The 129,805-nt window shown below is 39.5% G+C and overlaps 2 protein-coding genes across 13 annotated transcripts; both read left to right on the plus strand.

The window, feature by feature from the left end:
• Positions 1-3,367: 3,367 nt before the first annotated feature.
• On the plus strand, positions 3,368-19,234 carry MYOZ1 (myozenin 1). Of its 3 annotated transcripts, XM_082286025.1 has the most exons (6): positions 3,368-3,546; positions 5,661-5,762; positions 6,671-6,852; positions 15,353-15,587; positions 17,670-17,829; positions 18,665-19,234. In XM_082286025.1, the coding sequence occupies exons 2-6, from the start codon at positions 5,687-5,689 to the stop codon at positions 18,894-18,896; spliced, it is 885 nt and encodes a 294-aa protein (XP_082142151.1). In that variant the 5' UTR covers positions 3,368-3,546; positions 5,661-5,686; the 3' UTR covers positions 18,897-19,234. The 3 variants fall into 3 exon arrangements, with proteins under 3 accessions (XP_082142151.1, XP_082142152.1, XP_082142153.1); XM_082286026.1 differs by lacking the exon at positions 5,661-5,762 and having other exon boundaries at positions 3,369-3,546; XM_082286027.1 differs by lacking the exons at positions 3,368-3,546; positions 5,661-5,762 and adding an exon at positions 5,470-5,610.
• A 6,564-nt stretch (positions 19,235-25,798) lies between these two features.
• Positions 25,799-120,222, plus strand: USP54 (ubiquitin specific peptidase 54). 10 transcript variants are annotated; one of them, XM_082285792.1, is made up of 24 exons: positions 25,820-25,917; positions 70,534-70,603; positions 72,544-73,390; positions 76,023-76,115; positions 85,788-85,922; positions 87,047-87,160; positions 87,323-87,405; positions 89,292-89,397; positions 91,302-91,448; positions 92,786-92,935; positions 94,746-94,914; positions 96,176-96,346; positions 100,372-100,503; positions 100,794-101,174; positions 102,196-102,430; positions 103,206-103,345; positions 104,357-104,530; positions 107,503-107,622; positions 108,758-108,950; positions 111,215-112,668; positions 115,015-115,133; positions 116,240-116,380; positions 117,855-118,041; positions 118,761-120,222. In XM_082285792.1, exons 3-24 carry the CDS (start codon positions 73,244-73,246, stop codon positions 119,417-119,419), a joined length of 5,250 nt encoding a protein of 1,749 aa, XP_082141918.1. In that variant the 5' UTR covers positions 25,820-25,917; positions 70,534-70,603; positions 72,544-73,243; the 3' UTR covers positions 119,420-120,222. The 10 variants fall into 10 exon arrangements, 9 of the variants coding, with proteins under 9 accessions (XP_082141916.1, XP_082141921.1, XP_082141917.1 ...); XM_082285790.1 differs by lacking the exon at positions 70,534-70,603 and having other exon boundaries at positions 25,799-25,917; XM_082285794.1 differs by lacking the exons at positions 25,820-25,917; positions 70,534-70,603 and adding an exon at positions 48,288-48,371.
• The last annotated feature ends 9,583 nt before the right edge of the window (positions 120,223-129,805 follow it).

Raw genomic sequence — 129,805 nt, forward strand, 5'->3', positions numbered from 1 at the left:
CAAACCTCACCACACTCCAGGTAAACCCTTCCACCCTAACCAAAACTAAACCAGCTCATCAAGCACAGCTTGTAGTAATTTAGAACCCTTAGCATTGACTAGCATGAGTGGGTAAGATAAGAGTAAGATAACTGACATCTTCTTCTCTATGCTGAGTTCATTGCATTATTTATGGCAGGGCTAGCAGGTTGGTACAATATTGCCAGTGCAAAAAGCCATTGAAGTGCTGAACCTGGCACCATGGCAGGACACAAGTGAAGTCTCTGCTAGACCCAAAACTGACATTTCTAAACTCATGAACTAGATGTTCCTGTGTCTCAGGAGAAACTGTGTATAGAAAGGAGAAAGGAACAGGATTTAGCTCTCAGTGGTAACTGAAAATAAAGACATATAATTTTATTTGAAGGTAGAATAGGAGGTAATAATCTCAGTTTAAGGTGTGTCTTGGTGCTTAAGTGTCAGACACGAGAGTACTTTATACAAATCACCCTAGAAATCCTGGTGCCATACTAAGAGGTTCAAGGCTCAGGCTCTGTTCAGTTCCTTCCAGATACACTCTGAGGTCCCATGTCTCACCTGGTATATGTATACTTCTCACATGAGACCTTGACTAGGCATACAAATGCTTTGTTACCATCAGATCATGGTTCCCATCACTCCTTAAAGCTGGACTTCAGGGTCCTTGGCCTTGCCCCTACCCCTGCTTGCCTCTTGCCCTTTGCGCTGGGGATTCACAGCAGACTCTTGTCTCCTGGAGATGGCTCACCCTGAACTGCTGTGAGTGCCTTGCTCCTGGTCCTAATTGCAGGGCATGCCTGGTCATAGCCTGATTGAGATCCTCACACACCATGCTAGACATGCCTTCTCTTCATCTTGCTATTGCTTTTCCCTAGTCTCTCTTGAGTTCTATAAGAGGCATCGCATCTGTTTCCTGCTCACTTCCAATGACCAGCACTTCCAGTTACCATGGGGCACTCCACTCCCTTCCAGCCTGCTCAGCTTCTCTCCCTCTGCAGCTGCCTGGGGTGGGAGGAAGCAGAAAAGCACCAGGTCATGTGACAGGGAAGAGCAACCACGTACTTCCCTGCTACATCATGTTTTGGAGCTACACCATGCCTCAAAATTCATCAGGTTTCCACATGATATCCAGCTGGCACAAACTGTTCCCCTAAGGTGTAATTTGTGCTTAGGAAGGCTGATGACTGGAAAAATAAAACAACAGCTACAAAGTGGTCTGAAAACACCTGTTGGAAGCAGGCAGAGAGGAGGTAGAGTTTAGCATCAGTCTAGTTACTGCAGAAAGGTGCCATATAATAGTAGCTGCATTTCTCAACTTCTCAGCCGATGATATAAATCACATTAATTTCTCAGATGATTATCAAAATTGAGCTAGAAATTTCTTAAATTTAGACATAACTCTACCTCATGCCTTTGGGAAAGGAGAGGCAAAGAGCTCTGATTTTAAGCAATAAAGCAGCACATTGTGTTTCTTCTCACTATGCCCCTCCATATGCCACCACCTTGTGGCAGGCAGTGTCTCCCTTGATGAATAGTGTTTAGAACACAGGGAATTTGACTAGGAGAGCGCATCTCAAGGAGCACAACTGGATGCCACAGCAGACACTGGGCACTCTGGCCAAATGTCAAGCACGGTGCTAAACCAATCCAGGAGAATTAACATGGTGAGAAAAATACTCCTCCTTGTACAATCTGCAGTGAGCAGGACTTGGCAACACCAAGAGACCCACTCCTCTGTGGCCACCTGCACTTGTGCAGAGTGGGTGTGATGTGTGTTCAGATGGTCAGCTGTGATAGTAACATTTGACACCCTCCATCTTTGTGCAGATGTAAATGCCTTCACCAGGCGTGAAGCTCTGTGTTGGTACCCAGAGCAGGCAGTGGGTGTTTACAGTTTAATTGTGCTTATTTTACACTGGCACTGCTCCAGGGAGTTGCTCCTGAATCACCAGCATGGGAGTGTGAGGGCAGGATCCAGGCTGGGCATCACTCTGATGTATCATCCCAGCTCAGAGAAGGATGAAGTGCTCTTTTGGGTAGTGGAAAGCTTATGTCATGCTGTTCCAGCAGATATGAATGAGAGAGAATCAGAGCTGTGAAACAGGCACAGTGCAAGGTATACATAGTGGTTATATGGATGCAAGAGCAAGATGGGGAACTTTAGGCCAGGAGAATGCCATATGTGCCCTAACTCCAAGCAGGATATAAAGACTGTTTATTGCCCATAGGAATGTTACAGCAGTCTTCTACAGGACCTTCCTAACAGTACTGGGGATAAACACTTAGCGCTTTCAACCCAGTTATCACACTGGAAAGTTTTATATGCCTTTGGAGCAGGAAAAAACAACAGCAAAGTCTAGGGGAAAAGGAAAGTGGCTGTCTCCTGATGTTTCTTTATATCAACTTTGCTTGCAATTCTCTGTGCAGATGATTTTCTACTATAATCACAACCATGTTTTGGTTTTTTTCCCCCTCACTAGACTAGAGTCTAGGATTATTCAATGGGCTACTTGATTTTGATCCAATAGGGATCCAGTCTTCCAATGTAAAATAGAAAGAAAATGTTTTCTGGAGGATTTTTGCATTATTCGGAAGCTGAAAGGTATGTGCATCTTTGAGTACGCCAGTAAAATGAGATGTTTCCTTCATCCTAAAACCAGAACCCAACTGGGTAAGCAGGAAAAAGAGGAAGAATTGCCTCATAATGAACAGGAGTTAAGGGGATTCATTTGCATGTACAAAGCTGCACCAAATGCAGGCTATCAACCCTATTTCTGTCATTAATCAGGAAATCAATTTCCTTGCTCTTTGATTCAGTTGGGTTTCCCATACATATAAAATAGCTACTTCTTAGAATTCTGTAAATAGCCTTCTAGACTTTGTGGGTTTTCCTACTACTCCTTGTTTCATGCATACCGTTATTTCACTTCTGTATTTTCTGACGCATTTTAGGAAATATGTATGACAGCCTAGAGGACACTGGGATGAATGATTAAGAAGGGGCAGAAGGAGAGTGTAAAACAGAGCAAGACCCATGATAGCTTTTGAGGCATTACTGACAAACAGGATATTGAGAAGGTTTTATGAATTCCATCAAAAAGCAAGAGGAGGAGGAAGAGGAACTGCATGTTTATTTGAACAAAGAGGAGGAAGAAGTGAGCTGCCTATGGAGTGCCTGGTCTTCCTGGACATTGGGACAGTGACTGCAAGACACCTGAGGTGCAACCTTTTCTTTTCCCCTCTCCTCAGGAATGGCAGCAGTGCTATCTGAGACTCTGCCCCCTGGGCCTTTGGCTATTAATAACCACAGGATGCCTGTGCGAGCAGCCTTCAGGAGTCAAATTCAGAGCACTTTGCATCAGCACTTTGTGCTGGGCAGAGCTTGCCTGCACCCAGGCACGCTGGGAGAGTGGGGCTGCTGGACAAGCCTCCCCAGCAGCACCCAGAGACGGGCTGGGAGGAAGCAGCCACTGCTGAGCTCTGGGGCACGCGCATGAGCTGGTCTGAGCCTGGCACTGCAAGCCTGAGGTGAGTTGACTGGGCAGCAAAATAGTGTAGAGCAGGTGCTGGAGAAGTAAAGACTGGTTTGGCTTGCAGCACCAATGACTGTTGCAAAGACCAATGCACAAAAAGACAGAGGAACTGAACCAGGAGACAGAGCTGAGGGAGAAAAGCCCTTGCTTTACGTATGAGATAATGAGGAGGAGGGGGTCTGAGGCTCCAGCAGCTTCTGGGAGGGCAGAGAGAGCAGTAGTACCATGTAACTCTGAACCCTGTCCATACTGAGAGACTGCTGTCCCTTTCCTTATGCAAGACCAGTTGCATGCAGCAGGTTTTTCAATCTTCAATCCTGCTGAATTAGTAAAGGACAGTGGAATGGGATGGACTCGTCCTCACAGCTCCTTGGGAATTAGTGTGAGGAGCACAGCTCCCCACCATGGCTGTCCCTTTCTGCCTTGCCCCAGGGAATCCATGTTTGTGGCATACAGATGATTTCTCTGTTTTGCCAGTTTTAGGGCCCATCAGATGGGCCATAACCTCTCACCTCTGCTGCCTCCTGGCAGCATTGCCCCTTTCCTGTCAAGCAGGGCCTGCGTCTTTTATACGGCCAAGCAGATGTCTGGCTGCTTGAAGAGAATGTGCAGCGCGTGCGTCATGGCTGCACCTGCTCACACTTGCTTTGGGAATACCCCAGGATGGGCTCGTTTATGATGTGAACTACACAGGCAGCATCTCAGTAAAAGGACAAGCCTGCAAATCTGAAAGAAAAACTAATCCAAGGGAGTATCTGCCAATGTGATTGGCACTGTTTTTCTGTGGCTGGGCTTCTTTTAACAGTTATCACCACTCCATCACATAAAAATCATGTTGCAAAAGAAGTAATGGTGAAATGAAACTTTAGAATACACAGGAGATAAAATGTCTTGATCAGAAGGGTAGTATACAAACTCCTAGTTCCAGCTGTTTGCTTGCTAGTTTTAAAATATAACTCATAGTTCAATGTTTTTCAGTTCTGAAATCTTAAGCAAGTAAAGTACAAAAAATCACAAAGACAGAGGTGGTTAGTTATTGCTGCTGCTGAAGCCAGTGGGTCTTTGCCCATTTTTCTTTGTATTACATTGCACTGTATTAGGTGGGGATCTGTCCCCTATATGCTGTTGTTTGGGCATGGACAGTGTTGAAGTGAAGGCAAGACATTTGTTCTACTTACATTATGTGTAACAACCTCTAAGAAGGACTCCCAGGAGCTGCCTGAAATGGAATTGCTGAGATTACTCCTGATTTTCCCTGGCTTTACAGTTCAGATCTCTCATCCTATCTAGGGGCAAAGATGGGGAACACTGTACCAGAAGAAATCTCCCTCTTCTCTTTCCCCTTTCACAATGGTATGGGATAAGATCAATACATAAGATAGAGATGCAAATGACTTCAAACAAATTGGGTGAACAATTTTAACAGGTTTTCCTGTGCCTTCTTCCTCCAGCCCTTCTGTAACAAAACAGTAGCAGTCATAAAAGAAAGAACTACTTAGAATTTTGTTTTGTTTCTTTTTTTTCCCCCTTCCAAACTTGCTGTCTAGTAGCTTTCTGAATACCTATTCTAATTCTAATGGGACTATCTAAATACCCAAACCAAAACTGCACATGATTCAAAGTGCTCCAAATAACTCACAGAGAGACCTGAAATCTTTATCCAAAAAATATGTATTACCATCTAATGATAACTGCATGTTGTTATAACATTGCATCATAGAGCAAATTTTCAAAGTGACACTCTGTTACCGCAGCACAAGGCGATAACAGAGTATCCCTATGGCATGTGTGGATTCTGGGAGACCGCTGCGTTGCAATTAAAATGCCTCTTTTGGATGACAATGCTATATGGCACTTTGGCAATGCCTCTGCTGTGATCGACTAGCATATTTTGTGTCAGAATGCTGAATCTCCACAGAACCCCACAACAGCCTACTGATGATACTCTGGATGGGATGATACCTTTCACCAGCTCCATCACGGGGAAGGGATAGAAAATAACCTATGTGTGAAATGAAGGCTGTGTATCTTTTACCTGTAGATGGCAACTAAAAGAGAGGTGAGAAATACATTTCCAGTGTTTCATTCTCCATTTCCTTGTGTATTTAGAGCAAAGCAGAGAACTCTTTGTGGGAATGCCCCTTGCAGGGACTCCTGCTCCTGTTAAAAGGAAAAAGTCCACTAAACTCATTGGGAAGCTGACACACGAAGGTAAGATATGCAAAACTGCACACGTAAGAATTGTTTGGATTTCAACCTGAATTTCAGCCTTTGACATTTCACACCTTGTCTGACTGAACTCCCAAAGCAAGACATGCAGTGAACATACAAGGAGGCAGAACCACAAATTTCACTGAAGCCCAGCCTTCAATCACGTCACATTTTCTACCTTACAGCTGAAAAGCATTGCACACACTCAGCCAAAAGTCGACCTAGATTGCACTCTGTAAACTCGCATTCTCCTGCAGCACTAATTTGGATGCACACCAGGGTAAATGGACAGAAAACATGATCTTTTACAGGTATCAATATTGCAGTGTCTAGATATATTCTATGATGTTCTCTCTCTTATAACCTTTGTCTCATACTTGTTTTCTCTCTCTATGAGAGAGTTGCTTTGATTCCAGCACTCATTAGCTGAAAAAGACAAAGTCTCTTAGAGAAGTTAATAGAGCAGGAAGAATGGAACATTTTTCTTTCTACAGAATATGTGTGTACTGGGTAGGGTAACCTTTTAGTAACTGTGATATCCTTATCTTGTCTTTACTTTTGACAGCATGAGGAAGGTTTTAGATGTTTGGAAAAGTAGTCATTTGAGGCAGTACTCAGAAATCCTGCTGCACTGACTGAGATGCTTCAGATGTTGGAGACATCCATCTAGCTCCACCCCTATGCAACTTCTCTCTGCAGATTTGCCTTGATTGCAATCCAGAGTAAATCCCAAACATCTATATCCAAAGTGTCATCAATGTAAAAACTTTGTGCATAGATAATTTCCTAAAATCTTAATTTAGAAGAGAATTTGGGTGGTGTGAAGTCACTACCGATGCTAGGAAACAATAGACAAGAGACATGGACCAGAGTACTTCCTAAAGTGTCCCACTGTATATGTTTCATAGCTATGCCACAAGAGGTGTCCAAGCTGAACCTGGGGAAGAAGATCAGCACCCCCAGAGATGTGATGCTAGAAGAGCTTTCTCTCCTCACTAACAAAGGATCCAAGATGTTCAAATTACGTCAGCTGAGAGTGGAGAAGTTCATTTATGAGAATAACCCTGATGCCTTCACTGACAATTCTGTGGTAAGTTGAAGATTAAAATTCTTCTCCATACACCCAGGGAAAACAGGAATGGAGTGTGCCCAAGCTCTCCTCTGTTTTACTTGGGGGGGGGGGGAGGCAGGGAGGGCCTACTAGCAAAGAAGTAAAGGAAGAAGACAAAATTACATAAATACACAAGTTTTACTTCCTTTTGGCAGCAGCATTAGTTTCCTCCACAAATATTTGGTATCACACATACAGAAGCATGGCAAAATTCAGTACTGAGTGATGAAGGAAAGGCTGCATGTTTGGCAGGTGTTCAGACCTCAGGGCAGGGCTAATTGGTTTTGAACCCATTCCATTTCTTCTTTGCATGATGGCAATGATCCATAGAGGTCTGACTTCAGCTCCAATAGATGCATTTCTATTTTTAGTCTAGGATACTTTTATGCTTTCTGCTGGACAGGGTCCTCTGCTCACATCTGCAAGTTCCACAAGTAAAACCTCTAACCTGACTCTGAAATATTGTCAGTTAATTTGCTAGAAGCCCAGTTTGTTTTCTTCTAAAATAATTTCCTTTCAGGGATGGTGTATAAATTCAGAAATTCTTTTTCTTTTCCCTTTCCCCTAAGTTAGTATTGTTATTTAAACTTCTTTCTACAGCTAGTTGCAGGGGTAAAGTCTTTTGAAGACACCTAAACTTTTACAAATGAAACTCTCTGTTCACATGATTATCAGAGTTCAGTAAAACAAATAGAAAACGTTTAAGGTTCACATGCATTTTGATGTACCACCTCATCTTCTGATGTTCTTTATAATTGGTTTGGCGACATTTTATCCCTTTATGGCATCTATTCTCCAGTCCAAGGAAACTTAAGGAAAACAATAAAAGTTAAGCTGAAGAAAATGTTCTGCCAAACAAAAACACACTAATTTTTAGTACTCTGATGTTTTCAAAAGCAGCAATAAGAAAATATCTGTGGTTCACTTCTAAAAATGACAACTTGGAAATCAAAATGTGGAAAGACGCCTAATTAAAAAAAAAATTAAAATTACAACAGTAAGATTACAGATGAGGGATGGCAGACCAGAGATATAGCAAGCATATCTGGTAATGTTAAGCTTTGGGCAGTTTCTTCATCTCTTTGTGCTTTAGGTAGTCCATTTCTTCAGTGAATTATCTCCTCGAAAGAATGTGAGACTGAATGGTATGTTGAACTTTGGACTTTTCAAATGAATATCCTAGAGAATTGCATGCTGTTTTTATAAATACTCAGCAATCTCAGAGCTCCTAAAACATATGAGGGCCAAGTTCATATGTCAGAATGTGCTGCAGTGAGGAGGAGTGAGAAAATAATAAAGTGGTGAAATAAAAAGGCTAAAGCCCAAAGCCTCAAAAATTTCAGGGTGTCAGTAAAGAATGTCCAATCAGAACAATAAAAAAAAAAAAGTTGTGACAAACTGACTCAAAACTGGACATGCACAGTCACTCCATGACTAATATTACAAATGCTGATGACAATTGCTTCTCTTTTGTTAGCTGCTTTTCCTACTGTGTTTATTCATCTGCGCCTGACTTTCACTCCATACCCTTTCTGTAGTGAATCTCTCTCTATTTTGTAAGAACACCTCTGCTCCCAAGATCTTTTAGCATGACTGTTAAGACCCTGTGCCATGGAGAAATGTAGTTGGGGGTTAGAAAAGACTCTAAAAAGCCTGGGATTTTCTTTATGGTTTTGCTGTAGGAGAACCATGGTATGGTCTCCAAACAGCAGCTGGCACTCTGCTTAAAATCCTCCATGATTCACTTACAGGTCTTCTCTCCACATCCATGGTACAGATAACAAAACTCCATTTGGTCAGTGCAGGAAGACTTCACTCTGCCCTACAGCCTTTGCTTGGGGTCAGTTTAGAAAGATCACAAACATAATTGTTACTGTTTTCTGGCTACTCCATGTGCTCTCTGCAAGGACTCTGCCAGGCTGCATCCACTGCCTCTGCAGGTGACTATTCCCATCGCAGGAAGCACGAGTGAGCAGCTTTGCTGCAGTCAGAGCAGGAAGAAAAACTGAGCAATCACAGCAAATGAGTCATTGTCTCAGAGAGCTGGGTGCTCTTGAGCAGGTAAAGGCAACAGATCTGTAGCCTGTTATCTTTCAAACCATCAGGACAGTGCCTGACCTTAGCACCAAATAACTTTCATCAAAAAGCCCTTTTGGTTGCAGTATCTGATTAGCTTTCTTTTCTTTTCCTTTCTTGCTCCTCTATCTGCTCAAAGGCAGATGCAGAAAAGAAAGCTTAAACAAAAGAGAAGTGTGTGAGGAAGATGATGGCAGAGTAAAGAAGTCCTACTGCTACACCCAGTTACTTCTCCTTCCCAATTAACTTCCATGTCCTTTGCTCCTCATCCCAAAGAACTTTTTGTCTCTTTAAGGCTGTGGGACAGTGAAGGAATTTGAAGCTGGTGGTGTGTTTTCTGCTTTTATGTCATAGATTTCTTAACTATCTTGTCTTAAAATATTCTCAGGACACACTTAAGAAAGCAGGGCAAGGCAGGTCTGGGATGGAGTATAGATTGTTTCCTTCCCACAAAAGAAGCTTACCAGCAAGATAATGTAATATAAAAACACACAAAGAGAAAGGTTATTAAAAATAAATCCAAACCATATAAGGGGTCCCAGAATAGCCTGTGCTGTAGCCATAAACCTTCCACACAAGGGAGAAGATCTCAGCAGTCATGTGTCATTGACCCACCCTTCTGCTTCTCTCCTCCTCCTTCTCCTCCAGCCAAAAATCCACACTGGACAATCAGATCACTCTCCTTACTTGAAGCAGAGAAAACATATATACTGTGTGTACACGAATGTCAGACAGCTCCATGCAGAAGTGAAAACCTGTCACTCTCTCTGTCACTGCTGCAGCTCTACCCGTCCAGTTAAAGGCAAAAGGTAGCTAAACCCCCAGTAAAAGGACCGACCATTCCCAACATGAGTAGAATGAAATGCACTTCCTACTGTGGAGCTGTTTTCAATACTGTGACTCTCTTCAGTTGCAAATATACAGTACAAGGGGAAGGTTTTAGGGAGGGGTGAGTTTGACACCAATATCCTGCCAAACAGGGAGAATTTGGGCAACATCCTCCTTGTTTGGTGCTGTGCTGGAAAAGCTGGGCTCTTCTGAACCCTGTCTAGTAAATCAGATGTAGGATTTCTTCTCCTCACCCCAGGCTGTACCACCCACAGGAACTGTGATTCTCTCCATGTCTCAGAGGATATTTTCAACTTCACTGTGGAGCTGCAAGATATAATTTATTACTGACTAAAGACCATGATGAAATCCTATCTTGCTATGTGCTCTATTACTGTATCATCTGGCCAACTAGAGAATGAGGGAAATCACTATGTTTATTTTTTAACAGTGAAACTGAATCGTGGGGTAGATTAATGAGTCACCCAAAATCACAGACAGGGTCTTAGTCTTGTCTTTGGGTCTCCTAAATCCTTCTTCACTGTTCAGCAATTAACAGATCAGAGTTCACAGATCTTTCCTTCATAATGCTAAATTTGTTTGGCTTCAAACACATTAAGACCACGTGAAACAATATTTCTTAGCCCTCCAGCCTCACTCATTATTGCCCTAACTCCTTTTGAGATCCCACCTCTGCTTTTGAACCTCAGTGTAAGACCTTCTTGCTGTCATCAAGTGGAAACTTTCTAACACCTCGTTGCAAAGCATTAAGGGGAAACTGCAAACGAAGCCATAGTTATGTTTCTTGGATGTTGCCATCACGCTGTCTTTCTTCCAGTAAGAATCCTTAAATATAGTCCTTCTGCTAGTCAAAACCTGTGGCTTGATTTGGGTTACATGTAGGACACCTTCCTTTCCCTCCCCCTCCTTTCTATGTTTTATCCCCAGATCTTAATTTAAAACAATTAGGAAGGGGAAATAACCAATATCTAAATAGACAATTATGAGCAGTAGTACCTCAAAAACCACACAGACCCACAACCAAAGTCCTCACCTTGGTGCTTTCTTAGATTCATCCACAAGTTAAAACGAATGCAGCTTCCAATCATGGCAAAGCTTGGATGAAAACAAGCTGAACATGTGTTGGTAATTTCTGCTAGACTTCAGGTCAAGAGGTCTCTTCTCTTAAGCTGTCACCAACTGTGAAACTAAGCAGTCAAAAGGGGTTAAAGAATTGGATTACTGCTCTTCTGGATAATGGCAGGAGTTACTCAGTACTCTTTTTGGTGCTGAACAAGAACTCAAAGGAGCAGGCAGAAGTAGCAGGAAGAAAGTGGAAGTAATTATGTTACAAACTAGAAGTGATGCTTCACAGCAGACAGCAGTACACAACCAACCTGCCTCAAAGGTCTTACATGATAAATAGCCAGGCATGATACAGTGCCTAAAGGAAAACAGTTGATCGAGAAACAAAGATGTTATCATGCAGCTACTTGGTTTATTACACGAGCATGCACTGATGGCTCTGTATGTCCCTTAATGTACTTAGATGAATGCCAGTCAAGATCAGTGGAGGTAGGGTTAAAGGGAAAATGTTAGGAGAATAATTTTGTCTTGGAGCTCTGTTCTGCATGGCATGTTAAACCTTTTGAACAAACATTACAGGATAATTGCAGGCTAAGATACAAGTCTCAGGTTACGACCTAAGTGGAGTGAGCCAGGTGAGATTGTAACTCCTCTAACAAAATGAGCCTTGCTGTGCTGGAGCTGGATTGGTGCAGAAGACCTAGGGGTCCCACTATACCCAAAGCTGCTTAAGAGTGAACGTGGAGTCCGATGCATTCTCATTCAAGAAGTGACTGGTGTGGAAAAAGCAGAGTAACAGAAAAACAGCCTTTTATTTTCCACAGCAATTTGTTGGAGCACTGTGAGAAAACTCTGGACCAAACTTCTGAAATGAAATTTCTTTCAGCCATGAAGAAAATGTGGCAAAGATGATATAAAATATACAAATAAGATCTAATTTTGGGTAGCATTAGATTAAAATTCCTGTTATTTAGATGGGTAAATTCAGGCACAGAGGCAAAAAATATTTTGCCTAAGATTAAACAGTTAGTCAGAAATGGACCTGGAAATAGAAAGCAGGAGCTCAACCTGCTGTGCCTCTTGGGGTAGCAAGTTTAAAAAAAAATAGTGTAAGATGCTTCAACAGCTTCTTATTTTCATCCTTTTTTAAGAAGTGAATCATAAGTTTAAGGCTATGCAATTCCAAATGAAGGACCAAGGCCCACGCTTTGATAAAAACAGCAAGCAGTCTATGACACTCTCCAAGTGTCTGAATTTTAAATCTCCCATCCTACCATTAAGGAGCATTTGAGTGGCTGCCACGGAGACAACACAGTCCAGTAACTTCAGAAGTGTTAGTAACTACATAGGCATCAAACATTTGGGGAGCTCTTTATCAGTGAGGTGGAAATAGAAACACATTTGGTGGCCTCAATCATTTCCTTTAGGGCACAGCAAGGAGCTGAAGAGGAGCACACAGTGTCTCTCCTGGGGACTGCCTGCAGTGACGTCAGGGTCTTGAGATACATAGAGATCTCAGCTCCATTAGCTGGATCAACTTTCATTATCTGGGTTTTATTAGGCACATGCTCTAGAGAATTCAGAATTTGTCCATCTGAGCACTCAGCCTGCAGCAGCAGGCACTTGCTAGCACTAAGGACTTCAAAGACATGAGCCCAATTTGTTTAGCCAACCCAGGGGACACACCACATGAACTTGCAACAAGTGTTCTCTTATTAGAGTGGATTTAGGGATGCCCAGGGACTGATAATACCCACTACTTCCAGCAATGCACAGACAGGAGGAGCCATGTGATCTGTCCCCAGACCCAACAGGAGAAGGTTGTCAGCCATCTCAATTGAGTCATCAAACTGACATTCCTGGACTTCTCTCCTGGAACTCCCACCAACAGGGTCAATCAGTACTGAGAGGCTGGTTTTATGATGTGAATAAGCATATATGTAAAAGCTTCACATGCTGTTAGCAGTGGCCCAAGACATGCATTCTCTTCAAGTGTGAGCTCCAAAACTCAGCTCTAACACTGACCAGAGGTGTGCTCTAAGTACTGGAGACAAAGCTGTACCTACACCATTTTAACTATGTTGAGACTCCTGCTTGAGGATGTTATTCCTGAGCTCTGCTGTCTTTGAAAATCTTTCAAAAATATTAATTTCCCTTTTTCTCGTGCTAATTTGAGCTAAGAAAAACAATTGTGGTGGCCAAAACTAAAGAAAATTATATTTTTGTTTTACCAGGTGAGTAGACTGGGGTTTTGCATGGAAAATGTGTCTTTCCTAGCTGGATGCAGTTGCCTACTTTTAGCAGATCAGATGTTTTCTCAGCAGGCCCATGAAGAAACATGAACCAGCCTAAGGCAAATCAAACTAATTTAATTTGCAGCTAAATAAGATTTAGGAGTGGCTTTCCTGATACAGACTGTCTGTTTCAGAGAAACTTCATTCCTACTCAGTGATAATACTGCAATTCAAAATAACACCAGATGACAATGATGCCCCTCCCTGGTCACATCAAATACTGTGAGCAGAATCAAACCAGCCCAATTTACTGTAGCTCATATTATGCTGATGCTATGTGACTTTTTTTTCTGTTGCAGGAGAGGCATGTAAGTAACCACAGGAAAAGAGAAATAAGCATTTAATTCTCAGAAAGGGCACACAGCATGGGTGAAACTTGAAGGAAAAGAGATACAAATTCTGTTCTGAAAGTAGTGAGCAAATCAGTAGAAGCGTTACCCTTGCACATATATTAACATCTTGAAAATAACCTCATTCTGACCCCTAACCCTCAAAATACCCTTTTTTTCAGTTTGCCTTTTTACAGCTACATAGCTGCCACGCGTAATTGAGGAGATTGCCCTGCCAGCTCCTGTGTACAGCTTAATGCCCACAATCCTCTCCCCTCTCAGTGCTTCCTGACATTCAGAGGAACATTATCTCCTCTGTTCCTAAAAAGGGAATTCCCTGCAGCTAGGAGAAGGACGGACAGTCCCTAAAGGCCCTGGGGGCACCAGCTCTGCCACTTCAGCCTGCAGCTGGCTGCCTGCCTGGGTTGCAGCCTGGTGACCTGCTGTGAAACCCTGGACACTGTTGTGGGAGACACAGGGAGCAGAGGGTTAGCTAATTCTGCCTTGAGCCTTGTGGGGTTTTCACTTCTCGACTATTTTTAGTTGACTGAACAGCTGGCCTTGGAAGCCTGTTTACAGCCTGGAAAGCTTCTTTCTGCTGAACTGTGCTAGGTGTAAGAGCCCTGCGAAAGCCTTAACCCTTTGAGAGCCAGCTCTGAGGCTGCCTGAGATTAAATTATACAGGTAGAATTGCAGCATGAGGAACCACAGATTCATTCAATGTCATTCACTTGTATTTTTTGCATCTTTGTGCATCTAATAGCCAATCTCCTAGTCCAACAGGAAAGACCATATGGATATATAACCCAGGTTACTTGTATTATGTAGCTGTGTGGCTGTACTACACAAGAGATACCTTTTTATGTCTGATAGGAGTCAAGTTTTGATGTCACTTGTGACCAATACATGAAACATTTTTCTGAACATACTATATCAGTTTCTATTCCACACGAGCATTTATTAAAGTTTCTGTGTGCCAAGACAGGATATTGTGCCACGATGTACACCACAAGGTCTATAAATCCTGCATGAATTGTTTGCTCTTTTACTATATACTGCAGGGATTGTGCCTTCTAGCCTGGACAAGGGAGAGTGGATGGTCTGCAAAATAAGACCCATTTAATTTTACTGATGCATACAACTTTCTTTCTTTCTTACCTTGTTGCTGGTTAGATTGGGTTTGCTAATTCACATACTGCTACAAACAAAATTCTTCCTTTTTGTTATTTCCCCTTTGTAGTCTCCAGGAAGTACTTTCTGTTTTCCCAGGCTGCTATCTCTTCAGTCTTTCTCAACATATAAATACTCCTCCCCATACAGACCTTCATATATACAGAAAACAGGCAAAAAGGCAGACATCTCCCCAGTTTTTATGTTGTCACAGACAACCTGCTGTTCTGGTGGCCTGTAACACTTAATTCCCACACTGTAATCGAGCCGGGGTTATCTTAACTTTGACATGAAAACATTTCCTTTTTCTTGCCCAGCTTGCTTTCCCACAGGTTAGCCAATGCTATTTCTGTTTGGACTTTTGCCTGCTCCAGCAAAAGCTAAATTTCCTTTCCCCTCCTCCTCTATTTCACATTCATCATTGTTGGGGGCAATAACACCCTGTTCATATAAAATTACTATGAGCCATGTGTGCTGCCATTGCCACTTCTGCTGTTCCTCAATGTTCTGCTGTATGCTCCCATACTGAATAGAGAGAATAACTCACATGAAGTTATGCCACTGGCTTTGTAATGGAGACACAGAACTGGTCAGATCACAGAGACTCAGGAGTTCACGTTCTGGGACCCAGCCCTGCAAACATGAATAGACCATGTCCTGTAACAGGGATTCATACACTCTTTTCTCCTGCCCTAGGATCACTTTCAGAAGTTCATCCCACCAGGAGGGCATTATGGGGAAGATGCTCATGCCTATGCCCACGGGCGGATGGTAGGAGGAATGCCAGCTGGGCAGCATGGCTCCAGCACGCAGCAACATCCTGGTGTCCCTCCTAGGCCTGGAAGCAGAGGAGGAGCTAGAGACAGTGAAGGGGAGCATGCAGGGAAATCATCTGGAAGTGGTGGAGAAGGAGGTGATGGTACTGACAAAGGCAAGTATCTCTCAGCAAGAACAAATAGCTAAAGCTATCACACCATGTGCCAAGCTCACTCTTAAGGACAAGCAAATTAATCTAACACCTGGATTCTTCCAAACAAAGTTCCAATGTAAAGTCTAGAAGAGTTGAACTGCTTTTAGCTTGATGGTTTTGTTTGTGTGCTTCTATGTTGCTCAGCCACAGGCAGGAGGCAGAAATACCCTCCTTGACTGGAGCAAAGAAATTACAGGAAACTTACCTGCTGAGCTCCTAAGGCTGACACAGCAGTAGGGCAGTATAGCTATGCCATGCCAGTGTGGCACTCCTTCCTTTCAAGGGTTTCATACTGACCACTACAGGAGAGAGCAGTATTAACTCTTTAGATCAGTAGTCCAACCTGAGTATCAGACTTTAGTATCTGAGCCCTGATTTCAAATCAAAGCTTCTGCCTAAACAAAGAGCTCTTTTTTGATAATCTTCAGAAAGGAACAGCAATATTTCTAAAAGTTATCTGGTAACCACCACTGGGCCACTGAGGCAATATCTTTATGAGTAAAAGTAGTTTTAATTCAATTTAGTCTTTGCCTCCTTTTATCCTCTGTTTAATTTGGCTGGAAGTCTCTAGAAACAAATACCTTGTATAAGAATCAGCAGATGAAATCATAACTTTAACAGTCCCTATGGGTTTTTACAACAAAAATAAAATTTTCTTGGGAACCAGGAATAACTGCCCTGAGTGACCAAATGAATGACTTGTAAAATCCAAGGTTTTTCACTTACATTCTGGAATAATGTGCATTTTATATCAAAATCAGCTTTTACATTTCCTGTGAAAAAGCAATCTGTATAGACTCTTACAGTCTTCTTATAGGAGATTTTTCTTCATTGTTATCCTGTGTGCAGGGAGAAGGAGGATTAGTATCATCCTATAGCTTTCACTGCAGAGACAGATCCCAGCTGCTTTTATGTTTCAACGCTAGCAATCAATTTGCTTGTAAACTGCTTAGTTTAAATACTTCACAAAGAAAGAGTTGTTTCCATTTTTTTAATGAAGATGAGATTCCTGTAAGTGTCTGCAATTTTCTGAAAGCAGGAAACCCCAGGACTTGACATGGTTTGAAACAAGCAAGACAAGGAAAGGTGTGATAAAGAAGAAAGATTCAGATAACAGCGTTCATTCTTTGCCACTTACTTCATAAGGATTTGTTTTCTACACAAAATGTAGCATCAGGAAAGCACCAGAATGTCTGACTCAATTAACCTATTATTCTCATTGCCCTAATCAAGCTAAGCAGAAGTCATTGCTCAGGAGTTTGAAGGTTTATGAAGGATGAAAATATTAAAAGTGTGCTACATATCAATACAAAACTCAATGCTCTTACTAGCAAGGTGGTATTATACACAGCTGGGGAAAGGGAAGGGAAAAGCAGAATGCAATCCCTTGTCTAAACTCATTTGCTTAATGGAGTAGCTAGAAGCTAATCTAACATTTCTAGCAATCAAGTGTCTGACTTTACAACAAAGTGCAGCTCTATAGTCATACATATATATAATAGGATTTTAACTTCCAGTGAGATACCACATAATATTTGCAAACTGCTTTTAGCCATCCTCTAACATCCTGGTTCAGGAGGGGAAAAAGATGAATGTCTGTTCATGTAATCACAAAGAAAATGCCATGTCATGTCTGCTACTATCTGACAGAAAAAAAAGTAAATTAAGAAATTAGATAGCATCTTACTTCATATAAAGCTTCCCCCATGTTAGTGGAAGAGATGATGAAGTAAAGACTGGTTCTTTCTATATGAGCAACCAAAAAGAAAAAGAATGAAAAATTAGCTTTCAAATCTATGCTTTAATGCAAATTCCTGGATCGGTGGCTCTTCGACTAAGGTATGTCTGCTTTTGTGGCTAAGGACAGAAGTGGTGTATGATCGTCTTTTTTAAACAGAAACCTAACCATAAAAGCTTGGATTGATGTAGGAGTTACAGAATCTGGAAACAAAGCTGGTGCCTCAACTTCAGTAGCAGAATACAGAAGCACAACGCAGTTAGAGTGTCATCTAACTAGACTGCTTTGCCTTCCTCTGTTTACAGATGGAAAGTCAGGAGGCAAAAAAGTTACTATATTTAAAACTTATATTTCCCCTTGGGAACGAGCGATGGGTATCAGCCCTGAGGACAAAAGTCAGTTCAACACGGACTTACTGTCATACAGTCCCAAAGCTGATTTCCCCCATTACAAGTCTTTTAACCGGTAAGTCTTCTTAGATATTTAGTGCAGTTTATTTAGCAAGAGAAAACACAGTAATGCTGACCATAGCCCTCCTGTCTTGTGCATTGTAAATAAGTTCTAGTTGCATGTCATTTTGCTCAGCACAGTTGTCTGTGGATGAAATGTTTGGAAGACTACAAAGAAAAAATACATTAAGAGCTAGAGATTTTAATTCAGATTATGTACAGAAAACCTATGCAGTTGGATAAGAGGACTTTAATCCTATTTTCCTTTCTTTCTCTCCCCATCTGACCTGGAGATTTAGCTTGCCACTGTTTTTACTTCAATCCATTGAAGTACAAGAGGTCAGGAAAAATACTTACGATCAGCAGCCATATACCTCACAGCACTTCATATATGAATCAGGATGTTGCTCCTGTTTCTGATACATACTGAAAGTTTTACAAATATTTCTAGGGCAGCAACAATTTTTTGTTAAGCTCTCTGTACAATTTTGCCACCCATCTCCATAGCCTCGGAACATCAGTACTGAGGACAAACCCATATCCCACTCACTTCTGCAATAATGCAGCCTCTGCCTGCTACATGTACAGAGTACTAACAGGTGTGAAAGGTGTATGCTTTGATGGAGATTGATGCAACAAAGGTGAAGGAAGTGCACAGCAGTGTACATGTGTGTTCACATCATTTTAGTACATGAGCAATGGATACATCTATGTTCTCGTGAAGGATATGCTGGCCAGTCAACTGCAACAGTAGCAAAATTTAGAATCTTGGTAACTTTGACTATTTATTTTATAAATCCTGTTGTTTACCCATGCTCTGTTTGCTAACTCCATGTATTCCCCTATGACAGGACTGCCATGCCTTATGGGGGTTATGAAAAAGCAGCCAAACGGATGACCTTCAAAGTGCCTCAGTTTGATATCTGCCCTTTGCTCCCTGAATCTCTCATGATATATAATCAAAATTTCAGCAAAAGACCCTCCTTCAACAGAACTCCAATACCTTGGATGCCTTCAGGAGACTTCTCAGAGTACCAGACTGCGGTCAATGTGCCAATGAGTGGTGAAACAGAAGAGCTGTAAATCCCCACTGCCAAGACCTTCCCTTTTTTCTCAGCCCTTTCTATTTGCAAGTTAATAGTAAGGAGCGGAAAAGTTCAACTCTAGTTCTGTCAGCCCTTCCTTTCTTTTGCCTATAGCCAAGACAAGTTCCTAGCAGGTTCCAAACTTCTCTTCACTGTATTGTTAAACTATATCAGACACAGTTTGAGAAAAAGGAGCTTTTTATTCACCAGCACATAAGAGGCCAAGACTAAGGAAGTGTTTTTCTGTTTAGCAATGCTACATGCTGCCTGTCTGATTGATAATAAACCTGTTTTGTCATACAGTAACAAAAAATAAAACACCAAGATGAAAAACAACTTTTGTGTTTTCTCCTTTAAAATGTTGCTGAAAGAATTTGAGGATTAGCAATAACAAAAGTTTCAATCTCAGAACTAGACTATTAGCCTGGGAAGGAAAATCAGGGACTGATGAGGATGGTCATAAGATTTATATACATCCAGGTGGCTTGGAAAAATACTGTCAAAGTGATGGGGAAGAATGATGTTCTTGAGGTGAAATTAGAACAGCATCAGAGATTAAATAGCAAGCCAGCCTGTCAGCAAAACAAACAGCTTAAAGTATTTCACTGTCACCTAAGATTCCCCAGTTCTCCAGAGAATAAATTAGGTGACATCTTAAGCAGTTTTTTGGTTCTTTCTTCCCCCTCCCCTCCCCCCCCCCCCAGAGACCATAAAGTCAATAGGTTGGGAAGCAACAGAGGCACACCCAAGTGAGATGGCTTGACTGTAGTTACAGAGCAAGAAAGCAAATGCTTTAATAACAACAGAGCTAATTTGACACCTACCACAGTGCATTACTTATTCAAATACACACCATCAAAGTCTATTCCATTTCTTGCAGCAGTTTCAGCGGTGCCACACAAACAGGAAGAAAGGCAGGAGCTGTGGAAAACCACTAAAGAACTCCTGCATGGAAACTGGTTTGGAATTCTGTTCTGGCGCCTCAACATTTCCTCCTGTAAGCAGGGCTGAACAACTTTTTTACGGGGACAGCTTCCACTGAAGTACTTCTAATTTAATATGAGTTTTCCTCCTTGTCTAGAAATTCCTGCAGCCATGTACTTGATTTTTATTCTGTTGGATTAGTTATGTGGTTGGCTTTATTATACACCTCTATAAGCCTACTGACAGGGCTACTGAGAGATCTCTTTAAAATTATGCTAATAATAACAAGCTGCAAAAATAATTAATGAGTAGTTTCCTAACCTTTCTGCTGCAATGGCTAAAGAACATTTATTATATATCCCATTAAATTTTTAAGAAGTATCCATAAGTCAGTTCTGTGACTAAACTCAAAAATATTAGGTGCTACTTTGATCTGAAGAACGTTTCAACAAAAATGAAAAAGCTCTGTTTGAGGTCTGTTTGGAGATAAGGTTGCTGTTTCCCAATACTTTAAATCAATTTTGCTTTTTAATTGCATTGTAATTAAGGAGGATGGAACAAGAATCCAGTCCACAATGATAAGGCTTGAAATTCAGAAAGTTGGAGGAAATTTCAGAGAAAACTAGGTGACATTAAGCAAAATATTCTCCCACTAAACAAGCCACTTGTTGCCTCCCCTTTTCTGACACAGATTTTAGACTACTGCAATATAGAATAACTTTTTTTTTTTATAGAAGTGAAATACATTATGCTTTCATGATAAATATGTCAGGAATAGCAGAAACAAGATAGTTTGGTCAGATGTCACGGTCTATTTTCAGTAGAAGGTATTCCAGATCATGGGCCAGTTAAGGAATGTCAAGATGCAGAGAAGACTGGCTGCTCTGAGGAGGGGTTGGCCCCAGACAAGCACAGCACAAGTCTCAGGTCAGCCCAGGAGACAAGAGTGCAGGCCAGCACCTCTACAACATTGCACACAAGGACACCAGAACTGGGTCTGAGTTTAAAAGGGATTTCTGAGCAATAAGTGGGGTGAAAGTCCCAGATGAGGTTAGTCAGGTCAAGGACGGGCTGCACAGTGTGTGCACACAGGACAATGACCACAAAATGTTTGGGAATTCCAGTAGAATCACAACAACCACTTGAGTTGTGCTGTACCATAGAAAACAAGGCTGAATAGAATAGGTCCTTAAACACGCAGAGACGGGTAAGGAATACATGCAGAAATAGCACAGTGCTCTCTGGTGGCGTAGTCTCAAAGCTCCCAGGTACAGGTAAGGCAGCATGATCCTGCAGGTAGCTAAAGGTCTGGGCATATACCCAAAGCTCTCTCTGGTTCACGATACACTGTTGGACAAGGAGTTTTGTCAACACGCTCCATTAACCCAAACCCTAAACGGAGATACAAGTTGCAATGCCCTTGGAATTAGTATTGTATCACTGCAAATTATTAATAATATTGCTGTAATTCATACTTGTAAGCTAAGAGGTTTCCTCCCTTTTGGTACATTTGCTTAATGAGGCACATAGTTCTTCTTTTGCCAGTACACTTTCAATCTCAAATCCTGTCAAGCGGGATTTATGTGCTTTTGTTTCTAGTACAAAATGAGAAATACAAAGCTACATGTTGTAGAACAATTCAGACAACTGTTGTCTTGCTGTTTACTCAGCCAGAATTACATGCTAGTTTAGTCATTACTCAAAGTAACATTACCAAGTGAGAGAAAAATCAGTAATCCAAATTCTGTCTCAAGAATAATTACTTTCAGTAAGGCTTGTAGCTACTGTAATTAGGGCAGAAGTTTGTCCATAATGATCAAATATTTAGAAGGAAGTAAGAAACAGCTCCTGTTCTTTGTTTTCCTTGGGCTGTGATGTAGACTCAGGGGAATTGCCTATGTCAGAGAATTGTTTATATTGAGAATTAGAGGATTTTATTAGATTTAATTACAGTGGATTTTCTCCCACACAGTAGAAGCTACAGAATGGAAAGTCAGTCATCTGCTTTTAAGCAGGATCATCATAGTTACAGATAAAAAAGGACAAATTATTGAGCTCATCCTCTTGAAAAGGCTACAGTTCCCTTATGTAGGATATACTGGATATATTAAGCTTATACTCCATGGAACAGCAGCTAAAAATCCATTTAATAGAGAGGGGCTGACCCTTCAGAAATGGATTGCATAGAATGTTGTAACATTCAGATCTTTCATTCAACACAAAATGTTCTCATATTTTTAGTTATTTACACTGTCATTTCTAGGAATATTATTTTACCGTTTTCGAGCTTTGAAATATTTCTCTCATGAAGACAACTTCTATGGTAAAGAATCCAAGCCATGCTAAAAATGCATTAAAAAATAGTGCCCACATTTTAATGTAAAAGAAAGGCATTTAACAAAATCTCAGCAATACTATCCAGAAATATGGAGTCAGATGTTTTAAAACTTTGCCGAAGTTATTGCTGATGGCATAAATACTTGGCAGGTAGAGCACAGTTAGCATGTTTCTCTGCGTTGTGCAGTAAATCTTCCATTTGACTGCATTGTACTCCCTAATCAAAGGGAACAGTTTATCTTATTATTGACAGATCATTTAGAGGAGATGGCTTTGTCATCAGACTTAGTCTCTCTGAAATAAAATCTCTCTAAAATAAAACAGTTTCAGGCTGTTAAAAGAATATGAGCTTTGCCTTTTGGACTTTTTTTTTATTTTAAATTATACTGTGAATATATAAAATGTATTCACTTTTCTTATACAAGATGGCAGGCTCCAGATAGCCTAGAGTCTAAATATGGTATTTCTGTTATGGAGCAGAGGTCTGCACATGGTCATCCCTCCATGGGAGGCACAGTTTTTGGCACAAGGCTTGAACATTCACTGCACTGAGGTTTTTTTCCTAACTAGCTTGTCTGCAAGTACGTGTTCTGTTCTGCAGAAGACTGCTAAAGGTGTGATCATCCGGAAAACATCGTACTTCCAAAGGACTGCCCCTTGGCACAACAATCTGCTGTTAACACTGCTCTGGCAACTTACAGGGGCCACTGCTGCCCATTAGCAGCACATATACAAGTCTCTCTTGATTGAATATTAGAAGTTTGCAAGCCATCCTGCTGGCTCACAGCACATTAAGACATTGATCTGCAATCTCATCTATGGCCAAATTGCAGGTTACAAACTAGTTTAGACAAGTTGCCTATTTTGTCTTGCAGATGTGCCTGACCAGGGCCACAGATAACCATGAAGAACTTGCAGGCAGACACAGAATCACGACTGCACACATTTTGTGGAACTCTCTAAGTTCTGTGAATTGATGAGTATGTGGAATTTGAAACACTATTAATTATATTAATTATAATCATATATCTATTAGTAAAAGTCTCTTCAGTTAATGTAATAAATTAGCAGTGCCTTTATGTTGTACTTCTTGCTCTCTATGTATTTAACACATAGAAAGTGTCATCTCTTTGATGATCATCTGCTTGCAGGACAACTTACAGGAAGCTTTAAGGAGTGCAAGTACTTGCTCAGATGTATTTTGTGTTCAGTAACACATGCAGTAAAGGGAAGAGAACTACATAAACAACCCTGAAGCAGTACTTTTAAAATGCAACCTAAACTTCAGTCAGCTTAATAAACAAATTCTCAAATATAAACTCTTACTTTGATTTGCAATTATGCTTTTTAGAAACATTATTTACATCAAAACTTTTAATGCATGTTGTCCAACTATCTTTAAGAAAACATGCAGGCTTCTTTTTTGTGTGTTTATCTTGATCTTTTGATTAACAATAAAAGAAACACAAAATGTTTTGTGCAAAGAGTTTTGATTTTAGAAGTCTGTTTTTCATTTAAACAAAACTTCATCTGAAATACTTCCAGAGAGAACTGATACAAATAAATTTGCAGACAAGGGACCACTACCCTTTAGAACAATTTGAAGAGAAGAAGCTAGGTATAGCTCAAGCCAGAATGATAACAAACATTTGCCTTTCAAAAATCCACAGTGAACAAATAAATGCATAAGATGAGAGTAGTTTATGGTTGTAAGTTCTTCAGGTGCCAAATCAAAATAGTTATTCTTCCTGGTTCTTGTAAGAAGGCTTATTGGGAACAAACGTTTTCTGGAAATTGAGACAGAGACAGCACAATTATACTACAGAAGGCTGACAAAGGTCTCAACTCTTCCCAGGCTTAAACATGAGCCAAGGGCAGCATCATTGTTTTACTCCAGGTTCCTGCATTTGCAGTTAGGGAGAAGAAAAGCATACAAGGAGGACACAAAGAGCAATGAAAAAGCTGGCCACTAAGCCATGCTGCACTCGTACTCAAAAACATCCCTCTACACAAAAGGGGAAATAAGGTCTCTCTGGACTTCTCATTCTTACTGGGAGAAGTTCCTGCTTTAAGCAACGATCTCATTATACATCGTTCGCTGCAGGGAAAACAAAGTGGTCCCTGGAAGGAGGGACAAACAAAGGAGAAACTTTCTGCTGGCCAGCCTAAGGACACCCTATGGGCCTTGTGGCACCGGACCTCCCCTGCTCACAGATGCTACACAAATTCAATTACACTGAGGAGGGCTTCAGGCAAACCTCACAGTTTGCCTGAAGCCTGGCTCAGAAATGCAATTACTTCCATATTCCATTACGAAAACAGCCATACTTTCATGGGCCTGAAGCTAGCACATATTCAGGGCTTCATTACATCTACTCTCTCTAAATGTTTCTCTTAATTATGTTTGGTCCCTAAGAGAAGCTTGAGGCCTTCCTCATTTGCTCTCTTTTCCACTATGGTTGGTTTAATTCCCAAAGCAAAAGACTGAAATGGGATGGGAAGACACAACAAGTAAACAAATATTCTTCCAAATGCACAAACTTTTTTTTTATTTTTGGTGGTGTTAGAAATGCCATATTAACAGCAGCGGCATGAAGACTAGTGCAGACACATATTCACAGACTGTATGCTTTGTTTGCTCTAGGCAGAATGAACAACAGTCCCAGTCCCCCAAGCACACTTTTTGCATCTGGCATACCACTAACAAGATATGTGAATTATCGGAAGCTGGAAGTTCTGGCATACATCTTTTAGATACAAAACACTATGCATCAACTCACTTCTCTTGTGTAAAAATGGGCTCTACAATTAAATAAAAAGAACTTCCTGTACACTTACAGAGGTAGTGGCACTTCTTTAAGGATTGTTACAAAAGCTGTACTTCTCAGATGCTGGGAACACTGGAAATAAAAGAGCAGAAAAGAGAATGTGTTAACCCTCATGTCTTCATGTTTCAGTCTGAGTAATTAATATTGGTGTTTGCCCAGGTATCACTGAGATACCAACTGGTCATGGAAATGGTGGTCCCCGCAGTCATCCTCAGATTCTCTCCATATGCATGATCCCGAATTCCCGAATTCATAGTGAAGAACCCATTTATTTCAGTGGGATTGAAATGTGTTTCTTGGGTATCACCAACAATACTATTATGCCAGAGTTAATACTACCAGCAGACTGCACTGGTGACAGGAAAATCACATACTGCAATGTACAGCTGATGCTGTTCAGGGAATGCAAGTTTCATAGTAACTTTACATGTTGTCTACTATTTAGAAAATCACATTCTAAATTTCTAAAAGATCTTATTCAAATTTTCCCCTCATCCTGAGATGCTCTAATTGACACCTGAAGTATGCATGGTGTTGAACACACCACATCTTGGCTCTAACCTGTCAGCTAACTCAGCTCACATGAACTACAAGCAAACTTTTGCTAGACATGAACACTTCTGCCTCTTTTCTCTGGCTCCAGCGGTGTTTCGCAGCTACCACGACCCACGCTTCGCAGTTGTTAGCAGCACCCCCGCGCCCTCAGCACACCCCTCTGCTTTCCGGCACGCAGGGCCGGGCCCGCGCAGCAGCGCGGCCGCCCCGCCCTGCGCCGCCTCAGCCCTCTCGCCAGAGGAGGCGCCCGCCGCCGGCGCGGCCCGCGGCTCTCGCGGGAAGATGGCGGCGCTCGCGAGAGGCGGGTGGCGGGGCTGCCCGTAGCTATGGCAGCGGGGGATGAGCGCGCCCGGCGGGACCCGCGCGCGGGGACAGGTAGGGATTGAAACTGCTCCTGGGGTGCCGGGGATTCCTCTCGTCCCGTCCCCTCAGGAGAAACCGCGGCCAGACCCAGCTGTTCACTGGCTGCTTGACCGTGTGCCCGGAGCCTCGCCGGTGGCGACCCCCGCTCTGTGCAGCGGCGCAGCCCCCGCCCCCCTCGGCCGGGCCGCAGCGAGGTCGGTGCGGGACTCGGCCGGGCCCGGATCCCGGCCCGGCCGCCGGCGGGACTGTGAGTGAAGGGCTTCTCTGCTCTTCACGCCCTCAGAAGAGAAAAGGAGTAGCAGGAACGAGAAAAAGAGAATACTAGAGGCTAAACAGGTATTTTATTAGCGGGGGTCTTTGAAATAATAAGGGATGTTGCATTATTTGGTTAATGATTCAGGCGTGATCACCTGCCGTCAGAAGTTAAACTTGCGTAGGAGCTGCTGTTGGTTAGAAGAACCTCCTCAGTATTTAATTTACTATGTTGGTCTAAGGTAGGCAAAACCATGTGCTTTTTTTTTTTTTTCTCTTTTAAAAGAAAGCAGAAACTCTTTGCTTTTCCAGGGTCGGATTTCTCTTGAAACCTTTCTTTCAGTAGAGGGATTATGGGTGGACATTCATGAGGATTACAGACATAAATAGAAACCATAACAATATACACCCTCTGCTTTCAAAAGTTGCAGGCACAATGGCTTTCTGGTCTTTCAGCTACGTTAACTTGTTGTGGGTATTGTAATGGCTGATCGTGTGTGTGAAAAAAAATTCAAAAAGCTTTTCAGATTTCAGAACAAATTCTGAGTGTTTTAATCATGGAAAAAATATGCATGTGAAAAGCAAGGGATAATAGTTGTATATTTCTCACGAAGTTCGAAAGAAAGACGAAAGACGTATGTCCTGAAAAAAATCTCTCTAAGCTTGTGCCACTTTTCAGACTTGAAAAAAAATCTACAACTGAAAGGTTTTGTGCTGCAATATACTTGACATTGAATAGCAGTTTTGGAAAACAATAACAACATAGATAGTCTTGTGTTTGCTTCAAGAGGGAAGGAAAGTACTGCTGTGCTGAGAACTCAACTGGTGAGGTAACACATGACTTGAATATGATAGCTTTTAAAAATAATTAGAAAAAGGTATTATGGGCTGAAAAATATTCGTCAGCATGTTGAAATCTGTTCTCATGTAGGAAGTGATAGAAATAATAACAGTTTGACTAGATAGGATACTCTGTAAGTTCTCTTCCATCACCTAATCAAGCATGCTGCGTATCATTCAGACCAAATTAAATAGGAGCTTTATTTTTTTGCTCGTTTGTTTCCTCCTCATCTGGTGATGTCACCTGTGAAGTCGTTTGCCACAATGTTCTTGGGGTGCAGTGAGGAGTAAGGGTGTGCTTGATTTGTCCAGTGCAGACAAACTTACTGTTATTCCAGTGAATTTAGAAATTTTGGAGGGTTTTTTTTTTTATGCTAGTGATAGCTGTAAAAACATTTCAGTTAATTTCTTTCAGGCATTGCAGGTAAGAAATATGTCAGTTCTTCTCTCTTTTCTGGGTTAAGAGTCTATTTTGAGACTATAGTCACAAGTTTGTTAAAAAGGATAATGGGAATTTAAATCCTTCTTTATCTAGTCTTGGAGATGTTATTAGGGATTAAGCCTTCTTAGGTGAGTTTTCATGGACAGTACATAGAAGAGAAAGTGTGTTTATTTCCCAATTTGTGGAGCTTACCTTGAGAGTCTCTTTGAGTTTGAGGGCTCTATAAACATACCTACATAAAGAACAGTTGTGGCTGTCCAGAATCACTTTTGCTCCAACTACACAAATTGCAACAGATGATATAAAAAGAAAACTGACGTAAGAGGATGAAAGAATAATAAAAAGTCACAGCTATTGTTTGGTTTTGGTTATTTTAAATCTGCTTACCTAACTTCAGAACCAGCAAAAGTGTCTTATAATTAACATGCCTGTTGATACCTGTAGAACTTAGTAGTCTTTTCATTTTTTCTCATGCAGCCTTCTGAATACCTTATACATCCTTCATTTTCCTGACATATGTTCCGCACACATTTATTCAAACAGTTTATTTTAATTTGTTCTCTGAAATACTTCTTGTTTGCTTTTTAATTTCTTTATTTTCTGTCAATAGTGGCTGCAGTCACAATTCCAGAGCTATTTTATATTCTGTCACTGAAGGTCATTCCCTAGAAAAAGATATGCAGTGCTTGATGGCAGAAAGGAACAGCACAAAATTTTATTACTAACTGTCAAAGAATTTTGATCAACATTCTTGGATTTCTCTGTTGGTCCTGTTAGCTGCAAGTCAAGTGATAGGCAATCCCTATCCGTAGGATTTTGCCTTTGTCCCTTCATCTGTCGGGCAGCCCCATTCCCTAGGCTTACGCTCTGTGTGTGAGACTGCTGGGAGGAACCATCTCCTGGTGTAGTCTGGACACTTTCTAAGACAAGTGACACAATGTAGGAGGTCTCTTACTGTGTCTCTTGACATGCAAGTTTAATGTGCAGTTTATTTCTTCTCTTTTTCTGTTATGTTACTTGATGCGTGGGATTTCTTGTTCTGTGGCTGGGGAAGGTTGGATTTGGGTGCATTTCACCAGCCACTGTCTATGGAACACAGGTCTAATATTTGGCCAAACTAGGATACAACTTGGCTACACTACCCTGGTTTTATAGCAATAGACCATATACCAGCTCAATTACTCAGCTTGCAGAACTTATGTACAATCATTCAGCTGGGAAGTTAACCTGTTGAGCCTTTCATAAAGTTACAGTAAGTGTTTTATATCTGGAGTTATTGGAAAAGGAAGGAAAAGCTTCAGTTTATCAACACCTTAGTAAAAAACAAGGAACCTACAAGGAAGGCAAGAGGCTCTTACTTTTTTGATACTTTCCAAGATTTGTGAGTTGTATGTATTCTATTGTAATCTTAACTATTAGGAGTAACATTTCATGTTCATAGAGTATAAAACTTACAGTAGATTTCGTTGTCTAGTGCCCTAAGTTTGTGAGGTAAAGGTGATCTTAAAGGTACTGCGTTAAAAGTTGGTGTGTCTATTCACTCCTGTAGCAATTATTGCTTAGTGAAATGGAGAACTCTGGTACCTGCTGAGTGTTTAATGTGATTGCTCCCATACTAGTAAGAGGCAAAGGAAAGGGCTAGACGTGGTTTTGAGGCTTAAAACCACTTTTGTTCATATTATGAAAGCACGTGGAAAATGATGTACTGTTATGGTATAATCCATACTTTTTCTATCTAACATAATTTTGAAGAAATACTGTAAAAATATGACTTCTCTAGTATTATTCACAATAACTTGTAAATGGATCCATTTCTGAATTAAACCTGTCTGCAAGTAATACAGTTCTTAAATGTTGCTGCTACAAGTATTGTTTAAACATTTTGATTAAAAATACATCATAACAACATGGAAAGTAAATTTGATATTCCTTTTATAGTGTACTGTGGCTATTTTCTTCAAAACCTTCAACCTTAAGAAATGCACCTTTGAACAAGGTATCTGAAGAGATCTTTAAGCAGCACTGTGAAATTTCAGCTTTAAGACCTGCGTATTGGTGTCTCTTCTTTCTTGTCTTTTTTTAATAAAACCTCTGAAAGCTTTGTACTTGTACAGAGGAAATTGTAATTGGTATCTGAGAATCAGAAGTAACCTTTATCCACAGAATGATGTGTTGTGCTACTAGTGGTGTAATTTTCACTGTTCCTCTGGCGCTCTTCAGAGTCTCAGGTCTGGAGATGGTACCTGAGGAGGAAGAGCTTACTTCTGTTTGTTCATATTTTTGTTACGTTGCTGGGGTTGTTTTCAGAAATGCAAATTGTCATGTTGAATTTTGAGTTTGATGAGAACAGAACTGATCCTGACAAATCAATTTGCAAAGGCCAGGGCTGTCAGATGATAATAGCTTCCCTTTGTTACCGACCAGTTTAGATCTAAACCAATGACCTAGAGGTGAAAAGCTCAGTATTATATTACGAATCCTCTGATCTATCCATATGTCCTCTTGTTTAAAGTCCCTGTAGTCCTCTTAAACAGAACATGCAGTAAATATTGAGCATCATTTGCACTTGTAAATATTAGAACAGTGTCCATTCCAGTTGTCTGCTGTGCGTGTGAGGACACTGCAGTTAAATATAGTAACAATTTCTTACACTCTCTGGCTTTTCATGAGAAACCTTCATACAAATCCAACCATATGGCAAAACCCAGCATTATCCTAAAACCATTAACAAAGAACCTTTTGCTGCCATTAACAGGAAAATGAATCTACAGCTCTAAGTAGCATACTGGGAGTTACTAATAACATCAGGCTACTGCTAAGAAAATGAACTTAAATAAAATATCATTAGGAGCTGAGTCATCCCACCAACACTTCTCCATGTTGTATCCATGTTGGTTTTTATCTATGAAAGCCTTTTCAGAGTATATTGTCTTTATTACTCATCTACTTTTTTCTTCATTGAGTATCTTTAATGCTGTAAAAAAACATAATGGAAGACCATTTGCATGGATTTCATAAAATAGATTAAAAAATATTTGAAATGTGCAGACAGGCACTCACAAACTATTTTCTCATTGATTCTGAGGTAAGATTTTCCTAGGCAACCTACTGAACAGGAGGAGGTCAACAAATGTAAATACTTGGGCAAGTGATTCTTAGTTTCTAAGGCTATTAAGACAAGTTACTGTCTACAAGTCATAGTTTCTGTGAGCTACAGAAATAATAAAATTAATATTTGTATGTATTTGGATTGTCTTTTTATCTCCTCATCCCTTCTCCTCCAATCCTTAATCTCATTCTACTTCGTATCAACAACCACTGCTGTGTCTGTACTGATTGACCTGCTGTCAAATCAAATATAAAGAGGTGAATTTTCCTACTTTCCCCTCACTATGAGAGCAAATTAGATCTTTTTCCTCTACCTGACCATTAATTTTTATGTAGTTTATAGGAACATAATTATTTTTGAGATCTCTGGGGGTTTTTATTTCAAAATGCTGAAAATTAGCCAACTGATTCAAAAGGTGTTGGGAGGAAACCTGTTTTAGTCAGATGTTTCTGTGGGCAACAAAAATAAATTACTGCCTAGTTACTAATGAAGCAAGGCATATGATTATGCTGTCTGATGTATCCTTGGTCCCATTTGTTTTCTCCCCCATTTTCAGCTAGAGAATCCCTCTTGGAGCAGTATTTTCCTTTTTGCATTTCTAGTAGACAGGATGTGAGCTGTATCTCTTTTGTAATTTTTTTCCCCCCACTCCTTTGGTGGCACTGCACTCATCTTCCAAGGCTTTTGTCATTGAAAGAAAAATGGCTGAATCCTTGGGAGTTTTTGAGAATTGGAGAAATTAAAGTTTTAAAGCTCAGAGATAGAATTTATGAGTGTTTCCTTCTTTTGAGTATCTCTCCAAACCTGCAACTATGCCATTTTATGTTATTTTGGTTTTGTTTTTTTGTTTTTTTAGATGCAGATAAGGCATCACTGAATTGTGGTTGTCTGTTAAAGTGTGACAGAATATGAACCCTGGTGATCTTTTAATTATTTTGTAATAGACTCTGGCTAGTTACATTCTGCTATAATTGATTCGATGAGTTCATTTGATCAAGCATGCAGTCCTTGAATTTGAAGGCTAGAAGTCTGGTTTTTGGAATTACTTTTCCCTTTTGTCGTTTACAACTCTGAAAATTCAGGCAGTTAAGCTTCAGCTGCTTTCCCATCCTATTTAAATTGGAACAGTGAATGTGGGTAGATATCTGTTTTTAGAATGTAGTCAAGCTTGCTAGATGGTATAAACCATTTAGTGCCATAAACTGACACAAAAGAGGGGATTTGAATATGTGCATTACAAATAAGCAGTAAGTAACTAGTAGTTCAAAGGTAGAAGCAGGTAGGATGAACTGTAATAATTAATGATCACACATTACTGTCTTGACTAGAATGCTTTTTTCGTGGGACAGTTTTGTTCACCAAAATTTCTGCAGAGGTACACACTGCATTGTTGTGTATGTGGTGGAAACAGTTCTCATATGAGAAGCCTGCAGAGAATCAAGGGGAAATTAGCTTTTTTTTCTTTTTTTTTTTCCCCCTATCTGCTTGTTTGTTTCTATTACTTGGTGAAAGTAAATCAGTATTTGTAGTAGATAATGTTTGGTGGATGTAATTCTTATGGTTTCATTTTTAAAAAATGGTATGTGGCTTATTACATTTTGAATTTTGAAAGTAATGAATGGACTAAAAATATGTAAGAGTGATTCAGATGTGGGAGAATGTTTGAAGAGGAGGAATCTTCTGTAAGTATTTCCACAAAACATGGAAATAAATGTACTCTGGGAAATCAGTAAAGTGTGTCACAAAGCAAAGGATAGCAAAAGACTTTATAGTCCTCTGGTTTGTATTGCCAGTACAATGAACTTATAAATGGATCAATAAACAACAGCTAATGGATCTCGGCATGTTGGTACATGAACTGTTACTGTGACATGGAAACGGGTTAACGTCCTCAGTAGAGCTGTATGTTATTCAAGAAAATAGGTCATGGTAGGGGAAAGAGAGGAAAAATTAAAGAGAAAAAAAAAGTTGATTTTTTTACTCTTCCTGTTCATTAGAAGTTTTTCATTATGCTGCATCTGAGGTGTGCTAATAAATAGACAGCAAAACTTCATAAACATTGTGATAGTAAACTGCAGCATTCACTCTGATGTCTGTTATGGACACTGTTATCACAGCAATCTATGCAGTACTTGTAACAGATGATATCTGGGGAGTTTATGTAAATACTTTTGAAGTGCGTTTAAAAAAGGCATTGCCAGCAAAAACTTTAGGATCCTTTGATTATGGATGCTTGATAGATTTTAAATAGAGATTTATTTATTTTTCTCAAAGTGAATCAGGAAAAAATGCTGTGATATGAGTTTGGCAATGTTGCAGTTTTCATTTAAGTGCTGTTTTTATGGTATTCCTAATTTGCTTAAATTCTTGAAGACAGACAACTTCCACAGATTTTTCAGGGAAGCTTTTTAAGACTTCACTTTAGATACTTCTTTTAAAATGCATTGCTTCAGGAGAGGATGGAGATGGTCAGAATCTATCTTTCCTGTTAGCAAAAACTAGCTGGGTTTAAGACTGTGGTTTTGTTACGGAAATAACCATCTTTTAAGAAATACCTTCTGTTGTGCAAATATGTTTTCTTTAAGGGCTCTTCATTTTTGAGAGAGATAGAAAGGTAGTTTAATTAATTTAGTAATGTATTTCTTCAATCAGTGTACATACTGTTGTTAATAATTACAGCAGTCATATTCAGCTGTATAATCATCACATAAATTAAAATATTTACCACTTACCCGTTATGTTTTTCTCTGTTCACTTTCTGCATGTGATGGAGTCTCCTCTGGCTGTTTGTCTGATATTGCAGCTGCAGCCTGGAAAGGTACCTGGGCAATTCCACTGTATCTGATTCTTGCCTGGTAGGAACCAGCAGTGATCACAGCCAGAAGATGGTAGAGTCTTGTTATCTCCACTAGAACAGAGACCTTTTCAGGCTCAGGGATAAAGTGGGACATTTTCAAATTGAAGTTGCTTTTTCTGACTGCATAGCTCCAGAAACAGTTCTAGACAAAAGCAGCAATACCGGGAAAATCTTATTTTTCAGGATTATTCTGCAAAGGAATACTTGAGATTTTGGTAGGTTTTGGGAGAGAAAACATAGAAAACATATGACTATTGCAGTGTCATGGTCAACTGAATTGCTTAATTCTGCTCTGAAATATAGTACTTCAAGTATTGATTACAAATTTGTTTTGTTTTTTTTCCTCTGATAAGGAGTGCATGTACTGTTTGTACAGGAGTTAGAATTGATATGCCATTTGTCAATAAATTTTAGCCTTTGATATATTTTATCTCTTCTATGCATAATAAATGAAAATTACTTGAAGTTGTTTGAACAAGAATCCAAAGCCTAAAATTAGATTTCTAATTAATCCTAAGCTTTTAAAAAATACTAGGATTTTTTAATTTTGGATTTTCATAGCAGAAAACATCAAATACTAATTTGTTTTGGTATTGTTTTACTTCAAGTTTAGCTGTCTCTGGTAGGTCTGAAAATGGTTGTGTTAGTTGTAGCACTTCCCTCATGTTTCTACTGTCCCGCTTTATGTTAATGGTATCAGTAAAAAATGGGCAACAATATTCCAGGTTGTTCCTTGGCTTTCCTCCTTCCTATCCCAACTTGTCAGGAGTTAATTTGAGTAATGACATATATGGTAAATGCTAGAGCCCATTTTTTTTATCCTGAGTTGTGAATAAATTATGATAGTCATCTTTGGCTGTAATTGGGAATGGCTTTGAGTATTAATAGCATTTAAATTTTGATTACTACTTCAATAAAACAACGGAAATATTGTTCTTGAGGTGAATTCTGAAAATTCTCAGTGGCAGTTGCTTGTTTCCTGCATACTAAATTTTCAGTCCTTCTGTGTAATGCCAGCCTATTGGGCTGATACGGGATTGCCAGTATGTCCCTGCTTTAAATAGGACATAAAAATGTCTTCACTTGTCCAGTCAAACTGATGGTCCCATTTGGTTTGTGAAAATCACTCATAAATATGAAGCAGGAACTTTCCTCAGGAAGCATGTGAATTACTTTATGAGTTTATGGACAAAAATTAAGAAAGGTCTGGCTGGGGGGAAGGAAGATATTTTTTCCCACTCCATTGACAGCCATGCATTTGAATGAGAAAATATCCAGTCTCCATCCTTAGAGGATTTTAAGTCCCAACTGGATAAAGCCCAAAGCAACCTGACCTGACCTCTTAGTCATGCTTTCAGTGTGGGGTTAGGCAAGAGACCTCCTCTGGGATCCTTTCTAGCCTCAGTTATTCTGTGGTTCTGATTCACTTGTTGATCACATTCATTTTCAGCATTCTTTCTTCCTAGCTGTGTGAGCTGTTCATTTGGAGTGCTCAATAAATTCCTTTGGTAAGAATGGCATCACATGAAACTGGAGAATTAGAGGCACCAGCTCAGGAGGAAAGGGAATGCAGGCAAATTGTTGTCCAACTGTCTTGAAAAGCAGCTGAGGCTGTGGACAGATTAACTCCTGCTTTGAAGAATATTTCTGTGCAGACTTAGTCTAGATTAAGCCATTTTCCTAAGAGGACTTAAGCAAACTATTAAATTCTTTATTCTAAATTTTGATAAATTATGCAGGACCTTGACTAAACAAACATTAATTTTTGTACAAGAAATAGACGATTCTCATGCATTATATAATATTCAGAAGAAGTTCTAATTGTGAGTATGACAGCATAACTTGGATAGGATGCAGGCAAGAAGAATTGGAGCAAGGAAGCCACCACATTTTTTTCTTCTAATGAAACAGACAAAATTTCAGACCTGCCAAAAGAGTTTAGCAGGGTTTCTAAGCAGGAAGTTACCAAGGTATTGTATAATGTGCCTGTTGCTGAGATAGTTGTTTCAACTAAACTTGTTTGGTTGTTTTTTTTTTTTTTTAAATTTTGTTACTGATATAAACAAAGAAGGATGCCAGAAATAAATTTTGTTAAATTGCAGTCAGCTGTTAAGCAGACTGAACTGCATAAATGTTTTTCAAGAATAGCATTGTGAGTTACTTCTGATTCTTTGATAAGACAGAAAAGATGAATTTAGATTTTAAAAAGAATCTCTTTGGGAGATTTTTTTGAGACTAAAAAATCCTTTTGTCTTCAGAGTCAGAGTTGTCATGAGATAGGAAAAATTACAGAAACATTCATAATTTATGCCTATAAGTATAACTAATAGCATTTTATGAAGAAGTTAATCTCTGTTTAAGGTTACAGTAGGGAAGAAGTCATCTTATTTCTCTATCTAGTAGTAATATTTTTTGGATAAAACTGGTCCTAGACTTAAATCAGGTCAGTTTTGTTTTAAATACCCACTTTTGATTCTAGTGTTATCCTTTGGTGTGGGATGAAGATTAAATAGTTGATTTTCATGTGCATATTTTTAAAGAGAGCTCCAGGCTGAGGGCCTGCCTGCCCCAGCAAAGCTGCTGGCACTGCACAGGGATGTTCTACATTGCCAGTCTGCTTTGCCAAATTACTTCGATACAAGGAGGTGATGGCAGTGCTTTCTAGTGGGAATGACAGAGTGAGATCCAGCTGCTTGTTTTGCACTGCACACAGGTGGTAGAAACTGAAAAACAGTTAAAAAATATCTTGCCCCTTACTTACCCCGATAATGATCTGATACCTGTCATCCCACATGATGACTATAGGCAATAAGTAGAATTTTAGCACATAAATTAGTGTTTGAATTTTTCTTCCTCTACCCACTCCCATTATTTAGATGTGTAGTCGCACAGTTTTAAATCTGCCAACATTCTTTGTTCTTAAAAAAAAAAAAAATACAAACAGCTACTGAATGTAGAGGTAAATGGTGTCAAATGAAACAACGGATCTTCAATTCTCCCCTTTTTTGTAAGTATCAGCCTGTTTGGTTTGTGTGGATTTTAAAATAAGTTTATTTTTTCTTTGTCAGGGTGGGGAGAAGTTGCCTTGGCTGCTTACCAAAGGAATTTTCCATTGACTGATAATATTACCACATACACGAGAAGCAGTGATCATGATTTTGAATCCTTTAAGAACTAGTGAAGGCCAACTCTGGGCTGCTCTAAAGAGGTTGTGGAAAAGTTTTTGATCTTGATAAACCCTCAGTCTCTTTTAATGAAGGCCAGCATTTTTATGTTATTATCCATGGGTGTCCTAACTCAGGACAGCATGAAGATTCTTAGTTACTAGTTCTGTCCTTAATAGTGCGGTCCTTAACTCCTCATCTCATAAGCAGTTTACCTCCTCAGAAGAAATAGAAAAAGTAGCACAATGTATTCCTTAAACAAAAAGTGTGTTTGCAACAGTAGCTGGTATGTAGGTCTTTCTTTGTGGCTTTCCAATCAGCTTTCACAACAGACTTAATTATTGATCTGCTAAAAACATAATAATAGTAATGGAACACTACATAGATCAGTCTAGACAAAGCCAATCACTTGAATACTGGCTTTTGAAACATGGACATTTTTAACTTTTTATATAATATATGTAACTTCTAGTCAGAACTTCCCAAAAAAAGCTGATGGTCAAACAGGTGTTCATATCAATTTTTTTCTCATTTGGGCTTTAAAAAATAAATGACACACCTGCAAAGTCTAATTACTTAGTAGTTCCTTCAAGTGTTCAGCACTGTTTGCAGGGTATAATTATTCAGTTGACTTTAGAGAGGGAAAATAACGTTCTTCTGCCACAAAGACATTCACTTAAATGTCTTGGTTTCTGAATTTGGGGGCAGAGGGTGTAGCATGTGTATGTGTTTGCCTGTCATCTGCATGTTCTTTGGGAAATGCAATGCCAAATCCAGTGCCTTCCTCTAAGCTGACTTGGACTTAATGTCACAACTTATCCTGTTGGCAGATTGAGATCTTCGAAATCATGCTTTTGAAAATTGAAAGTCGAAGTAGGAAAATTACTAGTGCTGCCAAAAATCCATTTGACATTTTTATGAAGAAACCTTTGCTGAAGGAAATACTTTGTGTATTTTCAGGGCAGAATTGCTTTGGAGAGTCTTTAAAAGGGTCATTAGGGACATTTTTCCTCTGTTGCACTAGGATTTTTTAAATGCATACTGGTGCTGCCAAAATTATTTGGAATTTAGACTAAGATATTGTAGAGCAGGATTTGTTTCCTTTTTAATGATGTCAATTCTGCTTCCACAACTAGAGTAGCCTCCTTCTTGCAGACAGAAGTTTCTACCAGGAGGGAATTTCTGTGATTTCAGTGGCTGTTGCTGCCTTAGACAGCAACCCATGACTGGAATTGCAGACGTGTTTACAGCTGGAATCAGTCCTGCTTTCTTAGGTTGTTTAAATTTCAGCCTTGTGAGCATTTTATTCCATCGAATGGCATAACAGGAAGATATGTTTACTGGTACCTTCAGATTTTTGGATGCAGCCAGGATGCCAACACTGAAAACTTTGTGTTATCAGTGACACAGGTTTTATGTCACTTGATTGCATGTTTAGTTATGTTTTAATTAGAAATATAACTCTGCCTAGTAGATAATCAAGTAGAATTGCAGGCAAAGTATTAGAATGCCTATTTTAAATGGTGTAAATTTGCCAGGAGTACTAATAAAAAGCAACAATATCTATTATGTAAGTATTTGGGAAATAAACTGATGTGCATTGCATCTTTACACTTTATGCAATTTCTGCCTCTTTTGTTAAAGTCCAATGACATCACTTGCTTACTCAGCTCTTCTGGATCCTTTGCAGTAAGGAGAATTAAAATACAGAGGAAAACTCAGAACTTGAGTCAGGTATTTTGATTTCAGACATGTGTGAACCTTAATACCGAGTTCGCTCATTGCATTTTTTGCAACCATTTTTTTAAGTTGCAAAGCTGTTCATCTATCTAATGGGAAGTAAATATGAAGGAGAGCAGGTTAGTGGGCTGGTAAATACTTGAGAAAGGAATATGCACAATTTATTTTACTTCAATAACGTCTTTAGTTTATCCCTTCAAATAGTAACTGTTGGTGGGCTGATACCATGGAAAAGATGACGGCACTTAAAATTTTAGAGTAATGAGAACCGGGCCACTACTGCATTATTGCCCACTCAGTATTTATTACATCAGCATCCATTCCAGCCTTCCCTGTTGAATTGTATGTAGCTGTTACCCGGACATGGTAATGCATGTGTTGTAGTCAGGGTCAGCTGCTTTGTAGGGCACCACTCCCTTGCTGCTTGTGAGGGCTGTCCAGAAACAAGGCCTCATCTGACAAGCAAGGGGTTGAAGATTTATGTCTTGTCTTTGCTACACAAGCAGGCAGAATTCCTTTGACTGTTAGCAAATTCAAATTAATCCTGGTGAACTCAGTTCTGGATATGTTTTTTACCTTTTCTTTTTTACTGGAATTCTGTTTCTAGTCTTTCAGTCCAGATATTTCAACAAAATTAACTTTGGCATGATATTGTAAGTAGCCAGAATGGATGGGCACAGAGGCTAGGCTTGTCAGAAGATGTTAGTGTAGAACTCGGAATAAAATTTGGGTGTTCTGGCTGTTCCGGTACTGTCACATCCCCACTTCAGTGAGAAGAGGAACCAGATCTTGAACTGTCTGTCTTCTTCCTACAGAAATAGTTCTGAAATCTGTTAAGTTCTACTGGGGTGGAAATTCTTGGAGGATATGTGAAGTAGCATAGTGAAACATTACAATGAATTCTTTTGAGTTAGCAAATGATTTTGCTAATGTAACTTGTATGCATATCTATACACAAGAGATAAAAGTTAGATTTAATTCCAAAGATCACCTTCACAGAACAGGCTTTGTGTGGACAGTAATCAGCAGTAATTATTTCTTGTTAAGGGTCCTGACCATATAGACAAGATGCAACTGAGCTTGCACCCAAAACTAAGCATAAACAAGCATTGTGAATACAGACTGTACTAACTGTTCAAATTATGTTTGAGAATTATTAAACTAAATACATGTTTATATTGAATTCCAGTGTGGTTGCGAATAGAGCAGACATGTTGTATTCTTATGCTATCACGTAGCAGGCAGTGAACTAAATAGGAGAGAGTTCTTCTTTCCAGTTTAAAGGTATTATTAGGAGCCTGCATCAATGTGATTTTTTTCTATCAGTAGCTATCACATATATGAGAGCAGTACAAAGTCTTATCATGCAAATTTTCCTAAACACATTAAGTTCTTGAGCTCTAAGTTGAAATGATTGTTATGGGAACTAGTAATCAATCTACTTAATATAAAAGAAGAATCAAACCGTTACTATTTAATATCTGTTCCAAAAAATACTGAATGCCAGCCCACTTAAAATCGGCCAGTAAAATGCTATCTAATTAGTGATTCAGTTGTGATTAGTGATTAATATAAGTGTTCAAGATTAATATAATTTGTAACATTTTTACTACCTTCCAAACATTAATCCTTTAGTGTGCCTATAGCAAAAAGCAAATAAGCAAACAAACAAAATCTCCCCCCGAAATCCCACCAGTTGAAGCCTGAATATTTGTCCTTGTAAATTACTTTATCTCATCAGGAAAAATGTGCTAAGGTGTAAATTAGTGATTGACCAGTTTCAATGTAAATTTTCTTTTGTTATATTGTCTGAGATTTCCCTGAGTATATATAGTTAATTCACTAGTGGTTTATACTAACTTGTTTTGCTTCTCAGGGTAATTGGACTAGAAATGCATGTCAGTTAATGCAGTTCAGCTGGTGGTCAGTATCTTGTTAAGTGATGATAAATCAGTGTTTTAGCCTTTTCTTTCTGAGAGGGATAAAGTAGGCATGTTGGCAATGGTACTTTTTCTTCTTTTTTTTTTCTTCAAAAACATTAGTATTTTCACTTTTAATTAGATAAAGTCAGATACTCCCCAAAAGCTAGGTATTCATTTACTACATTAATCTATTAATCTAAATACAAATAGTATTTTTATTCTTTTTCTTCTAGTGTTAAACTTTTTAGATTTTGCTCTGCTTTTTAATAAAGTATTATCATAAAATTATACAATATGTCAGATGAATTTTGGATAATCTAGAGGAACTAATTAATTTGGAAGATATTTTGCATCCTAACTATTTTTATTTGTTACAGTTGTATTACTGTATCTTGCTTCTTTTGGTCTCTGATATTTTTGGGAAGATTAAATTTCAATAAAGGGAAGGGCTAGAAGGCTACACTGTACACGAAAGATAATGAACAGTTTTTCAGTTTTATGTAATCATTGTATAATTCTTGTGAAAAGGAAATAAACTATTTGGGTGCATGATGAATAACCTACAATACACTTAAGAAAACTTAGGTATTAGTTATCTTTAACTCATGTCTTTTAAACTTTTTTCTTCCTGTTCTTTGTTGCTATTTTAGAATAATGTAATCAAACATTTACATCTTAAACTGCCACATACACATGTACTACAAGAAGAGTATTATTATGCTTTTTAATTTTGGGCAAGGACAGCAAGTGACTAACATTTTAAAAGTAATTGTACAGCAATGTAGGAATGTACAGAAGGGTTGCTGGGTTTGTGTGCTACGCTATCAGAGGAAATACGCTGTGAGAGCCAGAGTATCTGCAGGACCATTTGTGTCCGGCTTAATCCTGGTTTTTATCTGCAGTGCTTTGTTTAGTGTACGTGCATGAATTCTGTGAACAAAGTTATGTGTGTGTGTCCCATCCAGTCCAGCTCCATCTGCTCGGCTGGGTGTAGAGACAGATTTCATAATTGACACAGAAGCGACGCTAATATGCTGCAAACGATTTGGTAATTGGTCTCCCCTCGCTGGTGTGATCGTGAAGCCTGGATTGCAGAGCTCTGTTTCTGTTCCTGTCTTAGTGCAGCTCTCCTGTGTTGGCATTGCACTAGAGATGGCCACCCCAGTGGGAAGTACATCTTCCTTCTGGCGGGGCCTTGTCCTGACCTTTCCACAGGGCTGCACAGCCCGGGGTAGCCCTGGAGCGCCGCTGCCTGCTGAACTGCGCTGACCGCAGGGTCCTTCTAGCATCCGTCTATCCACTGCTCTGTAATGGGGGGGTTTTGACAGGCAGCACAGTTTTGTAAGATGGACTAGAAGTAAGAACTATGAAAATATCCTCCAAATATCAGCAGGAGTATAAATGAGCAGCAGTTTGCACAAGGAGGAAATAAAAAGCATACTTCTTAGTATGCAAAATCTACTTGGGTAGGTTATTTATTAGGTTGGCTCCTGATGACATGCATTCTTTGAGTGGTTAAGGAAAAAAACGTGATGGAAGCTATCTCAGTACAACTAGCTACCTTTTGAGATGCTGGAAAACGTGAAAATATAAAGAGGGTGGGGTAAAGAGAGGAAAGGTCTATAATTTCCTGTCTCCTATCTTCCACATTTTGAACAAATTCTTGTAGAAAGTGTAAGCCTCAGGGAGACAACAGGAACATGTGGCACAAGCACAATGAATTTAGGAAGAGTAAATAATCATGCCAGTTTAATTTTCTTCTGTAACATGACAGTAAGGCCAGTGAATTGACAAGAAAAGTGTGACTGTTGGCATTTTTCATGTTAGTGAGTTCTTTGGCAGTGTTTCTTGCTGTAATATTGCAAACAAGGGAAGAAATGTGACCTGAAAGAAACTTGTAGAGTAGGAGCAAGACTTGGTGGATGACTGTGCCTAGTAGGTGGTTACTAATGATTGTCTGTCAAAATGAAATTGTTGTATTGAATGTGGATCCGCCACGGTCTGTTGGGTCTGTGCTCATTCTGCTTCACTTCAATCTTCTTGTTAATGACCTTGATGATAGAGAGTGTGCTTACAAAATTGATTCACTAAAAATGCCCCTAGAACTTGGAGGGAATATATATACGTAGGACACAAGTTTATGAGCACAAAATTATTTTGAGAAAATTAAGAAAATCTTAGGAGATAAATAGCGACAGATTGAAGTTCTGCGCTTAACATAAATCATGAATACACAATTAGACTGTAGGGAGCAAGTAATTAGATGATAATTCTCCAGAATTCCTGATGTAAAAGGGCAAATGTTATATCAGGAGGGATAAAAAGATACAGAACAATCTTTTTTTTTTTTTCTTTATCCACGAGGAAGTCCTCTGTCGAAGTGTTGCATCTCACTAGGGCAAATGCCCTAAGAAAATAGAGCTCACCTGAACAGATGCTGGGAGAAGAGTAATCAAATAATTTGAGGTCTAGAAAATGAGGCCTAATTGGAAGGACTGAACTAATTTGAACTGAGGAGAGGAGCGAGTGTGCAAGTGCCAAAAAGAGAGCTAGAAGGCATAATTTTGTGTGTATGTAGTAGGCAGTTTCAGGAAGGTAGGAAGTTGTTTGGTATAAAGCCCATCCATGAGAGAAAGGGAAAGATGAGTGATCTTAAAATGTTGCAAATAACTTCGATTAGGTCGCAGGTCATGAACAAAGGACCGGTTTCTGAGATAACTGACTGTTCTTTCTCCTAAAGAATTTTATTTAATTGTTTTTTGAACAACATCATTAAGATTGATGAACAGTACATACAGACTTTTCGGAATGTTACTGAGTGAAAAATGAACACTGTACATGGAGACAATTTACCCTGAGACAATATCCACTTGACAAAATTGTTATGCAAACAGTCTCCATTATTGCCAGTCCTTTGAGTTCTAACATCCTCTAACTCAGTAGCCTTCATCTTGTTTTTTGCTGGTATCTCACTACACAAGTAAGAGTTGTACCAACACAAGATTTGCAGCTCTTTTTTCCTTTTCAGAGGCCCTTAACAAGCCTGTCAGTAGTTAACTTTTATTTCTTTCTCTTTTTCATAATGATTTCGGTTGTTTCTCAGCGTTCTGGGTACTGGACATATTATTAGCATATGAAAACAAGGAGTGTACTGTTGGTAATTGTTTTGTTTATAAAATCTTTCCCAGTTTCCATTGTCTATTTCTCCACTGAGAAATGAGTGAAAGGTTCAGTTACCTGAGGGTGTAACATATGTTGTTAGTATACTTCGAGTCTCTATTTTAGTCAGTTAGTATTTTTGTTAGTATACTTCGAGTCTCTTGTCATACCTTAAAATACCTGTCTTTAATCACTGCAGTTGGAAATTACCTTACTTAGCAATTTTAGTTTCTGTTTGCTCAGAGATTTTATGAGTCAAAGCCAACAGCCTGTGTACAGTGTAGCAAGCCAAACCTGAATTTTGCGCCTGAGAATGGGGTTTGTCACAGCTCCAAGTGCTTTTTAATGAGGGCTTTTTGTTTAAGTAAATGTGATGGAAATTCCATCATTTCAGTATTCCTTCTTTCTAATAACTTATTAAGAGCTGCTTCCAATTTACATTTTTGCCTAATATTTCCCTTCCTTTCTCCCATGGGCAGTCTTTAAACACAGGGCAGATGTCTGATATGGAAGCATTAGGGGTCCAGCATCCTGCAGGGAGACACTCTGGAGCTGTTAAGAGGTGGAGGTTTTTGCATATTACAGAAGGGATCAGGGTGACTTGAAAAGATTTGTTTTGGTTATGAGGGGATCATTTGAACTCCTCTCTCTCTCCTCTGCTACTACTATTGCTTCTTCATCCCATAACGAATTTGGGCTAAATGCTGTAGATTCTATTATTTTTCCTACATCGTGTACCTTGCTTTCCTAGATGGATGTTTGTGTTCATATTATCTGCAAGAAAAGTTACTGTTGACATTGATTATTTAAATGTTGATCATTAGCTTTCAAATTTCCAGACAAATCTGTGTGGAAAACTCACAGGTTGCTTTATCAAGCTCTGGTCATATTTAAATGGTACTATTTTTAACCACCAGAGCCAGAAACTCTTGCTTTAAAAGTAGAAAATGTAGAGTTAGCTACATTTGAATCTAGTAGGTGATACAGATACTAGGAATAAATAGGAGGACCCTTACTGTAGTGGAATGCAAAGTAAGACAGTTATTGTCCGAGAGTACTCAGTGATAAAATAATCTCTGAAATATATGCCCCAATACTAAGTGTCAGAGAGAATGCCAATAGCATCTGCCACTGGAACTGGAGGGTAAGACTGCTATGTAGGAGGAATGTGTAATAAAGATATGCCATAGTATAGAAGTTGCAAGATGTTGCAGCCTCATCAACCAGCTCTAATTACTGGGTGTAGGAGGCCAAACCAGCATTTGGTGTGATTCAAATGATGTACTTAAGAAGGCCTGGGGTTTGGGAGTGCTGTGATGCTGAGAGCTGAGCTCACGCCAGCGCCTGAGGTTGGGACACTAGAGCTGCTTTTCCCTTGCATGGTTGGAATGAAACTAACAGCAGCAGACAGCTGCTCATCAATGGATAATTTAATGTTGTGTCTTACCTATTGTTTTTGAAAGCCATGGGTAGATCAGAAAACTCATGGCTTTATGTTTTCTTAGACCTGGAATGTACATGCCTTAAATAATTTAGGTTTCTGGAACTGGAATTCCTTGTTTAGCTGCACTTGCAAATCTACTGAGGAAGCACAAACCTGTCTTTCTTACTGTTTATGCTGCATCATGTTGTACTTTCTATGCTTGACTTAATGAAGATAATTAACTTTGGACCAACAAAAATTACTTTTGCTTTGCTTTATTTGGTAAAGGAAGGATGCTGCTCATTGTGGAATGCTGGATTAGGCTATTGGATGTCATAGTACCTAGTATTTGTCTTTCTCTTTGTAGAATTACATTAAAAAGCATAATAGAAGCTTTATTTATAAGCATAAAGTGTGGTGTTATGAAGACACTGTTAGAAGAATTACAATCCAAACTTGAAATTTAGTGAGATGGATGCAGCCACTTTCACTGTAATGTTGCAATAGAAGTAAATGAGTTAATATTACAGTAGAAACTTAGTAGCTAAGTGCTCCTAAGCGACATCAATTTATTTAGAGGGGTAAAAGTACACTGAATTTATATAGGCTACGGAAACATGGATAAAAATCCAGTGTTCCATACATAAAGTTCAGAAGTGATTTTGTCGTGATTTCACTGTCCAAGACAGAACTGAGCTGTAATTTCACTTAACTAAGTCTTGCTTATTCAACACTGTTAGTGGGATAGCTGTGTTGGATGGTAATATGTGTAAATATGTTGGTTTAATTTAATAGTTCTAGAGGAAGGCAACAGGAAGGCAACACAATAGTCTGGATAAGCAACAGCACTGCAAACATGCTACAGACAATAGTCAATCTGTCAGCTGTGAAGAGCTGACTTCCAGGCTCCAATTGAAGTTGCACAGACGTCTCTCTAGGGGTGGGAGCTCAATGATCAAAAGGGCACCAACAGGATAGATAACAATCAAAAGAGGGATTAATTTTTTTTCATATGACATTTTAAACTGATTAAAATTACTTCTATTTAGGGAAAAGTGTATTTGAGTGTATTTAAATTCCACATTTTTTGTTATCAATAATTAAGATAGTCTGTTCTGAATATACTTTAAAATAAAATCCCACCACGTGTTTGCCATTAAAATTTTAGCAAATGAGGTGCTGAATTGAAACTAGCACTAATGAAATGGCAACCTAGCTTTTGACAGTAAGTGGGGTTTTTAAATTATAGTGTAGATACGACTGTTTTGATTGTTCCACACACTTTCTCAGCTTAAAATGAAAGATAAAAAAGCAAAAAATTTTCATGTTTAAATAATAGCCTAGGAAGCTGAGGGGATGAGATGCCTTAGCTGTAGAAGCGTTAAGCATTTATTTTTTCTTTAAAGTACCTAAATAAAATAAGATTGTGTAACTTCTCTCCACATGCAATCTGAGATTAGTATGAAAGTGAAATTCTATTTTAGAAAATATGCCGTATCACATTCATCATTTTCTGAAAAATAGTCTGCATTACTTAGTATGGTAATCTTAGGCAACTAAGTTCACTAAAGCAGAAACACAGATTTTATAAGTACTCAGGAAAATGAGGGGGGAAAAAGGGGGTCTAAACATGAAGAAAATGTTTTTGGTCATCTGGGTGCCTACAAATGTCACGGGGGGGGAAGCAATAATCTCTATAAGGAAAATGAGAGTTGAATGAAATTGAAGTATCTGATTACATGTATATTTATGGTATCTCCCTTATTAACAAAGCTAGAAGCAAAAGCTTATGTATGAGGTTATAATATGTCATGTTAAAGTACAATTCAGCCTGTTCCCATATGCACAGCAGAATTCTGTTTTTCCTCTTTTCTGAATGCTGCACTTCCAATGGCCAGCACTGTTTTTGATGAGTGCTGGTATAATTGATGGTGGAACCCATGCATAGGAAACAAAGAAAAAGGGAACTTCTGCAGAATCAAATAATTATTTGGAAATAGCTGTAGAAGGTTAAATAAAAGCTTTATGATACCAGTTGAACAATGAGTGACACCGTGCTCTATTATTACTTCATCTTTGATATCTAAAAATAAGAACTATCTGTGCAAGCATGCGTGAGAATTAGGATAGTAAGTATCATTTGTCCATTTTACAGATGAGGAATTGGAGCAGACAGATGAATTCATTTGCATGAAGTTGCCCTGAAAGTTGGAGGACTTGACGATTAATCCTGGTAGTCTGTCTAGACTGATGACTGGTAACAGTAGTAAGAAAATTTAAAAAGTGCCTGCACCTTGAGAATTCCCAGCAACCTCCTCGAGGTTTAGGTGAGGGTGATGTGTTTTCATGTCTGGCTATGTAAGAATAGTATTTTTCTGTATGGATTAGATATAAATAGGATATAAATAGATAGATGTGGCTCGATAGAAATAGGAAGGATGACAGTATAGAAACTGCCATGTTTCTGTTCAAATTTGCTTTTTGAATAGGAACTTTTAGTATTTCTATCTTCCATTTCATTATGCTCTCTTCCCCGTTTCATGTTATTTGCCTGTCTTGAGTTGAAGTGATGCAGATACTGATTTAAAGGTCTCTTGTCCTGCAGCACATTTCCTTAGTAGAGAGGATCACTGAGCAGGGTAAGAGGACAATTGATTTTGATTGGGGAAGAGGATAGTGGTAAGTTTGATTTGTCCCAATTGCATTTTGAGTGTGTTTTGTTTGTTGATGATACACGCTACGCGGTTACCAGTTTTTTGCCATGTTACACTGGTTGGTTTCCTCTGGCAGAAATACAACAGTTCTTGTTCTGTATCTGGTTCTGAACATGATGCTGAGAATGGTCAAGCTGTCCTTTACCAATGGGCAGACTGGCATTGCAGTTTTGGAGTAAAAGAGGAAAGTTGTGGCCTTCAAGTGCTTAAAAACGACAGCTGTTTGGATTCGTGGATGAGAGGTGTGTCAGAGAGGCACATCCTACTATGGCCACGCCACGGCCGCCTCTTAAAAAGAGCTGTGGAAAGAAGGGGAAAGGATTTGAAGTGTGTTGCTAAAATCCACCAGGTGAGTGGTTTGCTTGCCCAAATTATTTACATAATCGGCACCCTGGGATAGCTCTTTCCGGGGAGGAGGGCTGCAGGCGTCCGAGGGCAGGGCGCGGCTGAAGGGTCTCTTGGCAGTGCCAAGAGGTGGCGGAGAGGCGCTGAGAGGCGTCGGGCGGCACAGCGTGCCCTGCGGGCGAAGGTGGGTGTTACCCGAGCGCGGCCGTCGCCGCTGCCGCTCTGCCCCGCGGGGGCTGCGGCCGCAGCGGCCCCTTTAAGGCGCGACCTGCCGGGATCAGGTGCGCGGCCGGAGCGGTGACGTCATGGGGGCGGGGCCGCGGCTCCGGCTCGCGCTGCCCGCGCTGCCCGCGCCGCGGGACGGGGCGGCGGCGGCTGCGCACGTGCGCGGGGCGGCGGAGAGCGCGCGGGGCCGCGCGGGCCGGGGGCGGCTGGAGCCGGGAGCGCCGGGAGCCCGGACACGGCGGGAAGGCGTCTCAATGCGGGGCCGCTGCAGCAGGTGTCGGCTTGTTTGGTGTGGGGCAGCCTGCCGTATAAGCACATGAAGGGTTTTCTCCTTCAGCAGGCTAGACGGGAAAACTGGGCTGCGTGCGGGGTGTTTAATTATTTGTAAACTTAATTGTTAGCTTTTTTTTTTTGTACAGCCATCCATCATGTTGTATGTTTCATTTGTATTTACTTGTTTAAACTGTTGCTTAGATAGTAAGTGAGCACCAGATACTGCCTTAGTTGATTGCGTTTTCCATGGTGATGAATGGTGCTGTGTACCTACTGACCTTGATAGAAAGTGCTCCGCGAAATTTAACTCTTCGTACTTGAGTAAATAAGGCAATTCCAAACGCTTAGGTTTGGAGTAGAGAGGGGATATCAGATGTCTTAGAGTTGCTCTTCCTCCCTTGCCAATGGAAGATTATATGCCACCTGTATGGAAAAGAGACTACACATTTTGCCAGTTAGGTGGGAATGTGTAAGCCCATGTGGAATTTACACTGCCTAAAGATTTGTATGCACAGGAATTGTGTTTGATGGTTCTGATGAAGAAAGGCAAAGGGTTGCTTGTGGCTTTGGTTGGGGCTTTTGGTTTTGTATTTTTTGTTGGTTGGTTGGGATTTTTTTTCTTTTTAGGGTGAGAGGAGACATTGAAACCTTTCTTTGAGCAGTCATTTAATCTTCATGATAAATAGACTTCTGTATTTGCGGTTCCAATTTCTGGCTAATATGTTCACTTTTCACCGGGTAAGTCAAAATTGGCAGAAATAATGAAAAAAATTCCCTGCTCAGGGGAATCATCATGTGAAGATAAGGTTGGTGGGAGGGCCTCTAATTTTCTGGGTAGCAGAAGAATGTGACCAAGTAAAACATGGCTTTAGCAGCTTTGATTCTTCAGACTAGAGAAAAGTCACTTTGGCACTCTTATGCTAAAAATGTAGGCTAAGACTTCCCTTTGAAGCCCTGATTTGGAAATGCCCATCTCTACCACATCTAACGTTTTGCTTTAGATTCCAAAGTAGATTTAGTCTGCTCTAATCTGCAGAGCAGGGTTCTGGAGTAAGTCTTTGTTTAAATAAAAAAAAAAATACTCGTATGTATGTATATGTTAATAGATGTCCTATTTTGGGTTTGAATGCATACGTCTGAATCCATTATTCTGCAGGTTTCTTTTTTTCTATTGCCTTGATAGCATTTCAGTCTAATCAGTATGCAGTAGATGATGTTTTTGCTCTCTAAATTTAGCTGCTGATGTTCATATACTGCTTGGTATTCTATATTGCTCTTTTTAGTGGGCATCCTGCATAGATAGATCAGCCCCAATGGCCTTTGTCCTGGAAAATGCATCATCCCAGTTGACATATTAGCAGTGGGCTTTTTAATGGGATGAAGCATGTTAATCTAGCATGCTTTAAGACCAATGGAGTCTTCAGGTGTACTAATGTGTACTTGTTCTTTGTGTGTGCCTCATGCCTCAGGGAGAGAAACAGAGTGCATGTCACATTATGCTAGTGTTTAGTTACTACTCTTTTTCCATTTTTTTACTCCCATATTTATGCAGAGAGCATGGGTGTTCTGTCAGAAGCAGGTTTGTAGTCCAATGGGATGTTCCAGCGTTAGGACACCAGGCTAAGGTGAGCAGATAGGTAATCCAGGGCATAGTAGGATTAGTCCACAGGGTGAAATCTGGTAAATTACTTTTCTACCTGAAAATCCCTTTAACTTTTAAGTATATTTTTTCATTACAGCACCTATTACTGTGACAGATGTGACTTTCCATAAATTTTTGGCAAGTGGCTTACTGTTTTCCTCTGGGAGTCCTCAGCTATTTCTTACCCTCCTTGTTCATATTTTAGCATCTTAAGCCAGTTTAATTGCCATGGCTGTGAAATAAAAAATACCCATCATAACACGTGATTGTGTATACTGTTGAAAAAGTCACTGAATTGTAAGCATCTCCAACAGCTTTTGTAGGTGTGTGAAGTTTTGAGAAATAATGGCTGTTCTAATGAAATTATTAGGAAATTTTTCAAGGTGAAAAGAAAGCTGACTTAAGAATTGCTGTTACTCCTTCTTTCTAATGGCAGATTTTCATAGAGGACTTAGTTTTATGAATTGCAAATAAAAATTTGTTTTAAAATAACTGATTCCCCCATAGTGATTGGGATGATTCCCAGAATCATGTGTGGCACTGACTTTTGTTTTCAGCTCTTTGGTATTGTGGCATGGATTTAAATGCTCTTGGGAGTTCTATGCTATATGTGCATCCTGGCTGCATGTCAGTCTGCCAAGGTGCAGTCATAGGACAAAAATAAGACAGAACAGAAAATAATTAATGCAGGATGTGAAGCTGTGTAAGGGAAAATTTCAGGAGTCTCATTACTTTTTCTATGGCTTTGTGATCTTGTTTTTTCTGTTAAATTAAGTGATACAAAAGTAAAGTAATGCAGCCAAGCTTACTTTCATTTCGGTTTCACAATGATGCAAGTTAGTTTCCAAAGTGAATCTTACACCTTCAACCTGTCCTCTCCTTTTTTATATCAGATAAGAGGCTGAAAAGCATTGGTTTTATTTGATGCAGGCAGGTGAAACAAACTTGCATAATTTTCTTTCTCAAGGCTTCTTGCAAGCCTTTTGTCAAGGACCACAGAATTGCTAAGATTCAAGGTTTACAGGTTGTGTGCTGTAATTTAGGGTCACAAAATTATGTAAGTTCTTGATGACTGTAGGAAGAGTGGATACAGATTTATCACTCCAGTTATGCTGGTTCTGTGCCATATGTGTGCTTTAGGTAGGAAAAGTTGTTTTTTGATTCCTAACTTAGTTGAACTATAAATTAATTTCCAAATATCCTGAGAGCATATTTAAACCACAGGAAATTCCTTTTTCTACAGGAAAGTGATTTTGTACCGTACCTCTTAAGGCGTGAAACTCTGTGTGTGTGTGTGTGTGTCTTTCCCATCTGCAGAGATGATGGGAGACTTGTCTTTGGCTTTGGACCCAGCATGGCATCACAGTCATTCAAAGAATGTGCTCATGCTTTGACCAAGAAATTTAGTTTAGTGCTTTGTTTGATTAACAGGCATCTATAACCTGGTGTCTTGTAGTCAAGAAGACCTTTTGCCATCTCTTTTTGATAGGATATTTATAAAACATTCTTTTGGCTTTGGTCCACTTACTGAGGTGGAAGTTACAAAAAGCAGGATGGATTAAATGCAGTGCACTGTGTTTGGCAGTCACTGGGAGTAAGTATGCAATAGAATTGCTTTTCTTGTTTTTGTGGTGGCTTTAGGAGGGAGTAGAAACAAGAAGTGCAGTTATTTGTGGTGTTACATCTGTGGTATTGTCATTCTTGCTTGTCTTTGGTAACTTTTAAACCCTGGCTTTTGTAGTCTCCCAGACTTCCCAGTGCTACAGGTAAAACTAGTTTGAATCACTCTTTAGAGTTCCTAGATGTAGAAAGTCAAATTGCTAGCAGGATATGTTCATAGTAATGTGCTTATTAACACTTTGTTTTTTCTCACAGTATTTTTTTTTTGGTTTTTTGTATCATCTGCCAAAAGAAAGACTGGTTTCAATGAGGAGCATGCTGCCTCATAGCACATGTACATAAGAACTAAGACAGCTTTTATCAAGTAAGTGGAAAATATTGAGTGTACATACCAACTTCTTACTCTTAAAGTTATGAATGAGCCAGATTTGTTTGTCAAATATAAGGTTTGGAATGGAATTATGACAATAGTACTCTTGATAGTGAGGACTGGACTTTACCTATGAAGGAATGCTTTCCACTTGGTCGCTCCTCAGCTTGTTTTTAAAAAGCTTGTTTTAGATTTTGTTCAAACAGATGTAATCTAAACTAATTTAACCAGTACTAGCACCCTAAGTCACTCCACACAAAAAATGCTTGTGGGGGCTATGGAGGGAATACCGAGGAACAGATCTGACTTGAAACTGCCCTGGCCTGTCTTTCCACCTGGTGGCTGTTTACCCTGACCAGGTTGTTGTGTTGCCATGTTGAAGGGTTGCACAAGGATGAGAATGAGCATTGGGAGGCTGAAGGAAAGTGGAGGCGTAAAAACTCTGACCTCATGTTAGTCAATGTCTGAGTAGTCTTGAAATGTGTTTCTGATTCTCTTTTGGTAGCTACCAAAACAGCACTATGCTTGGTTTGGTTATTCTTTTATATGAGAAAAGGCAAAAAAAGATTTTTGCTCATCTTGTAATTTACAAGCTACTTGAATAGCTCTGGATTGCCTGCTTTAATAAAAAAGTAACTTGGATGGTAAGAGAAAACAGAACGGATTTTTATTAGTTTTTTTTATATGGGTCCATTTGATTCTAAGGCTATGTTGACGAAGGAAAATCAAGATTTCACTGTGCCTCCCTACTCCCCAGACTTTATTTAAACAGTTGTCTTGCCATGTGGAAAAGGTCAGCTGAGTACAGCTTATGTATTTGCCCAGCATGTTTGAACACGTTGCCCTAAAGTTTGTTAGACTGTTACTAGATTTTTTTTTTAATTGTCATTTTTTCTATCCTCTTGAAAATTGCACTGCTGGTGTGGGAGCTTCTCTTTCTTAGCCCATTCTTCTTCACCCTCCTCAGACCCTAAAAAAGAAGTTATTGATGGTCACTGCTTTCTATCCACAGAATTAACTTTTTGACCTCAAAGGTTTTCAATGAAGAGGGCAAACACCTGTTTTCAGACTTCTTAAAAGTCCAGGGGATGCATTCTCCAAGTTAAAAACTAGTATTCTGGAAGAATGTACTTAAGAGAAAGAAGCTAGAAAAGATTAACCAGGAGGTTTAATTTGCATCAGTTGTTTTGAACTCATCTTTGTTGGAGTGCAGTTTATCTGTGGCTGCTTAAGGACAGGACAGGGCAGTTGGCTGGGTCTTGACTGGGTGCTCCTGCTCTCTCCTTGTTCAGCTCTTGGCTGAAGTGGCTCCTGCAAGTGGCTCACAGCTCAGTGCAGTGCTTGGAAGCAGTGGGAGCATGAGGCTAGGGAAAGTAAACAGACTGACACAGTCTGCTGTTTTCCTCACTTAAATGAAACTGCACTTTCGGTCTGTGTTCCCGATTGCTGCACAGCCGTCTGACTGCAGATGGAGGGGCAGCTTTGTTATCTGCGTGAGAGGATCTAACTTCAGGCCACTGTCAAGAAGTGACCAGGCCTGCTTTTCTGCATTTGAGTGAGAAAGTTAATGAAAAAATGAAATTTCCATTGGTAGAGTTGTTTTTTGCCAACTTGCCACCCTATTATGCGTCATTTTGCAAACTTACCTGTGTTAGCATAAGGGGAGCGGAAGGGGCACATGATGGTGAACAGATCCACCCTGGTAGCAGCTGTCAGATTGGCACAGCTGTATCATAAAACATGTTGTAAGTTACCTGTGCTAGAAATGAGTGCATCTACTAGTACATCTACATGGTGTCTTGACTTTGTTGGCAAAGCTCATAAAGAAGCTGCTGTAACTACTGTTTCTCTGCTCCTGTACCCCACTGTAGCTTGCTGGTCTGTGTTATGCCAGTTACAAGTGCATATTGCAGGACTGCTCTGTATTTGAATAACTGAAATTATAAATTCATACTTTTATTTTCTGGTTATTTTTAACCCAGATTATTTTTATGAGGCAGTTTTTAATGTGGTCCTACACTGGCTGCCACCTGCAGAACAGAGCATCAGATGAGAACAGTAAGAACCGATCTGTGAAAGGTGAGCAGGAACTTTCTGCAACCAGCTTTTTTGTTGGCAGTCCAGAAGCTCCATCTTTACCATGTAGCATTTATTCCTGACGAACTTCTCCATGTAGACAAACTTACAGTATTTAAACTGTGCTAAGTGTGCTGACATTTACAGCTCTGTGAGTGGGAGTGCTGTGGTGGAAAATTATACGAAGGTGAAAGGAAGGGCTAGCATAGCCTTTGCTAGGTAGGAAGCTAAAAGATCTGCAACAGCAGAAGGAAGCCAAAATCATATGACTCTGCAGACATTGGGAAAAGAACTGTTTTCAATCTTAAGAGAATGGTTGTTTCAGCTCTGTCATCTATACTTTGTTTCTTCATTTTTTTTTAACTTATGCTTTTGTCATTTTCCTTGACAATATCTTTTTATCTTGACAGCCATGAAGGTATGCTGTAGGCATGCATGCTTCTAATAGATGGGGTTATTTGCAAATACATTTGCTTCAAATTGCTGATGTTTGAACCAAAGCAGAAAAGCAAGGAAGGCAGAGAGAGAGAGAGATTTCGGGCTTGTCTCTGTTGCTTTCGTTTGCCTGGTTTTCCTGCCTCATTTCTGTCTGAGGTAGCTATGTGGATGGCTGTATAATTGCTAGCATTGCTGTCCCAGTTGCCCTAGGGGCTGCAGTACTTGACCAGAACAGTTTGAGGGTTGCTGTGCTGTCCTAATTTAGATGAGATGTTAGAAGAGTTGAAATGCTTCCTCCCCCCCCCCCCCCCCCCCCTTCCTGTTCTGTGCAGAAATGTGGTAATTGCTCTGAATTCTTTCTTAGTTTAGTGGCAGTGAGTCAGATTCTTAGCTGGTATGTTTGGCAAAGCTCTCTTTTGTGAGTGCAGCAGTGCTGTTGTTCTTCAGCTGGGGACCTGTCCCCCTGCTTCTGTTCAAGGCATGGAGCCCTGCTTGCTGTTTGAACTGTCTGACCCTCATCAGCGCAGAGTGAGCTCTAATTTTCTGTCTAATGCAGAGGGATTTGCTTTAGTAGTAAAACACTTACTTGTCCTCTGCTGCGGTATGATTCTAAAAAGTTTTAATTTTAGGTGTGATGGAAGCAGAACTGATCTTGCTTTCAAGAGAGCATTTAGAAATTTCATGCTTTCTTCATGCACTGAAGTGTTGAAGAACTGGTTATTGTTTAGGCAGGTAACTGATAGTCTCCACTATCCATGTGCTGAGGGACTGTGCAAAATGATGTCAAAGCAGGTGTTTGAAAATGTCCACAATTTGATCAATATTTCTAGTAGTTACTCAAGTGTGTGGTCACCTGAAGCATTTTATCAAAAAGCTGACAGAGAGTTCTAAAATTATGGAAACTGAGGCTGAAGCAAATAGGAATTTGTAAAAATCAGTACTACAGAAGTCTTGATGTTACTGATTTAGATACTCCTGCCCTTTTGTGAGCATTGGTCAGCATCACCTCAGCAAGGAAGTCAGTGGAGTCATGGGAGATGTTTGTGGATTTTGTGTCTGATGAGGAAAGGCAAATGCTTTGTCCTTTGGAAGGAGGAGGACTAAAGGAGTACAGAGACTGGTGTTTTCTCTGCAAGGGTACATACCAACCTTGAGTCATTGAGCTGTGGAAATAATGCCACTTGAACAAATGGATTTGCTAACTCTTGGTAAAATTTTACAGGTATTTGAGAGTAAACATGCAGATCCAAGTAGTAGTGTGAGACGCCTGGAAGGCTTGGTCACTTTTTCTGTATGCTAAAGATGAGGATTGACATATTGCTTTTGCCTGGAAAACGTCTGTGTTGGTGTTGCAAATTGTGTTTTTAAGTGATTTGGTTCCTTGATACAAGCTGTTTGAGGAAGGAGTGCTACGGAGTTAACGTGCTGTTTTAACCACACACAGCTGTGGAGGAGGTTTTGAGCCCAGCATGATTACTGAACATTGGACTGTTTTTTGTTCACAATTATGGCACTGTCAGTGCACTTTAGAAAATTACTTTATTTGAAATTTGCACACACTAAATCTTTTTAAAAAAGCTGTGTAGAAGCATCACGAGGTAAAACTGCTTAGAGTATTGTGCCTTTGCTGTATTTTTTCCTTTCTTGTTCTTCTATTTTTGTCTCTCCAAAAGTCTATCATTATGGAAAGACATAGTTAAAACTTGGCTTAGCCCCTTCTATCCTGCAAGACTAAATTGTTCTTAAGGCAAACCAGTTTAATTGTATTCCAAATGCTTCCTTTTTGCATTGTTTGTTTCTATTAGGTAAATGGTCCCGGTGGGGATAGTATCTTCAACTATGTATGCTCCAAAGCATTATTATATTTCAATCTGATTCTGTTAGAGTTACATTGTGCTGGGGCAGCAAGACAATGGTGTGCATTGGTTTGGGGTTTTTTATTTTGTAACATAACCAAAATTTTCTTTAAAGCTATTTTGGTCTTGGATATACAGTAAGTCTCCCTGTCTCTGCTCTAAACATGACCATGTTAGAAGAACAAATTGATGCTGAATGCAGATGGCACCCGTGTCCTGGAGCTGTACTGTAAGAGTGTCTGGGAATAATCATGTAGTAATGCTACTGCTGAGCTTATGGGAGGTTTTGGGGATAGGAAGCTATTTTTCTGAACAAACTTCTTTTTTCCGTGATTTGTATCGCTGGCTTTGAACCACAGGGGATGGTTCCAGGAATTGTCCTGCAATAATTGTTCTTTGAAAAACTGCTTTTAAGTTTGCATTGCAACTGCAGGGCTGTAAGCTGAGGGACCAAAACTGAAGCCATCTTTTGAGTCCTTTCCATTTTTTTCTGTTAAATGGTGACATGTTGCTCCTGGTTGTCAATTTGTCCTACAAGAAAACAATCCTTGATGTTTAACTGCAGTCTGCAGGAACCTCTCCAGTTCACTTGTCACACTGAGGGGAGCCCTGCCTTGCACAGGCAGGCTGCTGCTGTAAAATGAAGTCCTTGCAGCCCTGTCTCCCACTTCTCTGCCCCCAGGCTGGTCTTTTATAAAAGGGTTTGGAAAACTTTTCCTCCTTCTTGCCTGGCCCTGTGTCCGAGGGGAGTTGTCGGTAAGCAGGGCCGGGCTTCTGGCCTTATCTTTGTTGTCAGAGCTGCCTGCCTGGTAGGTGGCAGTGGGGGCAATGCTTTTCAAATGAGACCTTCCTGTGCTTAGGGAGGCCCTTGTTTTTTTTTGTTTTAACAGCTTCCTATTGTTTGAAACAGCAGGTTATCCCCTCCCATGCTATTCTAGCTCTTTCCTCCTCCCTTAAATAATTTTTCTGTGCAAGTATTACTCAGAGCAGTTAATCTCACAGTGAGTCCTCAGTTTTCCCAACTTGCTCTGATCTCCAGCGTCTGTTGTGATACCAGTGTGAAGTTCACACAATAAATAGAAAGTAGTTTCTGAAGGTAGGTCTTTCTGATTTTTAATTCAGCATCACCACCACTGTGATGTGACTTTTTTGATTGAATTCAAATTGTCATAGGAGTTCTCTCCAACATATGATACTGAAAGATAGAAAATAATGCTTTTCAATGTCTTCTGGCTTTTGTTTGTAAGATACAAAGAAAGAGTATTGCTTCAGTTCATTATTCATATGTTTATCATCATTTTCAGTGTTCCAGTCCTGCTGACTAATGGTGTTTCATATGTTTACATTTTATTTATGATGTTCTACCTCTGTGAAAGGCACTCTCTAAGCCATAAGCTGCCTCTGGTCCACCGTACCATAACTTTTTGTATCTGATAGTATCCATGATAAATTTGAAGATAAAGCCAGTCAGAATCTCTTCTCATCATATCAGTTGTTACAGCTGAAAGGGATGTTGGCAGTTCATTTCCCATCCTACTTTACAGTGTAAAAATTACCTAGTCAGAAGCACTCCAGACTGCTTTTTTGATAAGTTAGTTGTGTTTTTCCTTCCCTCTACTTGTTGAATTCTGTGTAAGAAAGTTGATAATTAAGTGAGGTACTAAACCTATGGAGAACTTTTCTGTTATTTTAATGTGCTGATATATAAAAGTCAACTTGCTTTAGTTGGTTTCCTGGTCCCCTGCTTTCTATCAATGTCTTGTTTCCAAAATTAGTAATAATTTTGTGATTGTTTGGAGTCTGTCACTACTGTTTCATACTTCTCACTCGTTCAGCTTAGCAAAAAGTACATACTTGTTTAAATTTCTAGATTTGAAAGAAAAAGAAACCAAAACCCTTATATTATTTTGATGTATTTGGTGACACTAAGCAGAAGTTTTAATTCCATAAAATGGTAAGTCCAGTTCTAGACTTGGTCATCAGAGAGGGTGAAGGAGGGGAAAATAATCTATATATCAGTTCCAGTACTTGTCGTTCAGTATAATAAGCATTCTGCCAGTTCTAAGGCATTCCAGATTTTTTGAAGGAATAACTTCTTAGGCAGCATAAAACAGACCAGAATCACAAAGACATTGATTATAGTCTTCAGAGGCAGGATTCATCTGATCCATACTTGGAAGATGAAGTCCCACTCTCCTTGCCCTAACTATAACTTCTTGATAAGCTGATTCAGGTCACTAACCTGGTAGGAAATAAAGCAAGCCCACTCTTCCCCTGTTGTCATCCCTCCAAAAGTGCTAATTTTGTGAGCCGAATTTGCTTCTGTGAGCTTAAGTGTGAACTGCCTGCCCCAGAGCACTGGTGTGGAGGAAGAAGTGCCTTCTTCACACTACTCTGGTGGCCCTAAGATCTTGGCTTCATTTGGTTATTTCATAAGGTTCCTCTCAGAGGTAGGTTGTCTGTCTGAGATGATACATCCTCTTTCTAGAACACTGTATTTCGTGGGAGTTAGAGAAGCCGTAGGTTTTTTTATTACTATTATTGTAACTGACAGTTCGGAAACCTCTTGGGTGTTTTTGAGGGAGAAGTGTTGCAATGGACATGCAGGAGTTTGTTTTTCTGAAGTTGTTAGTTTATAATGTAGTTACGTCTGTAGGTTATGACAGTGGTCTCAGAGTTTTAGGTGTCTTAAAAACCCAAACAGGATGATTCTAGGTTAAAGAGTTCTCTGTTTGAGGCCTGGGAAACATGACAAACAGCCTGAGGAGTGAAGGAAGCAGACTGTGGTGGCTGTCAGGATGAACAATGGTTTTGGCACACCTGCTGCATTGCTGCTGTGCTTCTCCATGCTTGGCAGGAAAGGAGTGATTTGGAGGATAACCAGATAGTTTTGTAGATATTTTTGGTATGTTTCCATCTTCTCTGAGGGAGAGAAAACAGAAGCACTTGCTTTATAATGTAACTAATGGCTGGTTGAAGAATGGCACCATCAACTTTTGGGGCAGGATTTAATAATGCACGTAGAAATGTGAAAGTCAATATTATGCTAGACTCGGGGGCCCTTAGAAGGGAGTGCAGGGAGACCGATGTACCATGGGAAGGGGGAATAGTTGGATATAGTTGAAGTGATGTGTTAGAGAAATTTTTGCTCATACTGCCCCTCTGAATAGCTATAAACATAATCAAAAAGCAAAATTAAGAGAGCTGAAACAAATGCACTTGGCAGATGTTTTTTCAGTATGACAGTTTTTTAACTCTACCATGTTCCAACTGATGTTATTCAGTTGATGCTTCTCCTGGAAGTTGACACAGATGTAAGATGTGAGACCAGATTACAAAGAATCCTATATCACAGCCATGTCATTTCATCCATTTTCCAGTTGTATCTATTCAGGCTCTGATGTAATCATGTTAATAGTCTTTTTAATTGATGTGTAATGCCATACATATTTATACAAACTTTTTCTGAAACATCTCATGTACTTGATTTCACAAGAGGGTACTGCTGTCCTAAATTGTTGACTACCTGGGTCACCAGAGTATACTGGAATTGGAGAACTTAGATGTACTGGGAAAAAATTAGAATGCTAAAAAGCTGGAAAAATTTCTTTTTAGTCTAGCAAAGAAAATGCATCTAATACTGTACTTTTTGTCTCAAGCTTGGAGTTTAACTTCAAATGGAGTGACTTCAGTTCTGACTGACGAGAAATGTAAGATTTTTTCAGATCATCCACTTACTTGCATGTGTGCATGCACACATGTGCATGATTTATTTTATTTTCTTAATCACAGAGGAAGGATGCATAGACAATCTGGATAAAATATTCTTATTTTTTCCTGTTTCCCTTACAGGTGTGTGTATAAGGAAGTGTGACTTGCTGTAATGCTGGTTAAGCAATGGATAATAATTATAGTAACAGTGTGTCTGAACGCTTTCGTCTAGTATTGAAGGAAAATTTTGTAAATGGTTTCTCAAAAAAGCATTTATCGTGGTGTAATGACATGACTGAAAATACCATTGTGATGTGGGTAACCCTTCTTGATAAGGATAGCTGTTACAGATGTTGCTTTCTCAGATGTCAGGTGATTGTTCTTGAAGCCTGGTTATTCTGAGGGGAGAGGACTTTTAAACATGACAGTGTTTGATTTTGTCCTTTTATTGCCTTGCTGATGTTCTGGATCTGAAATTTTTTCTGCACCAAGTTGCTAACACAACAGTTGCATCTCTTCAGCAGCTTCTTGTGTTGCCAGCATATTGTCTAGGGAATTCTGGGGGAAACAAGCTCTATTGTACAGCGTTACAATGCTTGTAGACGCCAGCCTGGAGCAATATCAGCTGGTCTTGCACTAACAGGATTTGGCAAGAGAAGGTGTGGGCAACATGTGACTGCTGTGCAACTGGAAGGTGAAAATTCTGTCCTGTGACCAGCTCTAGGGGATCCTGGTGTGGGGAGTGGTGACTGTGTAATCTGTACTGGAGCCTGTAGGAAAAAGCAAGCCTTAGAGATCATTTTGGATTGCCATGGCAGGATATGGAGACCTCCACAGTTTTTGAGGTGCCTAACCCCTCTGCTGTGGTGAGTTCCCAAAAGACTGAAAGGATTTGAACATCAAAAAAGCCAAATTTTATTTCAATAATAACAGAAATGTTACTTTTGTAAAAAGAGAAAATTAAAAAAAAATCTTGGGAAGACAAAATGGAAATAGGCTTGTGTGCAAGTTTCCTGTTACCAACTATGTCTTGCCTTCCCAGCCTGTCAGTCACTGAGTGGTCCCAAATATCTTACCGGAAATTTTGTGCTATTGAAGAGCAGCCAAACCACACAATCCCTGGAGCTTTCACCTTTGAACACCCTTAGTATCTCCCCAAGAAGGCAGGATGGGACTGTACCCCTGCCCCCAGGGGTGCTACATGGCACAGCCACACTCTTAAGGAATTACACCCATAATTAGAAGCCAGAAACCAAATGCTTACATAAATGTTATCATCCTGAGACCCAGTTGCTTTCCTGTTCCCTACTGTGTGTGATGGAGTGGAAGAACCCCTAAAGCCGCTGTTGTCTCTTGCCTGAGACCTTTCTCAAAGCTTCTCTGTGCTCCAGTGCTGTTCCCTAAGGCACTTTGCTTAAGGGGTGACACACATCATTGTAGGCTGGGCATTCTTCTCTACGGGGAAAGAAAAAAGATGAACACAGAATATAAGATACAAGTTCAGGAAGCTGTGCTTTCTAAATTTCATGTGTTCTGTGCTGGACTAAGCCAGAAGCTGTGTAATCCTTTGTGCTTAACCGTACAGCACTCCTGGGAGTCACTGTTTAAAGGGTATGTGGGTTGTATTCAGTTTCACAAGTGATTTCAGCCAGTGCGAGATCAGATTTGGGGGAGTAAAAGAAGTAACTGCTTGCTTTTCTGTAGAGCTCAGACCTACAGCAGCATTGAAAAAGTTGAATTACTGCTGAAAGGAATTAAACTGAGCTTCTGAAGTAAACTTTTTTTTAAATTTTTTTTTTCTTTGTTACAGTACAGGCTGAAATCCTGTTGTCTGATGTTGAGCTAGACTGCAGTTTTCTCTAGCTACTCTTTCAGTGTTGAACTTAGTGGCTTTAACATTTGTTAATTGTCAAAATTTGTTGGCTGGGTACTTTGCAGTCCTGTTAGGACAGGCCTTCTTTTTGCGTATGAAGGCATGTGTACGTATCCTTAAATTTGCTCCTTGTCATTCTGTTTTAAAATAACAACAGCAACCAGTTTCATTAAGGATGTTTTCCTTTCCACATGTACTAGTTGGTTAAATGTATTATAACTTTCCTGGGGACCTTCAGAATTCTGTTTTAATTTTATCTTTAACAGGTTTCTTCAGTTGCTAAGAGAAGAACTCTTGTGACCGACCTCTTCATGATCTTCTGCCAGTGAACAACCCACAAATAATGTGGGAAGGCCCCTTTCAGGGTATATACCTCCTCTTGAGTGCTTCCTGGGGCTTGGTTTTTTTTCTGGCCAGGGGATGTTTTGGTTTTTTGGGGGAGGAAAGAGGGTTTGTGGTTTTTGTTCAGTTGAGTTTGTGCTTTTTTGGTGGGGTTTTTTTGTAGGGAGCTTCTGGTGCCACTCAGTTGGGTCGTTTTATTGCCAGGCAGAGAAAAAAAATAATCAAAGCTGTTGACATCATTCTTCTTTTTCTTACCCCAACACCCAACTGGTCTGTTCAGCTTGTATTATACCGCATTTGCACAGCTTCTGCTTCTGTGACCCATTAGGACAGAGCCTGCTTGTGCTTAACAAGAGTCTCTTTCATGCTTTGTGGATCTCTCCAGGCCACAGCGGGATACAAAATAATCCCTTTTGCATTTGGTAGCTTCACAGTACTTTTCTGGTGAAGATGAAATAACCTTTCTGAATGAAAACAATAACATCATCTCCATAAGCCTGGTTTTGATGCAAGGAAATTGTGTCATTGTTTCTGCATCTTATAAAATGAACAGCAGTTTGTTTGGGTTTTTTTTTCCTTAGCAGATTACTTACAGATTTTAATCTTTTAAAATCATAGGAAGAGTGTTATAAGTTTTTTAAATCAATATGGAATTTGTTTCTTATGGTAGCATTCTATTAAGACTTAGAGAACCAGTTTTTTTGAGTTGTAAAATAAAAATTTGAATTCAGACTTTGAATTCAATGAGGCCAAAGTTTTGTGAAAGTTCATATGCAATCTCATGGCTTCACCTTATTATTAGTTCTAACATAAAAGATCTGTATTTCAGAAAACTTACTTATACAACAATCTGCTTTGTACACATGAAGCTTTCATTTTCGTATGCTGTGCATATTCTCTAATGTTTTAATTTCTGAAATGTTTGACAAGTATAATGTGTATGACAAAGAAAATATCCTTTGCCTGTTTGAACCATCTTCTCCAATTTTCACATTGTGAAATTGGTTAAACTTGGATTTAAGGCTTTTTTTACAATCTTTCAGAAGATGTTTTATACCGGAAGAATTCAAGCAATTTATCTATTTGTAAGGGGCTTCTCAGTGAAAGTAAAATTTCAGGTAATGGAGGCAACTGCACATCCTGTTATACAAGGGTTCCTTTCCTGTGTTTGTAGGAACCGTTTCATGATTTTGCCTGTGTTTGATGTTTAGTTGTGAGTTCAGGATTGTTGTGCATTAAGTTGTTATTACCCTCTCTTTTTAAAACACACAGAGACCTGCAAAATGGCTCTTTACTTCATAAGGTCGTATGGTGGAATGAGTCTGCAGCTGGGGACAGGCACAGTATGTCCATGGCTGTCGGCTCAGCCAGCAATGGGCCAGTTGGCCAGGTCTAGTCTTGGGGTGCAGGAGCCCCAGGGAAGCCATGGCAGCATATTACAAACGCTTTGTTTGCTAGTTTGGGTTGTAAAGGCTTGAGGTATGGTCATGTCTGTGTGCTTCATGTTTAGAAAAGGACAGGACCCAACTCATGAGCTTGCAGAGTCAATCTTTTCCTCTGATTTCCCTAAATGCATCCATCAGATGTTTCTTCTGCTGATCTCCTACTTGTATAGTTCTACTACCCCTGCTTGTCTGTTCCAGGTTGTTGGTGAGGTGTATGGTGTCATGGCATGTTTCCCCCAACCTGTTTGTTTTACTCTTCCATATGCTATTAACTGCTGTTGGATCTGGGATATTCTGATTAAGTAAGCTTTTTCTTGTGGTGTGTGCAAGTGTTTTTCCTACTCAAGTTCTGAAGTCTTCAATGGGTTTCACGGCAAATGCTTCTCTGTACAGAGCCAGATGAAGCACAAATGAGTTTCCCTGTTCTTATTAGTTATACTTATTCCTCTAAAACTACGTACTAATGATCTTAAACTCAGCTTATGCATGTGTGTGCGCACTCGTGATTCTGCTGAAATGTTATTTATAGCTATACAGCACAGATGATTGTTTAAAAAAAGAGGAATAATCTGCATGTTGTGGATGCTGGGAGCATTTGCTTTATATTTTTATGTGAAATATGAATCTATATCATGTTCTGCAGTGCAGCAGCGCTCCTTCTGCTTGTCAGTTTTAGCAAAACGGGAAAAAAAATGATGTAAGCATTTAATACTGGGACCCAGCAAAGGCACCATAAACTGCTCCTCACTCTGCATTTACTCTCTGTTTATGTGAGTTCCTCTGTACTGCTTTAATTTTGCACCTTGGTATGTTATTAGTCTGTCGAGAACGTGAGAGTTATAATCTGCCTTGATACGTGGTAATGATGGTATAGATAAAACACAAAGTACAATTAACTAATACTTTAATCTAGAACTATTATTTTAATACCAAATACTGTCCTGAGCAAAGAGAAAAGAGGGAGGGAATAGGTGCTTTTATGTTACTAACAAATATATTATTTGGCCCCAGCTGTTGATCACAAGGGAGGTTGGGAATTGTCTGCCCACCCTCTTTGGAAGTTTTCACTAGCCAGTGTTATCAAAAAGTCTGTTATGTGTGTGTGTTGAGGAAACTGATTTCTGCCCTGGGTGTCATCTTTCCCCTTGAGCACTACCTGGACAGAACAGTGCATTGCAGTATTTGACTTTGAGATTCTTAACACATCAACAGAAAGACCTATTTTTCCACCCAAATGCTGTCCATCTGTTTGGTCAAAGTCTGTTGCTACTCTGTGTGTTTCTGCCTTTGCTTAATCTTCATTGTGTTTCCTTTGATATCGAAAGTACTAATGGTGCAGGACTTCTGCTCATTTGCCCATTTTCCTGCAAAGTTTATTTCTTGTGTACCTATGGTTGTTATTCTGTATGGATGTGTGTATTTCCACACTCAAACATATCTGAAATTGTTGGTTTTATAGAGAGTTTAATGAAACAGAGGGGTTTGTGTTGCTGTAATGTGAACAGCGTATGATTTGGGAGTTGATTGCTACCGACTTCTGTTTTAAGCAAGGAAAGGGGTGTGAAGATTGACAGGAGAACTCACAGTTATAACAAGGTAGCAGTTACTGAAGAGGAAAAATTTTTGTGTTCAGCAGTGAAAATCTGCAAGGTCAGGAAAAGAATGGCAGCAGGATTTTAGGATTTAGAAAGTTATCGGTCATTAAGCCATATGTTGTTGAATACTGCTGACTACTTCTGAAAGCTTCTAGGGCTCTTAAGTCATTGTTGGGCTGGAATTCACAAGCCAGAGTACAAATCTCTTGGGTTTTTTGGATCAGTGGTGTTATTGGAAGAGAGATGAGATTGTTTGTTAATAAGGTGCCATATGAAAATGGGCCTTGAATTCTTTTGGCAGTAGCTGATGGCTGTAAAATACAGAATTTTGCAATCAAAATGTTTGTATCTGGAGACTGAATCAAATACTGAATTCATCTTGAAGCCCCATATCTTGGTTTTGGAGACAAAACTTCAGGAGGAAACACTCTGGGATGAGTGTCTCCTCCGAAGGGAAAAGGGCCTCCCCTTTTCCTCCACCAATAAGACAAGTGGGTCACAGCAAGTGAAAGTGGAAAAAACAATTTATTAACGCCAAACAAAGCAGGGTAGAACAGGGGTAAAAAAAAAGCTCAAAATACAACAAATTCCCAGAGAGGGAACAGACACTTGGGCTCAGACCAGCCGGGGCCACCCTGTGGGCCCGGCCAGGGCCACCCGCAGGCTCCTTGGACCACCGAGGAGGGAAGGGAAAAAGAACAACAAAAACCAACAGAACCTTTTTCCAGCTAGCCAGAACAGAACAGAAACCAAAAAAACAGCACTCCCGGTGCACTCCTGCCCGAGCCCTGCTGGGACCCCCCCCCCGAGCCATTGGGCTGAACCGTTCAACTGCCCCCTCAGGTCCGTGGCTCTGGCCCCTGGGTCCATCTTAAAGGCACAGCATCCTTGGGCATTGAGCGGATGGTCAAGGAATAAAGCAGCTTCATAGCATCATCCCAGAACACTCCACTTCGGAAAGTCAAGGTAAAAATTCAGAAAGGGAATAACTGGTAGCAGGAGGCTGGCTGAGCTTTCGCTGGAGTCAAACCAGAACCGTCTATTTCACCATATGGTTGACAGCTGCCTATTTGTCATGTTTTTCTGTGTTACACAGGATTGATTAGTGATGTTTAACTGCTTTTGAGCAATTGGGTAACATTCAAAGCTGCTGTGTTTTTCCTATTTATCCAAACTCCACAAGTTCCATGTAGAGTGGGATGGAAAGCTGGTTTCACCCTACCCTTCTTCCTTGAGAAATGTCCAGCACCAACCTAGGGTAAGGTAGGGTGTTTTCTTAAATATAGGCTTGGGAGAATAAACTTAGATTTCATGTAGACAGGAACAGAAAACTTGAGGATAAGCACTTCGGAAAATGTGAGTTGAAATGCAGGCTTTTATTATCATGTACAGCAGTCTTAGAGTTGAAGAACTGTGAAGAGTAAATCTGAAGGGATTGCAGATGGTTTTGAAAGGGTTTGAATAGGTCTGGGCAGACTTTCTTAATTTTATATCTATTCCTTGCCTTTTCAACTGTCAAGAGAAAAGTTGCTGAGAAAACAGGGCTGTGTAATATAAAGGTGGCTGCCACTTCCAAAGGATTTTGGAAGTAGGACCAGTGGGTTTGTCTGCCTCCATTCCTTGTAACCTTCACAGCAAATGCATTTGCTGAGTACTGTGATGCATGAGATCAGTGGTTATTAATACAACAGTTTTTTTCTATCAGTAGAACCTTTATCTGGGGAGCAAAATGTGTTTTGGCAATAAGCCTCACAGAAAGTAAATAATGTGGCATTTGCATCTCTAGGTCTGACCTCCACTCTTTCATTGTTTGTCTTTGAACAGAAGCCCTTTATTACTTGATTGTCCTACACTGTGCTTTTATCAATTGCAGTCTTTGAGAAGACATGCTTTACTCTAGAAACTTCTAGATCATCTTTCAGATTAAGTTATTGTTGATCAGAAAAGGCTGTGATGCTGGCTTCAGATATTGAGAGTTGTGCATTTAGACTTTTTGTTTATTTTTTAATTATAATTTGCCTTTGAATAATTTGTCATGTTGTACTGGAGCTCTTTACCAGATGGCTTTTAATAGCTTTTCTCATTTTTTGAGAGGCAGCTGGATATTTTGAGTCGTCTTAACTGTTTTATGAAAGTCTGGACACAGCTACCTTACTGTTTCAATAGCTGTATAGGATAAGTGACATACTTTTCCATTATTCTGAACAAAAGTCTGTGTCGTTGTAAGTTAGCACAGAACACAGGTGTTTATCAGCTGATGTCCTTATTTCAGAAAGGACTGATAGGACTTTGTAACCCTGGAGGAGAATCTTCTGCATTTCAAAGCCAATGGCTTTCTACTGGGTTTTGGTTTTGTGGTTTGTTTCTTTTTTAACTGTGAAAGATGCTCTTTAAATAGATTTGGCTGACTGTCAGGCTTAAAATCAAATGATTCAGATTAGGTAAGTGTTTGCAAGATTTCATTACACTGTTTTAAGAGGCAGTCCACCAGAGTTTTATAAAACCTACAAGCATTTTGGATAAGGAAGTTGGAGAAGGTTGCTATAAAGAGTATTTTCATGCAGTATTAAGCTATACTTGACCCCAGCAGCTTGCAGAGTCTTTGGAGTGTTTCTGCAGAATGTGGTCTCTCCACACCTCTTGTTGGTCTGAGCAGTTAACAGGAATGTAGAGTGGGTTGGTTTCCATGTTTCATGGTTTATTGGTTGTTGGTTTGAAAAGTTGGTATAAAAACATATTATTTTTTCATTGAATTGTTCAGTTTTTTTCCTTCCAATCACTGTGGAAGCATTAAGTTACCTATAGAAATGCCAACATTACCACTTTGGGGAAATGCGTTCCTAAAAGGTGATTGACTCATCAGTATTTTGGCTACAGTTTCTTCTATTGGTTGGTAGGCTGTATAAATACAGCGGTAGCGACCAAAAAGAATGTTTGTTATGCTAGTTTGCTTGCTGCTCTGTCTAGTCCTTTCAGTTTTGGTTTGGATTAGCTTGAGGTGATCTCTCAGAAATGGCCTTCATTGTGTCTTCTGGAGAAACCTGTAGTGTTTGATCAGGCTTGCTGTACCTGTACTCTCTGAAGAGGAACATCCATGGATTGGGGGAAATGTGTTTTTAGTCTTCACTCCAAGATCATTTTGATGATCTTTATCAGCAGCTTTTAGCCAAGCATTCGGATAATTTGCTTCTGGGAAGTGGAAGGATTTCTCTGGTGTCTGAAAGAGTATTTATCATAACCTTGGCAAACTATTTTCCAAAAGGTCTCTGGTACTCAAAGCTTTGTTCTAACTTTACAACACTTCAGGGACTGAGGGTTGTGCAATAGCACATGGAAAACAAGCAAGACCAGTATGAGTCTGTTGTGGGCACCAGTGGCACCGTGAGGTGCTGTCAGTTCCTGGTTCCACCCAGTAGGTACAGGTAGCACAGAGCTGGGTAATCAAGTTGTTCCTTTAAGAGGAAAACTGACAAATGGGTGCAAGCTTGACAGCAAAAGTATCACAGACTCCTCCCTGCCCCTTTTTCCCAGCAGAGAAATCAAGGCTGAGAAAATGCATGCATAAAGCAGAAATTTTTTCCCCTCTATTGTCCCATTTGTACTGTGAAAAAATTCTCAGCAATAGAGATGAATGTAAGTCTACCTTTTTGTAGTTGTACTTTATTGTCTAGGTGACTGAATAAATCTGTCTCGTATTTCTGGCTAGCTAAGAATCTCAAAAAGAAGAGACATCCTCAAGAGGTGGAAATCATCCTTCCTTTTGCTTCTGTCAGGTCACTGCACTCTTCACTCTTTTCTTCATCCAGCCTCATGGTTATTTGGTATTGGGAAGTTTTTCTACCCCTTTATTTTATTTCATTATCTTCAAGATTGAATTTAAACTGACTTGCAAAGCTGACTATCTTTTGGGATGTCTAAACTAAATGAAGACTGTAATACTGATATCTTGCAATTAAATATAATTTAATCCCTGCAGAAATTAGCAAATACTTTCATAATTGCAGGTTCATGGATAAAGTATGTTCTCAAGCCTCTAGTTCTGAAAATTTTCCCTCTAGCTGAGAACAGCCATGGGATTATTCTTGGGCCTCTTCACTGAAGGAGTCTCAGGAGCCATCTGGGTGAAAACTTTAAATAAAATCCATTGTTTTCGACAAGTTTGTCTGGTTTTTTTTACCAAAAGATTTTTGAGTAAGTGATTTCAGAGCGGTTTCTCACCTCTTTAGGTTTCAGAAGTGTTGCAGCATGTGAAGGCATGATTTGCCCTCAACACCATTAATCTTCTCTCTACCATCAGAATAGGTGGTAGGATCTTGGGAGCACTGAGTCTCTTCTCTAAAATCAGACACATTTACACATTGAAGCATTTAATTTGTTCTGTGTTTTGAAAGTTTTTTTCAGAAATGTAAGTAATGGACACTAACTTCTAGACTTCTGCTTTTATTTAATAGTGTGATAAATACTTAATTGGTGGTTTCAGCCATACCTACTGCTATATTGAAGCATCTTTGTTCCTAAAAAGGGTTGTTCTAATTCAGTCACGTGCTTAGATTGGGGGTTCAAGCAATAGCCTAAAATGTTTGGCTACATGAGACTGCAGTGTGAGAGGTGTGTTACATTCCACACACCCCCCCACCCTCATCCCCCCAAAATGAACAGTGATAGTGGGACATTGCCAGAGAACAAAGGATGCAACTTGAAATGTTATATTTCTATGTGATTGATTTAGCAAAGGAGTATAGGGATAAACAGGCTCTCGAGAAATCTTTGGTGGTACATCTTGAAGCGTGTTGTGCTCTGCTGTCAAAGGACAGACTCTGGTTTCTTCAGGCCAGAAGTATGTGTTGAACCGTGGTCAGCTTTGCTCTGGGGTTGTGCTGCTGGAGTGATGCCCCATGCCTCTCTCATCTGCTGAGCCTGTCTCTGCGGCTGGGAGCCCTCCCGCCTTCCTGAAGGAAGCTGCTCCAAAGCAGCAGGAAGATCTAGAATGTCGGGATTGCTTTTTTTATTATATATTATTTATCTATTTTTATTATTTTATTTACTCCTTATTAAAACACTTGTATAATGTTTGAGTTGTTATATTTTGTTGGTAAGCTTTTTAGAGGTTGGCACAGTGCAAAGCTGTGATCTGGAGATCTGGTTTTGTCCTAACTGGGTGGTTACCAGCTTAAGTGTTTTTTGCTTGTTCTTAGTTTTGCGAAGGCCGTGTAGTCAGACGAGCAAACTGAACGTGCTCCTGTGAGCAGTCATGGCGAACACATGGTAAGTCAGTTCTGCTAAGCCTGTGCAGAAGCAGTGCAGATACCGAGCTTGCATGGTTACTGTGAGGGTTTGGGCCAGCTTGAAAGTCTTGCTGCAATGACAGGTGAACTGCAAAGCCTCTAGTCTTGAATTTTGTTCCAAGAAAATAAAAATAAACTAAAGAAAATGTGTTCACTTTGTCGTATCTGAGGCAGCTTTGCTCAAAAAGCTCTCAAGAGTTAGTTTTACAGCCCATTTTGAGAGCAGAATCTTGTTTTGAAGTCCACTGAATAGGTGCAGCTCTCAGCTGTGCATCCTGGGCATGTTTTGGATTGTATTTTTCTTTTTTTGTAGGTGCTGTGGAAAGAAGACTGAGTGTTTGGCTCAGCAGTTTTTGTGAGGCAGCACAGAGCCTGCCTGTCTTGGCTCATTACATGCAGCACTCTGCTCCGTCTGCAACACAGGCTTAGCCACTGCACCTATTGCAAGTGGTGTTGCTTTACAGAGGTCCCTAAACAGATCCCTGAATAGCTCACACAGTATGGTTGGCTCATGGTTCATTAAGGGGTTGAGCAAAGAAAGGGGGCTGAGGCTGAAATTGCTTTGGAATGATTCCTGTATAAGTTCAGCACTCAGGAATGTTGTGCGACAGGCACGGTAATGGTCTGTGTCTGCAGGCTTGCAAGCACATCTGAAATTTTGCATGGCACACTGGCAACCAAGATGACTACTCATCTGTGTGTAGATATTTGCCTGCCTTACAGCAATGCTGAGACTTCATTAGCATTTGTAGAATGAGTTTAACAGAAGTACAAATGAAGTATTACTAGAGGGGAATGTGTTAGGCTGCTGTAATGCATTTGCAGGTATTTTGGAAGTTCTTTGTGTTTTGACAGGAGATGAAGAATTTATAATTGTGTGGAAGGTGAAGAACATGACTTCACAGATACCCAGGGTATCTTTGTAAGGTGGTATACTCTCAGTGAATTTTTTTGCTGATGGACAAACCCTATGTATGTCTATTCTGTAGTGACTTCATGATGCAATTAATACTTAAGTACACTTGGATTAGAGTAATCTTGCTCATACCAGCCATAATAGGTAATTGCAGTTGTTATTAGGTGTATCAAAAGTGGTATAATTCTAGATGTCATTAGGAATGTCCCTGGAAAATACTGTGCAAGTTTCTATAAATATGGATGGACTACACTAGAGAGAACTTAAAAAAAAAAAGTTTTGCCATGAATCTTGTAGTTCCTTTTTCTAGCAATTTCTTAAATAATTTTTTTTTCAATTTCTTGTGAGATGAGGGAAAACGTGAACTTGTTGGAAGAGCACTTTCTGTTGAATAATTGTTCTGTCTTCAGAAGCTTCTATGCCTTTTATAAGACATCATATATCCCAAGTACCTAGATAAAGTAGCATTTTAGAGGTACACATCGTTTCTGATGAAGGAAATTTGGAGACTGGTTTTTTCTGGAGAGTGCTGTGGGTTGCTGAGTCAGGGATGGGCCTTGTGCTTTCAATGTTCAGTGCAAAATCCCAGTTCTAGGGTGGAGAATGTGTTAACATCTATTCATAGAATGAGAAATCCTCGTGTAGTCATTTGAATGAATAAGATACGTCAAAAAAAATAACACTACAAGATTGTAAAGGATATATATGTTTGACTACTGCCATGGGGTTCACTTGAATGTTGTGGTTTATTTTTTTAATCTAGTTTCCTTCTTAACCCTTCCAGCATACTCCAAGCCTCCTTGCTCCTACATGCTTTTCTCAGAATCCTCTGTTCTTTTCCGTATTATTTTATTTTTTGGGTGGAGGAACATTTGCATTTTTTGCTTTGTCTCTGAAGATTCAGTGTATTGTGGGAGGTGAGGCAACACTGGTCTTGGCAGAACACCACACAACCAAGAGAGTAATTAAATGACGCAAGCATTTGATTATTTTTCTCTCTCAAGCTTTCTGGCACGGCTGGGCATTCCGATTGCAAAAGGAGGATCAGGAGAAGAAATTTCTAAAGACCACATGCAGAATTAGAACAACTGTATTGGAGACTTTCTGCTTCTTTAGAGCTCTTCGCTCTCACGTTCTGGAGTTACTTCTTTTTCCACTGTGAGGATAATGTCTCTTTCGTCACTCAAGATAGATGTAACTGAAAGGGAGCTGCCAAGGTTGTGTTTTGGTTTCTTTGCTCCCTTACTAATTGGATTTTTCCCATCTTCTGCAGTAGGATTATAGAAGGATTACAGAAGCTGTGTTTTTGGGGGTGTGGGAGGAAGTTGTTGTTTTTCTTGTCTTGAGTCTGGGACCTCCTTGATTTGCCATTTGTTCTCTGAAGTTACTGCCTGTTTGGAAGAGGGAGAAGCAGCATAACATGAACTTGCACAACCATGGATTCCTTCCCTTTGCAAATGTTCTATGTGGCTGCTTGTAAAGGAGGTTTTTGCATGCGTTAGCAGCAAATGAAGAATAGCATCCCAGGCTGGATTTAAAAGAAGCCAACTCCTTGAGTCCTGGCAAAAGGATAAATACTGTTTCAACAATAGTTTAAGGAGGATTGGATGTTGTTCCAGTTTTGAATTTTTTGAAAGGAAGGATCTGATCAAATCAAATATTCTGCCAGCCTAAACCTGCATTTTCTACAGCTGAAACTGGAAGATGTCTTGGAAAAGAAATTACTTTTCTGTCGGTCGGGGGAATGTACAGAGCATGTTTACTCCACGAAATACCACCTCAATAGCACCCAGTAAAGGTCTCAGCAATGAACCAGGACAGAACAGTTGCTTCCTGAATAGTGCGCTACAGGTAAGATCACAGAATAAACAGTGTTTCTCGTTTTGCCCTCTGTCTGTTGTAGTATTGTCCTAGGCACTGTGCAACAAATATAGTGAAACTTGAGTACATAATTACTGGTGGCCTAGATAGAGTAAAGCTACATTTGGAAAAACAGATAGTGTTATTGAGCAGCTTTTTAATTTTTAGGTTTTCCTGGTGAATTCAACAGTCAAATTTACCTAGTCATCATTTACTGTACTTGAATGTCTTGTTTGTGTAGGCTTGTAGAATGTCAACCAAAGGTAAAAATATACATAGAAAATTTATTTTAAAATAATAGAATATTGCATAGCTTGCAGAATGGATACTCCTTAAAAGTAAATTTAATTTTTTTGTTGAACCACTCAAGGTCAAGGTTTGATAATACCTATACAAGATTCATTTTATGTAGTGCACTTTTCTTTCTGGTGGCTGATTTGTAGCTTAGTTTAAATGACTGAGTGTTTACCTTTTGATTTAGAAGAAAAACCTTTTCTGGTGCCAAATTCAGTGGGGTGGTATGGCTGTTATACAGGTCTTGTCACCATTTAGATATTTTGAATGTCTGATGGTTGAGATTCAATCATTTTGGCAGCAGGGCTTAAAACCCCTTCATATCAGTATCCATCCCTTCATAATGACTTCTCTGTGCAGCACAGACTGTGTCACTATGGGTTTGGTTTTCTGTTTTGGGTTTTTTTTTGTTTTTTGGGTTTTTTTTTCCATGGGCACAATCAGGTTCTCAACGAACTTCAGGCTTCCATATAGCCCCAGTGCAAATAATACAATGACCCTCAATAGGCTTAATATATTAGGAAATACAGAACAAAGAGATATTTCCGGTGATGTTCTGTATCAATCACCATCAATTGCCAGCTGTAAGGTGTAATGACTGGCTGCCTCCTAATACTGAGTTAGTGAACCTAGGTCAGGACTAAGTAGATCCTAACATCAGCTGCATGCTATACAAGAAGATGAAAGCATATGACCTGGTCTTTAGTCTGCTACAGAAACCCTTTTCTTCTAAATCTCAAGAGAGACAGGATACTGAAAGTACTTACGATCAAAGCTGAATTAAAAAAAAAAAAAAAGACAAGATGGTAATAATTTCATAAAATACATACTTCTGGGGTTTATCCTAATTTTTTAACACTTAGTCTGAACTGCTCTTGAATGTTTTTTGCTCCTTGCTCTTACAAATTTCTATAAACATTCAAGCTAAACTCCAAAGGCAGTTACATAAAAAAATTGGACTCATTCCTAAATGTAATTTTTTTGTCCTTTGGTAAAGTCTGCAGTAGTTCTTCAGGAATGTTTGTGTGTAATCAGATGTTTTCAAGGCTTATGTTGCCTCCCAGGCCCTAAATACAGGGATAGTCGAGTATAAACATAGCCATGGTAATTATGAAGTTTTGGGAAACTTAAAGATTTTTACATATTACTATGATTTAAATACAAATTTTCCTGTTGGAAACACTTCTTGAAACCAGCAGAAACTTTGCCAGGGTGCTAAATTTTTTCTTGCTCTAGGCAAATTCATCAGAAATAAGAAGTTCGGTTCCTCTGTTTGTGCTAATGAGGCATTTAGCCAGTCACATGTCAGCCTGGACCTTGCTGCTCTGTCCAGAACCTGGTAGGACGTGATTTAGGTCAGGGTTTCTTTCAGTTCAAGCCTTTCTGCCTTCTGAAAGGCTGGTGACACTGAGGTTTGCAGGAAAGTTCAGTTACTGTTAGTTGAAGCTGCAATTGCCCGTGCTGACCACGTTTCATAAAGGGCTCACTGTGAAACACCTCAGAGATGGGTATTGTTGCTGTTTTACAGATACAAATTTGAATAGTTTCTCAAGAGTGCACAGGTTTAGTGGTAAAACTGAAGAATAAAAAACATAGTGCTGTTAGAGCAAATGCCACCTGTCGTTGCTAGCAGAACATATAAAAGCCTGCTTGCTTTTCTGTGCTGTGACCCTGCCTAGTCACATACCTGGTATTACCACCATACCTGTCCTGAGAGAAAGGTATAGCTGCCCTAACAGGCTATGGTTAGTAATCATGGCCTATGAGTGCACTTAGTGACGATAATATTGGGCATAACGGATTTTAGTGTTTCACCACTTTCACTTGCATGAACTTGTTAATGTGTATGCTGTTGGTGCTCAGTTTTTTCAGCATCTGGGCTTTCTGCTCAGAACAAGAAAGGTGTGTAGGATTGGAAGAAGGGAAGAGTTTCATTCCCTGCAGTCCATGGGGTGTCCTTGGCAGCTCTGCTCAGCTGCATGGTGCTGTTGCCCAGCAGCCAGCCCTGGTGCTAGCACAGGAGAGCAGTCAAGGCATGTGCTGTTTAAGCTAGCACTGCTACGTGGGTAAAGAAGCAAGTTTTCTAGTTTAAAAGCACGTGGCAAGAAATTCAGAGGAAGGTCCTACTGTAAAGTAACATGTGAAGGTTACAGCTAAAGAGGAAAGTTGAAAACTTCAACTTGCAGTTAGATAAAAGGCACCCCTTTTAAACGCAATGTTCACTGATGACTCCTTGGATTATTCAGCATGTGCAGTTTTAATCAGAAGCTTATGAAGTATTTTATTTTATATATTCATAAAATTGGCTCTGCCCCTTTTTGTGTTTTAGGTTCTTTGGCACCTGGACATTTTTCGCCGCAGTTTCCGGCAGATCACAACGCACAAATGTATGGGTGATTCTTGCATCTTCTGTGCTCTTAAGGTAAAAGTTAGAAATACATTGAAAACCATTTTTTAAAAGTTTGAACGGAAATATATATGATATTTAGTTAATATATATAATCAAACTTGCACCTGAAAATTTGTGAGAGCAGGATAAATGTGATAGCTAGTGGTCCAAGACCCAATTTCTAAAATGTGTTCAAGCCAAAACATTGTGAAAATACCATTGGTAAAGTTTCAGTTACAAGGACTCTTCTTAATGGTGTGCAGGTCATTGTGAGTCTCCATTACTTCAAGCAGTAAAATAAAAATTTGCTTAATTTTCCCCAATTTATCATTTGGTGTACGAATATAATACCATGTACAGTTAGTGTGCTCATCAACATTTACCTTTCCCTTCAGAGCTGCTTTAAACGTCAGGATGGCAAAGGCCATTTAGCTAAGCCTTTCTGTTTAAAAGTGTTGATTATGTAAGACTAAAAGGCTATTTTCTACTGTAAATATTGATGTCTGTATTAAATGGCTCCGCTCTTTGTACTCTCTGTTTTAAAAAATATCAATTCTGTTTGTAGCTGCAGATGCAATAACTGACCATTACAGAGGCTGCCTGGACAGTAAGATCTAGATGCTAGCTCTGATTCTGAGTACTGCTATGTACTTGAGTAAATTGTGCAATCCTGTGTCTCTGTTTGTCTCTATCAATCAATTTGTTGCAGTTGTAGGGGTTTTTTGTGGCCTCCTTTCTAAATTTTGCTAGCTCAAACCCCTAGGTTCTTGTGGGAGAAATAGACATGATGCAAAGATGATGAAAATACCATCTTTAATCTTCTTGAGCAGTGATTTCCCTTTCTGAAATTGAGACTGAGACATTTTCTTTGATCACAAGTGTGTTGTAAAATCCAACTAAATATATAAATTAATTGTGGGAGAATTTGTGTCATGAATTCTATGTGCAGTAATGAAAAGGACAGACAGCATGTCTTATGAAGATGGCAGAGTGTGCAGGTTTAAATTAAGATCATCTGACATTCCCAGACAATATTTATGATATAACAGCTGTCTTGGTGCTGTTAAGTAATATCACAGGGGCTCTGGTAGAGACAGGCTTGAAATGAATTATCTAGTGAGTTTTTGGACTGTTATTAAGGGGTTTTTCCTCGCAAATAAACAGCAAAGAGGAGACTATTAAGGAATGAAGTAAGAGAATTTATCTTTTTCTGAAGGGAAATTTGTCTCAAGCTGTATCTGTTGAAATTATGAGAGAGGATGATATTTACAGCATTATCATCAGAAGAGGAGGTAACAGAGGAGCAAGGTAGAGCATCCAAAGTGAGATACAGCTCTTCAGACAAAGAAAAGATGGAGTATTGCATGTCCCCTTCCTTAAAGGGGAATGGCAAGACTTAGTCATGATCTGATTTGAGTTCATTAAGTTCAGTGGGATGATGTAAAGATATTTTTTGGATCATGCCCTCGAGTAATGTCAAGTGATTGTTGGCATTCTTTGTTAGCCAAGATGAGGTCAGAAAGAAAAGGATTTAGGCATTTACCATGAATGTAAGCTTTCACCATTCTGGGGTGTAACCTTACAGCATGATGTATCAAAGAAATGCCAGGAGATCAGACAGGTTCTGCCATGAGTGAAAGTAGACTCTCAACTCTGCACTGGAGTCCAGGTTTTAATATGAAGATAATAGTTAAAAGTCTTTCTGTATAGAGTACTGAAAAAGAGGGAGAGGGATGTGAAAGGATATTACGGGAAAAAGGAGAGGACGAACCTTTGCGGAACTGGTCTTGAAAGATGAGCTCCGGACAAAGATGCATGTGGATTAGCAGTACCCGTATGAGAGGGAAAGCACTACAGTAAAACTGGAAGATGACAGGATCTCTGGAATATATGTATTAAAAGCATACGTTGGGTCAAACAATGTGTAGTTTTGTTGGTAAAATCCTTGCTTTTGATGTTTTGAAGTGCGTAGTGTGCTATTATAAACTTTTAAATGACAGGTGAAGTTGGCAGAATTTACAAATTCTGTGCCTGCAGCCATATGCTTATTTTTTTAATTAAGCAGCCTTTGAAAAAGTTGCTGCTCTCTCTTTTCACTCTCAAATATCTGCAGGGATTTTTTGTGTATGTGTGTGTTTTTGGTTTTGTTTGTTTTTTTCTGCCTGAAGTTCTTAGCAATAATGTTCCTTGCTGGGAGGTGTTACAACCCTTAATTTCCAATAAAACAATACTATTGCACCAAATCCTGTACTACTTTTGCACATTTTGGGAAACTTGTGTCTGGTTGTGTGCAGAATTCCTAGAGCTCACAGAAGCTTTAAAGAACTCATAAGCAATTAAAGAATTACCTAGACAAGTATTTATGAATGTGGGCAGCAACCAATACTTGAAAAAGTAAATAAATTCCAACTGGATCCAAATCAAAAAGTTAGCATTTTCTCTATCTAGTCTGTTCTTCATGGGAGATTGCTGTGTGTTCTACCCAAGCCTGTTCCAGAACCTCTTTCTCTGGGTCATAATGTGCCGAGCTTTCACCTTTATTATCTTATGTAAAATGTTGATGTGTGTACATAAGTACTTGAAAGTTCCCCCCCATTTTCATGTTGTTATCAAGTCAAATATTATTATAAAGGTGAATTTTAAAGGCTGTCACTTGACTCCAAGTGAAACTGGAGGTGCAAACCTCCCCTCGACCCCCCAGAAAACCTCTGGAGACCAGAAACATTAGCTGTCTTGCTTGAATGCAGCCGAAAAGGTCGGGGTATTCACAAGGGACAGCCCCAAACCATGGAGATGGTCACATTCATCCTCAAACTCCTTAAGCAGGCAGTAGAAGGGGGAGAAATCTGTTTAAAGTATTTACTTGTTCTCTGCTGCCCTCTGGATCAGTGTTTTCAAATTGCTCTATTTTTTTTTCCTGTGAAAGTCTGTCTGTCTGGTACATGGTATGTGCAAACTTGTTTAAGACAAGTGGGATTATGTGCTTAATGTGCACCTAATACTGCAAGCATCACCAAGAGCATGTTTTGTGTCCCAGTGCAGCAGGGTCATCCCCTCCCGTCTGTGCTCATCTGCCCCAGCTCTCCATTCTGCTCTGGAAGCCTTTAACTGTTGTCCTGCCAGAGTAATGCTGGCTTAGCCTCCAGATCTTTGACATCCTCTTTCTCTTGAATCTTGCCTTAGGCTTTGCTAAGATGAGGGAGAAGAAGTGGCTGGATCCAGTGGGAACACCAGAATTTGGAGCTCTATACCATGCGAAAATCTCCTGTTAGGGGCTGGGGAGAGGTAATTAGCCTTGCATGCTCTCAGGTGGATCTGCCCAACATACTTGTCCAGACCAAGCAAGGTGGAGGCAGGACATGTTTACTCTTCTTCAGAGCATGCTGGCATGTTCGGATTCCAGCCCGGCCTGGGAAGGGGACAACACTTGTGGGGAGGAGCCTATGCCATGTTCCCCCACTTCACTTCAGGGTCCCTTCATAGCGTACCTGACACCTTCTGTGTTGTACAGAGAGGAGGGTTCGTGCTCTTCTCTGGCTCTAAAATGTTACTCTGAAGGTGACATCCTCTTCTCTTTGACTCTAGAGGAAGATAGTCTTCTCTAAGCTAAATTTAGCCTTTGAATAACACTGAAGAAGTTGTATTTTTTCCACGCTTTTTCGGCTTCCTGCAACTGTATCTAGGGATTCTGATATCATGCACAGTATTTACTGTAAATGCTCAGCTAGCTCTCTGAATTTTACTTGTAAGTTCAAATATGGGATCACAGAACAGTGATGTCATACCTGATCAAATCACATTTTATTTTTGTACCACTTTGAAGACTTCCATTTCACAAATTCTTGATTTTAAAACTTTATGTGCTATGTCTTTATGTGGCTAGAAAATGAACCTTAAAATCATTTCAGATATACTTTCCTTGGTTATTTGGAAGGAGCCTTGCATCAACAGCTGTAAAACAGGAGAGCTGCAGACTCTGTGCTGGAATCCCAAACACTGTTCCTTAAGATGTGGCATTATTTAAATATTTTTTTCAATACACAAGCTGTCCTTACCACTGTGTGGTTTGCCTGCTGAAACACTGGAACAGCTTTTTGTTTTATTATTTATGCTGAAGTCTACTATGAGTTGGTTTATTTTCCTTTTTTTTTTCAGCATGACTTCGCTTTGGTGTTTATCACAGCTGGAAGAGGGTAGGAAGGGGGAAATCCGTCCACTGTACTGAGCATGCCACAGAGAGTTTGTTCTCCTTCCAGGGATTGTACTGGGAGCTCCACAGTGCCAGGATATAGGACAGAGTGTTTTTTGTAGGTCACAAAGAAGAATGTTCTATTGATTGATAAATTCCAATAGGGCTGGTCTTTTCTGTTGTTTTGTCATGTGCAACAAAAGCAGGAAGAATGTGAATTTCTATGTAGAAATGATGTTGTTGTCTAAGATGAAAATAGAGAACAGTAAGGTTTTACAGCGCTTTAAAAAGTAGAACGACTATAGTTGGTTCTGATAAGCCACTTGCTTGAAATGGAGTGATTTATTTTGAAATGTTCGTCATGTGATTGAGAGAGTAATCCTCTTGTTTCATGCTTTTTTCAAATCACAGTAGTATTTCAGGGTAAAACAATAGTCAAAATACATAAAATAATTACTTTTATTGTTTGAACGTCTTTTTTCAGTTGGCACTTGCAGTTAACTGTCTGCCAAATAAACTAGCAGCAAGTACAGTTTCCTCAGTTAATAAACTGGTAATTGAAGCTTCCAAATAACAGTTGGCTGTTTTGATCTTGATCAAGCAGTTAGTGAATTATTACCTAGTAGATGTGCATATTCTATGATTTGGATTTCTTTTCCTGCCACCCTCCTAAACAATACTTGTAGAAAGTATTATTTTTACTTGATTTTGGTAGTAGCCAGGGGTGCCTGACTTGACAGTCTGTATTGGGGACCTGATTTTAATATTCAGGGTACAGTGTGAGTACAAATGGAAGAGACATAAAAAGAAAGGAATAAATGGAAATCTAAGTTGATTGTTATCAGACTTGGAGGTTTGAAAAGAGATCAAAAAACACAAAACCAAATAGAGCTAGAATTTATTGCAACCTTGAAGGCGAATATACCATGAGGAAATCTGGGGAGGAAATGTGAGCTAGTGGAAATACTGTGGGTGGAGGCTGATGTGTTTGGATAGGGGAAAAGTGATCTTTAGCAGCCATTTGAAACAGGTTGTTGTACTGAGTATGAGGATTCACTGGGAGAGTGTGATGTTCTGAATGAGAGATTAGGTATTAAAAGCAAGAAAAAAAGCTTCACCGAATTGAACAGGGTAAGAAGGGCATGCTATTGAAATGGAGAGAAAGCTTAAAAAAATTATACAAACAAAAACCCCATCACCAAAACCCAGAAACAATTGATTAGTGTAGGGAATACTAAGGCATTTGAGGTGAACATGTTTTGTTCTTTGAAATACCATACCACTAGAGCTGCAGTGATATCCCTATACAGAAGAAACTTCTGTGTAATTCTGAAAGGGAATAGTTAGTTGTCAGAAAGCTGCCAAGGACACAACTCAAAATTACAGTGCACGAACGCTGATCTGATTCAGTAGCTGTTGCTTATTGTCTTCAGCCATTAATTTATTCTTATGTCAGCCTCCTTTTGCATGCTTGATTAAAAAGGCACATGTGCATGTGTATCAGGTTTGGTTTCATCAGTATAGTTAGTTACACACTACAGATGTCAGTTTACCCCAAATAAATGGAATACTTTCCTAGGGAGGAAGTTGATTCCAAATACTATTAAAGATAATTGGGAGCAGATCTCCCAAGAATGTATGTAAATCCCATGAATTACCTAAAAATATACTTGCTATTTTTATTCTCTAAACCAGGTGAAAAATAACTTGGTTTATGATCATGCATGTGAATTTTAGTGTTCTGAAATATCTTCAAGGTTTCTTGAGGAGTTGCATGATAAATGTTCCTTGTCTCAAGCCTTAGGTTGTTTTCCTTTATATTGATCAAGGATCAAATACAGCTAGAAAATTCATGCTTCCCAAAGTGGAGGACATTATTTTGGAAGCCCACTGACTCAACAGGGCTTTGTTCTGATGGGTGTCAGAGGCCTGTCTGTGTAGTAATAGAAAAGATATGAAGTCTTCAGGTAAAAAACTAGGAAAAAGCCTTCTGAAAAGTAAAAAGCCAAGCAAGGCCCTACAATTGATTGATTGGGATGGTTGACTCATCTGAGAGCAAGCTGGTGAAAGGTAGCAATGTCACTGGAGTTGATCTTGACTTAGTATTTGGGGAAGGACTATATGCAACTGGGTGGACTTTGCAAATTTATTGGTCTTGAAGAACACTTGCACTTCCTAATTTTATTCTCTGCTACCCTTTCCAGACTTTTGAAGAGCTGTAGGGAAGAGGATGTGAAGGGAGATGGGCTTCTTTTCCATACAGACCTCATAGGAATGAAGTATAAGCAGAACACAGACTCTCTATCTGAAAAATGCCTTGCTCATACTGTTCTCTGTCTTAGCTTGTAGACTGACCAACATGCCAAGAGCATGTCCTCAGTGTAGAAACCAAAGTACTGCTATTAATATGGTATTAGTAATTCTTAGATTTTATGTTAAGCTAATTGGTTTTTTGTTCAACATCCTTGATTTTAGTTACTGCAAACTGGTAAAATGGAAGAAACTTCCTTTTTTCATGAGGCTTTTAGCAGCATCCATTCATTTTGTTGCCACTGTTAGGGACATGCTCATTTGTGTTGGAATGTAGCCATTGAAAGAGATCATCACTGCAGTCAGTACACTGATGGGATTTCCACCATCTTCAGTTTCAGAAGAAGTATGTGGAGGAGAATGAAGTTTGAATGTTTCATTTATAAAGTTCTCATGTTCCATAAACACTTGGAAGAAAGGTGCCATGAGAACTCCTGGGGCAGAATCAGGAGGGCTTTCCAGGTCTGCACCCAGCTGGCTGTCATACCTGTGTTCGGAACAAATGTTTGCGCAATTAACAGTATCACTCACAGGCAAGACCTTAAATTAAGGAGGGAGATCTGACTTAGGTAATTTAAAGTGATGAAAATGCAGGAAATGCCACACCTGTTCATCGGAGGTTGAGAGACAAGAAAGACCTGTTCTGAAGGGGAGAACCCCAACAACCCCATCTCCCCCAAAAAACTCCAACCCAGCCCCACTGACTAAAACCTAAGGAAAACCAAACTCAAAGTGCTTTTGACTCCATTTGAGGTGCTTTTGGGACTCCCTACAAGCACTGGGTTCCAACATGCTCTAAAGAGCACTGTGCAATGACATAATAAGATTTGATCTTTATTAGATTAAAATGCACAGTTACTCACTGGTTTTAAGATATTTTTTCCCTTGTAATCTAAATAAGACTGTACCATTGTGTGCTATGTCATTACAAATTTGAGGAAGCATTCTTCCGTGTAATATTGGGATCTGCTACATCCTGATTTTTGCATTCTTCGCAGAATTGCCATTGCTTAATAATTTTTTGTTCCATGGTAAGTATACTGTTTCTTTAAAGAGTGCAATTTAAAAGAAGAGTTTCAGTTTTCTTGGTTGCTTCTCCTTTTACCTAGTTTAAAGCCTGCATTGTTTCTCACCCCCGGTGGTGCAGAGCCATTTCAGGGCTCTCATTGAAGCAAACCAGGTCCTGCCCATCAGCTCACAGCAGTGAGGTTGTGGACCAGTCGCTAGACAAGTGTCTCAGTTTCCAAATCTGTGAAGTGAGATTGAGCAAACAGAATAAACACATTTCTAAAGCACAGTTGTGAATATTTTCAAGTGCTCTTAAACTATTTCATGTCAAGTGTGAAGCAGGATGGAGTTATATTTCACTGCCTTTGGTTTTTTTTTGAGGGTCACTGAAATCAGAAAATTCACTAATGAAACTTGCTCAGTTGCCAGAGTGACAGAAATGGCAATCAAGTTTAAGTGCAGAGACTTTGTCATTCTTTCAGTTTTATGTATGTATATATAAATGATAGCTGAGGAGGGGTATTGTCTGTAATTCACGAAGTATGATACTGTCTCACGGCTTTCTCTTCATTATGCTTTTCTCCTGATTCTGTGATACTCTAATAAAAGCAATAGTAGGAGAGCTGTGGGCTTCAGCAAAATGGGCTCTCACCCATGAATGAGCACCTTGAGGACCAACAAAATAAAAGAGATTGGCACATTACATCTATCTTAGATTATGTCAGCACTATAAATTGTACCATTCCTATGGGCAGAAATGGCAGGGGCGTGGAGGTTGGTTTGCTGCCTGTGCAGTGACAGCTGTGCTCTGCACTTTTTCCAGCTTCCTCAAAACAGACAAGGTTGTACCATTTGGCAAACTTCCCAGTTTACCTTCTCAATTCCTGAAAAGAAACAAGTAAAAATAGTTACAGGAGAAAAAGATTTAGATTATTTCCAATTAATATAGATCCTAAGTATGTTGGGGAGAAGGTTTCTGTAATTAAAGGAAGAAGTGCTACATGAATTGTGAAATACTGCAGATTAGTATAGATTTGAAAGAAAATCAAACAGGTGAACCAATTTGGTTTTCTCCTTGTTTTACTAAGTTTAGGAGGCAGTAAAGAGGACTGGTGCACAATTAAAGGTGATCCCTTTTTCCTCTCCTGTAGTATGAATTGAGCTTTTCCACAGTCTTTAGAGAAATTGTGAGGAAAGTTTTATAGGAAAGGACAAGCAGAATTTTTAGATTGACACTGATGAAGATGGTTGCTTGTCATATTACATGATGTAGAAAGAACACAGTGGTGATGGAGAGTTGTCTTGTATTAAAATAAGAACTAGAAGTTTTTTACTTAAACTGAGGATTTTGCATGCAGAATTATGTTCCTGTTTTTGTAGGAAGGGCACAGTGAAAGTTAACTGTTCAGATGATGTTTCGGATATTTCACATACGTGCATGCAAGCACACAAAATAAACATGGGGGTTTAATCAGCTGGGAATATGCGCAGAACTTTCATGCATATAACCCACACTTCAGACAATAATGTGTCTTTTTAGAACTACTCATCCTTGCAAATGGTTACCCAGGTGATGTGTGAGTTACAGTTATGAAAATGCAGGTTTATGGCAGCAAGTGAACAGCTGGCTATACATAGGAACTGATATTCTATTCACATCATGCTTTTTCCCTCCTGCATGCTCACACAAAAATCATCTAATTCTTACCTTCTTGGACTTACGAAAGGTAAATTTCTTTAAAGTGTGCTATCAAGTTGCGGCTGTTAAAGGGCTACAGATGTTTGGAAAGAGTTGCTTAAAAGAGGAAACAAAGTGGCATGTGTAAGGTGGAAGCGAGAAAGTTAAATGGAGAGTGAGAAATGGGAATAAAAAGTGAGAAGTTTTGGTGTTCATTGTATTTGCTTCAGGAATCAGATTTGGAGAAATAAAGATCCATGGGGGATTGACAGTGAGGGAAATTTCCTCCTAAACTCCTAGCCCTCGCTTGTATATGTGAAAGGAAAGGAAGAAATACACAAAGGTGCACAGGATTTCAAAGGAAGGACTTTTAGGATTTTCTCTTGTAGTCTGTGTACCATACAAGTATCTGTGTGTTGCAGGATCCAAACAAGTTAAATGTTTGCTGTTTGTTTTCAGATAAATTGAGTTATATTTTGAAAAATGCAGTACCTTAACTATCTTTTTGGTTTTTTACTAGGGTATATTCAACCAGTTTCAGTGCAGTAGTGAGAAGGTACTGCCTTCTGATGCCCTGCGCACTGCTCTTGCAAAGACATTTCAGGATGAGCAACGTTTCCAGCTGGGCATCATGGATGATGCTGCTGAATGTTTTGTGAGTATAACTGAAAGATGGTTTGGCAGGCACAGAGGTGGCCCACCACTATGCAATCTTCCCTGGGTTTTTTTTTTTCCCCTTAATTTTTTGTTCTCCATTTCTCCTTTCCCCAAATTGCAACACATTTTGCATGTCTAGCCTGGAAAAGTGCACAGAGAGATCCCCAAACAAATGATTTGGAAATGGTAATATCATTGTTAACCGTATTTACATTTACTTTAGCATATGTACTGCTTGGATTCTCAAGTGTGCTTTAGATGTGAATTATGAAAAAATTGCACTAAAAGAATGATCCAGGATTCTAGTTTTAAGGGTCACCTCAAGAGGGTGAAAAGACATTTTGTTTGCCGGTTTTTTGAAGTTGTGTTTTCACAGGAAAATTTTTCAAGGGAAATTGTGCAATGTTATAGTTGTTTTGCCAAATAATTAATCTTGACCTGTTTATTGCAGGCCTATAGACCACCCAGGCAGCTAATAGTGTTGGTGAAAAGTGTTCTGCTGGAAGAGTTGTTAAGAGACTTGTGGCACCCGCAGATTAGTGTTGACAACAATGGGAGGAGAGAAGGTCTTGGGACAAAAACTCCTGGGAACTTTAAAACAGATGTAGATGTATGAATTAATGTCTAGGAAATGTTCAGTCCTTTTGTTTCATACAGGATGTAGTCTGCCTCTTTATTATTAGTTCTCCCTCTTTTTGATAGAATGTAGATGATGTGTCATATTTCAAAGCTCTTGTGGAATGGAGGAGTTGATTTATTTTGTGTTGATGAGAAGTTAATGTCAATCCAGTGATTTTAAAACTGCATAGGTACTCTGTTATATTTGGTCACATCCGTGGATGCTTGAGAATTGGACAGAAAAATCAGTAGCAGAATCTTCGGCAGTGCTAGTAAATAAAATAAATGGTTACCATGCAGCATTTCAAATCAGAAGTGGAGGCCATTTTCTTTTGTATACCAGAAATACCAACTTCTTTGTTTTTGAAGCAACTTCCAAAAATTTGCAGGAGCCTTCTGTCTGTAACATTATGGCATCTGACATACTTTTGTGATTTATATCTTAACTTTTGTCTGCAGTTGAAATTATCTAATGCATTCTTCTTCCTTTTTTCCTTTGGCTAGGAAAACCTGCTAATGCGAATTCACTTCCACATTGCAGATGAGACGAAGGAAGATATTTGCACTGCACCACATTGTGTTTCCCATCAGAAGTTTGCAATGACTTTATTTGAGCAGGTGAGGTAATGATATGCGCTTAATACCAATCGCCAGTTCTCAAGTTTTGTGTTTTCATTTCTAAAACATGCATTGCCACAGGAAGGAAATGTACAGCCAGAAGTGTTGCAGTGGAAATACCTGTTTAGTCTTGTCAATGCATTATATTTTCTTTCTCTTTAGTGTGTTTGTACCAGCTGTGGTGCCACCTCTGACCCGTTACCTTTCATCCAGATGGTACATTATATTTCCACAACCTCACTCTGGTGAGTTGAGTTTTTTCACAGGGAACTTTCCCCACCTCCCACACACTTTTTTTTTCCCTTTTTTTCTTCCCCCTCCCCCCCCCATGCTGGTGTTGCCGTTTGATCTTTATGATCTTGATTGTTTAAATGTCTAGAACATGGTTTGTTCAAAGTTGGCGGAGCTTTGATAGCTATGATAAAGAACATGAGGATTTAGTAAAGGAGAAGATAGCAGTTTAGGCATGGAGCAGTGTGTCTGCTTGTTTATGATTCTGAATCTTAACAACTGTAGTGGCAAGGACTCTTGTACATTTTGAAAGACTTCAATGTGTGAGCAGGTGATTTAAGAAGACAGATAAGAAAAATAAAAAAATTACATTGAAAAAGACCTTTGGACATTTATTCCATCCTCCTGTTTAAAGCAGGGCTGACTTCAGAGCTAAATCAGGCTCCTTGGTGTTGTGTATAGCTGAGTTTTGAAGGAGCTTAAAGGACAAAAATGTCATGACTTCTCTGGGCTTCCTGTTCCAGCTCTGAACTGTAAGGGTTTTTCCTCCTCCATGGTGACCAGGGCAGTTCCACGATGACATGGGGAAGATGCAGAAAGGGAAATTCTCACTGGAGGTCAGACGTGGTCTGCCCTCGGTAAATCCATGCTGGCTGCTCTGACTCACCTGGTCCTTCACATGCCTGGAGCTGATTCCAAGGGGATTGATCTGATCTGTTGTGGCCCCAGGTGGTGGAGTGAGACTGATCAGCCTGTAGTTCCTCAAGTCCTCTTTCCTTGGAGGAATATATAGCTCTTGTTTAATCTAGTTATGGGGGAACTGTCCTGGTCACTGGGACCTTTCATTAAAGGTGGTGCACAGGGCATGAGCACAGGTCTAAAGCAGATTATTTGAACTAATGCTGGAGAAGTCTTCTTTGAGTAGATGTCTGCTCAGTTAAAAGCTTTTTGAATCTGATTGAGGCAGGAATCTGTTACTTGTCTTGAAAATTTTATTGAGATTTAGAACTTCTCTTTGTTTAACGTCTGGCATGCAAGATATGTAGTTACAGAGCCTGAAAAAATTGTCATGAGAACTGCTAATTTCTCTTCACATGCAGTTCTTAAAAAGGTACCACTTTACCCATGTAGCAAGAGTACCGTAAAGCATCCCCCTTTGTGGCTGCTGCCTGCTGTTCCATCAAGCTGTAGTTTTTCATTAGGTTCCAGCAGACACTGTATATCAGAATATTATTTATTAGAAAAAGGGTAAAATAGTCACGTAAATGGTATTCAGTATTTTATATGAAATATCACAATAGATCTTAAGTCATGCATTATTTTAAAAGTACCAATACATAGTAATATATTTATTTACCTCTGAAGCCATTTTAAACTTGAACATGCTTTGAGTACTAATATTCTTGTGTTCATATTGTCATCTTTCTTTCAACTTGGACAGTGAAATAAATTGGGTACTGGGCTATTTTTTGTTTGTAATTTTATTAAGTATGTTAATACTTAATAAAATAGTAAATACTTAATAAATACAGTAAAGTGTTACTTTGCTATAATTGTGCTTATCGAAGGGGACACATTTTGAAGCAAGTATTTCATTTTGAAACCAAGTATTTATCAAAATGCTGAAATTTTCTTCGAAGGTATAAAATTTAAGTCAAGCCATTTATTTCTGTTTTGAGTTTGACTTGTTTTCTTTATGCATTATTTTTGTGGAAGATGTAGTAATTCACAATTAATTATGTGGTTTTTTCTGTACTACAATATTAAATATAAAAAGTGTTATGTATTTTAAGTTTCTTAATGCTAACAAAATTTAGGTGAAATGTATACTAGCTTAGTGTGGGTTTGTGTTTTTATTTTATTATTAAACTTTTTTTTCCATACTTTGTCTATACTGAAGCAATCAAGCTATTTGTATGCTGGAGAGGCGAGAGAAACCAACTCCGGATATGTTTGGAGAGCTCCTGCAGAACGCCAGCACTATGGGGGACCTGCGAAACTGTCCAGTGAGTAGCCTTAGTTTTCTTTGGGTGTGAATTCAGTATCTCACAGTTATTCAATGAAGGAAGGGAAAAATTAGTGGTGATGAGTGCCTCTTTGACTAGACACAAGTATTAAGAACAGGAATAGATGCTTATTTTTTATGTATATCATAAGTGCTAGATTTCCAAAGTAAGAGTTTAATATCTTGTTCTGCCTTTTAATAAATATGCAAAAATAGTTATCATCAAACTGTACATGTTGATTAATAGATAGGGCAGGAAACAGCTACATAGTTGCTGCTTCATATAAAGCTACTGTTAGGTGCATTACCAGTTGTCAGTGAAGCAATACAGTCTCTAAGAGGACTTGTGTACCTGGTCCCTGGGGGCAGTGTAAGTATTTCCATTTTATACCTGGCCTCTCTCCCAATTTATAGCTCTGAAACCTTGATTAAAAGTCTCCATTGAAATACATACTTTTTTAAATATTGGCAAATAGTGGCTCACTTATCTAAGTAAAAAAAAATAAGATATTTTATTGTCATTTAAAAGGTGCATGTAAGTCCATCTATTTAATAACCAAAGAATGTGAAAATTAATAGAAATATGTTCTTGGTCAGGGCAAACTGCTATTTGACTGTGAAATAATAAGTTGGATAAATTGCATACCAGCATTTGCTGCCCCTTTCTTTTTATAGTCAATAGAATTTCTATAGAGGTTTGGCTAAGTGTGGCCTCAAAGTTACTCAAGGGAAGCTTTTTATCAGGATGCCCTGTTCCTGCTGTCATGTTGACAATGCTGAAACAAAGAACACAATTTGAGAGTAAGGTTGGTTGGGAGGTAATAAACAGAATTGCTTATACTTTAAATGACCCTTTCAAAATATATGTGAATAAAGTAATCTAAATATCAGAACCTCATATCCACATTTAAACATCGGAGTCCCCTACAGTTTCTTTCTGCTTTTTTAATTTTTCATTTTTGGCTCTCCCTGATGGTTGGGACTGAAATTCTGGTTAAATTTTCTAGATTGCTGTGGGGAGGACTTCCCTGGTTTTAGTGTCAGAAATTATTATATCCAATTGTGAAATTGGACTCTGTAGACAAGAGAAACAATTCTCGGTATGAAAACGTTTTTTTTTTCCTGGAATCTTGCGGGGGTACCTTTGTGATGTGCCTCAGAGAAAAAGTGAATGTTGCAAATGGACTTTGTCATAGTTTTTGTCGTGTCCCCCCTACCCTGTTGTGTCACTGACACCCCCCTCCCCTGCAAAATGCACTGGTACTTACTTAAAAAGTAAAAAATGGGAGGAAAAATCAAAACAGGAATAAGAATTGTAGAATTCCTGAGTTATTAAAGCAACTCTTATTCTCCTGATCTTCCAGCTGCTCGTCTCATATTTATATGAATATTGACCTAACTATCCTATCTAAGATGAGATGTTTGAGGTACTCTGTAGAAACACTGGAATTTAACAACAAAGCAGGACTTTTTCTGCTTTTTCAGCAAAGCAGAAAGTTTTTCTGACACTGTCATATAAAGCATTGGTTTCTGTAAATACAGTTTTTAATCTGTGATTCTAATCAAAAGTGACCTTTCCCTCCAATTCCCAAGACTGTTATTGGGATCTTTCATGTATGCTTGCTTATCTATTTTCAAATAAGCTTATTTTTGTGCTCTATGTTTTAATCATTATCAATAGCATGAGGAAGAATCAGCCATGTTCACTTAATGCTGGATAGTCTTGATAGCACATCTCATCTATGACACAAGAAGCTCCTACCTTGGCACTGAGCATATCTGCTGTGTTTCACCACCTCCTCTTTGGAAGCTGTACTTCTGAGACTTACACTTGTTAGTGCCTTGCCCTAATATTATAATAAGAGAAGGATTATATTCAATGTCTTGTTTTATTTTTGTGCTCAGAGTAACTGTGGGGAAAAGATCCGTATTCGTCGTGTGCTGATGAACTCGCCACAAATCATCACCATTGGCTTGGTTTGGGACTCAGACCACTCTGATCTGGCTGAGGATGTGATTCACAGTCTGGGAACTTGCCTTAAACTGGGAGATGTGAGTTTTCTGTACTTTGGCACTACCTACAAAGACAGTCTTTTTCATGGTAGTCTGTAGTGGCAAATTGAGAAAAATATGAAGTTGCCACTTTTACCTTTTCAGCATCCATAAAGAGAGGAATAGAGGACAGAACCAAGGATCTGACCTGTCTCTGAAAGCCTTAGTAAAACCTGTTAAGTGTGTTTCTGAAATGTCTGAAACTTTAAAAATAGTTTCAGGTGAAAGGAAATTTTGGATCGGGGTTGTTTTATTTCTATGAAAATACATCTGTGCTCTTTCATTTTAAAGAACAGAAGTTTATTTCTATTTCTTTTGAAGACAAAATGTAGCTTGCTGGTCTTTGGGGTTGTTATTTACCTTTAGCTCCTCTTTTTGGTGAAATGTGTGGTCATAACACTGAAGAGTTATTTGTAGCTGAACAGTCTCTAAGAGGTGGTGGCTGGCACTGTGTGATTGAATGACAGACTGAATTACATAAGATCCAGAGGTTTGTCCCCTGGAGGATTCACTTACTCTGCATTAACTGATGCTTTAGAGCTGAATTACCGGTATACCAAACTGTAGCTGTGTCTTACCATAGCATTGAGATACTACATAAAATAGCTTGCATATATACACACATTTATGTTAAAAAAAAAATGCACTGTCCAGTGCACAGTGTACCAAAATCAGTGTGAGCTGATGGAAATGTGGTTATGAAAGTGTGGTCTTTGCGTAGTAGAGCAGTAATGCACTAAAACATGAGACCTGTGCATTTTACATTAATAAAATTCAATTAAATAGGATTTTTTTTTCTGTGTGCTGAATTCTTTTGATCTACTGATGTCTTCAGTTCATCTTTTATGTCTTAGCATCATAAACTGGTCCATGCTAAATTCTGGATAGTCCTTGCTAAAGTCAGAATAAATGCCAGCTGTTTGCTGTCCAAACCACTTTGTTTCTGCAAAAAGGAGTGAATTTTTTAAACAGTATTTGATATAATCAGCAAGCATGACACAGAATACAAATTTTCAAAACAGAACCACATTGAAGTTATGTAACAGGTTATTTTTTCATTGTTGTTAATGTCTTCCTTCAAGTAGACACATTCTCCAAGTCCAACTCAATTTATGAGCATCTGGTGAGTTGGTCAGAATCCATTTCTGGTCTGTGTCTCTGTGTTTGCTTAAACGTTGCATGATTACTTATTTATTGCCTTGTTTTCTCTATCTTTTGAAGTAAAAGATACAGCACCTCTCTATAGTACTTCGAGGTCTTTGAACATAAAGCAGTATCTAAAATTCTGAGCGCTTTATTAATTTCTCCTTCTGTTTTTCTTACCTCCCTTCTTGAAGCTCTTCTTCAGAGTAACTGATGATAGAGCAAAACACTCAGAGCTGTATTTGGTGGGAATGATTTGTTACTATGGAAAACACTATTCAACCTTCTTCTTCCAAACTAAAATCCGCAAGTGGATGTACTTTGATGATGCTCATGTCAAAGAGGTGAGAAAAAAATTGTTTAGGAAAATGATCTGTTGGACATTTGTTAGCTGCTTGTGTGTAAATCTGTACTGTTTTCTATAGATTTTGAGATTTTTTTTTGCTGATTTTCCACTCAGGATCCACAAATTTATTACTCCTTTTTTTCTCAGCAAATTGAAGTATTTTCAAAAAAAGCACACCAGAAATCTCAGAAACCCAATTCTTAATTCTGTTCTGTTGTCTCTCAGTCTTGTTTTTATGCTGTTGTTTGAAAAGCTAGTTTACTTGTGCATACCGCTAACACACATCTGTTTACCTTGCTGACAGGCAGTATAGCTATTTAGTGCCTGGTTTTGGACTTCTGAAGTGTCTACATGCCAGTCTTCCCTAGTGCTTGCTGCCAACAACAAATATTCTGCTTCTTCTGTTAGTGCTTTTTTAAACCTTTTCACCAAGCATGAGGTCCTTGACATTAAAGACACCAGTGCTGGGATCTTGGCATGACATTATAACCCATTAGATTGTTTGGCATTATTTCACACCACTCTCCGTTTTTCTTTCTAGTCATGGAATCACAAAGGTGAGAAAGGAAAATTTTCTCCTGTAGTCATGACAAACACAGTCTCAATGGGAAAAATCTCTATTCACTTTTACAGTCATACTTGTCAGCAGAAGAATTTTGCCAAGGCTATGTACTGCACTTCCTTAGTAGAATATTCACATATGGAGCAAATTTGTTGGAGTAAATGTTCAGCATATTAGGTGAAACCTGTATTAATACATGGGGAAGATTTTTGAGATTAGTATTACTATATGAATTAATTGCCTGGTTTATCAGTGCTTGCAGAGGTTCTGTCACAGCAGAAATATTCACACACTTGAAGTATTTAGCTTTGTCTTGAATTTACTGTCCTGATATCTTTATTGTTCATTTTGTTCATTAACAAATTCTTCTGCTGTTTGGTTGATGCAAGGTTAGGACATTTCAGAGGATGAAAAGGTTTTTACGGAAAAAAATCTGAAAGGGAAGGATTATTTTTGTAGTTGTATTTTTAGCAGGACTTGTAATCTATTTAGCCATAGGATGGTGAATACCTGGATTTTAGTTAGGTTGGCTCAGGAATTTTCTTGCTGAGTCCAGGTCAGTGCTGGCTAGAGAAAGAGTTAAATCATGTCGGTGGAAAATTGAACTCTGAAAGAATTGCAGCGGGGGATATTGGATCCCGAGTCTTCGGGTCTCCCATCGGATTATTCAATTAAGAGAGATGGGACTATGCAATTACACAGGATTTATTGCTTGAAATAACGAATAAGGCATCAGTCTCGAGATGTGAGATCTGCAATACATCAGAGTAATGGCAAATAGTCACAAGACAAAGGGTTACATAGCAATTTATAACTTTCTAATCCAATAGGCGCTTAAAACGAAACTTTTTGACTTTACAACCTATCACCTGTGGTACTTCACTGCCGTGCAGCTGTATCTTAACCAATGGCTCGTTAAGTCGCGTCCACACACAGAAGCTTCTTTTACAACATCTAAGTTCTTAACTTAAACTATAAAATCACATTATTATACTTAAAACCCTTCACCATAACACCCATTTACTTAAAACTATAGAAACACAGGTTTGTGATTCTCTTTGCTTAAGGTCTATAATTCTCTGTCAATTATGCCAGACCTAGCTTCTTCCAGGGTTGTAAATCAAATCCTCCCCTAACTGCATAAGTTATTATTCCTCTGTTTCCTACAGGGGGAAAAGAGAACTTATGATAGAAAATGATGACAGAAAACGTTTCTTGTTTTGTTTGTTTCTGGTTGTCAATTCAGATTGGTCCAAAATGGAAGGATGTTGTGACAAAGTGCATTAAGGGTCACTATCAGCCTTTGCTGCTGCTCTATGCAGATCCAAGAGGAACTCCAGTGTCAACACAAGACTTGCCCCCTCAGGTGGATTTACAGCAATATAGCAGGACTTGCTATGACAGTGAAGACTCGGGTAAGAAGTGTGGGCTCTGTGCCTTGTACCTTCACACTGAAGTGCGGCGTGTGAAATACTTTCCTTCTTTGGAGTGTATTATTGTCAGCAGGGGTCCTTGTTGCTTGTTAAAGCTGATCAAGAATTCTGAAGAGGATTTCCAGTGTTTCATCTGTGAACCTCTCTCTTGGTCCAAGACTGTTGATTGTTTGGGTAGCAGTCTTTTCCAAAAACGTTTGGAGAAAGAAACTGGGGGGTGGGGAAGTGAAGGACCTGGTGTGGTGTGGATGTAGAGAGGAACGCTAACTGGTGACTTCAATAACTGAAGCTTCTGACTTTAAAGTTCTAAACCATCCTTAATTAGGACATTTACTGCAAGACTTGTTCTCACCAAAAATGGGAAATGCTCTCAGGCTCAGTGTTTGCAGTTAAACATAAGAAGGACTTCCTTCTTTAATATGCTTTTTCTTCTTTAATTTCTCCACTGAGAAATGAGTATGAAGCTAACATCCTGTGTATTAAGGAGTGTATACATCACATATGTAAAATGACCAACATTTTACACATTTTATGATCTAGCATGGGTTAGGGTTAGTCTTCAAACTGTTCAGATTTTTTATTTTTATGTACTGAAATTGGAGGGAGGAGATTGCCTTTTTCACCTCTTCTAATGAGTTCAGGAATTACTATACTTAAACTGAACCATGATGCTTCATATTTTTCAGTAGGGGATCAATGAGACAGAGCAGGTTACTTTGCTTTAGCTAAAAGTACTTCAGTACAAAGTTTATACTAGATAAGCTTTTGATTCATAATAGATGAAGCCTGTATTATAACGTGATGTTCTTGTTACCCTTATTAAGATTTTGTACTTCAGTAATTTTTTTACTTTCCCCAAAGCAGTTTATTTCATATTGTAGTTGCACTCAACAGTGTTGAAAATGAACAATAATTTCAGTATGGTACTAATGTGTACTTTCAGTCCAACAGATGTAGTTTAATTTGGCATATTAAAAGGATTTGATAACTTTGGAGTTACCAAAGAGAAAGAAAGAAACAGGTTTTCAGAAGGAGTGACACTGTGTCCCTGCTTCCAAAGGAGCAGGCTTTTCCCATAATCTCTGGTGTTCTTGAATCTGAGTTGGTATCTTTGGTATTCTGTTTTTCTGTTAACTTCTCTATGGCTGCCCTTGCTCTCTTTTCTTAGCCTTTCTTGGCTTTTATAATAGCTGAAAAAGATTGAAATTTGACATTGCTTCCTTGACATTTCTTTCTTCCCCAGGGAGAGAACCTTCCATCTCGAGTGATACACGGACAGATTCCTCTACAGACAGCTATCCTTATAAACAGGCGCACCATGAGTCTGTGGTCAGTCACTTCTCCTCTGACTCCCAGGGGACAGTCATCTACAATGTGGAGAATGATGCAGCTTCACAAAGCAGCAGGGACACAGGTAGCAGATACCGTTACATCTATTCGTTGTCATTAGATAAGATGACTGCAGTGGATTCCAGTTGAAAATCTCTCTATATGTACACACAACCTTTACTAGAATAGTGGACAATGTTTAATATCCTAAATTTTTGATTTATAATGAACTATTGGCACTCACCAAAAAAAAGCATGATTTATAGGTCTTGTTGGCTTCTGTAGACTTGTATCTAGCCAGACAAGCATTTACAGATTTGTTTTTCTGTTATCCACAATACTGCCTGCTCTCTTTATTATGTAAATCTGTGAGTTGGAGTCTGCACAGCCCCGCTGTAGGGTTTGGTAAGTGTTGTGTGTGCTACTTACTCATCTCCAGGCAGTAACTTCATTTCAGGCGTTGCAGCTATCTGGGAAAGGCGCTTTCATCACCAGAATCCCTCATACTTGGGAACTCAGGACTTTCTGTGTAAGTGGGGGTTGGTAGTATTTGCTGCACCAGTGAGGAGCATAAGCTAATTTCCTGCCTGTGCCATGGAAGGAAGTTAAGCTGGAATATCCAGTGAGAGGACAATCTGTATATATGTTACTTTGGGCAGCTGAACAGTCTACCTGAACACTCTTTAGTTGAAAAGAAGTTAACTGGAAATCTAAAGACTTGATCTCCTCAATTATTCATGGCCAGTATCCGCAATTAGCCTGTTTCTGCATACAGCAACTTCTAACATCACTTCTGAAAAAGTAGTGCATAAGTTAAGGTCAGGCTTCTGTAGCATCAGAAATAGGATCTGCTATTTCTGTTTGAAAAGTTATTTTATTGTGCCATAAATAGATTTTCTAAGAAGACCAAGGAGTTGAATCAGCAGCTGTTAGATTGCACCAGTGTGTCAAAGCTGTCAGACCACTTGGTCCTTTTATTTGTAAAATTGTTCCTCTTTTGTATCATAATTGGTTCATTTGAAACAATCTATGGTACATAAAAATCTGAAAAAAATGTTTCAAGTTCATGTTATGTAGTATTCTTTCATTCTTCATCAGAGGTCTGAGTAACTGTAATACACAGGTTAAGATAGCCCAACAGTCCTTCCAGTGTTTTAGCAAATACTTAATGCTGTAGGGACCAGTCATAGTCTTAGGTAGGATGTGAGAAAGAAAAGAAAGTTGGAGCAGAAATTGAGTGATGAGGAAACAAAATGTATGATTGTCTTCAGAGTACAAAGACGACAAAATTAAAAGAGATAGTGGTATACTGTTTAAATAGCCTGCAAAAATGGCACAGAGTTTATTGGATTAGGTTCCTGCCTGCAAAACTTGCCATGCAGAAGTTAGCAGAAAAGGAGAGTAAGGGGGATGGTCACAAACATGTAAGCATGAAGTTCAGCATGTAACCTTTTGTTCTGTCATTTTTAGTGACTTTGTCCTTTTTTTCTTTCTTTCTTCTCCTATTGATTCTATCCTGTGTAATTCCCTTCAGCTTAGCCCATTTCTCCACCTGAATTCAGTTGTCCTTATCTTCCCTGGTTCAGCCTTAGCTATAGTCAGTCTGTCCCCTTAGGTAGCCACTTGTCTGGGCATTTCCCCTCTTCTTTTACCTACCCACAACCTTTCCAAAAAAGTCAGTCTGCCAACTAATACAACTGCTCAGTCATCAAATCGTGATCCGTGGGGCTATAAAGAAGCCACCCACATTGACCTGTCAACTGAATTGTTCTGGGCAAAAGCAGGATTCTTCATTTAATGGCCATTTACCCACTACTCCAGCCCAGAAAATTATGGACCCTATCCCACATCATCCTTCGGGGAAGGACCACCATTGGGTCGTATGACCTCAGGCTCCTGGGTACTTCAGAATGGGGGCAGAAGAGTGGCTGCATAAGTCCTCTCTTTGCTCCTACCCACCTGTGCTGCTGAGAAAAATGTGCGTATTCTGGCTGCCCTGTTCATACAACTGAGATTTCAGGGGGAGGGAGTAGACGGTGTTGTGTTTTAACCCATTTGATTTCATTTTCCTCTCTAACATGCTCTTAGACACACACAACTCCTACACCACCAGACTTTTCCTTTGAATATTGCTGTTTGCTTGTGAAGCCATCCCTAGTCTGGAGGATGAGGTATTTAAGTGATATATTCATCAAGAGACACCTTTTAAGCATTTCATTAGGCACTCAAAAGTCCTGGCTTGTTATTTTAGAGAATTTTAAAAAGTTATTGTTAAGTGTTAGCTAGTATTCTTGGGATTTTAATTCCCATATTCATGCATTATGTTGGATTTAGTCTTTGTTTTAGAGTGTCCAGGTAAAGACAACAAAGCCTGTGTCCTGCAGACTTGTGATTCTTGACATCTCCTCTGTGGCTATTAAGTGTCTGATGACAATGAGACCGTATTTGCAGTCTTTGAAAGGAGGAGAAAATGGTAATGCAAGGCTAGCAGCCCTCATTCTAAAAGACTTAGCTGGGCTTTATTCTATGCAAACCCTAAGCTAGTACTAATAGGACCAAATATTGGCAAATAGTTTCTCTTACGGTAGTTGAAGGATGCTAACCAAGCAATCCCTGTCATGTTGGAATGTTTAACTAGAAAGGTTGTGCACGCTGAAGTGAAGTATGAGTCTCTTCTGTCTTGAGGGGAGCCACTACAAGGTATAAGATAATGCTGTTCTTGGAAGTCTTAAAAGATAAGTGGCAGTCCATGCTGTGAAAGGGAAAAAAAAAATGCCCCAAAGCACAGACTCCTGTTCGGTCACGAAAATGCTATACATCTTTTATCTTCATTGCCCACATTTCTCTTTTGCTTCCTTATTTATTTTCTTTTATATAGTCTGCTTGTTTCTAAAAAATTTGGCCACAAAATCGCTCTTCGCTTTGCAAATGAAAAGTGAGCCTTGTGTAGCTTGCTTTTTATTGTTTGGATTCCTTCCCATTCATTTATTGTAATATCTTTGTAGCAATTGTAGTTGCAGTGAATTGGTTTTTTAAATGTTGCAGGTACAATTTTATATGTAAAATCTGCTTTAAATGTTGATTTTTATGCTAATCTCTAGAGAAGGGAGAAGGCCCAGGAGGGCCAGCTATGTAGTCTGGGGGCTGTTAGACCGCTGTTTGCTAGTATGGATTTTCATTTCCTATCATCCTATGTGAGGTAAAAGTTTGTGATATAAAGGCTAGAAAAAAGTCTTTGTAGCTTATTCATAAATTCCCTTCTTATCCTGCATCTCTGCTTGGGACTACTCACGTGAGTAAAACCATGCGTATGTTTGTGCTTGCAGGTTTAGGACTGTGAATGTGTGAGAACCATAAAATTAAGCAAAGGCAATAGAGAAAACTTATGATGTCAAATAGTCTTAAATCCCGTTTGATGTGAGGAAATGGGGGGTAAATTGTGTTCAAGAGAAAAATACTGGCACTCAAGACACACAAGCTGTAATAAGGGAATGTTGTGTGTCAGCTGATCCATGTTCATGGTCTGTGCATGTGCTCCTAGCTTGTGGCAGATGTGAATTAGCTGGCTTGGCCCTTGAGAGCCAAGTGAGGCTTCTTCACTGTAGTCTAGGCTAACTCAGATTACTTAGTGTTCGCTACAGGCAAAGAGAGTGTAGATGAATAGTTAGTGCAGAGCAGCTGATGGTGTGCAGTAATTCATTATTAGACGGTAACTTGTTGCTGTGTTTGAGTCTTTATTCAACAGAGTAATGTCTGGCAAGCTATCCTCAGGAGTTTCCTGTTCATGGTCATTAAAACTGACAGCAAGAAAGTGGTGTCCTTAGACTACTAGAAGACAAAGCAGAGTCAACCTTTTGCTTGGCCTGTGGATAAGCTGTCATTAACCAGAGTCGTTGGAGGGGCTGTATTGTTCTTTTATGGCCTTAAAAATGGAACATCCTCTCCAAGACAAAACCAAAAACTTACAGATAGGAAAACTTACCCAAACTTGCCACTTAGTGTTGGAGTGTCTGCAGCTCCTAAGGAGCAGGAGAGTCCTGCTGCTCTTAGCACAGTGAACACTTGATCTGAAGGCTCTTGTCATCTCTACTGTGTTCTTCCTCCTTCCAGGCCACCTGACTGACAGTGAGTGCAATCAGAGGCATGTTTCAAAGAAGAGCTCGCTGGCAGACCGCAAGAGGAGTTCTAGCCGGTCTAGGCGGAAAGGAGATGAGGCTCAATCATCAGGATACCATAGTGAAGGCAAGAGATGTTACTTTATTTTAAATATCAGTATCTTTCTGAATGTTTTTAATGTTCTCAGTGTGCAGATACATTTCCCTCATTGTTTCTTCCATCTTTATTTAGTCCTCTCTTTGCTTTTTGGTGTTTAGTTCTGTTTTGGTTTGTTTGTTTGGGCAGTGTTGGTTTTTTTATTACCATTTTGTTGTTTTGGATTGCACTTTTCAAAGTCTGCATGAAGATGCTGCAAGTTGAGCTGCTAGTTTAATTGAAGTTATTTTTGTGGCTTTTGCTGTCCCTACAAACTGCAGGAGAAACCTTGAAGGAGAAACAAGCCCCCAGAACTGCCCCCAAACCATCCAGCAGCACCAGCAGGCTGAGGGAATTTAAAGAGACAGTGAGCAACATGATCCACAGCAGACCACAGCAGATTTCTCATACCATCCAGAATTCCCCTCGTGGAGGGAGTAGTGTGGATCAGGCAGAAACACGACCCTCAAAAAGCCTGTCTGCGCACGCTCGAGACTGGGAAGTGGAGAGTACCAGTAGTGAGTCTAAATCCAGTTCATCTAGCAGGTACCGGCCAACGTGGAGACCCAAAAGAGAGTCTCTGAATATAGACAGCATCTTCAGTAAAGACAAGAGGAAACATTGTGGCTACACTCAGCTTAGCCCTTTCTCCGAAGAAGCAGGTAAGAGTTTGAGAAGATTATTTCAGAATGTGTGGGAGTTCTGAATGTGGAATTTAGGTCAGTGGTGAGTCACGTCTGTGAGGACTAATTCCTGTGTGGGTATGCATAGTGCATGTATGGTAATTCTGTTTGATTTCCGTGTGCTTTGTTTCCTGTCTAAGGAAATAATAAGGGAAACAATACTGTCTACCCTGTTTAAATGGACACATGCTATACTACTAAGTGTCTGAAGTTTGTCCTTTGGAGTGACCTGGAGTATTGCTCTGGCTTTTCCTCTGGCTCATCATAGTATTTTCACTTGATGGCTCAGAGTATGGTGCAGAAAGTACCTTGTGTATTGGTGCAGAGTTCTTATTGTGAGGATAAGAGCCTGGAAGCCAGTGATGATTTATCTGGGAAGATTTTACACCATAGAAGCTACGCAGCTTGTACATGGAGACTCTGCTGGTTTTGACAGTTGAAAAGAATTGGGAAGCATAAAGGAATATGTAAAGGCAAGGTGAAGGGGAAGAGACCACACCTCCAGGGAAGGAAGGGAAGCAAACAAGAATTAAGTGAAAAGACCGTTTTAAATTCTTTCTTAAGACTTTCTTAAGAAAGAATTTAAAAAACCCAAGTTTTTCTGTTCTCTATATAAGCCACAACAAATCATAAATGGCAAAATAAAGAGTGTAAAGAATGAGAGCATCCAAAATAGATATAACAGAGTACTGGAAATACAATTGCATATACAGTAAAATTATCTTGTACAAATACAAATTATTATAGGAAAGAAAGGATTTTCATTGCAGCCTTAATTATTACCTCAGGGGTAGTATGGTAAGTTATACTAAAGGGGAGAGATTCAAAGATAAATTTGTTGAAAAGGTTATTGCTTAAAGTTGCTAGGGAAGCTGGGAAACACTAAATTAAGGATGGCGCTTCTGATTTAAACATAGTTGAGAAGGTAACGTGTATATGGATGTTTTGCTGGTATTGAAGCTTAGGTCTTCTACCAAGCTATATTGTTTTATCTTGACAGGTAAAGAACTTACTGAGAATGAGGTAAAAGAACACACTGTTCATGAAACAAGGTCAAGCCAGTCAAATGTCAGATACAAGCGTGGTGTGCTGGGCCGGGGCACCCAGTACCATATGGTGGATCAACATCCTCATCTAATACAGAGGATGGAGTCTGGCTACGAAAGCAGTGAGCGCAACAGCAACAGCCCAGTGAGTCTGGACATGTCCTTGTCTGAAAGCTCAAGCACCCACAGGTAGATTTCAACAAAATTCATATTTGGAATGACTGAAGTCTTGATTTCTTTTTTGTAGTTGCATAGTGGTATAGAACATTTTGCAAAGCAGTGGTCCTAGTTTGAAATACAGCTTTATTGGGGCAGGGGAGAAATAATAGGGAAATGGGAGCCTTTTCTTTTCAGTATATTGCTAACTTACTGCTAGGGAGAAGAGAGAAACCCAGGGCTTGATTGAGCGAAAAACGTTGTCTGAAGTGATGCATCTGAAATAGTTGTACCCTTAGTCTCTGGTTTAAAATCTTGTACTTTGAGTAGCTCATAGTCCTTTTTAGTTTAGTTAAACCATTGATTCATAGACACATTGTACAAAATGAGAAATCAATAGCCTTGTATAGAAATCTTTGTTTTCAGACATACTTGCAATATTGGTATGTAAAAATAAATAGACAGCACAATGTGTTTCTTTCCTTGACTTAGGAAGCTTCAGGTAACCACAAACTGGCACTGTTTATGGCCAGAATATAGTAGATTTTCAGCTGTAAGAATCTGTTCTGAACAACTCCCAGACCACAGTTTTAATATGAATTGCATAATCTTATGGAGGAGAATAGAATTACTGTCCTCTTTGTTAACTTCCTCTTTCCCTGTTTCTCCCAAGATCTTCTTATGGTAGACTTCTTTTAAAATTAAATTAAAATGCAAGTATATGTTTGTGTGGATACAAAAAAGGTAGATACAATTTCTCCTGGAGAGATCAGTCAAATGGTAAACTATAATTTCTCTCTTCTTGGAGGGATGTTCATATGAAGCGAGCAGGTGGATTTGTTCCTGCTTGGCGTAACATCCCAAAGTCTCACAGTAGCAGCATCTTGGAGGTGGAGTCGGCTTCATCAATTGGGAGCTGGACAAACAGCCCACACACCACTGGAAATGGTAAGATAACACTTTGCAGGGGTGGATATGCGAGGTAAATTGTATTGGAATTGTTCTTTACTTTCTGGATGTTTATGTTCACAGGGAAATTATAAGGAAAGGGAAAAGAAACTTTGAGGAACGTAACAGTTTTACAAGAAATAGTTATAAGATTTACCAAAGAGGATTGCAAAAAACTTTGTTGGAATATTCCCTTGATCGTGTTGCTCTGGCATCTCTTTTGTGTATTGACTTAACTGATAAAATAAAGCTATTTTTCCTGTTCTTTCTTATAACTCAGTATTCTGCCATCAGTCAAAAATACCCTCCCAGGCATAACTCATAACTCAGTAGAGTCCTGAAAACAAGCTTGTAATTCTGTACAAAATTTAAAACTGTTAGAACTCTGAATGTTTTTTTACAAGATGTTTGGGCTGAGGCTAAGCTTTTCTGCTTATGTATCATTCTAAGCAAATGCTTTATTCCAGAGAGTCTGGGGAAGGGAAAGGCAAGAGGAAAGACACTTTCTGAATACTGGTAATAGTTGAAATGAGAATGACAACTGATGGATTTCTGTTGTGTAGGCTGTTGATATGCTTTATTTTCTCCCCTTTTTCATCCACTCTGTGCAGTTATATGAAAAACATCTCTCTTGGAATCCATTTAACTTTCATAAGCTCTAGTGATCTGGCTAATTTATAGCATTTACAAATTATAAATACAGTACTAAGTCTCAAGATTTCATCATCAGCTTAGGGTTATTTCTTCCAATGATTCTCTCTGTTCTGTATGCTGTTTTCGTGAGTCAGTGAATCCATGGGCTGTGCTGCAGGGGAGCTTGAAGCACTACTGTATCGGGCAGGGTTTTATAAGTAAAATTTAAGAAAGCAAAATTTATGTTCTACAATTCTGTGGTCTCAGACTGTTATTATCTAACATTAATTTTATTCTCCATTAATACTTCTTTGTCTTTTAAGGGATACTTTGAGATGTAACTGTCAAAAAAGTTTGGTTGGCTTGTTTGTTTTGAAGGTGGAGACATCTTTGTTCCTTTAAAGAGTGAGCTGGATGAATTGCAAGAAGAGGTGGCAAGGAGAGCCCATGAGCAAGAACTACGTAGAAAAAGAGAAAAGGAAATGGAGGCAGCAATGGGCTTTAATCCCCGTCCCAGCAGGTTCATGGATCTAGATGAACTGCAGAATCAGGGTAACCTTTTGAATGCAGTATATTTTGCAAGATGGTAGTGCTGGTTTTTTGAACCTTTGAATGTAATTTCCTGTTTTAATTGTGTATATGTGTGTCTCACTGCATCCACACCCCATTACAATTTTGTACCTTCAGGTAGTAAAATACTATCCATTTCAAACCTGTAGAAAGTGAAAAAACTGTTTGGTATTTTGACCAAATTTTTTCTTAAATGAGAAAACAAAGTAACGTAGAGGTATTCTTAATATATCTGTGTCTTTCCATTTTTGCAGTGATATACACTGTTAATAGTATTGATATCTAGATTTAGCTGTAAGCCTTTAACCAGCATCTTGGAATGAGCAGGGCTGTTTGTACCTTTCAGGCACCTCAGCTCCACCCACCGCAGAGGTTGTTCATATAAACCATTGTTCTGCTTCTGCTTGATTTTACTACCTTTACAGCCCTAAGCAGTTCTGCTTGTTCCTGCCCTTGTGCTTTCCAGTCTTTCTCCCTGGCCCGTCTGTGTATGCCCAGCACAGGTGTGGGGGCAAGTACTCTGGCTGGATCTAATTGAAAATCTGAGCTGGATTTAGGTTGCATATCTTTTCTAGGGAAAAAGAATTTTAAAAAATTTAAAAGCCAAATACTAAGTTTGATTGTCTTTTCCATGACTCCTCATCTTTCTGGCCAGAGATGGCAGCAAAAGAGGTTTAATTGGAAGGATGCAGCTGTAGCAGAGGGAACACGACAGAATTCACATGTCATACCTTTGTTTTACCCCTAAATCTCCATCAGCCCATAAGGGGATTCAAGAGAAAGGTGGGAAAAAGTGCACTGACCCAGTCAAGAGTGAACCCTGGAACCTGCTGGAACACTTTACTGGGGGTCATTGGAGGGTAAGCAGAGCCAAGAAAGGTGTAGTGAACACCTGGGTTCTGGTGCAGCAAATGTATGCATGGTCAGGGCAGTCCTACTGTGGTATCCGGTGTTGCGAGGCCTCCTGGCATTCCCATGCTGCATCCTCCAACCTGACGTAGAAGAGAGTTGAGGTTGCTGGTTTGCTGCTCAAGGAGAGGAAGGAGAGGGGCAGTCCACAGCAGTGCCAGTTCTGGACGCAATCCCAACTGTGCTCTGCTCAGCAGCCAGAATGACATTGTGCCAATAGCAGCTGGACACTTATGATCTCCATGAGGATGTCTGACTGGGAATGTTTGTATAATTTTTGCTGACCGTCAGTTATCCTTTACAAACCTACTATGGCCTGCTGGTAACCAGGTGAAAAATTCTGATGTACCGGAGTAGATGGATATATTCTTTTATTAGTATAGTGTTTGCTTTTGTAACATAAATGCCAGTGATTTAAAAATTGAGAAGTAAACCTCTATTGCTTAGCATGTTGTCTTCTCTGCTTCTCCTGCATGAAGGAAAATAGCATGTTCTCCAATACATTACCCCTCTTTTTCATCTATTCTATTAGTTGATAGAAGCAAAGATTGCTTAGTTTTTCTTTGTTAAAAAGAAACTAGACTAGAGTAATGCTTAATCAAAAAAGAATTCAGTAAAATGTCAGATGCATTGACTTGAAATCTAGGAAAGTCTTTGCTTAGTTCTTTTAAAGTCTTTCCACACCCCAGTCAGAGATATAATAGCTTAACATTAACAGACTGCTTGACTGCCTGGAAGGCTTGCTTGTATGCAGAACTCCAGAACACTTGTGACTCATTTTCCCCTCAAGTAAACTGCTAAATTCATGCATAGAAAGCTAATTTCAGTATTCTGCCCTTGATTACAAGCCTCAGTTGCCTTGATTTTGAAACTGAATGTGCTGCTTGATTAACTTACTGCTCTAACAACTCTCACTTCTCTCTCCAGTTCTAGCTTCTCTTGCAGGTTCTTTGGGGTTTATGGTAAAAGAGTTTGTACTTACATCTCTGCACAAGGGTGTTGGGGAGCAGGTCAGGCCACAGCATGTATTATGCAGATTGAGAGAATGTAATTTATTGTTGGCTGATAAAGATACTTGTGTTCTCTACCACAATGATAGAGACATACCATTAAAAAGACCCACCCCTAAACAAAGTAAAAAGTCAATTTTTATTTTCTGTTTTCCCTTCCTCATTTGAATGTTTACATTTTAGTGCATAATTTGCATTATGCCTAGTAGGTGACACCAAATAGTTTGGGCATTTCTTCCTCTCAGGAATGGATGTTATGATGCCAGGACACAGTTTCCTTTTTGTGTCCAAAGATGATTTATCCTTCTGTTCTCCAACACAGTTTTCTAAATTGTTGCAAGAAGAGTTCTTTACAGTTATCCCTTTCTTCTCAGCTTCCACCACCTTGATTTTCAAGCTGCAAGACTGTTGAGTTTTCATATTCTATATGTTACTTACAGCAGTTAAGTGTATGCACTGAACTCATTTATAGAAGTAGTTCATGCAGGCATTTATGTTAACACTCAAGTCCGAGTTTTCTTCCCCAGACATGTTAGTTGTTTCAGTTTGCTTCCCTTTTGATGAAGAAGAGACCAGATGGGTTTTGTCAGGAAACTTAACATACAATGAAAAAACCCTGATCTGCTGTATTTCTTTTACTGATACGTTTTGGTTTAGATTTGATTCTAAATTTAGTTTAATTCCTACTTGACAGAAGTCATTTGAACAGGCTCTGTGATATGTCTCTACCATCTTTTGTACTGATTTAAAGTTTTGAAAATAGTAGGATAAGCCAGTACAACTCTTTCAACTAAAGAAAATTGGAGGGAAAAAAATTTGTTTCACGTTGTTTTACTGTGTGGACGTCACAGGGTGACGTTATGAGGTGCTCAAGATGTACTTCTGCTTAGGGAAGGTTAGGTGGTGCAGTCTGGGATATGCGCAGCCTCTGCAAGAATCCGTATGTGGAAGGATTTGGCGATCACAAATGGGATGAGGGTAAGTGAGGGTTCTGCAATGAATGAAATCAAAATGAAGGGTGCTGCCCATTTGCAGGGAGGAGTGATGGCTTTGAGAAGTCGATGCAGGAAGCAGACTCAATCTTTGAAGAGTCACTGAATCAGGAGCAGAAGGGCGATTGTGCTGCAGCTTTGGCTCTCTGTAACGAAGCTATATGTAAGTAACCTTAACTGCCTGAGCTACTGCGCTTTGACTGTGTACTAATACAGAATAGAGTCTGAAATGCTACATCACGTTAAGTGGTCAGGTAATATGGGGGTCCAGCTGGTCTTTAGGAACATGCAGGTAGACAGAATTTTTCATTTTTATAAGCATTCCCATTTGGGGTTTTTAGTCCCATTCCTCTTCATCTCTGTTTTTTCATGTTTGCATTCATTTTGTTCTCTCCAGTGCTAAGGTAGTAACAGCACTGGAGTGCTGATGTGCCCTTTTCGGTGCTAAATGGTATGTTTCAGCAAGCACCTGGTAGGTGGTTCCCCTTGCCACTCAGTCCTCACAATTTTTCCCCATCGTCAGGCCGAATTGCAAAGGCTATTAAGCTCTCCTGTTTTTCATGGGGGGTGTAGCATAGGAAGAAAATGGTAGCCCATTCTTGAGTCCCCTGGATTAACAGAAGTGAACTATGTTGTACTTTGCTTTCATGAAGAAAAAAGCATTAGGACATTGAAGTGCTTAAATGCATTGTGATCTTTGAGAATGTGTGCTATGTGATTTCATTTTATTTTTGGTGTTTTTCCATTATGACTGGCTGGCTGTCTCACCCCATGCTCCCCTCTGTCTGCGTAGAATGGCTGCAGACAGGGTGAATAGCTCCTGTGCTGTTTGCATTTAGAAATTGGCTTTTATGGACTGCAGAATAAAGGGTGCAGCATACAGCTGTGGTGATAGCGCTATTAGCTTTCATTCCAGCAAGGAATCTCAAATCCCAGCTGGGTATTCCTGCACATAAAGGGAGTCCCATGTATGGAGGATGCAGGAGAAGAGTAGATGACAGAATGAAGCATCATTGTAGTAGGGATGGAAAGAGCTTGTGTGAAGGGATGAGAAATTGGGCTAAAACAAGGATATTGTTTTTATTTTATTTTGGTTTAGTTTCAGTTAATGTGTTTGTACACCTGGCTAAGCTGAATGTGCATTAATGGAAACAATAGCATCCTTGTGAATTCTTTTGTGGCAGTATTTGCATGGTCCATGTTTTTTGTTCCTGCTGCATCTTTTTTCTTTTTTTTTCTTTTTCAATTTTATTCCTTTTTTCTGTTTGTTTTCTGCTATGTTTTCTTTTGCATTTTAGCTAAACTAAGACTTGCCATGCATGATGCCAGCGCTAGCACTCACAGCAGAGCCCTAGTCGATAAGAAGCTGCAAATCAGTATCCGAAAAGCCCGGAGCCTCCAGGATCGCATGCAGCACCAACAGCCACCGCAGCCGCTGCCTCCGCCAGCCTGCCACCCACCACAGGGCGGCACCATGGCCCAGTCTACAAGGTAGTGCGAGTACCTCACCTAGACACAGACCTGGGCTGCATCTGTGAGCAGTGCAGTCTGGAAAGAAATAGCAAACTATGTATATTCCCCTGGATAGTCCAAGTCCTACTGTGTCACACCCTATTCTTTTCTTCTCTAGGTTAAATCCTATTATAAAACAGTCAACTACCCCATTTTCCCTCTCCCCACCACCCTTTCTCCCAGTCTTCATAGAATAGTCCAGTGTGCATGTGTTCAAAATGTGATCTGTGACAGAGAATTGTAGCAGTCAGTGCCTGGCAGCATTGATGTCTCATGCACCAAGGGAAAAAACACAATAGACAATAATCTGGCTAAAAAAAGTGGGCATGTGGTAGGATGAAATGTGACAGTTTATAATAAGGAGCAGTTTCAGGACTCAGTCAGTCAGAGACTGTACTACAGTCAAAATCTTGCTATAGTTGCTTTTATGTTGGGAACATCAGCCAGTGTGTTTAGTGCTCTGTAGTTTTAAAACTGGCAAGGGCACTGATCTTTTCTTTCTAGTCCACTTCTCTAGTAGTGTACTGGTACAACGCTTGAATCCAGATCCTGATCTGTCACCTTGACTACTCCATCATTCTTCATTTTCTTTCTGTGTTTCCCAGCATCCTGTAGCCTGGCTTACCAGCCCTCCTCAGTGTCTCTTCATGATTCTTTCTTTCATACTGACTTTAACTACAGCATAATTAACTCTCTGCTATAACCAATCCTTTCTTCCTACCCTCTTTAGCATGCAGCTTAATCCTTCTTTCTTCCCATGCCATTCCCTCCTAGCACTAGACCATTCCTATCCAATTTCTAGGCTGTTTCTTGAACTGTTACTTTTTTTCCCCTCTCCCCTTCTTACATGTTATATTACCAGAAGCTTAGATAAAATCTCAGATGAGAATCGTTTTTCTGTTCCTTTCTGTAAAATGCTGCGTACAGCTATATACAAACCCAGTTAATTCGCACACCTGCCAGGCTCTGGTTCATAACGTTCTTTTCTTTTCCTGCAGTACCTGAATTACACATAATGAAAGCTGATCTTTTTGTCAATCAGGGGTCCATTATATCCTCTCTTACAGGAGAAATGCAGAGCTCAAATTAGGCATTTTTGCAGATTCTAAGAAAATGAAAGTGCCTTTCTTAACTAATTTTGCTAATGCTAAACTCGTTCACTGCTGCTCTGTGAAAAGAGCATTACTTTTGCAAAAAGTTCTATCCAACCAAATGTTAATATTTCAGCCAATGAAAAAGAAACCGTATTCATAGCCAGAGTTCTGTACTCCAGCTTTGATGTAAATAACATTGCAGACAGTACAAAGTTTGCAATTCCTGACAGATAATGTTGTATTGCTACACACATCAACTAGGTCTTCATGGTAACTTTCCTTCCCTGCATCTCAAGGAGGAACCAAAGCAGTGATCTTACATCTACTTTAAGTTTTCTGCTGGAGCTGATGTAGCCTGTCATTTTCTCATAGGCAGTGGACTTAGTACTGTTAGTTCTGTCTGTATATTAAAATGCTAACTAAATGCAGACAAATGCCAGGGATGTGTATGACCCAAAAATATAACTGTCTTGCATTGGTACATAAAAGAATGAACATTATTTTCTAGAAGTATGCTCAGGATACAAATTATTTCAGAATAATAGTTATGTATTTAGCTTGAACTTTATTTAACGTTTTGGATAAGTATCTTGAAAAATGAGAATATAAAGATGGTAAGAGAAAAAGTTCAACCTGTTCCTTCCATTTGTCAAGTCATTCTTCATGAAGTTGCCTGGAGAGAGAGGACTGTACAGAAATACTGTCAGTTCATGTTCAGATCACAGACATGTCCAAAGTATTTTAGAAGATATCTAAGATGTTACTGTTGAAAACAGTTATTACATTTTATATAAATGCTATTTTTACTCTTTTTACAGTTATCCCTACTCACATACGCAGTCTGCTGATTGAAATGCCTGTGGTGCTGTACAAGAATACTTCATATAGAGCCTAATTGTAAATTGCAATTGTAAATTGCAAAATACTCTTAAAAGTATGAAATGGATTCAGTTAGATTGTTAGAGCAGGAAAACAAAGTTAGAAGCAAAGGACTAACATGTATGTCTCTAGTGAATTAATGCAAAGTCTTCATCAGAATACAGTGAGCAAAGTGTGTTGAGCTGTATGTCACCTCGTGCAAGGTCTGTACCCTAGGAATAAACGTAAGCAATGGCTACTGCTAATCATTTACTCTTCTGTGTGTTTTAGTGAACAGACTGGCCCGCTCCAAGTACTGCTGAGCCAGGAGGTACCACTGGAACCCAACAAAGAAGTGGAATTTGGGTCCAGTTCTTTCTTCCACCCACCTGCTTCCTGCCATGAATTGCACTCATCATTATATCCAGAGTCTTCCTCCTTGCCCCCCTCTGAAAGCAGTCCATCCAACAGGATCTCTCCAAACTTCCAGTCTGCTTCTGCTGATTTTCATGACCAAGTTCCCTCTTTTCCCTATAGGCAAGGGTTGACAGAGAGGTCTGCAAGAACTGAGAATGATGCCCACAATAGTGGGGAATTTGCTGACACGACAGCCACAGGGCCAAAAGACTATAGGGATTGCTGCAGTAGCAGCAGGTTAGAAGAGGTTCATAACATAATGCCTATTCTCACACCTCACTTCAAATCCAAGGCTAACACAATAAACTCTGTGTCTTTGCCTACACTGTTTCCCTGTCCACATCCACCACAAGCTGCATCTCCTGAAAGGGACAGCCAGCACAGTCCTTGTTCCAAACTTGCAAGCTCTCCTGTGCGGCCCAGCGTTGATCATTTAGGGGCCTATCATGCAGTGACCTCTGCAACTTCATCCCCTACACAGCAGTGCTCCTCGGATCCTTTGCAGAAAAATAAGTACTCCAGAGCAAACAGCCAGGAGATGTTATTACCCTCACAGGGTGAATATGGCACAGCAGACGGTTGTAAATCTGAGGCTTTTAGTACAAAGGGACATGTTCGCTCCTTGGCAGAGCAGTTTCAGAAAATGCATGCAGTCTCCCAGAGAAAAGGTACTCATGAAAAAGACTGGATTACTGCAGTGTGTCAGGATGAGAAGTCTCCAAAGTTAACACAAAAATCTTTCATCAGCCGTTCATCTTCTGGTTACGGACAGCTACTCCATCAAAACCAAGAAAACAAAAACCAGTCTTCCGAAAAATTACACTCAGCTGTGGATATTAGGGACGGGGTAGTTTCTTTGAAGGGTTTTAGTGCCCAACATGTTGCTTCTATGAGTTTTTGTTCTCACAGTGAAGAGCTGTGTAGAAGAGGTGGACAGACTATAGCAGACCCTGCACCCTATGTGGAAAGGCACTGTCATGATGGAGGAATGAAAGAGGTGGATGATGGAGCTGCTAGTAGCATGGTTGCCTCTATGCCTGTGGACCATTGGGTGAATAATGTTACTAGGTATTACAGTTCTCAGAAGGCTAATAAGAATACTGAATGGCTTCCTGTACCTGGGAGGAGTCCACTCCTTTCTGATCAGAGAGCAGTTGGAGATGACTTGAGCAGGATCCCAGTACATCTGCATCCACACTGGAATCAAGACACAGAACAGGAGCTCTCAGAACTGGAATCCCTCTATCAGACTAGTCTGCAGGCATCTCAGGCCACTAGGCCTTTCTTGGGAAGACAGGACAGTGCTAGGTATCCATTTGACCAATCAGGTAAGAATGATGCAGTTATTTTTCTTGGTTGACCTGCCTATGTACTCCTATATAGGTGAAGATGCATTTTCCAGTCGATTTAGTTAAACGGGCATTAATTTGTGCACAGATGCAGAAAAATTCAGGTTGTAGACTCTGAAAACATTCCAGCTAACTAGAGAAAGCAGTGTGATAGCACTGCCTGGGGTGGCTGCAGAGTAGCTGTTGATCTTGGCAAAAGGAGAGCAACATCTGTCAAGAGTAACATAGAAATAGTTGATCCTGTTTTCAAGGAGGGAGCTAGCTAATGAATTTTGTTGTTTGAAAGTCTTACATCACCTCTGGAATTTATTAAACTCTTTCTATGCCTGATGTTAACATTCTCCACATTGGTGAGTTTTTACTGATTGTATTGTAATTGAGAATTTAGTCTGTAACTGGTTGAGGGGAATAACTTTTAAAAGTGTTTCCAGATCTGAGAGTTTTGCTAAGGACTACCTGCTTTAAGTTCTGGAAAATTACTTGTGAAAGCAGCGCTGAGGGTACATGAACTGCACTAAGATCCATGAGACCTTGTGGATTAGTTGGTGCCGAAAGAAAATGAACAGATTCTGTCAGTGAGGACATCCAGCTGTTGCTGGAGACATTCAACTGGAGTCTCATGACAGCAGTCCGGTTCCACTTAAGCTGATCTAATCTCCTGCCTGAGATAGGGCAACCTTGTTTCTCTGCTTCACAAGTGAAGGAAATTTCTTTATAATCTGTGTCATAGCATTAAAGCGATGAATTTTCTGGTTAAATATAAGGCAGCCTGAAATTGGATGGGTACCAAAGTGACATAGATATAGCTATACACATATGATATATATATATATATATATATATATATATATATTGCAATGCATACACAAGACAGGTTTTCCCCTGCCCTGCACCCGTGGAGGTGGAACCTCCATCACTCCTGACAATGTCAGACCTGGCTGTGATCAGAGTGAGTACTGCCATAAAGTCTTGAATGGGTTTCTGTTCAACAGCTTGAGTTTTCTCTGAACTCTCATGTCTTGCAGTCCACTCACAGACCGGTTAAGACATCGAAATGTGGCCATTTACCATTTGTTGTCCTTTTGGTTTGCTTTCAGAGTTAGGCAGGATCTGATCTCAGGACTTTGCAGATACTCTCTTGCATGGGCTTGAATCAGAAGGTCTTACATGTTCCAACTGATTTTGGAAGTTCTTTCTGGAAATCTACCAGGATAAAGCCCAGTTGCTTTAGTATTGGTTGGAGTTTCAGAGTTCTGTCATCAAATGACTCATTTCTTAGGCTGACTTTCTTATGTATTTTCCCACCACATGTATGAGGGATGTGGGATACAGATACTCTTCTCAAGTGAAGTTTATATTTGAGATCTTCTCATTTGCTGTAACTTTCTGGTTTTTCTTCCTAAGTTCTGCAAATTCTGTATAAAACTGAGAAGTTTGAACCAGTGCATCTACTGTGATGAACTGGATGAAAATCACCTGAGTTAGGTCTAGGACTGCTCTTTCTTTCTTTTAACTTGCATTACCTATTCATTTCCAAATGCTGTTGAAACTTTGACCCATTATCAATTGGTTTTGTCAGACCTTTGCATTCTGAATCGTGGTGAAAATGCCTCTGTTTCATTAGAGGGACTTTACAGCAGAGTTAAAGCCAAGACTTGTTTCTCTGAATGCAACCACCTCAATGCAGAAAAGGTGTTGTTATCAGCATATCACCTTTCTTCCTTTATAGAGGAACTCCCTGTGACCAGTTTAATTAGGACATTGATCTGTCTATTCCATGAGAAATTTTAGGATTGTAATTGATGGATGGGGATTGCACTGAAGTGAAGTAATTGTAGCAATCCTAGTTAAAAATAACACCTTTAACTATTTAACCAGCACAACAAATGGCTGAGAAACTAGCATTGAATGGGAAGGAGCAGGTGAATGTGTGGGGAGCCTGAGGCTGACTTGTTTAGCCCAAGTTACATTAGGTAACTTCCTTCTAGTGGCTGATTTTCTGTCTCTTTGAGCCCTCTAAACAGTCTCACCTCTGTATCAGGCAAGTCTTGGTGTGCAGTTAAATCATTTAAATCTTAAATAGTTCAATTAACTGCTCCCCTGAAGCCTGCAGAAGGGCCAGGGAAGTAGGCATAGTATCCTGATAGACTGTCTCCCCTTGAAATGTTGGGTGTTAGCTGATATATTAATGTTCCAAGGGTCTCTGACTTCTTGTTCTGTGTGTATAGTCCCTCTGTCTTTGCTGGAGTCAGACCTAAGATAGTCAGAAATGTGTCATAACATGCAATCAGGTGTTGAATTTAATCATAGTGTTTTCCTTCCCAGTCTCTGTGAACCTGAGTGTGAGGAAGCTGCCTGCTACAGCTGGCATGGGTCTGTCGAAAACCCCAACAGCAGAGATCGAGCGCAGTCTGTGTGGATCCACTGTCTCTTCTGTCTCCAAGGTGACATTTTGTTACTTAAGATGTTCTAGAGGGGGAAGGGCTCGGCCTGTGCAAGAAAGAATTTACAGTGGGACAAGTGAAACACATTATGAAAAAGGTACTGGGGTCGTTGATATTAATGTTAGAGAGAATTTCAAGTGCAGTCTAGCACAGGATTAACTAACTAAAATATGAGTGACTCATGCTACGTGCAACTTACATGCAGTCAAATGATCTAAATCCTGGCTTGGAGGAACACAGCATTGAAAACTTTAAGATCTAGTCTCTTTGAACTTAGTGACACGAATTCCCTTGCATCACAACTGATGATAACTGCTTCTTAATTTTACCATGTGCAGGGGCACAAGTTTCATTTTTTTTCACTGTCACTACATATTTTTAAAGTGGGTGATAATTTGGTATTTGCTACAGTTCATAGTTAGTCACCTCAGAGTGGGAGAACATTCTTTTTCTTTTTTTCCTGGAAAGACACTGTTTAAATAACTGGCAGTTACATATCAATGCCTGTATGTGAAGACGTGAAAGTATTTTCAAGGGGAAATTACATTTCCTGTAGTATCTCTGTACTTGTTAAAGGGAGTTCCAAGTCTGTTCCTCTATGGAACAAAGGAAAGGAAAGATGGAATAAGATTAGCCAGCTTCCAGCATTCATCAAATAATCCTAGATTTTTTTTTTTTTTTGCATGGGAAGACAGTAGTACTTTATTGTAAGATGACTGTCAGCTGTAGCCATGATTATCTCTCCAGGGGCAGTGATGCCTGCAGCAGCAGTCAGTCCTTCAGGTAGATCCGTCCCACTAGAGGCATTTTGTCCTGGCTTTAGACACTTATAAAAGAACGACTCTCATTTAGACAAATCAATCTGTGTATATTTACTAATGGAAGAAAAACTATAAGGAATAATATTTTTAATCAGCAGATCCAAACAGACCCATTTATCTTAAGTTTTCAAAGCAGTACCTGAATGAAGGATTTCAAGAAAGAAAAGATCACTAAATATCACTGAAATATGCTCCATTATATTTCTATTCATCTGTTCCCTGTAATTATTGTACAAAATTGATATTATGAAGAACCTTGTCTGAAATATGTGATGTTGTTTGCAGGTCACATATACCAGAGAACATAGCAGGGAACCAGAAGAGGAGGAAATATACAGTGCAGAGAATTTCCGTCGCATTGCTCGCAGTCTCAGTGGGACAGTTGTCTCAAACAGAGAAGAGACCTTGGTCTCTTCTCACAGTTTTGTAAGTAGAATGATGTGCAGCTTTCCAATGAGCTTTCATCTGTGTGTAGGGTTGCTGTTTTCTCTGTCTGCATTTAGTAGTTAACAAATGAGACAGAAGACAACTCAATAATAAGCCATGATAAAAGCCTGTCTTTTTTGTTCTCTCTTTGGAAGAAGAATGAACTTCTGTATAAGTAACAAAGCCATTTTCCTCATGTCATTGCAGAGTAGTGGCTGCTGCAGCTGGTAGGCGTGTCAGCTACATTACTTGCTAGTATGCAGAAACAACCAGTATAAACATTTTTTTTTCAGTTGACTTACTTTCAAGAAAGCTTCTCGTACACCTATAATTAAAAACAAAAAAACCCCCGCCAGTACCAAAATGAAAGTTTCTGCTCTCTTGTGAGTTTATTAAGCAAGTAGCATTTTTAGAGGGTAAAAGTAAACATTAAAGGGGAGTCAGTTCAAGGCTTGGTGCATAACATGCAGACAGTTAAATACAGAAAATAACTAAAAGTAAGGAAATTGATCTTTTCTTTGTCCTCTCTGTTAAGTAGTCTTAGATGCAATTTAAAAGTGTCAGAAAAACAGTAACAATGTTTAGCAACATATAATGTCAAGTTTTGGCTTGGACTGAATTTTTTGCACACTGTACTTAAACTTTTATTTGAAACCAGCTGTGTAATAGGTATAGAAGAGTCTTAGTTGCAGAATGAGTTATTTAGACGGGTCAGTCCAATTGCATCTCTCTGCTGTGTGCCACAAACTAAGTATATGTCAACTTTGAAGAGTTTGCTCCTCAGTGTGCTTTAGTTAAGGGCTCTGACACATACCTGGAAGTGCTGGCAGAAGCAATTAAAGACCTTTAGCTGCCCAAGAGCTGCTCTCTCAGCTAATGTTTTTATCTCCACAACACAAGCAGCCAATGGGATGGTTGTCTGTTACTACTCTTCGAGTTAGGCACTGGGCTCAAGTCTGTGATGGTTTCTATTGATTCCTGCTTTCTGGGGTAGGTATCTCCTAATAGAGGGAAAAGGTATAACACAGATAAATACTTCAGCTGTGACAGGTAAATCTGTTCATAGTCTGAAATCAGAGCTTTCAGTAAAGCCCGATAGAAAATAGAAAGGAAAAATCAGCAATACTCTGTTTCATGGTTTGTGTAGCATACCATTTTCAGTGCTGACTGGCCTGACGTTGTTTTGTGTATTCGGTTTGTCAGCCAAACCTCCAGGAGTGGTTTGTGTTTGTTTTGGCTTTTTTTTTCTGGTATAATTCCAGTCTAACGATCTTAAGTAGCCCACCACTTCAGTAAAAGCCTTACTGGATTGATGCAGTTTTTGTCTGTCTTTTTCACGTACAGATGCATGTTTTTGTTCCAGTGACTCATCCCTTTCTTCCTTGGATCAACACCACCTTTGCTTGTTTCAACCCAACTCTGTGTTTACTCATCATTTTATGTTCTGTTCTTCTCCTTTCTCATTTTATAAAAGGAAGCACCAAATACGAGGAAAATGCCAGTGGACACCAGCCACCGTTCTTCCAGCTCCACTTCCCTTCCTTTCCCCCATGATCCTCCTGTATTTCCCTTTGATCCCCAGCACAACCCAAACCAGGTGCAGCACCCACCCCATGATGTACTGATGCCCAGCATGGTGGGCAAGGCACGTAAACTGTCAGGTAATAATCACAGGACTTTTCATCCTTCTTCGTGATCAGAAATATTGCTGAAGTACAGCTCCTCAGTTCTTGTCTTTCATAATGGAGTTTACCATCTGCCTGAATTCCTCCAGAAGTCTGGAAGAACAAATCACATTTCTTCTTCTCTCCCCTTTGGAGTTTTCCTGTGGTTCTGTGCTAAATGTGCATAACCAAAGCCCATAACCTTTATGGAAACTTTATGATGGCTTTATATAAAATCATATCAATATTTTTGTGAGTTATTTTCTTCAATGTAAAAGTAGCAGTAAGACCCACCACCTTGTTGCCATGTATGAGAGTACTTCCACAAGTTACTCATTCCCACAAATCACCCATGTGCCAGTAGAAATAACTACTTCCTGCATGAGAATTACTTTCCCTGTGACAGCATCAAAACCAGTTTGATCTACCAGCCTTGAAATACTTTGTTGGGCTCCTCTATGATGAAACAAGGGGCTAGTAAAGAAATCTGAAATCTGTGACAACAGCTGCAGTAGGATAAAGAGAGGAAATGCAGTGAGGAAAATGAATGCTGGAAAAGGTACAGCTAGCTTTTATTCAGAATTGCATGTCAGCCAGTAACTGGATGTACTAGTGATTTCATTGTTCTTCTGTCACCTGCTGACCACAGCTGAAAGTTCAGAGAGGATGAAACAAAAATTATAACTAAGCAAACCTTTTTTTAAAATTTATTTCAGGAGATCAGAAGAACATCATCCAGAAACTTCTGGTTGTGCCTGACAGGGGTGAAGCTTTCCAAGGTGAAGACTACCCAGGTGTGGCACTGAGCTATGGGAGTCTCCCTTGTGTACCCAAAGGCACCCTCTCCCAGGGGCAAAAGCCTCGTGTTAATTTGCATTTAGAAGGTGGAGCATCAAGTGTCTCTGGCCATTTGCTGAACACAAGTTACTCTGCCGGGCAAACAGCCACTTTACCAGATAAGCGAACAATGCTCTGGGGGAAACATGCTGGCCAGCCAGGCAAGAGTTTACAGGAAGGCTTCCTCCAGCAGCCTTCACAACATCACATGCATGAATCTCACGCCATCGGTTGCAGACTACCAGCCAGCACAGACTACAGCACTTTAAGAATACCACGTGAGCCTTCTTGGGATCCCGGTGCTTCTCAAGGTTGCCCTGTGCCCCCCTCTTGTGTTAAGGCCCCGGGTCCAAGGAGAGTTGATATGCCTCCAGAAGAAGACTGGCGAGAGAACAGCTACACCCCTCAGCCTGGCAGAAGGCGAATGCTGCCAATGCATGTGATGGATGGGACTTTTTCTTCTGCTTCTGAGGCACACAGAAATATGCTGGCTCGAGCAGCATCAGCTACTGGCACCATGCAAAACAATGGCTGGTGAGATCCCATCCACTTCATGTGCCCCAGTACACCACTCTGTGAACTATGGTTATTGCCAGAGTGTGGATTGCATGGAGACAGGAAACTCTTTCAATCAGTATCTGTGCCAGTTGTCTTAAAATGTAGCTATACAGTATGTGGAAACTAATTGCACTGTATTTTGTTTCTGACACTACTGAACTGCTGTCTGGATGGGGAATCTTAGCTATTCTAGTCCTGGCCTCTCCTAGCAAACAAGTGCTATAGGAATGGTAATTGGCTTACGGGTAAGTTCTGAAGTGTGCACACGTTTTGGAGGAAGATGGCAACTAACAAAAGGACATTTTTAAGGACTCTTTTTCATGAAATGTAGCTTTGGTAAATTCTTCACATAAAGAAACCAATCCTTTTGTTTTCTTCTCCTTCCTCTCTCCTGTTCCTTCCTAGGGGTCCTACTGACCCACCTTCCAGGTTCCAGTAAATCTGCACTTGGCGGGTGGCAGTTAGTAAAGCAAACAGTTTTCAGTGTTCTGAGATCTCATACAGAGATCACAGCTGTAGTTGCTGCAGAGGAAGTGACAGGGAGATATTGTTCATTAGTAAACCCCAATTTTCCCCACTTTAGCAAACTAACAATGCTTCAAACAGAAAAGACTGTTAATGCTGCACGCTTAGCTACACCAATGTAAACACAGAATAAGTTTAACTATTTTAGTGTCAAACATACTTGCTTTTGTAAGTATTTTTCAAATAAATCTATGAAAATAGTTCTATTTACCTGACTGTGTTTGATCTTTCTTTTCTGTTTAGTTTTACTCTTCAGTTGGCTGGGAACTTCTGATTCATTTTCTTACACGTGAACAAACACGAGTAAGTTGTTCATTCTAGTTCATTAACAAAGTTTATGTAATAAAGAGTTAGATTGGAGGACATGCCTAATTTTGATTCAGGACTTGAGGTGTTTCATTACTACTCGGCACTTAAATTTCACCTCATAATGGACAATAATTTAATGTCCTTTGAAAAGTATTTTGAGACTGACATCTTGTTTTAAGGAATACTACATCTATGCAAGATGGTAGTGTATGCAGATATACAGAAAAATCATCAGAAATGATTGGTGGGGTGAGAAGTGTCATTTTAATCACACTTGCACTCCTGCTCCTGCAGACACTTTCAGGTGTGGTGGTTATGAGGTGTTCAGAAGCATGGGGATTCTGTTCCATGCTTGTACTGGTCCATGATTCTGCTTGGAGCAGAGCTGGAGCTGTGGCAGTGCCAGTGCTGGTGGAAGGGCTGCCCTGCCCTGCCCTGTTAATTCACAGTGCTCCTCGTAACCTACGCTCTCTGACCCGAGGGGCTTCGCTCTCATTTCATGCTTTGCAGCTCAGGGCTTGATGGAATTCCATCAGTTGTTGCTGTTTAGCCTGAGATTGATTCTCATTCATTTCAGTTAGTGTAATTTGTCAGTTTCTTGTTTCTAAATACTGTTGTTTCTGTTATTGTTGCAGTCTCCTGTAACTACATTTTACATTTTGGATTATGTTGCACACTTCTTTGTACTTAGCTGCCCCACTAGTAGTGGTTACCAGAAAAAAGCACTCTGTTCTCCCACCCGTCTATTCCAAAAAAATCCCTCATGACTTTTGACTTTCTTACATAAAGGTTTTGCCAACCTCATAATGTGAAACTTTCAATAGTACTAATTTTCTAAGTATAAACAAATGGAGTTTATATTTTACTTGAAACAACTGTTTGATTCGGGTTTCCCAATAGACACAGAATTGTTAGTGTCTCATGCCGTAGCCACTTCTGTTTTCAGCTTTTTGATACTTTCAGTGGTTGGTGAAAGCTGCAGTAGCCCCAGCATGGAAGTGAGGACATGGATAAGTATTTGACACTTCACTTGACTACAACGGTAAAAAATTCAGGTTGCAGACTGAGACTTAATAGTCTTGATAATCTCAAAAAAACAAGCTGCCAAAACTAAGTACAAAGTCATGTCTTCAAAAATCAATATAAAGTATGAAACTCTTGCAACTGAAGACAGCATGGATGCTTAGCTTTATTATGTCCTAGCAACCAGGAAAGAATGGAAGTATACTTGTATAAAGCTCTGCAGAATAATTCTGAGTTGATGCAATTTACTTAAATAATTAGTGGTAACCAGGTGGGTTTTTTTAAGGGCCCTGTTGTGTTTATTCTCTTTAGCTACTAGGTTTCAAAATTTTTTAAAATGTCCTTTGTATATCAGTTGCTTTCTATGAAGTTAACCAGAGACCTGAAAAGGAAAAGCTGGGTCCATAGCAAGCAGTGTATTAGTGCATCTGAAGAGAAACAAACTGAAGTACATTCAGCAATATATTTAACATGGGAGAAAACGTGAGACTGGAAAAACACTGTTACTTCAGCTTGTGCCTGCAAATTTTAGTAAGGTCAGTAAGATAAAATTAACTACAAAGTAAATATTACTAACTCGTCTTTTCAGTGATATTTATACTATACAAAAATCAATTACACAGCAGTTTAATAGCTTGTTAAAGTTCACTGTTGCCTATAGGAAGGGTGAGGAGGGGGTTCCCACAGGTATTCAGCAGCTATTTAAAATTCTTAAGAGTTTACAGTTTGTAAGTTTTGATGCAATATAACCATGTCTTTGTCCCTGGCTGAAGAGTATGTTATTGGATGGAATTAAATGAAAATAATGCCATATACACTTAAATTCGCCTTTTTAAAGTAAGTGAATGTCAGTTCTCCTAAAAATAAAATTATTTTTCCCACTATTTCTGTGATCTCTCATTGTGTTTGTAATATGCATTTAGACCTAACTGGGTAGGGAGCAAAAAAAGGCAATAATAAAATGAAAAGTAACTTGATGTCCTAGCAGTAGCAAAATCATGTTAATATGATCTTTCTGTGTATGGAAAAGGAACTACTTAGCACAGTTCCTTCTCTTGAAGGGAACCAAGTTTGTACCCGCTGTTTGTGGAAATCATATTCAGACCTGCTGAACAGCTGATGTGCTCAAATGGAGCGTGCAGCACTTGAGAGTTACCCAAAATGTGCTCTGCTTTAGAGAAGGGAAGTGCAAGGGAAGTGCCTGTTTCTTTTTAACAAAGGCTACTTGCACCCACATTAAGATGGGGGGATTTGGGAAGAGGGAAGGAACTGTCTTACTGATATTTCCCCTGATTGCTAACATTGCTGGAATGGACTTAGCAGTGGTGGTTGGGTAGGACATAGAAAGTACAGGTAGGATTCCAGAATACTGGAATTCATGCAGGTTTTGCATCTAATGTCATGTAGGGAGAGGGGCAGGACAGAGATGTAGGGAGAAGAGAAGAAGGAAAGCAAAAGAAAGGGTGGATTGGAAGGAGCAGATGGATAGGTGGAAAAGGCAGAATGAAAGGAAATGTGTGCTTATCTTTGCTCAGATGTGTCTCTTTTCAAGGAACACTCAGTAATCGGTCTAAATTTTCCTTCCTTCTTTCAGTGGATAGATTCCTGTACAGAGATGGTCCTCAGCAGCAGTGGGGTGCTGAAGCTTTTGAGAAGGGAGGATTGACTGATGGAGAGAGTAGGCAATGTTCTTTGTGGCAGTCTTTAGTTACGTTCCTGCCATGGTAAATGAAACTGTGCAGAAGCACTTACATACTGCTGCTATATGTATAAATAGACATTGGACAAACAGTGTAGGGTAAGTCAGTGTTTGTGCCAGCTTGGGCAAAGATAAAAATGTGCTTGGGATTTACAAACACCTCACTGAAGTTAGATGTGTTCTGGAGTCTCTTACCACTGTGCTGTCTCCTGTTCAGTGCTGGGGCTCAGAAAAAGCAAAAGTACGATATTTTCATCCATCTGTGCTTGCTGCCTCTAGCATTTTATCACTGCGTAGTCCAGAATCTTTTCAAGTCTAGTTAGGTATCGGTAAGGCTTTTTTAGGGCTCATTCTTCCCCATTACTATCTCTGATGGAATTACCTTTAAAGTTTCAGAAAATGTTTTAGAAAAACCATGTTAGATCAAATGCTTTTTAATTCTCTTGCTATCTGCATCATTCTTCTAGCTCATTGAGTGATTTTTTTTTTAATCCTTTAAAACCCAAGCAATATAACTTGGAAATGTTTTTAATATTGTTTTTTGATTAATGGAAAAATATTAACTAAGACCAGCTATACAGTCACTTCAGAATACTGATATTTTTGCTAGCATGTTTGTGGAAGCAGATGCAAATGGAGGAGTTCTGAAGAAACACAAACTTCCTTATTGGCATCAACAGAATTGTTTTAATATTAATTCTGGAGTGAGTAAACACTGAGTAAACTCATGAATGAAGGTCAAGTGTCTGTTTGTAAACTAACTTACATTAGGTTTGTTGAAGGAGGATTATCTTCAGTTTTGGCTGGCCCAGTCCCAGATGATTCACCAGTTAATCACAGGCTTGAGAAGTTTTATGTGTGTATATATCACTAATCAAAATAATTTTAAATATGAACACGAGAAAAGTGAATACAATAAGCTTGTACTTCAGTAATAAAAATCATTTCATATTGCTAAATTTTAGCTTAGTGAGTTTGATGGCAGAGTTATCCATCATTCCAGGGTTTTACGCAAAATTTATACCAGTTAATTATTATGTGACTGTCAATTGAGGGAGCTCCAAGCACAGAACTCTTGCTACTTACAAAAAAAAAATTTAAAAATCAAACTATTTAAGATTGTCTTAAATTGCTGAAAGCACATTAAAGCCATGAGCATGTTAACAGGCAGTATCTCCGTGAAGGTTCAGACTGACTTTTTTTTAAGATCTAAAATACATCAATCAAATGGAAGTTAACATTATACTACAGTTAAGTCAGCTACAAGTTTTTAGAAATCAGGTATGTATTTTAAAGTACACTTAAGAAGAAATAACCAATTGTTCATGGTACTATGTATTAATTGTTCCTAATAGGATGAAATAATGCATACATTCCCTTTTTTTTTGTAATTCAATTAATTTCTCCAGATAGAGTAAAAATATCTCAGTTGACGTTAAGCAACCATTTCAGTGCTGTAGACTGGTTTTGGGTAACTGCCCTTAGAGGCTTAAATGAAGCTATTTAATATAGCAGATGTAACAAGCCAGGTTTTTGACACCTTACTCATCTGATGAGAGAGAAGAAGGTATGTGTGTGGGAGTCTTGACTGATCAGTAAACTACTGATTTGAACACGAGGACACAATTCATGTGACGAGCTCAGAGGTACAGATGAGAAAATAAAATTGTAATGACTTCTTATGGTGGGTGGGGGGAAGCCCACATCCCTTCAGTGGTTTCAGAATTGTCTATTTGCATGTGAAGTTACTGGTACAAAATATGTCCCAAGCTGGGAGAGCTTTTAAATGTTTATGTGGATTATTTTGATATATCAATGAGATACCCTTTTCTGCATTCATTTTTCGTGACCTTGGGGTTGCCCAGTTATGAAGGCCATTTTTTGTTCAACCCTATCCAATCCCATTGTAACAGTTAACTCTTACTAGTACTTCATGGTGTTTGGTCTCAGGAACTTGGGAAAAGGATGCAGAGAGGTAAGCTGAAAGCATGGTTGTACTTTCACCATGTTGTCACGATGGCATTTGTGAGATGCATTTGTGAGAAAAGAGTGCATGAACTCTTCAGCAACTGAGTTGTCACATCTGCTTTTTGTGGGTTTGTTCCCCCCACACTTTCCTTTAAAATTGATTAATGGGATTTCTCTGATTTGTATGATGTCACTGTTGTACCGGGGACAGCGAGAATAATGACATCAGTCCAGGAAGAAATGGAATTATTTAATAAATTACAAACTTGTTTATATAACTTGGCATGAGGCCATTGGTCCTTTGACCATCCACCTCTCAGAATGATTGGTTAAGACCCTACAACACACATTTTAAAATATTTTCCCTGGTGTACCATAACAATACTGCATAACAAGCTTGCACCTGTGAGATTAAAGTCTTGGTTTACAAAACCCTCAAACTGTTTTCAACTAGCCTGCGTGAGAAAGGCAGTACTTTCACAGGATGCTGGCAGAAAGCTGGATAGTTTCTCTGCTTTAAGCTTTTCAGCATCTACAGTATGATGACATAATCACGGATCAACAAAGTTAAAAAAAAATAGCAAAGTGTATCACACAGTTTTCTATCATAGTTCCTGTTACACAGCAATAATAAGTTAGGGGGTTTTTTTGCAAAGTCCTATACGTAGACCTGCTTACCTTGAGTACTTTGTCAGTTAAGTCTCTTGCTTGTGGAGGCGCTGAGGAAACAAGAGAACACAAAGGAGGGCAGCAAAAAGCAGAGTGAACTCAATTTTTAGAGTGAGTAGAGGTGACTATTAATAGTCTATTAATATCATTAAGGTAGTAAGATAAATGAAGAGAGGGAATTGGTTGGTCTCAGATGGTAGGAGAAAGAGCAATCACTTAAGGCTAAGGAAGGAAAAGTTTGAACTAGATAATAAGGGCAGGGGAAGGAATGCTTTAAGTGGAGAAAGTGATGTTTTGAGGAACCTAAGGAAGAGTTTGAGGTACCATCACTCTAGAGGTGTGAAATTTAAATCAGAGATGTGGCTGATAGGGTTTGATATGTAAAAGTCACCTAAAATCCTGGAGTCAGGTTGGGTTGCTTTAGCCTGTTTTTTACAGTTGTGATACGATGCAAATAATGCCTGTGGCCTTGACTAGCTTTTATAATGTAGCCTGTACTTCTTCAGCCTGTTGACAGAGGTTTTCGGGCAATGAGGGAAATGTGTGCAGGAAGAGAGTGGGACAGGATAGACTCCAGTAGTAAAGTAGCTTGTCATTTTATACCAGCAACTATCTAATAATTTGGTTTGGGTTTTTCTCTTTTTAAGTCAGTGCAGCTTCTCAGTACTGGATGACATTGGGAGTTGGAGTATTGCGGTGATAATGACTTTGTAGTGCTGGAGAAAATTGCTTAAGACAATGTTTTCAACCTTTCTGGTAATAAGATTTGTCATAAAATGTCTGAATTGGGACAGCAGGGAAACCTTGTGCCCTCTTAAAAGAAAGTATTCAGGTATTCATATTGGAACTCAGTACAGCAATATGTCAAGATGTATTTAAAATCATACATGCCTTGTTTTGAGGCAGTCTTACTGTTTATACCAACCCCAGTACCATTTCTGCCATTTCAGAAAGGACAGCTTCAGACAGTCACTAGTGAGAGTCAATGAAATGGAACAACTTCTTAAAAGTTTTGTCTTCATCTTACTCTCCTGCTTATATCACGTCTTCCCCTCTCAGACCTGGTTTATCTTTGCAAGATATGTTCTGTGCATCTTTCTCTTGGGATCTGGAATATATCTCTCTCTCCTGTGAATCAATTTCCTTCTTAGTTTTCAAAAAGTTCTTCTTGGGTAATTAGATGATTCTGGGACATTGTATTGTGCCAGTTTTTAAGGTATGTCACTGTTAGAGTCAGAAGAGACTGTTTCCTCCTGCATGAGATGGCTACAAAATTTCACATAATCATTTTTATGTCTGACTTCTTTCTGCTTGAACTTCAGTAAACAGCACTTGTCTGGGGCAATGATTAACTAAAATACAGTTGCTACGATACCTTGCAGCCCCTCCGTCAGGGGAAGTGTCAGAAAAGTCGGTTTTAACATAGCACCTTTTTGTTTAAATAGCTCTTGCAAGCTGCTTCAGCAGGTACTGCTTTGAGATAGAGCAGAAGGAAATCAGGTGTCATCTGCATCCCAAATAGTCCCATTCCCTGTGGTACAGAAGAAAATGGATTGCTTTGATTATTCCATATGCTTCTCCTGCTGAATTGTTTCTCCATTACAATAGCAATTGTTGAGAAAGCAGTCCAGTGCTAGCAGCTAGGTAATGGTTTGGAATATCCTGTCAGAATAGGAATTAATCAGCTTTTCCTTTTTCCTTTTTCTTTTCCTTTTCTTTCTTTTCTTGGAACAGAATGGCCACTTGGTGGCAAAACTGAACAGGAAGGAAAATATGACTCTGCTTTTCAGATTTATTTGGCATTTTTGGGAAACTCACAGGATTATAAAGGCGTACTGCCTTCTACCTGCAAGGCTATATTTGTGTTTGTAATTGTGTTCCTAAATTCCTACAATCATAATGCTACTTGTGGTGCTGATGGAAGATGTTTAATTCCTTGAACACAAGGTGTATCAAATCAATCATCTTTACCTTCCACAGGAGGTAAATTGGGGCAATGTGAATGTCCCTTCCAGAGTTTCTAGCAGATTTAGAGACAATACCACATGAAAAACCTTCAGTGACAGGATAAAGGGCTTAGGGAGAGAGGCAACTACATATTTCTGCCTCATGAAGATTTTGATATTGTCTTAATGAGAATCGCACATGCTCAGCATTTTAATGAGGCAAACTAAAATATGTCAGAAAAATGACAGTAAAATGCCAAGGTAGCTGTACTAGCCAACTTCTTTTTCTAGCTGCTGTTATCAATAAAAATGGTCAAATAATTATTTTTAATATTTTTAGGAGGCGTGATTTGTAGGGAGACATAATAACATTTTTCACATCAACCTGATGTATTGGGAGAGCAAACCCAGCAAGGTTTCATCCATATGAGCCTTTTCTTCAGGTGATGCCTGGATATAACTGAAGGTGTTTCAGCATGCAGGGCACTAGGTATGCTGCCTAGAAGCTGATAATGTGCCCTTCTGGCACAGCATCATAACAAAATAATAATATGCTGTACTTTTTCCTCAGTGAGCATTCTGACTATGTCAACTCCTTTTACTTCACACCCCAGGGAACATGGCTGCAGGCTCCTGAGAGAAGTGAACAGTTCAAATAAGTAAGGCACCTCTCTTGCAACTGCACTTCAGGTGAGGTGAAGAGAAGATTCCTGACAACACTCAGCAAGGTCTCTGGCTCCCTGTGTGTTTGGAAATGTATGGACAAATGAATTTCTTTATAATATGGGACCCTCTGCTGTTTCATGCTGTCAGAAATTCAAACTGCATTTATTACTGGGCTCCTCTTGATTTTAAATACGAGACTGAATTCATTCCCCCTGCTCCTTGTTTCAGCAGATCTACTTAAAGCTAATGTTAAAATCAGTAGGAGCGACATTTACTTACTGCCCTTCCTGTCCTGTGCTCTCCCTGCATACTCTGAATGGATACACATCCTTGCTATTGAAGGAAATGAGTTTTTGTCCTATTTAAAAACCAGGCCCTTTAAATTGATTGTACAATGACAGACATTTGCAGAACATGTGGTATAAAGTAGTAATTCCTGCTGCTGGAAAGCTTAGCAATTAAATCCAAATAGTCATCCAGGATTTTTTCCATGACACTCTTAATGTATTCCAGCTCTCTTTTTGCATGCATGCACACATTTTACTTGTGGGCATGGAATTACTAGAATTCTGTTTTTCCAAAACTTTGGAGCCTTGCAAGTGTACTAATAAATACCCCAAGGTTTTATCATTCTTATTCCCTTAAAATTTTCATTTGCTTCCTTGAATGTTTTTATGTGATGTTTCATTCAAAGTCTCTTGCTTTTACTGTCTTGGCTGTAAAATAAAAGCATGGTTAACCCGAGCACTTGTGTGACCTATCAATTTCAATGTTTTTTGCTTAAGCCAAAGAGTTTTCCATGCTCCGCATGGCAGATCCTCACCTCAGGTGTCATCCTTTCCCTTGGACCTGAATGGGGCAAGAACCAAGACCTTGCTGGAAACCACTACTTCTGAATGGCTTTTTTTTCTTAAATTCCTGGTTTATTGTATGGGGAATAGATTGCACAGCTCAGTGCAAATAATGCATCTTCCCTGTTAGCTGGGATGCAAAGCAGCAACTTTTAGATAAGCCTATTTAATGAAATGGAGTATATGTGTACATGTTAAGATGTTTGCTAGATCTGGCTGGTGTGTTGGCTGATATTTAAGTGATGCAAAATCTGAAAATTTTCAGTTGGCTGATTATTGTTTGGGTTTGTTTTGCTTTGTGGGTTTTGTTCGTGGGTTTGCTTTGTTTCGTTTAAATGCAGCTCATTTCTGTGATCTCAAGTACAGTGCCAGTCCTACAGCCAACCTCCACTGGTACAACTGAGAAGACACTAAATCAGAGGAGAGGGGATGAGGTTATTAGCTGCTGCAAAGGAGAGCAAGAACTACTTAGCTTTTTTCATCAGCAACGTTAATTTAATATGGAGTAGTCATAATGACCAGATAACCTTATAGTTAGTATGAGTTGTACTAATCTTTTGGCCGAGGCAAAGCCCTGTCTTACGCCCTGCATCTGGCTGGACTTACTGCTCTGCACACCATTTGCATGGTTTGTATAGAACGTAAGGGCTATAATCTGCTGCCTTTGCCCAGACCGGGCCGTGGTGCAGAGCCTCTGCCCCCTTGTCAGC

The sequence above is a fragment of the Coloeus monedula genome (assembly GCF_965178545.1).
Source record: "Coloeus monedula genome assembly, chromosome: 8".
In the NCBI taxonomy this organism is placed as follows: Eukaryota; Metazoa; Chordata; class Aves; order Passeriformes; family Corvidae; genus Coloeus; species Coloeus monedula.

Excerpts from the sequence above, each read along its gene's own strand:
- MYOZ1 (XM_082286025.1), top strand. The coding sequence starts at position 5,687 with ATGCCCCTTGCAGGGACTCCTGCTCCTGTTAAAAGGAAAAAGTCCACT. Across the intron at positions 5,763-6,670 it reads TGGGAAGCTGACACACGAAG|CTATGCCACAAGAGGTGTCC; the intron begins GTAAGATATGCA and ends TATGTTTCATAG. Across the intron at positions 15,588-17,669 it reads AGGTGATGGTACTGACAAAG|ATGGAAAGTCAGGAGGCAAA; the intron begins GCAAGTATCTCT and ends CTCTGTTTACAG.
- USP54 (XM_082285790.1), top strand. The coding sequence starts at position 73,244 with ATGTCTTGGAAAAGAAATTACTTTTCTGTCGGTCGGGGGAATGTACAG. Across the intron at positions 92,936-94,745 it reads ATGATGCTCATGTCAAAGAG|ATTGGTCCAAAATGGAAGGA; the intron begins GTGAGAAAAAAA and ends TTGTCAATTCAG. Across the intron at positions 104,531-107,502 it reads AGATGAACTGCAGAATCAGG|GGAGGAGTGATGGCTTTGAG; the intron begins GTAACCTTTTGA and ends GCCCATTTGCAG.